The 144,179-nt window shown below is 35.8% G+C and overlaps 2 long non-coding RNA genes across 2 annotated transcripts; both read right to left on the reverse strand.

The window, feature by feature from the left end:
- Window positions 1–34,422: 34,422 nt before the first annotated feature.
- On the reverse strand, window positions 34,423–57,171 carry LOC131383408 (uncharacterized). Its single transcript, XR_009213408.1, has 3 exons — window positions 57,057–57,171; window positions 35,019–35,083; window positions 34,423–34,528 (listed from the first exon to the last, which is right to left on the reverse strand). It is a non-coding gene; the product is annotated as an uncharacterized LOC131383408 (long non-coding RNA).
- An 11,799-nt stretch (window positions 57,172–68,970) lies between these two features.
- On the reverse strand, window positions 68,971–84,876 carry LOC131383407 (uncharacterized). The gene is made up of 4 exons (XR_009213407.1): window positions 84,784–84,876; window positions 84,256–84,324; window positions 70,204–70,371; window positions 68,971–68,989 (listed from the first exon to the last, which is right to left on the reverse strand). It is a non-coding gene; the product is annotated as an uncharacterized LOC131383407 (long non-coding RNA).
- Between the last annotated feature and the right edge of the window lie 59,303 nt (window positions 84,877–144,179).

Raw genomic sequence — 144,179 nt, forward strand, 5'->3', positions numbered from 1 at the left:
GCATTGCAAGATATACAAACAAGTATGAGATGTAGTCCTTATCTTCACAGAAATTACATTCATGCTAGGAAGCCCAGTCAAAGAAACATGGAAAGCTCAAGAGCAATATAGAAAACTTTACAACTAGTCCCTGACTAGTTGTCAAGTTAGCTTTTCACACATTAGGTGACCAGTAAATGTTTGCTGGGGAGAAGGCAGAGGACAGTTCGTGAAAGAAGGGTGGAGAAGGATGGTGAAGAAGGTGAGTGATGGGATTATAGTGCAGCCTCCCATTCTATAAGAGAGTCACGCAAGGCTCCATGGAGCAGGTGTGGCTTTAGCATAAACTTAACGGCTGGGTAGCGTTATATTAAATTGTATTGAATGATGGGCAGGTTTTATCATTGCCACCAAATTATGAAGGGCCCTGTGATGGTTAATTTTATGTGTCAACTCGGTTGGGCCATGAAATGCCCAGATTATATGTGACTGTGGGGGTGTATCTGTGAGGGTGCTTCTGAGATTAACATTTGAATAAGTGGCCTCGGTAGGTTGCCACCCCCAATGTGGGTGGGAATCATCAACCCCTTAAGAGCCCGCATATAAGAAAAGGTGGAGAAAGGAAGAATTCATCCCTTTTGTTCTGCCTCACTACTTGAGTAGGACATCCCATCTCCTCTTCTACCCTTGAACTGGTATTTACACCATTCATTCTCAGGTCTTCAGACTAAAACTGAATTACACCATTGGCTTTCCTGGGTCTCCAGCTTGCAGAATGCAGATTGTGGCACTTCTTGGCTTCCATATCACATAAGCCAATGCCTCATAATAAATCTCCTCTTTATATACAGATAGATAGATGATAGATAGATAGACGATAGATAAATATAGGGACATAAATATACACATAGATATAGGTATATATCTCTGATTTGTTTGGTTTCTCTGGAGAATCCTGACTAATGTAGTTCCTATTAAAGAATTCGTATTTATCTTACAGGCAGAAAGACATCCTTAATGTTTGTAGAATATTGCACTGTCAGTAAAATATCTTAGGTAGTACATAAAGGAGGTATAGGCAGAGACCAGCAAGAGAGATCACTAATATACACACAGGTATCCATACTTACATTATGTTATCTATAACCATGTCTCTTTATGATGTCTACAGATATGATTTTTCAAATTTTGTCTGAATCAACTATTCACCTGTACAAAAAATAACATCTGTTAACAGTTTATTTTATTCTAGTCAGTTAATTTCCATATTAAGCAAATGAAGTACCGTAGATGAAGTATATTGAACATTATTTTTATTGGAGGAATACATACTTATGGGTTTGTCTTAGTCTATTCAGGCTGCTTTAACAGAATACTATAAATTGGGTGGCTTATAAACAACAGGAATTTATTTTTCACAGTTGTGAAGGCTGGCAGTCCAAGATCAAGCCACCACCAAATTCATTGTCTCATGATTTTGAGGAGGTCCCATTCCTCATAGATGGTGCCTTCTTGCTGTGTCCTCATTTGGCAGAAGAGAAAAATGGCCCCCTTGAAGCAGCATTGTTGTCTGGGGTTAATACTCGGGATTCGTCATCTCACACCAAGAAGATTTAGGACAGGGACACACATGAAGAGTGGGTTTAGGAGCGGAGGTGTAATAGGCAAAAGAAAGAGAAAGGAGAGTAGCTCTCTCATGAGAAAAAATGGGGGGAAGGGGAGAGAGAGAGAGAGAGAGGGAGATCCAAAAGGGAAAAACTGGCATGCAGCAGACTGCGCCACATTATTATTATTATTATTATTATTATTATTATTATTATTATTAGTTTCATTCTTGTTGCCCAGGTTCGAGTGCAGTGGTGCGATATCGGCTCACCACAACCTCTACCTCAAGCGATTCTCCTGCCTCAGCCTCCCAAGTAGCTGGGATTACAGGCGCACGCCACCATGCCCAGCTAATTTTTTTGTATTTTTAGTAGAGACGGGGTTTCACCATATTGACCAGGCTGGTCTTGAACTCCTAGCCTCAAGTAATCTGCCTGCCTCGGCCTCCCAAAGTGCTGGGATTACAGGCGTGAGTCACCGCACTGGCCTGCTTCAGATTTTATAGGCAGGCTTGAGGAGGTGGTGTCTGATATATGTGGGATGCACAGATTGGTTCTATCACGTGTGACATTTACCTGGTGCAGCAGGAAACGCTGTATGGCCCCACCCTAATCTTATGCAAATAAGCTTTCTACTTGGCCAGTGCCATCTTGTCTGCTCCTTACTGTACATGTGGTTGGCAAAGTGAAGAGAAGATGGAGTCGCCATTTTGAACATGCCTATTCCCAGGTAGCCTTTTCCTACTGGCGCAACTGCCGACATTCGCCTGTGCAAGCTTCCAGCTTGCTTGTCTATGTCTGCGGCTCAATTTTACAGGCTACTCTGCGTTAGAAAAGCAAATTATTTGGGGGCTGCTTTTCATTAAAAGGAAAACCTTACCAAAGACTTCTTTACCCTATCTGCCTAAATAATTTATTTTTAACTCCTATATCACCCTCAAACTCCTTTATAAGTGCAGTAATCCCATTCATGAGGGTGGAGCCCTCATGACCTAACCAACTCCTAAGGGTTTCACCTCTTAATAACATCACTATGGGGGTTAGGTTTCCACATAGGAGTTTTGGCAAGATGCAAACTCTCTGACCTTACTGAGGTTATATCAAACACAGCAAAAGAACATCTAATGGCCACCTCTGGTTCTACTCCTCAAAGGTAAGCTCCTTTAACTGTCTCTTTTAGTTTGGGGTGATAATTACCTTCACAACTCTGAATGATATGCTTGTACCTCTATTTCTTGACTAAAAAAAATAGTAAAATACATCTTGTCCTCATAATTCTGTACATGAGGATTTATCTCATACTATTCTACCTTCCCTCAATTAGGTATTTTAATATCATTACTTTAAAGGTTTTAAAACTACTTTTTAAACTATCAATAGTATTCTTCTTAACCTCCTCTCGTTTTTTTTCCATCAACTTCTGCCAATACTTCTTGACTCTCTCTTTGTGAAATGAAGAAATGAGTGCTTCTACCCTTTCCTCCATAGGTTCTCTTCCCCCTGAAAGTCCAACGTGTTCACTTTGATCTTGTGAAGATTACTAACATTTACCTCTCCAGCAACCCCAATCAAGTCTTCATGTTTTGACAATAGATTGATAGATTGATGATAAAATTTGAAAATCAGTAACTAATATTTATACTGGTCTGATCATATTCTTATTATTCAATGCTGAGCCAAGTCATTCGTTCAAATTAGTTTTCTTTCCATAGGCCCATTGCCTTCACTTCTTGGTCACCCTAAAAAATATTTTTAAAGTCAATTTGATTCTCCTTTTAAATACAGCATCAATGATTAAGTTCATGTTATATTTAATTTGCTTTTTATCTAGATAATGAATTTCATGACCAGGGCTATTTGTTTATTTTCTTTGAAATTTTAAATTGTCTTTCTTTCTAACTTATATTGGTCATATTTATTACATCCTGTTTTTTCCCTTGTTCTTATCTTGTGTGCCTAATATGTCCTGGATTGCTCTAAAAATTTTGCCATCCTACTGAATATATTTTGTCTAGGGTCTATGTTTCTTCTGGTTGTTATTTTCTTTCCTGCTGCTGGTTTTTCTCATTTGCCTGGTGATTCTTGGTTATCTATTCAGGGATCTCATGGAAGAAAAGGGTACCTGGTGTGAATTTCCCCTGCTATTGGATTTTCAACGGAAGTTTTACCTTTCCTGGGAATTACACTTGGCTCAGTTGGCTTTTCTGTGTGTGGTCAAGTCAGGCCAAGTGGGTGGCTGTAATTCCTGCTCAACTCTGCAAATCAATAGAGCTCCATCTTTTAGGGCTGTAGGTGGAGGTGATAGTGGCCACAATTTCTTCACTCCCCCTACTTACCTGAACAAGCCTACTTTGATAGCCCTAGGGCTAAGAAGTTGCAATTTAGGGGAAGTGGATACAGAATTGGTTGTCTATGTCTCCAGCCCTCCAAATTCCAGCATGAGGAGGGCATTTAGTGGTTGAGGAAGCAACAAGAAACTGTGCCTGGAGGGAATGCCAACTTTATGGCCTCTGTGTAGCTAAACTAGTGGGATGGGCACATAGACTGTGTAATGGCCCATCAAAGATCTTTTATTGATTCCTCTGTTTCAACTTCACTTCTCTTTCCTACGATTGGCCATCTGCTAATTCTGAACCCAGAATTTCTTCAGGGTTCTACAAGACAGATATTCCTCACTTCCTGGTAGAATATTCCAGGCTGACTTTATTCATTGTTTCATTTAAATATTTACTTCTATCCGATCTGGCTCTGATATATTTTTTGGAATATTTGTACATTGATAACTTTTCTCAGCCATTATATTGTTCCTTCAGACATTTGGAGTATATTCTTTTTGTACCTGATACCTACTTCATCTCACGCCTGTTCCCATTAGTGATTCAAAAAAGATGAGAGGCAAACATGGATGTTACTCATATTTTCTCTTTCTCGGAGGCATCACATAGTTCAGAAGCCCTAATGGAAGAATCTCTATGTTCCAAGAGGAATATCAATATGAAGGATAAGAAATAGCGGCTGTTACTTGAGGAGTCAAGTGGTACAAAGGAAATGAACACATAGTGGCAATGGACTACTGATTATATTTCTCAACCTCATGAAAAAAAAAGTGGGCTAAACTGATTTTTGATCAGGAAATTGTATTAGTCCATTCTCACACTGCTACAAAGAAATACCTGAGACCGGGTAATTTATAAAGAAAAGAGGCTTAATTTGCTTCTGGTTCTGCAGGCTGTATAGAAAGCATAGTGGCTTCTGCTTGGCTTCTGAGGAGGCCTCAGGAAACTTACAGTTATGGCAGAAGGAGGAGAAGCAGGAACATCTTACATGGCCAGAGCAGGAGCAAGAGAGAGAGGTGGGGGAGGTGCTACTCACTTTTAAAACAACCAGTTCTTGTGATAACTCACTCACTCTACAGTACCAACAGATCCAATGCCACCCATGATCCAAACACCTCCCACCAGGCCCCTCCTCCAACATTGGGGATTATAATTCAATGTGAGATTTGGGCAGGGACACAGATCCAAACCATATCAGAAATATACTCATATTTTTAGAATTCATTATTCCCCTCTTTTCAACTCCATCTGTTTCAGCATTTGCTCTGTTTCAAGCTTGCTTCTGCACATTAGATTTCTGGACTTGGTGTCTTAAAGAATAATGTTTTCTTTTGTATGTCTCTATGTGATGCCTCCACAAAAAAATTAACCAGAATTTTTGTTTTGTCACCATCATCATCATTGCTATTATTACTTAAAGGATTAGATTTCACTGTTTCCTATTTCTAACCTCTTAAAATCCCTTTGCATTTTTAATCTGCAATTCCCAGTGTTTGCCAGTTTAGTGCCATCTGCAAATTAGTTAATGTGCAGTTTAGCCTTTCTTTGAAATCAGTAATTAAGATGTAAAGTAAGACTGAGCCCAAGACTAATTCCCTGGGCTTCCCGCTGGGACCTCTCCGGAGCTCCCCAACTCTTTTATGACCACCTCTGGTTTATCATCTTCCAGCCAAATCTCAAGCTATTTTACTAAGTATATAATTAAGTTGATTTATGACAGTCACTAGGTTAATTTTATTTTATAAAATGTTGTCTGATACATATATTTATTTTACTTAGCTTCATATTTGCATATGTTGAAACATTATTGTCAAAGAGGAAAAATATTTTTAGTCAGGATAACCCTGACATTTTCTATTAAATGATCAGTTGGTCTGGAGACATACAGAGATAGTCTCTTAATATTAGTTCTATCATTTGACTGCAGCCAAAGTTCATCATCTGTAATATAATTACAATCCAATGATCCTTTTTCTTCTTTCTTATTAATAGGTTTTAAATAATTTTTCAGTCTTCTAGTATCTTTCCACTTCTTTAGGGTAAAAACAAAAAAATTATCTCCATTTTAGTAAATCTATTCACTTATTCCCTGATCAGCCATAGAAGAATCTTTTGTTTTCAGGTCTTAGGCATTTTCTATTAGCTGCCAATTATCTATGTCTCAGACTGACATTCAAATAATTAACTATTCAGGTGCACTGATCTCACCACCAAGGGTTTTATGAGCATTTGAGAAATTTGTTTAAGTTTAATTGGGAAATTAAACCATGGGGCAATGTTATTGCAAAGCTATACTGCTGTGTTCTGAGTAACTAGACTAATCTAGGTCAGAAAAGCACAATAGGACATACAAACACCCCAAGAACGCAAAATTGTGCTTTTAATGACTGCCAAATTCTAAGATACTTTAATCTTACCATTCTGAGACTCTTTCTTTTTTTGTTGTGCAGATCGGGCTCCAGTTTATAACCGAAATCTTCTTAATGATTTTTAGCCCCTGCCTCTTCCCTCCAGCTCTCCTTTCTCCTTTCAGAACTTACTCAAGTATTTTATTACTTGTGTGTTTGCAAAACATATTGCTCTTTTCTCTGTAGTATCGGATAACATTCCTAGCACTCTGAGTTAGACACTGGTTTCTCCTTTTCTGGGAAATGCATCCAGACAGGCAGTAAACATTTTTATTTCACTATAAATACGTGAGAGTTTATGATGTATAACGGGACTGTAGAGTGACTGAGTATTTCTTCCCAGCTGATACTTAGCTGTCAGAGAAGACTGAATGAATGGGATTTTCTTATTTTATATTTTCCTTAAGAACTTTTAAAATTTTTCTTTAATATAACTGAAAATTATCAAAAGGAAAAGGCAAAATAGGAGAAAGGAAGGGAGGGAAGAAGAGAGAAAAAGCATGAGAGCATGTGAACTTGTTCCTAATCTGGAACTCCAACTTTCCCAGCATTTTTCTATTATATTCACAGTAACTAGACTTTAAAAAAAAAACCCAAAAAACAAGAACAAAAATAAAACCTGTATTCTCCCTGTGTGAAAATTTTTGAAGCTCTACAGTCACTTTTCTCCTTTTTTGTCTTCTTAATAAGTAAAGGTATTAACTGAAGACATGTAAGTTGCCTTAAGAAATAATTTTACGTGTTTGAGACTACTGACCCTTATAAGATGAATACAAAAATATTAGGTTCATTTCTTAAATAGAAGTCTTTTAATTAGGAGCTTGAATAAAATTAGAGAATGTTGTCAATGTGGTTCCAAGTTTGGCTATTTGTTGTACTTTGGGTGGTTTCGTGTGTCTCAGATTTAACGAGCTTCTGTGATCCTGATTTTGGCTTGTTATTATTGTATTCTTGTGTTTATTCTGACTTGTCTTGACAGTATATTCTTCTTTCTGCTATTTTATATTTGTGGTGACTTACGGTAAAGTGCTACTAGACCAGAAATGTAATATGTAAGCATAATTAGGATGTCTTTTTGTTTCTTCGCACATATATTAACATAGCATACCGCTATCTATGTGAAATACGGAGCCTTAAATATTATTTGAATCTTATGAAGTCATATTTATTCTGTGTTTATTTTCTTACTTCTTGGTTAAAAAAGATTTTATAATTGCTTACGTTCTCAGATAATATGATAGACTACTTTAACAACAAAGGATAATAGTGTTCTTAATAGCTAGGTATAATACTTACTTACGAGGACTAAAATAGCAAACTAGAGTAGACCTCTACTGTAGTGAATGTGTGTTTGCAAAACATATTGTTTTTCTCTGTAGTATCTGACAACCTTCCTTTTCTCTGTAGTATCAGATAACCTTGCCATCGGCAATGACAAAAAACCGTAATTACTTGTGCACCAACCTAATATAATTTATTTTTTAAAATAAATTGTCACTATTTTCCACCTCTAGCTGTATCAATGGTGAAAAACAGAGCTATGACTGTAAAAACTTTGTGCCCATAATATGGAAATAAACTATAATACTACATGCGTCTTAATTGGAGACGTCATTCAAATAACATACTTTGGAAACTATATAGAAACTTGGAAATCAGCTACTATATTCTCTCAATCAAGAATAAGAAAACTGAAGTTCAGAGAAGTAAATATCTCAGCCAAGGCAGTACAGTGTGCTTGTAGCAGCTCCAGGGCTAATGCTGAGCAGTTCCCTTTTCCCTCCATAAGATTATGGCTTCATACAATATAGCAAAACTGAAAAACACACAGATTTGTTCTTTAAGAGGCAACACCTGTGGGTCAAGGCCAGCCCCTATGTAAACCTCAGGAAATATGCACAATAAAAAAATACATTTGTATGCTACTTGTGAATTGTAAAATTAATGGTTAGATTGACAATTATTGAAAGTCTTTGTCTTTAACTGAGGGAGAAATTATCAGAATATAAACCATGAAACTAAATGGTCTGAGTTAACTGGATTGACATTAAAATCAGCTATAAAAGAATCCACTATTTAAATATGCCAACAACTTAAAACACTGTTTCCAAATGTGTTCATTCTGTGCATTATATATATATACAGATTTTTCTAAAACTTGTTAAAATCTAAGGATTATGTCTTCATTAATATCTTGTTCTTCCATTACATAGGTTATTTAATTAAGTATGGAGGGGTCAAGCATCATGGACACCATTAGATGGCAGCATTACACAAAACTATTGTTTACATTTTGTACAAAATCATGTTTTAAGTTGCCAAAAAAGTTAGTTTACAATCTAATGTACATACTCTACAGATTTCTTTAATAGTAGGTTTTTAAATTTAAAAAAAGGCAAGTTGGAGATTCTGGTACAAGAGAATGAGACAAAACTTAGAGAGAAGGAAAATAGAAAAGATGGGAAAGAGACATAAGAACATGTAAACCAATGACAGGTAAAAGATTATCTCAGGAAGACAAATAGGACTTCTGTCTATCATGCTGACTCCATTACTATCTGATGGCATACAGGATATTGCAAAATTCTGTAACTGTTTTGATCAAAATTATTTTGTTAAAGAAGTACTAAAAGTCAAGTCTTCACTCTGTGATGTTCTCTCTTAATGTCAGAATAAAAAGTAACCACAGGACAGGTGCAGAGGCCATGCCTGTAATCCCAGAACTTTGGGAGGCTGAGGCAGGTGGATTATCTGAGGTCAGGAGTTCGAGACCAGCCTGACCAACATGGTGAAACCCCGTCTCTACTAAAAATACAAAATTAGCCAGGCATGGTGGCACATGCCTGTAATCCCAGCTACTCGGGAGGCTGAGGCAAGAGAATCACTTGAAGCCTGGAGGCCGAAGTTGCAGTGAGCCAAGATCACACCGGCCGGGCGCGGTGGCTCACGCCTGTAATCCCAGCACTTTAGGAGGCCGAGGCGGGTGGATCACAAGGTCAGGAGATCGAGACCATCCTGGCTAACACAGTGAAACCCCGTCTCTACTAAAAATACAAAAAAAGTTAGCCGGGCGTGGTGGCGGGTGCCTGTAGTCCCAGCTACTCAGGAGGCTGAGGCAGGAGAATGGTGTGAACCCGGGAGGCGGAGCTTGCAGTGAGCAGAGCCTGGGCACAAGCTCTGTCTAAAAAAAAAAAAAAAAAAAAAAAAAAAAAATCACACCTTGATCCAGCCTGGGCAACAACAAAATCCCTACATTCTATCAATCAATAAATGAGTAGAGATCGACAATTTTGAGTTCCTGGAGTTGGGTATTTACTTAAGTATAATTTTATATGATAATGATTTAGAATGAAAAAAATACTTTTTTGAAGAAAAGACTTAAGTTTAATAAATCTCTTTTAGTAATAATCCAATTCCTTTTTGGAGACAGGTGTTATCTTACACATTTGAATATAGTATATGGAATGTAATTTGCTCTAAAGATTTGACTTGCCTAGTAGACATCTATGTGATAGATGTTAACAGGAAGAAAGACACGAGAGTAACTCCAAACATTTTACATCCAAAAATTATGCATAAGGAACAATAAAGTATAATAGACCCATGCCTAGGTAGTATTCTTTGCTGATGTAGAAATACTATATTTCTAGGTAGGAATGTAGAAAGTAGCAAGACTGAAAGGCTCTGCTCCTTTTATCTTTTCATTGGTCAATCGTGGATTTAAGTTTGGAAGGGCAAAACGTGATTACTCCATTTTAACAATTTTCACTCCTCCACTCCTTCCTTTGTATGACCAGCCTCTGACATAATGAGAGAAAAAAAGCTTATTGGGACCAGCTTAATTCTATGACGTATTTTAACTAGGGGAGATCCTCATTAATGCCAGGGACTTTTCGGAGTCCCAGTCATATCCCCTTATGAACATAGTTTATCCATAGTGTGTAGATCTGCAATAGTATAGGATTTACTGCCAAGTTCTTTCTCCAATTCGTTCCCTACAGTAGAGGTCTACTCTAATTGGTTGAGTAGTTTAGTCCCTATCCATATAGTTTGTTATATTAGGAGTATTTGCTATTGTCTGCGTATTGGAGATTTTTGAAGCTAAAATTGTTCCCCACCCTTCCAGAAGAAGCACAGTGAAGAGCTGCCCCTGTATTCAGGGTGCCTGATTCTTTCATGCTCCGGGGCATATTGTTATCACCAGCTGCAGTCAGGGCAAAGAAAAAAAATCTCCATCCCTGTTATGTAATACAGTACAATTAGGCACACAATGTAGATTTTATGCTTTTCTCTGAAACATCTGGCATGTACTGCTTACCAAAACCAAAGCTTGGAGAGCCAGACCTCCTGTAGCATTTTAATATCAATGTACCTTTTGACATAGTAGCTATCTAATGTTTGTGCCAGTTTTTGAAAACATCACATCTTAAATATCACCTCTTGAATGAGTGTAAATTCAAAATGCCTGCCAAGGGGTTATGTGTTTGTGGGAGGAACTAATATCTACCCTAATCTAAATACCAAATGAATTTTAGATTGTCATTCTAACCCAACATTAGCATTGGCCCTTGGGAAAATCATTGTTTATGTATTCTTTTCAGATACTCAGAATTAAGAGTCAATCTATTTAAACCTTGTTGCTAATATTACATCTGTATATCTGACATTTGTCTACAGACAAAAAGTTACCAATAAAAAGTTTTAACAAATTATCTTCAAATTCTCTAGAAAAAAAGATCAAGTCACTTGGGGGGAAAGATAAAATATCCTGAGATCCTTGTGAACAAAAACCTCTCTCACTGAGATCCATGATCTTCTTGTGGCAGGGCAGTAGGGGTTAAAGTACCATTTGTAGCAAAACGTACTGCTCTAGCTTGTCAAGCCACCTTCAAAAGATTCTGTGTTCCCATAAAATCCACATTGGAATAAACAAAAGGTAAAAAAGAAATACAAGTGACATAAAAGTAAAACAAAGAATAAAATGAGGAAGAAAAAATTTATGTGATTCATAAATTCAGAGATTTTAGCAACATAATAAAATGTTGATAAAACATTTACACCTGTAGCTGCAAAATGGTTTGTATTAGTTTACGAAGGCTCTTATTTGGCATTAGGATTCCATTAATTATGTTGAAATTTTAAAAGTAAATTATGGAACTGTTAGAACTACCGACAATGTAAGTGGACTCTAACATATTACAAAATTAAAATGAAAAGTGTTATAAGTTACATAGACAATTTTTTTTTATTTTTTTATTTTTTAGAGACAGGTTCTGTTCTGTCACCCAGGCTGGAGTGCAGTGGCACAATCATGGCTCACTGTGGCCTTGAACACCTGGACTCAAGGGATCCTCCCACCTAGCCTCAGGAGTAGCTAGGACTACAGGTGCACACCACCATGCCCAGCTAAAATTTTTATTTTTATTTTTTGTAGAGACAAGGTCTCGCCATGTTGCCCAGGCTGGACTTGAACTTCTGGGCTCAAGTCATCCTCCTACCTCGACCTCCCAAAGTGCTGGGAGTATAGGCATGCATCACCCTGCCCAGCTAATAACTGTTCATTCCAGATAGTCACCTTAAACTTTATTAATACGTTTAATAAGGAGATTATCTGGATACTTATTTTACTTTGGAGTGTTGAGTTGATTCTGAACAGCACGCAGTGCCTTGGTGCCATTTTGGTAGAGGTTTTGCAGAGACCTTAGGACGTTGTTCTTGAAGTCTTAGGGCCTAGTTTTCTCAATTATAAGAGTTGGTTACTGCAAATGGTTTCTAAGGTAGTTTTCAGATCTAAAATATTGAGTTCATGGATTTTAATATAATACTCTACAGCTCTCTACAACTGCATAGTGAGTGCCTTCTTGTAAGAATGTTAAGTGAGTTATTTCTACATTTTGGTATTTTTATACTATAATGATTCTTAATAAATATAAATTATCAGTGGCCACAACACTTGCTATAAAACATGTTCAAAACAGATGGTAGTGCTGGATGTCTCTAAGTAAAAGAACAGATGGAGCAGGAGTTTAACCCTGGAAGCTTTGAAGGGATTGAATGACAGAACTTATTTTTTACTCTAATTTAGGGAGAATTTTGGTGTGAGGATGTGGTGTACTATTTCAACTATATGAAACAGTATACATAGACGGAAAATACTTGAGTTCCAGCAATATGGCAGACTGACCCAGTGTGAGCCACTTTCCACTAAAACTTGTGAAATACTATATAAAATATAACAATATTGCTTTAGTAAAAATCTAAAGATGAGTTAGAAGGAAAATGTCTAGTTGCAGAGTCAAGGAGGTTAACTAACCATAGGCAGAGTGTAAGCGTATGAATTAGGGCTCTGGTTCTTGGGATATTGATAATCAAATATATGTCCAACAGGGAAACCATGCCATGAGGCCTGAGACATAAAGTTAGGCCTGAAAGGGTTGCCCCTTTTCTTTTCTTTTCTTTTCTTTTCTTTTCTTTTCTTTTCTTTTTTCTTTTCTTTTCTTTCTTTCTTTCTTTCTTTCTTTCTTCTTTCTTTCTTTCTTCGTTCTCTCTCTCTCTTTTTTTTCTTTCTTTTCTTTTCTTATCTTTTCTTTTTTTGTTTTTTTTTGAGATGGAGTTTTGCTCTTTGTTGCCCAGGCTGGAGTGCAATGGCACGATCTTGGCTCACTGCAATCTCCGCCTCCCGGGGTTGCCCCTTTCTTAAAGAACAGCTCTGGGAAAAGTTAAGAAAGCTTTTCTATAGGCAAATAAATAAACCTCTCAGGAGAAATCAAAACCTCTATTCTGAAGTCCAAATTTTTACATCCATGTTGTATATGATTCCTGAGCAGAGAAACTAATGGAATATCTGAAACCAGCAAAGTCTCTGGGGCATTCTGCGAAAGCAAATATAGAGACTCTTCCATAGGAAGAGGGTACACAACACCCCCTCAGGGGAGACAATCATATAAAACAACAACAATAATAAAATACCAACTTAAGATGAGCTCACGATAAGAATTATAAACTACATAAGGAAATGATAACATAAGGGAAAGTCAGCAGAAACAAAAATAAGAACTACCTTGTACTAAGGCAATCAAATGGTTAGTATAAAATATGTATGTGTCAACAATATTTAAGTCAAGGGAGCAAAAATGATATTGATTCTTTATTATCATTTTTTAATTTATACTTTTCTCTAGTCTCTTGAATGTTTCACCAATAACTGGCATTTATTTTATAACAAGAAAAATGTTGCAAAGTTTCTGTTTTGCAGCATTCAACATACTGATTCTTGGGGAAAGTTTCAGGTTGCCCTCAGGTCAGTGGTAACACAAATATATAAAGTTCCTATTGAATTCCAGGTTTGTTTGAAATGCTGTGAGAAATCCTAATATACTGGTTCATAACAAAATTTTATTTTTATCTTCAAATAAACGTTTCACTGCTTTTTTTAAAAAAAAAATCAGTGTTCTGGAAAAGCATCAGCAATCATGGAAATAAATACTTCCTCACTCAATACTGCATCCCAAAGACTTCTACACTTACTCTCTGATGGCAATATGAAACATGCGGCAGTCTCAATTATCAGATGGTATCTTTATTAGATGGTATCTTTATTTATCTTAATTTGATGATTAAGATATATGGTAATCCATTAATGTCAGAGTTTGCAGACATAAGGTAAGTAAATTGCATTCAAAAGCGAAAGGTTTTGAGCTATAAGTAATCGCATCTCTCCCCTATATGTCTGCAGGAGTACAAATAACCTTTCTTTTTCTTCAAAAAAAAAAAAAAACAAACCCACCAGCTTGGGGCCCAGAGTAGGGGCACACACAGCTCTCAGAGAAAGGAGGGGGCAGGGCTAACAAGAGGCTGCCTTCAAAGGTGGTTGAGACCCAGGGGGATTTTCATCACAGGTTTTTGGCATTGGAAGGTCTTTGAAGATTTTTGGATTTTCACTTAACATGTGGTCTCTGAGCCTGCTGTTCTCTCTGCTGATCTGAAGCCACATAGCCCAGCACGACTCCTATATGCTTGGTTTTCTGGAGGTAAGGCCCCAAGAACCTCTCCTGTTTTTCATCCAATGATTACTTTTCTTATGGGAGGGTTACAATTTCCCTCCCCCTCTTCCCCACCCACTACGCACTGGCATCCCAGGCTTTGAGCATCCTTATCTGTCCCTTGATTGTATCAGACAGGGAAAGCCGGAAAGGAAAAGTAGTAGGATGGAAAGTAGCCACTAGATGGCAGAATTGATTAAGCAGAATAGTATGTTAAGGCTGTGCATTCCAGCTACAAACAGAATGGGAAGAGACAGCTCTAAGAGCTGGTGCCTCCACATTTACCCCCAGTACTGTTCCTCACCCACCCACAGGTCTGACTGATCCTGGCACACTGTCTGTACATTCCACAAGGAAGTGGTGCTTTAGGGAGTGACTTCATAGAGTCTGCCAATTAGCATGTAAAACTCTTGTGATGCTGCCCCTGGAGGTTAGAGATGCCTCTGAAGGCTCTCTAGTTCAGGAAGTGGTGACCTCCCAAGCAGCATATGTCCACCCACCCAGAAAGCCAAATACCTACTGTTTAATGTCCCAAGCAGAATACTGGCATCATCTCTTTATCTTAAAATTCTAAATTCTGTATATATTATCTACAAATTCTATATTCTATTTTGGCACATCAGCCCAACCCAAGCAACAGAAAGTGGACAGATTATCCATTCAGTTTGCAGCTCGAGTTTACACTGGCAAATTATTCATTGCATTATCAGCAACCATTAGCTTTACAGAGTACCACAAGATTGAGACAAATATGAAAAAATATGAAGAACTCAGCATTCAAATATACCTTAAGTTTTGTTCAGCTGTAATTTGAACTCATCTAACATCTGCCCACTGTATTGGCTTGCTTCATGCAGCAATCGTATTTATCAGCAGTTTTGTGCTAGTTAGAAGGAACACAGAGTATAGTTCAGGGCCTGAAGTTTAGACCAACGTCCATCTGTGTACTGTCTACTTTTAAAAGAATACTCTGAGACATTGTATTCCATCAGGCTAGAGTACAATGGCATGATCACAACTCACTGCAGCCTCGACCTCACAGGCTCAAGCTATCCTCCCAGCTCAGCCTCTGGAGTAACTGGGACTACAGATACGTATCACCATGACCAGGCAAATTTTTCTATTTTTTTTTTTTTTTTTTTTTTTTTTAGAGATGGGGGTCTCACTTTGTTTCCCAGGCACATCTGGAACTCCTCGTGTCCAGCAATCCTCCTGCCTTGACCTCTGAATGTGTTGAGATCACAGGTGTGAGCCACCGCACCTGGCCAAGTACTGTCTGCTTTTACAGGCAGCCTTTGTCTGAACAGCCCTGGGATTCCAACTGATGTTGAAACCGTAATAAAAAGTGACAGAATGCTTACTTTGTCAAGAATGTGCCTACATTATCTCACTTTTTTTTTTGTCAAACTTTGGACCCAGATCCTATTAGCAGCTTCATTTTTTTCGGTAAGGAAATGGAAGCATAGGGCAGTTAAGAAGTCTGCAAAAATCCCCCAGTTAGCAGTGATAAAGCAGATCTGGATGACAGAATAATTCAGGACAATTTCAATCTTTCTCTGGAAGTTGTTCTTTTTTTGTTGAATTTGAATATTCTAAACATTACGTCTCTACTTGATGGTTGCATATAGGGACAATTTTATATTTTCCCTAATTTGTAAATAGTCACAGAACCTATCATGTTCTGAATAATGGCTCATATAAAATATGGACTCTTCATTAATTTAATTAATTGTGACCTAGAGCATAGAGCTTATCTTTTCCAGACAAAATGATGGGGTTAGAGTGTTATAGGAATATGAAACTCTGTTGTGAGTGGTTATGTGAATCAGCCTAATGATAGCCAATTGTCTTTTACTTTTTCAGTTATGTAAATTATTGGTATTATAATTTCTATATGTGCTGATGGGATATGTTACTGAGTGATAACTGCATCATAGCTCTTACCTGTCTCCTATAACCACAACCCAAAAGCTGAAGAGGAATCAAGAACCACTGTTCTTGCTCTCTTTTGTTACCATTTTAATTTGGAATAATTTTAGATTAAGAGAAAAGTTGCAAAGATAGTATGAGAGTTCTCGTTAACACTCCATTCAGCTTCTTCTCATGTCAACATGGTACATTTGTCAAAACTAAGAAATTAACTTTGGTAAAATACTATTAACTAAATTGCAGCATTTATTCAGATTTCACTAGTGTTCTCTCTCTGTTCCAGGACACAATGGTGCATGCCCTGCCCTTCCCTTTTTTATCTAATTAGCGCTGAAATGTGAGAGTGTGTCAGCCCCTCGATCTTTTGCTGCCTGTGTGCTTTAAAGCCCAGAGATCTAATGCAAATCTCATGAGTGCTGGGCCTCGTGGGAACCCTGCTTGTGCTGCTAGGCCAGGGACCTTTGGACGAGTGTTAGTGCCTTAGGCTCATTTCCAACTTTTCTGAGGTACCTCACTGAGCTACTACAAAAAGATACCTTTTTATCCCTTCTGTTAAAAAATAAAACAAAACAAAAATACTCCAAGCAGTACTTTGCCATTGAGGACAAGATACAAATGGATTTTAAAGGCATCTTTTATGACACTATTCCTTTTCATTATTTCTTGGTTTATCCACTAAGCGAGTCACTGCTTCTTTGGGAAGACTCATACCATCAAGTGTTTTTGATACATAAAATCCAGATTGCCTGCTTTGGACATCTTATTTTGTTTCCTCACCAGTTTTTCAGCATCATAAGTCATTCAGTATCAACACAACAAAAACTGTTGCAATTCTCTATTGGTCATACAAAATAATTGTTAGCACTTCTGGAAAAATAATTTTAATATAAATGTATAAAAGGGATCTTAACACAAAATCACTTTTAATTTCATACGTAACAAGAGAGATCTTTACAGGCTGACAATGACTTATAAACAACACACTCAAGGCAGTCACTTGGGTGATATGAAGAAGTTACATTTATTATTATTATAATTTTGGTCTAAATAATGAGGCTTCCTATACGTGATTGAAAAATAACTTTCTGGTTTCTCAGCTGCTAGCTCTGTGCTCAGGTTATGCCCGTGACAGTCACACAGATAGGAAGCTTATATTAAAACCAGAATCAAAGGCAGCAGGAGTGGGAATCAGCCTACATTAATGAACCATTGAAGCCTCTGTCTGGCATGCATGAACACTAAATCACTGGTTAGATCTCTGGTGATTTCTCACTTGAGAGATGTGAAGGAAATGGCACATTCAGGGTAACAGCAAAGCCGTAGCAACTTGTCAAAATAGTATCTAACATACAGGCTTAAAATTATTCTTAAAATGATCTTGATAGAGCTACTGGAAATCTTCCCACCAGGTATTTGATTCAGCACTGACCCTTGAAGAAGCAAGTCAGTGAATGTGGAAGCATCAGGATTCATCTGATAGGCCTTGTCTGGGATCATCAACCACTTTGGTCATAGTTAACAAGGGTTCTTTTATGGCTCAAGATAGAGATGAGAACTAAGTGACATAAAATTATGAGTCTTTTCTTAAATTGACTAGGTAATTACATTGACTATTCTCTCTTTTACTTTTGAATAGCTGCACTGCAGTCAAACCATCTATGACATTATTATTAAATAAATTAGTACTGAGTGTTAGGCTAATTTCTGGCACAAATCAAAAGACTGGTAACAGATCCTGATGCTGATTATTCCCTCTTATAATTAGAGTTTACATGATAGAAATAAAAATTTGATTTTTTGTCCTTTGTAAGGGAGTTATACCTTCTTTTATTTTATTTTAGAGACAGGGTCTCACTCTGTCACCCAGGCTGGAGTGCGGTGGTAGGATCTCAGCTCACTGTAGCCTTGACTTCCTAGGTTCAAGAGATGCTCCCACCTCAGCCATCCAAGTAGCTGAAACTACAGGCATGCACCACCACACCTGGCTACTTTTTGTATTTTTTTTTGGTGGAGACAAGGTTTCACTATGTTGCCAAGGTTAATCGCAAACTCCTGGGCTCAAGTGATTCACCTGCCTCGGCCTCCCAAAGTGTTGAGATTACAAGCATGAGCCACTGTACCCAGCCTATACCTTAATTGAGAGTACCTTACTTTCAGTTAAGGTATAGGCTGGGTACAGTGGCTTACGCTTATAATCTTCTTTCATTTTGAAAATGCATAAATTGAGCATCTCTTCTCTATTTGTTTAGCTAGATGCATTGTTGTTTGCAATTTAATTTGCATGTTTTCATGGGGACATTCTATGTGTTAGGTAGTATGGGAGTTTGAGATTAATGAAACTCACAGTGCTTAGAGGTTTTTTTTTTTTTTTTTTTTTGAGACTGAATCTTGCTTTGTTGCCCCAGCTGGAGTGCAGCGGCACAATCTCCGCTCACTGCAACCTCCACCTCTCAGGTTCAAGCAATTCTCCTGCCTCTCCTCCTCCCAAGTAGCCAAGTAGCTAGGATTATAGGTGTGTACCACCACACCCAGGTAATTTTTGTATTTTTAGTAGAGACAGGGTTTCACCATGTTGGCCAGGCTGGTCTCGAACTCCTGACCTCATGATCCACCTGCCTCGGCCTCCCAAAGTGCTGGGATTACAGGTGTGAGAGTTGAGGGAAGAAGGAAGCAGATAAGTGGGAGGAAAACTAAAGAAAACAGGGCAGAATAAAAATATATGTATATCTATATATATATAATGTCAGTTTTTATTCTGCTAAAATATAATCTAAATTATGTGGTTTGTGTTTCCATATTCAACAGCAGTGTTTCTGAATCATAGAAGTATCATGTTTAGAAGAGTAAAACACTTTATTAAGATTTGGATTAGATGATAACTAACTTTGCTACCAGCTGTGTGATTCCAATGTCAGGTCTTAACAAAGGTAGAGAGCTTTTCTTACTTTTCATCTGATAATTATAAAATTAAAATAAATAACAAAATGTTTCCAGATATGTCAGAAAGCTGAAGGGTTTCATGAGCCTAGATGGTTTCTGTTATCCACAAAAATAGATTTTTAATTAATCCATGGCCCAAGATGTTAGTTTAGTTGTGTTCTCCTTCATTTTAGTTCAGAATCTGGAGAGGATGCAAAATTCAATAGATTTTTCTTCCCCCCACCCCCAGCATAGGACCTACAGAGTAAGGATAGCTCTGCAGGTATATGTAAAAGCTGATTCTATGAGGAGCCAAAGACAGGGTTTCAGAAAGTCCAGTTTAAGACACGAGAGAGAGATGAACGATGTGCCTCCAGAAGTATGCATAGTCCACAGAACAAATTATGTAGATCAGTTGAACTGGTGAGGAGATAAACACTTTTGGCTAGTTAAGACTTCATGGAAGATGTGGAATCTCCATAAGACTTGGAAGAACAAGTTGATTTTAGAAAGTGTGGGAGAAGGTCCAGGTGCTGTGGCTCATGCCTATAATCCTAGCACTTTGGGAGGCCGAGGCAGGAGGATCACTTGAAGTCAGGAGTTCGAGATCAGCCTGGCCAACATGGTGAAACCCCATCTCTACTAAAAATACAAAAATTAGCCGGGCCTGGTGGTGCGCGCCTGTAGCCCCAGCTACTTGAGAGGTGGAGGCTGCAGTGAGCTGAGATCGCACCACTGCACTCCAGCCTGGGTAACAGAGCAAGACCCTCTTTCAAAAAAAAAAAAAAGTGAAAAAGTGTGACAGAAGAACCAAAATACCTATAAAAGGAAATATGATGAGAATAAAATTCCAGAGTTACACAACGGCAAGATGTTTCTGGGAAATAACAGTAGACCTATTTGATATGGACACACAGGGAGATAAAATTACAAAAATGAGGACAGATCTTTGATGCTGTGCTAAAGAATTTACACTTGGTCTTGAAAGCAACAGGAAGATACCCTCAGGACCTGAGCATAGGGATGACATGATTGAAGTACTATTTTAGAAGGTTTACCTAGGAATAAACATGAAGAGGTCGATATAGGGAGTTATTGGAGGCAGAATGACAAATTGAAAAGTTTTTTACAGCAGTCCAGCTGTGTAACTAAAGGGCCTAAAATAGAGTAGGGAAAGTGGAAATATAAGGAAAGAATAAAATGTGAAAGACAACTCAAAGCTGAAATTGGCAGGACAGGACTTCATGCCTAATTGGATTCAGATAACCAGGTAGGGAAGAGGTGAAAATGCATGAATGTTCTGAGTCTCTAAGACTGTAATAATAATGATAAAATTAGTCCAAACTGAGAGCAGGGATTGAGTCTCTAAGACTATGATAATAGTGATAAAATTAGTCCAAATTGAGAGAAGGGATACCTGTATTCCTGGGCTGTTGTGAGAATTAAATAAAAAGACATAAAAGCTGTTTTAAAATTTCTGAACTATATGAAGATATGGCCTGATTAGAGAATAGAAAGTCTAAACAACAACCAATAGGGTAAGAATGAGATAAATTTTGTATGAGGAATTTCTTGGGTTTATGGTTATCCAAGTAGAGATGGTCAAAGTGCCATTCTCAATGATCACCATTATCATAAACAGAGGAATCTATTAGGATAAAAAGAGACCAGCATAGAGTCAGTTGTAGGTGTTACCAGAAACATGACCCACATGGCCACCTCCATTTGATAGTGTTTAAGTAAATAAAGGAGGTAGCAAGGCATCACACCAGGAGAAATAAAGGATATTTTTTGAGTGTGTACGCAATGTGCCAAGTGCTTTTACTCACACATTTTATTTAACACGCTAATTATGTTGGGTGGTAGAAGCCTCACTTTAGAGATGAGAAACATGGCAATCAGATTTTAACTAAATTATATCTTAATTAATAAACAGTGAAGCTGTTTTTCTGATTTCAAGGCAAGTGTCTTTTAACTAGACCACCTATACTTTAGTCTTGGCATGGACACATACCAGGATGACTCAACTTGGGTGATGTAACCCCTGTGAACCTTGGTTCCTACTGTAAGATGGGAAGGATCATATTTAACTTATGTAGTTGCTGTAAGGGTAAAATAATGTGGAAGAGTTGTGAAAATTGATATGTATGGCACTATATAACATTAATTATTATTAGTGTGTAGTGATCAGTTTAATTTAAACACATGATTGTACAACTGTACTTGGAAGAAGTTACTGTGAAATGACTAAAGTATGGCTGACATTCTCCAACCATCTGACTGAAAATTTCCAAAATTAATTTTCCCTGGGCAATGCCTCTGAAATATATCTTTCACTTGTTTTATTTATATAAAACAACAGAATTATCTGTTTTAGTTAGATGAAAAGTTCTAAGAATCATTTAAAATTTACTCTGAAATTCCTTACTCTCTAATCTTAAAACTCCTTGAATATATTAGTTGAAAGTAGCTCTTTCGTTAGTACACCACTTCCATACTGAATTGATAACAATGGTTATTTTAAAGCTTTTGTAATGCTTAATAACATGCCTAGATCTTCAAAATTATGGTTACCATTTTGTTCTGTAATATTGTGTTTGTCTTCTGTGAAAACCTGCCACATTCAATAGCCATATGTATGTTAATGAAAGAATAATAATGACAACTAATAGAACACAAGATGTGTCAGTGTACGACTATCAGAGCAAAATCAAAACAAAACTGCATAAAGACATTATGAATCTGGATCTGAAGCTTCTTGGTTCTTAACTAGTTTTATGTTAATGAAACAATTATTAGAACACACAAAACTCTTCCTTTTTAATTTGATAAATTGAGTGGTGATGTGAGTTAATTGAACCATTGGTGTGATAATAAGATGCAATTGGTATGATTTATCAGAGGATGACATGGTTACAGGCATTGCTTCCACAGAAAATAATGGCTGTTATTACCACTTCCTGAGGTGAGCAGGCAAGCCATAAACCTAGCTTATTGCTACACAGGTCAGAGGATGAGGGGTCCATTTCGCCTTTTGTCTTAGTGGATCCTTTAAGGCTGTCACTTAATAATTTGGAAAATATTTTTCCATATTCCACAAACAGTATCAATACTGACTTTGTTTAGGCTATTCTATAATCTTAACATATTTAGCTAAGTATTAAAGTGAAAAACCCCTAGATCTCCAAGAGCTTTGAGTTCTAATGTTAGTAATTAAGGGATCACCTTGGGTCTTCTTTTTCAAGTTGCATTATCTTGTAGAGATATTTTCGCAAGTGGTTATTCTAGTGGAATAATCCTCTAGGGCTCTGCCACTTGAGAAGTAAGGCCTGTGCTTTTTCATATATGATTCAGAGAGAATATTACATGCTACTCATCTTCTGGTGGAAGAGAAAGAAATAAGTGATCACAAAGCCCTTTGGTTTGCAAAGAAAACATTTGAATTTACAATGTTATATTTCTTTGTATCCCAATGACTTCAAAGTAAATAAAAAGTAAATCAATGTCACTGGATCCATGAAATATATGTATTTGGACATGGGATCTATTTCTGCCACATAGTGATATTAGGAAAAACACTTGCCATATGTTCATACTATGAAAAAGTAATCCAAGATCTTGGAAAGAGCTTGTGCCTATGCTGAAAAGGTTATATCTTAAAATACTAATAAAATCTTCATTCTTCATTAATCTTTTATTCATTTATTGGATTTCTCATTTTTAACCTCCATTTATACATTTCTCAAGTTTTTTTTATACACACAGCCACATACATTCATTTAATTCTTAAAACCATTCTGAAGTTGACATGTCATCATATAATTTATTATAGAAAATGAGGAGCTCTTGAAAGGAAAAGAGGAAGGTCTTGTTAATTAATCCAAGACAACAAGTATAAGCCAGGACTTCTCTGAGATCAGAAAATACAGTCACTCTAGGTAAGAAATTCATCAAAATTTTAAAAATTTACCAAAGAAATAAAGTGGGAAAGTGGCAGAGCCAGAATTTGGTTCCATGCTTTTAGGACCTAACCTTTTCGAACAGTCCCTCCCAACAGATTTTGGGACTTCCTAATTTACTAATTTGAAATGATTAGAGGGAGAGAAGTCAGGGATCCCTGCCTGCAAAAATATTAATGCAAAGTAGATGCTATGTCTTATATATCTTCAGGTATTTAACTCGAAACCCACCCGGTCTTCAATGAACATTTGTGCATCTCAACCAAATCATACCACTTGACACTTCACCATTTTGGATATATTCCTTTAAATGGTAAAGAGTTTTCTGTTTTCAAAAGTCGATTAGAAAAACAATATACCCCCCCCACACACGTATTTTATATATCTATATATCTATACTCATACACTCAGATCAGCCCTTCCTTCATTGTCTGTTAATCTTAGTTTGCAAAAATCTGTATATAAATTTTACAAAAAAATGATGACTGTCAGATATTTTCTAGGCTCAGAAGAGAACAGAATCACACTGTTTTGGGAGATAGCAAAAGGGCAACAGCTTTGGTTTATTTAACCATTCTTCAAATAGCTATTATGCCAGTTTTAACCTTGTCCATTTTCACACCTTTACTGGCTGCACAGACAATGCTAATTGGAAACATTTTGTTTGTAGGAACTTCTGGTCTAGGTGGAAATTTTAATTTGTAGCTGCTAAGAGGAATGGCCTAATGAGAGGATATAGACAATATTAAGGAAAAGAAATCAGACATTGTAATCATGATACGCTGAATAGAACCCTAGATCTACCACTAAATACCTATGTGACCTTAGTCAAGTAACTTCATTCTCTGGGCCTCAGATTCCCTGTCTGTAAAGTAGGCTAATTAGGTTAGCTGTTACAGCATTTAAAACATAGTTTTACTACGCTATTGTTTTGTACACCAGAAAACTTGGTGATGCAATATAATTTCCAATGATAAGACATAAGGAAATTTCCACAGCTTCCATTTTTTCATCCTTTTATCTTTAGCACAAGTCACCTGAACACTGAATGCTTTTCCTTTTCTAAAAGAAAGAAAAAAGAAGAAAGTCTCAAACATTAATTTTCCATATTGCTACCATATTAATGAGAGCTATAAATAAAGATTAAATTTAAGAAGAATTACAGCATGGAAAAATCTCCACTTCCCTACATATTTAAATATTAGGAAGTATTTCTGGAGATTTTGCTACATCATTGGGTTATCAAGATGACACATTTCCATTTAATATTTAATTATATTATCTCTTGATTGTTCACTCACTCCCTTTCCTGTTCCCTAATGATTTGCTTTTAAATCCAACTTGCCACACTTCCCAGCTGTGGTACACTGGATGCGTTTCTTATCTTTTCTGAGCTTGTTTATGCATCTGCAAAATGGGAATGATGACATCTCCACTTTGTCTTAGAAGGAAGTGATATAATTCCATTTTAATGCTGGATGTAAATAAAGACTTTTGACCATCTTTTAAAAAATTAGATAGCCACAACTCAGTAGCCCATTGTTTATGAGTCAGATCTTAGCTACGTATTTCCATGTTACCTCCTCCTGGAGTGCTCCGAAGAATGTTGCTCTTGGATATTTCCAGGAACAATAGCCATCATAAAGGACTTGAGAAGTGCGGTCCTGAAATGTTGAAAGATTTTCTACCCATGTTTTACAGAAGGCATGCTTTACAGATTACAACAATTATCTCTTATTACCCATGTTATTTTTTTTTTTCACAACAGGACTGCAGAAACACAACAGGGGCTGCAGAAACACAGATTAAGACTCCAATTTCCTTATATCATATTTAGCTTGAGCCATATTTGTTGTCCTAAAAAATGTGGTTTATTTATAAATAGCTTCTTACATTTTAGTTAAATAAATACATGTAAGAGTAATTTTTGAGAAGCAATTTAGCTTTGTTTCTGGCACAATTAGTAGTCAACACTTAAGTACATCTTTTTGGATTGTGACAATAGAGTTTCCCATGTTGTGGTAGAGTTGTACTCTTATTACACAGCATAAAGAGTAAGGAGCAAGAAATTGTAAAATTCTAAAGGGGAAAAGAGATTATCCTCTATTCATTTTCTGTCTCCCACAAATACATGAGTCAGTATCTTCAGTGCTTAGAGACTTACAGATTTTTGGTATTTCAAATAAGAAAGCTCAGAGGACATAAAACCAACTTTTTGTTTGGTGGCAAATTTTAATACTGTGACATTAGTATTTACACTTAACATAGATAAACCTTTCCAATTCTTAAAATCTTTGAAATCGGATAACACTTAAGACACCCAATTGTTTAGACTGAAGATGATTTGATTACCTCTTAAGACAGAAAACTGGAAGGCAATATGCTTAACACAAAGTTGATAATCTGTATTTCTTACCAGCAAGTCAAAGAAGTTTAAGGAAAGATGAAGAAATATAGACATTCATAATTTAGTTTCAATACAGTGCAGAACCATTTTGTCAGTATTCAATCAATATTCATGAAAAAAGTGGGCATGGCACATGACAGGAGATACAAAAATGGTTGCTACAATTATTATCTGGCATCCTCTAAAGGCCTGTTTTAAGAATGCAACCATGATTGTCATTAATAGAACAAATAGTGAAAAATCATACTCCTACCTGTTGGAGCAGCTATACTTCTCCACTGTCTGCAAATGCTATCAGCAAGTTATTTGTATCAAATAATTTCTATTGAAATCAGGCTAACAATGTGATGCTAAGTACCAGTGTGGTAAGACTGATGTGATTTGAGCACTATGTCAGTCAAATGAACGGTGCCAGGAACAACCTCTAAGCAAATACATTAAATCATGAAATGGACGAAAGCATCCTTCTGTCTTCATGAGCCCACATTCAGGCAGTTGATATTCTGGCTTCCACCTAGAAATTTATATTCATCAATCAATCTGGGCTTACTGGGAATGTGAGAGGTACAGCTAGTTGTGTTATGTTGTATTGATAATATTTTGTGTGAGTTGTTCCATATCTCCAGTGGTCTGGGGGGAGATTATGTTTCCAGCCTTTTAGTACACATAAGAGGACATGAAATAAACTGTTGACTCTATTGCACTGTCAGCAAGGGCTACAGACCAGCAATCTGACTTCTAAAGGTTGAGGTTATGCACCAGTCTGCTCTAGAGAAACCCTATACCTGCTTACAGATCCCTAAAGCTGATATAGGGTTCAAAGCTCCAGAAGAATGTTTCTATATTGCAATGTGATCTATAATAATATATACGCCAGACTATAAACTCGAAAATACGATTTAGGCAGTAGTGTAAACTAGAAAGTGCTGGAAACAGCAACAAAAATTGTCAAACTTGTTAATTTGAAATGCAAGTCATATTCTCCACATTATTTAACATTTCTTCTTTTAATTAAGAGAAATATGAGACTAAAATTCAATTAGAATGCATAGTAGACAAACAGACCAGTGAAAAATCACAAGAGAAGTTAAATATATAGACCCAAATACACAGGGGAATTTAGGTTATAATAAAGGTGGCAATTCCAATCAATAAAGTAAAGATGGGCCATTCTATATAATTAATGCCATTAGAACAAATGGTAACCATTCAGAAAAAAAGACAAAATTGGATCCTTAACTAAACAAGATGCTGTACATCCAGAGAAATAAATAATTTAAATGTGAAAGGTGAAACCATAAAAGTACTAGAAGACTTTTTAATAATAGCCATTCTGATTGGTATTAGTTGGTATCTCATTGCGGTTTTGATTTGCATTTCTCTAATGATCAGTGATGTTGACTTTTTTCATATGATTGTTGTCCACATGTATGTTTTCTCTTGAAAAGTGATCTGTTCATGTCCTTTGCCCACATTTTCATGGGGACACAAGTTTACTTATGTAGCAAACATGCACCTGTACCCCTTGTGATGGTTAATACTGAATGTCAAATTGATTGGATTGAAGGATACAAAGTATTGATCCTGGGTGTGTCTGTGAGGGTGTTGCCAAAAGAGATTAACATTTGAGTCAGTGGGCACAATCTAATCAGCTGCCAGCGAACATAAAGCAGGCAGAAAAATGTGAAAAAAGAGAGGCTGGCCTAGCCTCCTGGCCTACATCTTTCTCCCATGCTGGATACTTCCTGCCCTCGAACAGCTGACTCCAAGTTCTTCAATTTTGGGACATATATATATATATCCTATTAGTTCTGTCCCTCTTGAGAACCCTGACTAATACATCCATGAACTTAAAATAAAAGTGGAAAAAAAAAGAAGAGCTAGAAGAAAATATGGGTTTATTCTTTCATAATTTTGGACTGGAAAAAACAAGCTTTCTAACTATGACCCCAAATCTAGAAGCATAAAAGAAAGAATTGGCAACTTCTGGCATGTAAAACTAAAACATATATCCCCAAGACAAAAACAAGACGAAACTAAAAATTATCCATATGGAAAGTTAAAAGACAAATGTCAAATTAGTGAAACATCTGCAACTTATAATAGATAAAAAGGCCAATCTTTATTATATGTAAAGAGCTACAGTAAATTGATATAAAATAGACTAATAATCCAATTGAATTGTTCAATGCTCATTTTTTATGAGCTAGATAGTTCATAGAAAAAGGAATGCAAATGGCATTAAAATATGAAAAGAACCATTAGTCATAATAAAAGATATGCAAAATGAAACTAGGTATCTTTCCTAGGGATTACAATTTGACATTAGATTTGGGCAGGGACAAATATCCAAACTATGTCACTATAAATTTTCAGTTTAAATATTTTTTTCCAGATTATCTTATTTTTAACAGGTACTACACCCCATGCTCTTACCTGTTTTGTTTCTAGTCTTCCTCACCTCCCTAGGAAATGTTTGTTAAAGGAGGTTTAACAAACCTCAGTGTACAAACTTATGTACTATGGAGAAAGTATGATAATGATAAATGACATGACATAGTCCCTTTTGTCAGTGCAATGTAATCAAGACAGAGAAACAGAATTGAACAATTAATAAGGCAATATGACATGAGAAACAGTGTTACAGAGTACCAAGGAAACAATCAGGAAGAAGCAATTATGCCATACAGAGAATCAAAAAGACTTCACAGAGAATTTGGCAAATGAGCTTGTCCATGAGAAATAATTGGCATCCCAGAGGATAAAAAACTGGAAAAGGATCTTCTAGGTTGAAGAAGAAAATGTGTCAATGAAGAAAATGTTGCATGTTTGAGGCCTAGGAATAACCTAGAATGGCAGAAATGTGGGATATGAGAAAGAATAAGAAATTAGTATGGACATAAGTTGCAACCAGATCATGGACAGCCATACCTACATGGGGTTTGGAAACAATTTCAGGACCGGAATTCAACTTTATTGTTGAACTTCACTGAGGAGGAGCATAATTAGCTTTAGCTCTCTGGAACTAGTGTGAAGGTGAAATGGTTGGGGTAGCATGGTGGCCAGGCCAGGAGGCCATTAAAGACCCAAATTTTAAATTAAAACAGTGGATATGTGGCTGAGCGTTGTGGCTCATGCCTGTAATCCTAGCACTTTGGGAGGCTGAGTATCACTTGAGAGGATCCCTTGAGGTCAGGAGTTCAAAACCAGACAGGCCAACATGAGGAAACCCTGTTTCTACTAAATATACAAAATTGGCTGGGCGTGGTGGCACATGCCTGTGATCCCAGTTACTCTGGAGACTGAGGTGGGAGAATCCCTTGAGCCTGGGAGGTGGAGGTTGCAGTGAGCAAAGATCGTGCTGCTGAATTCCAGGCTGGACAACAAAGCGAGACTCCATCTCAAAAAAAATAAAAAATAAAAATAAATAAATAAATAAAATAATAAACAGTGGATATGGAAAGGATAAATTAAATATTCAACAAAATAATAACTCTTCCTTCAAATTTAATCTCAATATACAGCTTTCAGTTTTTAAGAAAAATTTCCAATTTTATGAATTAAATTGTAACTTCCATGATGGCAAAAATGGTTATTTCATATTTATATGCTTGGCATATGGTAGATGCTTAATGGATATCATAAAGCTTGATTGGCTTTATTAATCTTGACATTTCCTTTATTTAAATTTATTTAAATAATGGGTACCTTTGAGAAAATACCAAATTTTGTGGGAAGATTGAGGATTTCAATAAGTATAGTGTTTCAGCCCTAGACCAGATGTCCGCAATCTTCTTCTGAAAAGGGCCAGATGATAAATATCTGAGGTTTTGTTGGCCGTATGGTCTCTGTCACAAATACTCATCTCTGTCATTACAGTGTAAAAGCAGCTTTAAATTATTTGGCTGTATTCCAATAAAACTTTATTTACAAAAATATATAGTGAGCCAGATTTGGCTCACGGGCCACAGTTTATCAATCCTTGCCCTAGACCAAACAGAGGATAGCCATCTCATCTACAAGTAAAGGGTTGAAATTTTAATATATTTAGTTTTTGAAATAACACAATTCTTCATGTTATTATGTTATTCTATGTTGCTGCAACTCACATTTATTAAAGTATAATTTAATAAAATGTATCTTTTTAGTTTAAATTCAGTTAAGTTTTGACAAATAAACATAGTTGTGTAAACACTACCACAGTTAGAATATAGAACAATTCCAAATTTCCCAGATTTCTCGCATGCTCCTTAGTAGTTAGCCCTTTCTCCCAGCTCTCAGTTCCTGCCAACCATTGCTCTGTTTTTTGTACCTTTGTTTTGCCTTTCCAAGAATGCCATATAAATGAAGTAATAAATTATGTAGCCTTTTGAGCCTGGCTTCTTTCATTTAGCATAATGTATTTGAGATTTATCCAAGATATTTTCTGTATCAGTAGCTTCTACCTCTTTATTGCATGGAATTTTTTTCAAATTTGTTTATTCATTCATCAGTTAAAGCCAATTTGGATTATTACCATTGTTTGGGGCAATTATCAATAAAGCCATTATAAACACTATGTAAGGCTCTTATTTAAGTATAAGTTTGCATTTCTCTTGGGTAAATAAGAGCGGGATTTCTGGGTTGAATGGTAAGTGTGTGTTTAACTTTATTTTTTTTATTTTTTATTTTTATACTATAAGTTTTAGGGTACATGTGCACAACGTGCAGGTTTGTTACATAGGTATACATGTGCCACGTTGGTGTACTGCACCCATTAACTCTTCATTTAACATTAGGTATATCTCCTAATGCTATCCCTCCCCTCTCCCCCCACCCCACAACAGGCCCCAGTATGTGATGTTCCCCTTCCTGTGTCCATGTGTTCTCATTGTTCAATTCCCACCTATGAGTGAGAACACGCAGTGTTTGATTTTTTTGTCCTTGCGATAGTTTGCTGAGAATGATGGTTTCCAGCTTCATCCATGTCCCTACAAAGGACATGAACTCATCCTTTTTTATGGCTGCATAGTATCCCATGGTGTATATGTGCCACATTTGCTTAATCCAGTCTATCATTGTTGGACATTAGGGTTGGTTCCAAGTCTTTGCTATTGTGAATAGTGCCACAATAAACATACGTGTGCATGTGTCTTTATAGCAGCATGTTTTATAATCCTTTGGGTGTATACCCAGCAATGAGATGGCTGGGTCAAATGGTATTTCTAGTTCTAGATCCCTGAGGAATCGCCACACTGACTTCCACAATGGTTGAACTAGTTTACAGCCCCACCAACAGTGTAAAAGTGTTCCTATTTCTCCATATCCTCTCCAGCACCAGTTGTTTCCTGTCTTTTTAATGATCGCTATTCTAACTGATGTGAGATGGTATCTCATTGTGGTTTTGATTTGCATTTCTCTGATGGCCAGTGATGATGAGCATTTTTTCATGTGTCTTTTGGCTGCATAAATGTCTTCTTTTGAGAAGTGTCTGTTCATATCCTTTGCCTACTTTTTGTTGGGGTTGTTTTTTTCTTGTAAATTTGTTTGAGTTCATTGTAGATTCTGGATATTAGCCCTTTGTCAGATGAGTAGATTGCAAAAATTTTCTCCCATTCTCTAGGTTGCCTGTTCACTCTGATGGTAGTTTCTTTTGCTGTTCAGAAGCCGTTTAGTTTAATTATATCCCATTTGTCAATTTTGGCTTTTGTTGCCATTGCTTTTGGTGTTTTAGACATGAAGTCCTTGCCCATGCCTATGTCCTGAATGGTATTGCCTAGGTTTTCTTCTAGGGTTTTTATGGTTTTAGGTCTAATATTTAAGTCTTTAATCCATCTTGAATTAATTTTTGTATAAGGTGTAAGGAAGGGATCCAGTTTCAGCTTTCTATATATGTGTGTGTTTAACTTTATAAGCAACAGTACAATTGAAATTTTACCAGTAGAGTAATGAGAGTTTCAGTTGCTTCACATCCTCCCAGCATTTGCTGTTGTCAGTTTCTTTTAGCTTTACCCTTTTCAGTAGCAGGATAATAGTATCTCATTGGGGTTTTAATTTGAATTTCTCTAATGCCTAATGATGTTGAATGTATTTTCATATCCTTATTTGCTGTTCATATATCTTTTCTGGTGAAGTATTTAGATCTTCTGCCTCTTTATAAAGTGCTTTTTTAAATTGTTGACTTTTCAGAGTTGTTTGTATATTTTAGATACAAGGCCGTTATCGGTTATGTGTTATGCAATTATTTCCTCTAAGTCTGTGGCTTGTCTTTTCATTTTCTTAACAATATTTCAAACTATTATATTTTTGAATGTTAACAGCACTAGTATTACAATTAGTTTTTTATGTTCTATATTTTTAAAAGAAGAATCAACTAATGAGAATAATAAAACCTTTTCTTTGATGGACAATTTTAAAATGATACTCATGAATATTATAATATGAAATAGGATTTTTTTTATCATGTCACAGTTTTATCTTCAATCTGAACCTTAGTCATGACAATAAATGCTAGACTCACAGATATTCTCTATCATATATTTAATTTTGAAGAGCTTTAGATCTTGGAGAAGTGACAAAGGAAACCGACACACCTATGAAATAGGACATCAATCTGCCTGCCTGGGCTTTCTAAGCACAGTAAAAGGGAACATTTTCAAATAGTAAGCTGTCTCTTTTATTTATTGATTTTCAGCTAGAAATAAAGCTATAGTAAAATGCTCTCTCCATATCTTTCTCACTGTATGAAAACAGGGTTACAGATCAATTGATTTACCATCACAATTGATTAGGTACCTTCCCTACTATCTCTATTGTGACACAAGACATGCAGTCATATAGATCTTTCATTAGGAAAGTCATTGAAAAGCTAAGGTTCATTGCATGCTTAAATGGTTTGTAGCCCACTCATTAAGCCATTAACTAACCATTCATATTGCTTAACCTCAAACATTAAAGATAAAATAAGTTACTGCCATTTTATCTTCCAAGTGCACCTTTGCGAAGTGAACAAGTACATGATTTTGTTAGAATTGGACTTAGATATTCAGACTTGCCAAGGAATTCCAGTACTGAAGCAATTAACACTAATAAAATTTATATGTGTATTCCGTTAGTTGCATACCCCAAAGCATAAAAAGTGGAAACATAACACAGATATATTGCTTAAAATTACTTTTTCTGCCACTCAACCTATTTTTAATATTTTTCTGCATTATTATCAATAACATTTATTTCAATAAGAAATTTTCTTCATGATATGGTTAATCAATAGCGGTAAAAACAAAGAAATAAAAGCTCCTCAAAAAGAAACTAACCAAGGCCGGGCGCGGTGGCTCACGCTTGTAATCCCAGCACTTTGGGAGGCCGAGGCGGGTGGATCATGAGGTCAGGAGATCGAGACCACGGTGAAACCCCGTCTCTACTAAAAATACAAAAAAATTAGCCGGGCGTGGTGGCGGGCGCCTGTAGTCCCAGCTACTCGGAGAGGCTGAGGCAGGAGAATGGCGTGAACCCAGGAGACAGAGCTTGCAGTGAGCCGAGATTGCGCCACTGCACTCCAGACTGGGCGACAGAGCGAGACTCCGTCTCAAAAAAAAAAAAAAAGAAACTAACCATTTTGAGATAATTTGATATCTTTGTAGTCAAGATTTAAGTTCAAGTGGACAAATCATCATCCCTAATATCTAACAATTCTGTTTCTTTCGAAATAAAACCAGAAAAATTAGATAAATTAGAATGGTCTTTGTTACCCTCGATAATATAGATAATCTTTTGTATACTTTATATAGAGTATAACATAAGTAGAGATAGCCACCCAAATCATTTGACTGCTACATTGTTAATATCCTATCAAGTCAACTATAAGGAATATACAGGTTTTTGCATATAACTTTTTATAATATACTTTTTCAGGCAGATTTATTCACAGAAAATCCAACCATAATGCAAACTCAACCATTTTTTTATGTCTAGAAGAAAAAAGAGCACTTGAGCAAGAACTCTGTAAATTTAATAGCAGATGTGCAGAAAAGAATGTGAACACAGTAGAATCTGCAATTAGAGAAAGCTATAAATAGAACTTACAGTTTATATAAAAGAATACCACAAAACCACAGGGGACATTGCATAGTAGGTGAGTAAATGTGAATGACCTTTACCAATGCATCTAGGAAGGGGAAGAAATTGATACACATTTAGCAACCGTACTGAAAGATTGCCGCCCAATGTCAGTCTGGTCAAAGCAGGGCTGGATTTCATTTTATTTTTCAGTTTTTCACTATCTAAACCTTAAGCATTTCTTGAGCCATAAAAATTAAGTACTGGGTCATGTGACATCTCTCACTGATGAATGAAGATTGTGTACATATAATATCATTACTTCTAGAAAATTTATGTATGTAGTTTACAAAATAACATATAAATGGATAATCAACCTAAAGGGCCAACCCCATAAAACCTAAAACATTTGATTATAGTTTGCATTTATTAAAATCATTTATTACAGCCCAGTCTTTCTCCATGGCCAGTCAGAGGAGCCTGCCCTGCTCTCTGGTAGGCAGGTGAATGTGATAAGCAGGGAGTTAGTGCCTTGGGCCATACCTTTCTGAGGCATTTTAATTCTTTTCAATATGCAGTAAGGACACTGACACATGTTCAGAGAGTCATGCAAATATCACTTTGCTGAGAATAGGTCCAACACCCTGAGGCATAGGAGAGGGTGAAAATGAAATTTGGAAGAGTTAGGAGTTCATGCACCATAGCATGAAAGGAAAAGGATACAGGGACCCAAGGCTTTTTAAGTGTAACTAGTCCGCCTGCTCCTTCTCCATATACTTACTGAAATCTCCTGCTTTTTATCCAGAAGTGTGTATGACTGAGATTCTGGTTTTGGAACAAGATGAGGACAGGCCAGATGGTGGTGTTATTTACTTATTCAATAGAGCTGACATACAGGACTTGATCACCTGGAAAGCAAAAAGATGCATCTGAAGGCAGGTCAGCTTTTTCTTTGTCTTTTCTCAAGATTAATCTAAAACAATTATGATCCACAACAGATACAGAGAGTTCTTCTCTAAGGCCAGTGGTAGAGAAAGCCACTTATTCGAGGGGCTTTGGTCATAGTGTTGGCTCCTGAATCCCTTCAGGGCATTTACATTGCTCGGAAAATGTCACGAGCTATGAAATTCAGCTCCAACATTCTCCCAAGGCATCCTAGCCTAGAAGCAGAAATTTCATGGTATTTTCCTGAGGTGATGCTAGAGATTCACAGCAATCTGGGAGAGCAGAAAGGACAGGAATGTGGTGAGTATGCTCTGGAGGAAATCCCAGAGCCTGGTATCACTCTTCACAGAACTTTTTCCTAGAAGAGGAGACATGGGGTCCAAGTGTGACTCAAAGGCAGTGATCCACATAGGGGCCACAGGCAGTGAAATGCCCGCGGTTTTAGAGGCTAACCTTATGGCAGTTCTAGGGTGTGTCCAGTTAAGAAGTGTCCTTAGAAGACCGATTTGACCTTGCACCTAAGAGACATGAATATATATTTTCAAGATTAGTCCGATGTGGCTGTGCAGGGGATCCTTGATCAAAGCAACTTTATAGCTCCCCCAATGCCATCTCTGGATGTTAATGGGGTATTGACACAGTGTTAACCGGGCCTCTTTTGTTGCTCTCCCTTAGAATTATGCTTTTACCATCTTGAAGCCCAGTGCACCTGTGTGTAGGTCTGGCATTTAGGGGTAAGCAATTGACACATAGACTTTATTATGGAGATTTCTATAACCAAATAAGTCCTTTAGCCCACTAGATTCCTTCACAAACTATCAATCCCCTATAATCAAAAATCAGAAAAGGATCTATCTATCTATTTATCTATCTATCTATCTATCTATCTATCTATCTATCTATCTATCTATCCCTCTATCCATCTATCTACCATTTATCTATTGACCCTCTCTTACATCTCTCTGTCCCTTCCTCCCATATAACATAATGTCCTTTTAGGGACATCTGAAGCTAGCAATGTAATTTAAGTAGTTCTATAAACGCAAATATCCCAGAAAATAATAGCAGAACTCCCTCCCTGTTTTTGTTTATATAAGTAAAAAAGAGTTTTAAACTGAATTCTCAAATATTTGTAATTTTAGATATCTAAGAGTAAGGGAAATTAAAAAAATTTTCTATTTTGGAAAATTATTGTCACCCAGTTTATAATTTCATTTAGTATAATATTTTCTAAACAGTGTCTACAATTAGGAAGACTGCATAATTTACTATGCCCTAAAATAGTTTTAGTTTTCTGAGATTATTTTCATGAGAATGCAGTTATAAAATCATGCGATATAAAACAGAATCTCTTCATGCTAAAATTGTATTAATAATTAATTGGAGAAAAAGTATTTCACTGTGATGAATGAGAGATTGTATGGCAGGAGTGATGCCATTTCATGGCAGAAATAATATAGTAACATGTCATTAAATACAAGACATCATATTAAATTTTATAGTTAATGTGCAAGGATATCAAAATATATTAAAATTCAAATTGATTATGTTTGCTAAAATTCTAGTACTGGAGATAATAATTAGAGTTTTTCCATTGTAATTATTAAAATGAGAAGAAACAAGGAAAATGTTTAGTGGGAACATAAAAACAATTTTCTAGAGAAAGATCTGGTTACCAGTAAAGTAAAGCAATGTGAAATAAGAGAGAAATAAGGCACATGCTTTTGACTCACTGTGATGAGGATATGATCTTAATCAAAGTCAGGTCCACAGTCAACGAAGACACAGGTCTAATAGCAAAAAACTTCAGATGCTAACTTGTGTATGAGTAATTGCATTAAATTAAAACATGATGACTAAATTAACAGTAGTTATTAGCCTTCAGAACAGAGATGCCTGTGAGAGTATACAATACTCACTGAAGAGTTAGAAAGGACCCAATACCACGCATTTGCAAATGTACGTTATAGGATGATTTAATAAAGGTAGTTTTTAAGAACTATAACTTTTTAGTTAAACATGCTTTTATAAATGAAATATTGAGTAGTTGCAAAACAACACTTACAAAATGCAATGTAAAATATAAAGATTAAAGAATAATGGTGTACTATGCACCCATATACCCAGCATCCTGTTTAAGGCAAATAACACCACTGTTACCTATTTGTGGAAGATGCTTTGTTTTTTTCCTTATCCCATCCCTTTCCTTCCTTCCTCAGAATTAATCACTGTTCTGAACCTGTTTATCTTTATGTTTTTTCCATATATATTTGTATTCCTGAATGAAATTTTATTTTTAATATTGATCACTTTATAAAATGGATGTTATCTGTCAATTTGGAAAGATAAATACAAAATAATTGTATTAGTTCATTCTCACACTGCTATAAAGAACTACGTGAGACTGGGTAGTTTATAAAGAGAAGAGATTTAATTGACTCACAATTCCACGTGGTGTACAGGAGGCATGGCTGAGGAGGCCTCAGGAAACTTACATTCATGGCAGAAAGACCAAGGGGAAACAAAGCACAGTCTTCACATGGCAGCGGGGGAGAGAGACAGAGAGAGAGAGAGAGAAATGGGAAGTGCTAGACACTTGTAAACCATCAGATCTTGTGAGAACTCACTCACTATCATAAGAACAGCAAGGGGAAAATCCACCTCCATGATCCAATCACCTCCCACCAGGTGTCTGCCTTAACACTAGGAATTACAATTCAACATGAGATTTGGGTGGGGACACAGAGCCAAGCCATATCAATAATAAAATTTACTTTATCCACTTTAAAATAATAAAAATACATTTACAAAACTAAATTATGGTTTTGATAGGTTTCATATGTATTTATATCTTCTGAGATTTATTCACACTGTTGAAAATAGCTGGGATTTATTAATTTTCAGTGCAGTATAATGTTCAATTTGGAGGCCGAGGCGGGCGGATCACGAGGTCAGGAGATCGAGACCACGGTGAAACCCCGTCCCTACTAAAGATACAAAAAAAAATTAGCCGGGCGTGGTGGCGGGCGCCTGTAGTCCCAGCTACACGGAGAGGCTGAGGCAGGAGAATGGCGTGAACCCGGGAGGCGGAGCTTGCAGTGAGCTGAGATTGCGCCACTGCACTCCAGCCTGGGCGACAGAGCAAGACTCTGTCTCAAAAAAAAAAAAAAAAAAAAAAAAAAAAAAAACTTGATGGATATGTAGGTTACTTTCTATCACAGAATATATATAACATAATTTTATAATGTTACATTACTTTTTTGTTCACATCTGCTGGTACATGTATCTGTAACAGGAAGTGATATGTTGTATACATTTCCAACATTACTAGTTTATGCCAAATTTTTTGTGAAAGTATTTCTAAAAATTTACACAATGTGATGGAGATCAGCTCTTTGTTTCCTCTTCTTCCTGTGCACACAGGTAAACTGCGTTTAGCAGCCTCCCTTTTGGTTAGAGGAGGCTGCATAGTTAGATGTTTTGCAGTGGTATTTCAGCAGTGGAGATTGCGCCTCAGTCTGGCCTGTAAAATCCTTCCACGTGCAGTTCACTTAAACTCTTTCCCTCTTTTTGCTGGCTGACAGGAGACCACCTCAGGATGGTCTTAGAAGCCACATACTTATTTTATTTATTTATTTATTATTTGAGACAGAGTCTTTCTCTGTCATTCAAGCTGGAGTGTAGTGATACAATCATAGCTCACTGTAACCACAAATGCCTGAGCTCAAGCCATCCTCCCACCTCAGCCTCCTGAGTAGCTGGAATTGCAGGCACACCTAGATTATTATTATTATTATTATTATTATTTATGGAAATCAGGTATCACTGTGTTGCCCAGTGTGGCCTGGAACACCTGGCCTCAAAGCTGTCGTCTGGCTTCAGCATCCCGCAGTGTGGAGATTATAGGTGTGAGCCACCCCACTGGGCAGAAGCCACATATTGGAGGTAACAGAGGTACATGATGAAAGGATATTGGGTCCCTGCTACTTGACAACTGGGATATCTTTTTTGGTTTACATAAAAAAACAAAATAAACATTTCTATATTAAATTATTTTTGAATTTGTTTGTTATGCAGTTAGCCTACTCTAATAGATATGTACCTCCTGGCAGGGGATAGTTTCTGTAACCCTTGAAACTGTCCAACTTCATAACTTACGAATGTGTTGAGTATGAAATGTCATAATCCTATGGCTAGAGTTTACATTTTTTTTTTATCCCTAGTGATGGCATCTTTTTATGTGCTAACAGGCCATTTGGATTTTTCTTTCTGAGAAGTGTTTAAGACTTTTGCCCACTTTTATATTGAGCAATTTGCCATTTTCTTATTGATTTGTGGACACTACGTATTCTAACAGAATACATTATCACTTTCGTGCTGTAAATATCTTCTCCCAGTCTGCAGCTTGTCTTTTTTCTCCCTTTATGGTGACTTTGATTTTTTTTTGAATCTCACTTTTAATGTAATGGTATTTATTCATTTTTTCCTTTATTGTTTGTACTTTTTGCCCTATTTAAGAATTAGTTTCCTACTTAGAAGTCATAAAGGTACTAACCTGTATTATGTCTTACAGTTTTATAATTTTGATAAGACAATTTAAGTCATTAGCCCAACTGGAACCATTGTTTACTTTTTAAATTTCCATATGGATACCCACCACATTCAGCTAATTTATTTTAATTTTTAGAGATGGAGGTGTCCCTATGTTGCTTAGGCTGGCTTTGAACTCCTGTTCTCAAGTATTCCTCCTATAACTGCTTCTCAAGAAGCTGAGATTATAGGCAAGAGCCACTGCACCCAGCTTGGTATTTTATAATATCTTTCAAAAAGCTTTTCTATTTACTCAATCAAGATCTTACAAATATTTTGATAGGTTTCTTATGATACACTTTACAATTATTTTCCCCAATTTATTAAGATATATTTGACAAATAAAACTTATATGTATTAATGGTGTACAATGTGATGTTGTGATATATGTATACACCGTAAAATGATTAAATTAAGCTAATCAACATATCCATCACTTCACATGCTTAACTTTTGTGGGATGGAGAACATTTAAAATCTTCTTCCTTAGCAGTTTTCAGGTATACAATGCATTATTATTAACTGTAGTCACCTTGCTGTACAACAGACCTCCAGAACTTATTGATCCTAACTGAAACTTTGCATCTTTTGACCAACATCTCCTCATTATAGCTTTTAATACTATTGTAAATTATAGCCATTATGAAACTACATTTCTAACTATTTATTACTGCTATATGGGAATGTGACTGGTTTTGCATATGTTTATAAGGAAAAAAACCCCTTAAGCCATCATCTTCCTAAGTAAATAATTTAGTTATAAAATTTTTGTGTGTTTTTGATGTTTATGGTCATATCATTTTCAAATAAGAACAACTATGTTTTCATCCTTTCCAAATGTTATAAATTTCAGCTTTCTTGCTTTGCTATTCTGGCTAGGACATCTAGCATAATGTGGAATGGAAATAATGAAGCTAGGCACATTGATTTTTCTCTGAAAATGTTTTCAATGTTATACAATTAAACAGGTTTACTGTAAAGCTTTTTTGCTTTGTAGATATCAATTGTTAAGCTATGCTTGGTTTGCTAAAACTGAATGTTGAATTTTCACGTATTCCTTTTTGTATCTGTCAAAAATCATCATTTGATTAGTCTCTTTTAATCTGTTAATGTAGTGAATTACATTAATTATTTTGTAACCATGCATTCCTGAAAGCTATCTAATTTTGTCGTGGTATTCTATCTTATTTATGCATCACAAAATTTAATTTATTAACATAGAGTTTGGAATATTACATCGTTGTTAATTGAGGAGTTGTGTGGAAATTCCTTTTTTTCTGTATGCAGGAATAGTTTGTGTAAGACTGGAATTATTTGCTGTTTGAATATTTACTAGAATTCACTAGTATAACCAACTGGGCCTGGTGTGTTCTTTTCTGAAAGGAATTACCTAATAATTTATTTAATCATTAAATAATTGCTCAGGCTTTTTGTTGTTTCTTCAATCAATTTTGGAAAATTGTATAAATGTCCATTTCTTTTCTAATTTAATTTCACTGTTTCTATAATATTGCTGTTTTTTGCAACATGTGTGCTTAAACCACTTTTTTGTTGCTGACAGTATTTACTGTGCCTCCTTCATTTTCTCTAGTTCAGCCTTGCACTAGTTTGTGAATTTTATTATTCCATTTAAATAACTAACATTTGGCTTTATTGAGCCTTCTTTTTCTTATATGTTTATCTCATTAACTTCTGTTTTCTTCTTATTACTTATTTCCTCATCTTGCTTTGGGTTTAATCTAAATCTACTCTGTATTTTCCCCTTCTCTTGAATAACATGAGAATCTGAACACATCAACTCAATCACCTCCAGCTGGCTGTGTGATAGTTTTGTTCTGTATATTAGCTCTGTTTTGCACCCCTCACCCCAAGACATTATTAAGTTTTTAAATACGTATTTGCTTCTACATCTGTTGGCTACCCAGACCCTCCATCTCTGATCACTTTCTTTTGGCCAAAGTGTATCTTCAGAATGTCTTTTAGTGAAGCTCTGTTGGTCAAACACTTGTTTCATTTATTTTCTTTTGTATAAAAATGTTATGGGATCTTTGGGGGTGTTGTGTTTCTGGCCAGAAACCTCGGTGGCTGGTGGCACCTTTGCCTGAGTTTTGCCTGGGCCCACTGGGCTCATTAGGCCCACTTGGCCTAGCAGGCTGTGCTCAGCTCATGCCACCAGCCTGGATATCATGCCTCCAAGGGCAAGTCAGGTGTGGAGCGGCAAGGGGTGTGTGAGCAAGCATGTGTTCCAGCCACTGCTGAGACAAGCCGGCTGCTGCCACAGGGTGGGCAGCACTAGGTGCCAGCATGGGTGCTGGCTCTCCCCAATGCTGTGGCTGAACCAGGCACACCACAAGCACCTTCCCTAGCTGGCACTGAGGAATACAGTGGCACCCAGAAGCTTTGAGACTTCCCAAACCACAGGGCCCCGAAGAGGGAGTCACAGTCCTGGCCTGGGGAGCTCCCAGGTCTGGGGTCTCCGAAGGGCTATAGCTCTTCTCTCCTTTTCTTCACCCAAGATGTGGCCAGCAAGGAGCATGATTCAGCCCTGTTTGTGTTACAGCTCTTTTAGCCTCGCCATTTAGCAGGTGCTGAGCTCTTGTCTTACATCCAGGAAGAATGAGGTATGCATACAAGCAGAGGGTGGGCAAAATGAAGAGGAGCTTTAGTGAGTGATAGGACAACTCATGCGAGACCCACAGTGGGCCCCTCCTTTCCACACCCAAGGTGTCCTGACAAGTGTTCAGCTCCTAGCAGAAAGGAGACCCTGGAGTGGGAAGCTTCTCTACAGGCAGGTCATCCCACTGAGCATTCAGCTTTCAGCAGAGAAGAGGCCCTAGAATGGGTAGCTCCTCTCTGCAGGCAGATCATCCAGTCATCTCTGCAGCTCTTGGCAGAGAGGAGGCCCTGGAGTGGGTGACTCCTCTTTGCTGGCAGGTCTTCTGGTTGTCTCCCTGTTGTCTTTTGTCCTCTCTTCAAGTCTAGCTGAGTCTGGGGTTTTTATGGGCCTCAGAGGGGAGGAAGTACGTGCTGATTGCCCATGGGTGGCCATGGGTAGGCCCAGGGAAAAGCACCACAAGTTCTTCCTCCAGATGGTGGGACTAGAGGCCCAGCCCCCAGGTTTCAGACCCTTTCCATCTTGAAGGTGGGTCTTCACTGGGGACCGATTCCATTCTGTCCAGGAGCATGTCTGCCTACTGCTGCTGCTCATGGTGCCCAGGCTGTTCATGCCAAAGGCCACCTGCAGACCAGTGCTGGGCTGTCCTCAGCACCCACTTGGCCTAAGTCTGGAGGGGCCAAGGCAGCAGGGGACTGGCATGTTGGCACTGCCCCAAGCATGTGCACACCTGGCCTGACTGTGACAGCACCTGGGCTCAGCCCTGACTTTGTTCTGAGATTGGAGCCTTCAGTGGGAGCAGGCAGTTCTGAGCCTGCAGGGGTAGGAAGGGGACTTCCAAGGCCCCCAAAAGCACAGAGATGCCTGGGGCTGGAACTGTAGCAGGATGGCTCCAGCCACACTCTTAGAGCTCCTGCCCTGCCATCTCAGAAGGGGTGGGGCTCCTGCTTGTCCTCACAGAGCATGCAGTCCTGGCGGCACATCCTTGAAATAATAGTCCAGAACAAAAAGTGAAATAGTCTTTGAAGATATAGTGTCTCTTTCTAGAGCAAAAGGAAACATTCTTACTGCCAATTATGAAATAAAAGATTCAGGTTTTCTAAACTCAGTGTTCTTCTCCTATAAAGCAAACCACTGTGCATGCAGGTGCTCTCTAATCCACTGTATATTGTCTTGTGGGAACTGGTGCACAGAGAACCAGTGCAAAAATGATGAACTCTAGTTACTCTTATTTCTATGAATTATAAACTATTTTCCAACTTTGACTCAGGATATTGTACCAATATCCAAGAAATTGCTAGTTGGCAAGCAGGGTAAAATTTCATGTATTTCACAGTTCTTAGTACATAAGTCCTGAGTAAATGGACCAAATATATAAACCAACCATTTATATTCCCTATTCATAAGTTATGAGAGTACACTAAATTATAAAATAATTAACATGATATAAGTAAAAAACAAAGCAAATGCCCAGATGAAATCATAACTATTGAGTAGTTTATTGTGAGGGAGGTGTTAAATAATTTTTATGTATTTTTAAATGCAAGGCAGTAATGTATATATTTATTTTATATTTTATTTTTAACATATATTTCTTAAGAGCAAGGTGCATCTTATGGATTATCTTACAACCCAGACCTCAAATATGATTCTTGTGATTTACAAAAGCAGGTCCAGGAAGCCTGCATCCCACTTCTACTCTTCAGTGCCACACCTGAGGTCTCACTCCTGCCCCAAGGTTTCTCAGGTGCCATTGCCTGGATTGTCTGAAAGAACCCAGTGCACAGATATCTCAGAAGTGGAAAGAAGATAACCTCCTTTGGGCCAAGCTAAACACTGTGGGCATTGGAAATCATTGTCTAAAACCTTCTCCCTTTCATTCCTTAGGTGTCTGTTTATTATATAACAAAACTGTTGCCTGCAGAAGAGGCCTATTTAATAATCCTCCTTGTAATATATATTAACTTTTCCAAATTACCTTTAATATATATTAACTTTTTACTCTTCTGTTATTCAGCTCTGTTTTCCAGAAACATGTTATCAAATAAGGTATCTTCTTATAAACTCTTCTGACAGGTTCTGCTCTAGTGGGTGTTAGACACACAGGGAAAGATCAGTACATTCACATGCACATATTCTTCAGATGCCTATGTTACAATATCCATTATGAGTAACACATAAATGAATGGCAAGTTTTTTTTTTTTTTTTTTTTTTTTGAGACGGAGTCTCGCTCTGTCACCCAGGCTGGAGTGCAGTGGTGCGATCTCGGCTCACTGCAAGCTCCGCCTCCCGGGTTCACGAATGAATGGCAAGTTTTAATGCAAAGGCGTAAATGTGCAACATAGGTATCTGTAAGACCTAATATAATGATATTCAGCAGTTGAATATTATGACAGAAAAAACAATTTTGTAGAGAGAAAGTAATGCTCTATCTCAAGGAATTTTAACTTCCTAGAATTTCAGAATAAAGGTGGGGTGAAGATAAAAGAAGAAATGGGAATGATGTTATTGTGAGTGGAAACTACACATTTCCATTTCTTTTTAAAGAAAACAGTTTTGTTCCTAATTTTTGGTGCCCATGAAGTTTACAAATACACTTTTACTCTGATAATACAGCTTTTCAACTAGCAAAGCAGTGATCTAACACCCATAAATACAAGTGGGGAGACAATTAACATCCACTAATGTTTCTCTACATAAACCATTCTTTTAATGTCTTTCTTAAAAAAAAAAAAAACAGTTGCAAAGAGACTACATAATATATGTGGGCAAAAAGGCAATTAAATGAATCTGTTGAAACACTAAATGTATAATAAGTAGGATTTTATAAACATTCACATGATTCACATCAAAATGATGATATCCTAAAATGTATTCCTTTTAAAGGATAGATTAGTTAATAAATCTAATACTCTGGTACAATACTTTATATTAATTGTAGGTCTAGTCATCGGCTTAATAAGGGACCCTTTCCTATAATCTTTTGTTAATAAAAGAATTACAGTTAGGTCATAAGTAAACAGGCAAATTCTTTTTTTTTTTTTTGAGACGGAGTCTTGCTCTGTCGCCCAGGCTGGAGTGCAGTGGCGCAATCTCGGCTCACTGCAAGTTCCGCCTCCCGGGTTCACGCCATTCTCCTGCCTCAGCCTCTCCGAGTAGCTGGGACTACAGGCGCCCGCCACCACGCCCGGCTAATTTTTTGTATTGTTTAGTAGAGACAGGGTTTCACCATGGTCTCGATCTCCTGACCTCGTGATCCGCCCACCTCGGCCTCACAAAGTGCTAGGATTACAAGCATGAGCCACTGCACCAGGCCGCAAATTCTTAATTACATGATTTGAGGTTTAGGATCAAAACTTGTCAAAATTAGTTTGATATACATCAAAGTTATACAACACAGTAAAACCAACTTTAATATTTTTGCCTTGTGTGAGCTGCCCATATGTGAAAAAGGAACACACTTTTCAGTGATGAAAGATACAATAAACTATATTTTGGAACTTACTTTTCAAGAGGAAGAAGGAAAAAAGATTTCAACAAAATTAAGGGCTAATACAGACCCTAACAAAGGCATCCTGAAATCAGGAAGGCCATGTGCTTGCTATATGTAAAATTGATTCCCCCAACAACATACAGAAGACAAAAACTGCACTGGGTTTGTAGTTGTATCTGCAGTTTAGGTTTCCATTATGGATACCTATCTACAACAAAATACTTTACAATTGCACATCTTCCTACATTCCCCTAAACTAAAAATTAGATGTTATTAGTTCTTAAAATCTCCAGTAAAATAACCCCTAAAAAGTAATCCTGACCAATTTCTTGGCTGTTTTCTCAGAGCAACTGGGTTTTATAAAGAATGCACAGACCCCAAGAAAGTCCTACCCCACATTTCCATTTTAATTGAAGAAATGTGTAATGCAGTCTACTAAATCATCAGTATATTGAACTTTATGAAAAAATGTGTAAGTTCTTGTTAAAGTTTAATGTAGAAAAAGACAGTAGCATTCTACGTGGGCCAAGCATAAGAGTAACAGTAATAGAAATGTGAGTTATCCAGACATCAAGTCAAAGTTTCATTAACTTAAAGCAGAGAATAACATAAATTAATTTTACCTTCTTTGATGATAATTTACAAAAAGTAGTGGGATTAAGTAGAAGAACTTTCATTTGCAATAGATTTTGCCAGATAAGGAAATATGTAAAGTTAGAAATTTGACAGTAAAATGCAAAAGTATCATCTTAAGTTTATTGATACCTGAGTAAAAAAAAAAAAATGAAGAATCAGTATATTCTTGGTTGTTTTGAAGCAATTTAGAGAAAACATAAATATAATTTTATGGTCTATTTTTTTTTTTGAGATCGAGTTTTGCTCTTGTTGCCCAGGCTAGAGGGCAATGGTACGATCTCAGCTCACTGCAACCTCTGCCTCCCGGGTTCAAGCGATTCTCCTGCCTCAGCCTCCCAAGTAGCTGGGATTACAGGCATGTGCCACCATGCCTGGCTAATTTTTTTGTATTTAATAGAGATGTGGTTTCACCATGTTGGTCAGGCTGGTCTTGAACTCCTGACCTCAGATGATCCACCTGCCTTGGCCCCCAAAATGCTGGGATCACAGGCATGAGCCACCATACCTGGCCTATGGTCTAAAATTCTTAATGGGAAGATCTTTAAGAGAGAGATGTGGCTCTCCAAAACAAAACTCAATCAACAAACTTGAGTCTTATCTATTAAAGAATGTGCAAAATATGAAAAAATGGACTTTTCATCAAGGATGTTTACAAAAGTGTTTTCCAAAATCATGTGAGTAAGAATGTCTCTTACTGGCTGGGGCTTTCTTTCTTTTAAAATGATCCAAAAGAGCTCATTTTAATTTTTTATTTATTTATTTTTTATTTTTTTATTTTTTTATTTTTATTTTTATTTTTTTTTGCAAAAGCAATTAGATTTTATTTTGATGCAAAGAACCAAGATAAACATATGAGATAATCAAATTGAACACACTTTACATGGTTCCTTCAAAAGTACATATACGTGTGTGTACTTTTATATATGTACATGTATGTGTATATGTGAATTTAATGTGAAAAGAATAATTAAGCTTACTTGGTAAATTTTTAAAGGAGCAGATTTGGGGAAAATGCTACATTTTGATAATTCATCATGTAAGCGAGAATGTTAAGAAAGGTATAGATCCTTTTTTCTTAGATACTAACATAACAGACCTACTTAATTCATATTTTGTTGGCATATTTTATCTAAGAAAATTATCTTTGCCTTGAAAAGGTAAAAACAAAAGTACCCATAAGGTCATAAAAACTCAAGATAGGTTTTCACAAGTGTTTGTTGTTCAAAATACCACATTGAGAGTGAAAGAGGATGAAACAAAGTTTAAACCGAGCAGAATCTTGGCCTATTGGCATAAATTGGGACCACCTCAGGAAGACCAGGGTGTATGTTTCCTCTGCAAAAGGCATTTAGTGCTCTAAATGAGTCTCCTAAAAATCAAACCCTGACCACACCAAGTAAGGCTTAACCAAGTAAGGCTTTAACCAAGTAAGGCTTGTAACATGACATTCAAAAAGAAAGATAAATTAAGGCAATAACAAACAAACAAAAAACTTACTCATCTTATTATTTAAAAGAAATGAGGCAGAGCTCAGTGACTCATGCCTGTACTCCCAGCACTTTGGGAGGCCGAGGCGGGTTGATCACCTGACGTCAGGAGTCGTTTCTACTAAAAATACAAAGTATTAGCCAGGCGTGGCAGTAGGCACCTGTAATCCCAGCTACTTGGGAGGCTGAGGTAGGAGAATCGCTTGAATCCAGGAGGTGGAGGTTGCAGTGAGCCGAGATAGTGCCATTGCACTCCATTCTGGGCAACAAGAGCAAAACTCCATCTCAAATAAACAAATAAATAAATAAGAAATGAAATTGGTTGCAGCAATTCCCATCAAGAAGTAGAGTTCATTTCCCCACTTCCTGAATCTGAGCTGTTCTTGTGACTTGCTTTGACCAATAGAACGCAGCATAAATGACACTGCAATTTCTGAGCCTACGCCTCAAGAGACCTTGCAACTTCCACTCTTGCCTGCTTGGAACCTAGCCACCATGCAAAGGGCCAAGCCAGCCTGCAGGAGAGGGCATTGAAACCTAGCTGTAGCTCCAGCCCAATGCTAGACATGTGAGTGAGGCTATTCATGTCCAACCACTGCTAGCTGACCTGCCAACTTAGCACAAACATATGAGTGAGCCTAGCCAATGCCACGTGGAATAGAGGCATATTGTGCCAGATGAGCCCTGCCCAAATACCTAATCCAGTTAAATTATAAGCAAATAGTTTTAAACCACAAAAATAGATAGATAGATAATCAATAGATAGTAGATGGATGGATGGATGGATAGATAGATAGATAGATAGATAGATAGATAGATAGATAGATAGATAGATAGGTAGGTAGATAGAGTCATCTGGCCTGTTGCAACATATTTTCAGTGTTCTAAAGCAACATGGGGAACAGGAGATAAGTCAGAAACCTGGCTGTTGACAATTTCCAAATTATTAATACAAAAGAAAAAAATATGGATCTTATTCATCAGTAGACACAGAATGGCAGTATTTCAGAATGAGAGTTATTAAAAGAAGTATCTTCGTCACTTAGACATCATCACTAGAAGGTCACATGTTTTCACTAATAACAAGTGAATTCATATTTATATTCACGACTATATGAGCTATTTTCCACAGTCTCTTCCTATGTTCATGTGACAAGAGGCAACAATTTAGTGTAACAGATTTCCAATGAATTAATGAAGATAGTGATAGCATTAGTTCTTTCAACAAATATTTACTGGGGATATACTCAGTGTCATTCTGATAAATGCCAATGTCAACATGGAAAAGAATTCCCTAGGGATATAAATCATAGTACATAACATTCTATTTTACTCCTGTTCTTTTAACAGTTTTACTTCTTCATTTGTCCAAATAATAATGGGCCCAAAACAACTGAAATAATCCTTTACTACAGACCAGGGGTAGAGAGACTAATGTTTATGTTCATTATTATCAAACCTTTATAGATAGAACTCTCTACAATTAGAATAGTCTAAAGACACACCTGTCTCATTAGATAGTGACTTACCCAATGCTGGAAGTAGTGAACCATGGGTTAAACAATTATGTTATAGGGATTTATGGGCAGACTATATAGAACTAGTTGAATTTTGAATTCAATGACTGTATCCTTTTCAGCAGCAGAACTACTTGTTTAAAGGATAATTTTGTGCCCTAGCACCTTAATAAATAGACACAGAAAAGAGAATGGGCTGGGAATGATGGAGCTCACCCATCCTCACCCTTCATTGACTACTCCATCTGAAGGTCTCTAGAGTAAGTGTCTTCTACAGTCCTTTCAGATTTTTCTATTCTTAACTATGTGCATCTGTTACAAAAGGATAATTTCAATGACTGAGCTAAAACAAAGTGCAAGGAAAGTCATATGAAGTTAGAATTAACCAAAAAAACCTTGAAATGAGTTAATTCAAAGTGTTTAAAATAGCCTATGGTGGATATTGATGTTATACAGTGCAAATAAGCAATAATTAAAAACATTTGCGATTCTTTTTAAAAAATTAAGAACAGATATTTATATCACAGTTCCAGAGACTGTGAAGTGCAAGAACAAGGTGCCAGTGAGGACTGCACTTGGCTTCCAAGACGGTGCCTTGAATACTACATCCTCCAAAGGAGATGAACGCTGTGTCCTCACGTGGCAGAAGGTGGAAGGGCAGGAAAAAAATGAACTCCTTTTGTTAAGCCTTTTTAGGGCACCGAATCCCATTCATGAGGGGAGGAATCCTCACGACCTAATTACCTCTTAAAAGTCTCATCTCTTAATACCATCACATTGGCAACATCTGAATTTCGGAGGAGCAAATTCAAATAATAGCAGCTGAACTCAGATTGTCTGTACAAGAGCAGTGATGTTTTACTCTTTCCAGTCCTCCAATACAGCACATTTCACCACTGTGTAACTAATATACTTTTTAATTAATGAACCCTCTAGTGAAGATTTAGATAACAATATTTAAAGTATTTGCAATGGTCACTTCTGGAGGGTGAGTTTATGATTGGGTGCTTTAAATGTTATGTAGCTGCCCCTAGAGTATAGATTTAATTTGTTGTAATTTAATTTATTTTTTTACCTTTAAGTTCAGGGGTATATGTGCAGGTTTGTTAAATATGTAAACTTGTGTCATGGGTGTTTACTGTACAGATTATTTCATCACCCAAGTATTAAGCTTAGTACCCATTAGTTATTTTTTCTGATCCTCTCCTTCGTCCACCCTCTGATAGGCCCCAGTATCTGTTGTTCTGCTGTATGTGTCTATCTGTTTTCATTTAGCCCCCACTAATAAGTAAGAAGATATAATATTTGGTTTTCTGTTCCTTTGTTAGTTTGCTAAGGATAATGGCCTTGAGCTGTCTCCATGTCCCTGCAAAGGACATGAGCTCGTTATTTTTTATGGCTGCATAGTATTCCATGGTGTATATGTACCACATTTTCTTTATCTAGTCTTTGATGGGCATTGAGGTTGATTTCATGTCTTTGCTATTGTGAATAGTGCTGCAATGAACATATGCATGCTTCTGTCTTTATTATAGAACAATTTATATTCCTTCGGATATATACCCAGTAATGTCATTGCTGGGTCGAATGGTAGCTCTGTTTTTGGGTCTTTAAGGAATCAGCTCACTCTTTTCTACAGTGGTTGAACTAATTTACACTCCTAACAACAGTGTATAGGCATTCCTTTTTCTCTGCAACTTCACCAGCACCTGTTATTTTTTGACTTTTTGATAATAGCCATTCTGACCAGTGTGAGATGGTATCTCATTGTGGTTTTGATTTGCATTTCTCTAATGGTCAGTGATGTTGAACTTTTTCTCATATGCTTCTTCGCTGCATGTAAAACATTGCAGTTCTATTTTTGTGTCTTGGCTGATGAGAACCTCAAGGCTAATGTTTTAAAAATCAAAGTTTACTTTTTTGAAACGAGAAAAACAGAATATGTCTACCATAAGAAAATACAAAATGCTAAAAGTTATACAAATTAGACGATTACCCATTATTCCACCAAGAGATTACAATTTCCCTTCCTGAAAAAAACTTGTCCTTCAGTTGTGAGGAGTTCAGTTGACTCACAGCCTCCAGCTGCGGCACTGTAATGATCTGTGACAATGTTTGAGCAAAAGTCCTCTTTTTCCTGGACTATTCCAAAGCCATGAAATGAGCATGACAGGACATCTAGGTCCTGGCTATTTTGGCCATCAGAGGACTCCTCCAATGAGCAATATTTGGGTTGTCAGGGACTGGTCAGATCTACACAGTAGTTTGAGACTTTCTTTGCCAAATTCTTCCTTCTCCTCCCCTTATTTTCACAGGTATCAGATATCGGATCTGCACTATGAGCTAAGCCTTTCTCTGCTCAAACTTGCTACCTCTTATTTAATTTCCATAGGTGTTACACCCACAACCTTTCTCCATCAACCTTACATAAACCTCTTGCACACCAACTCTCTCTTAGCATCAGCTTTCTAGAAGACTTTAGCTGGTGCACAATTATTACATTTTTATGCTATATTCTTTTATTATTTTACATGCATATTTTATACACTTGAAATTATATACATGTAAGTTTGTATCCTGTCTTTCAACGTCTAGGTTATTGCCAAAACTTGGTAGTTTTTTTAAATTTTATTTTACTTTAGATTCAGGGCGTACATGTACAGATTTTTTACATGGATATATTGTATAATGGTGGGGTCTGGGCTTCCAGTGACCATTATCCAAACAGTGACCATTGTAACCAATAGGTAATTTTTCAACCCTCACTTTGCTTCCAACCTCCCCACTTTGGGAGTCCCCAGTGTTTATTGTTTTCATTTTGATGTCCATGTGTACTCACTGTTTAGCTTCCATTTATAAGTGAGAACATGTAGTATTTGATTTCTGTTTCTGAGTTATTTCACTTATGATAATAGCCTCTAGCTGTAATCAAGTTGCTGCAAAAGACATGATTTTGTTCTTTTTCTATAGCTGTGTAGTATTCTGTGATGTATATATACCACATTTTTTAATCCAACCAACCACTGATGAACACTTAGGTTGATTCTATGACTTTGCTATTGAATAGTGCTGCAATAAACATACAAGTGCAGTATCTTTTTGATAAAATAAGTTATTTTCCCTTGGATTGATACCCAGTAGTGGGATCGTTGTGTCACATGGTAGTTATACTATTAGATCTTTGGGAAATCTCCATACATTTTTCCATGGAGGTTGTACTAATGTACATTCTCACCAACAGCGTTATAAGCACACCCTTTTCTCCACATTCATGCCAACCTCTGTTGCTTTTGACTTTTTAATAATAGCCATTCTGACTGGTGAAAGATGATATCTTATTGTGGTTTAATTTGTATTTATCTGATGTTTAAAGAAAGGTTGAGCATTTTCTCATATGTTGGCCACTTGCATGTCTTCTTTTGAGAAGTGTCTATTCCTGACTTTGCCCACTTTTTAATGGGTTTTCATTTCTTCTTGTGGAGTTGTTTGAGTTCTTTTTATTAGATTGGCAGAAATGTGATTGTAGTTTTTGCCACTACTTTTGCACCAACCTAATAGAACCTTGATATTAATTCTCTGGCAGAAGCATAATTTGCAAATGTTTTCTCCCCTTCTGTAGGTTGTCTGTTTACTCTGCTGATTATTTCTTTAGCTGTGAATAAGCTTTCTAGTTTAATTAAGTTACATTTGTCTATTTTTGTTTTTGTTGCATTTGCTTTTGGGGTCTTAGTCATAAATTCTTTGCCTAGGCCAAGGTCCAGAAGAGTTTACCTAGGTTTTCTTCTTGGACTTACATCTTTTCAGGTTTTATATTTAAGTATTTAATTTACCTTAAGTTGATTTTTGTTTACGGTGAGAGAGAGATGTCCAGTTTCATTCTTCTGCATAGGGCTATAGGGCTACCGTGTTTTTCCAGCACCATTTATTGAATAGGAAGTCCTTTTCCTTTTTTAAATTTTTTTATTTTTATTTATTTATTTATTTTTTGGTCAACTTTGTTGAAGTTCAGTTGGTTGTAAGTACGTGGCTTTATTTATGGGTTCCCTGTTCTGTTTCATTCATCTAGGTGTCTATTTTAAACAACAGTGCCAGGTTGTTTTAGTTACTATAGCTTTATAGTATAATTTAAAGTCAGGTAATGTGATGCCTCCAGCTTTGTTCTTTTCACTTACGATTGCTTTAGCTATTCAGGTTCTTTTTTAGTTACATATACATTTTAGGATAATTTTTTCTAATTCTGGGAAGAATGATATTGGTAGTTTGATGAGAATTGAATTGAATCTGTAGATTGCCTTGGGAGGGATAGTCATTTTAACTACACTGATCCTTTCACCCCATAGGCATGGGATGTTTTTCCACTGGTTTGTGTCATCTGTAAGTTCTTTCATTAGTGTTTTGTAGTTCTTCTTGTAGAGATATTTCACCTCCTTAGTTAAATATGTTCCTGGGTATTTGTGTGTGTGTGGCTATTGTAAATGAGATTAAGTTATTGATTTTGTTCTCAGCTTAAAATATTGGTATATAGAAATCCTACTCATTTTTATACACTAATTTTGTATTCTGAAACTATACTGAAGTTGTTTATCAAGTCTAGGAGTATTTTGGTGGAGTCTTTCAGGTTTTCTATGTGTAAGATCATGTCATCAGTGAATAGAGATAATTTGACTTCAATGTTTCCAATTTGGATGACTTTTCTTTCTTTCTCTTGCCTGATTGCTCTTGCCAGGGCTTCTAGCACTATGTTTAATAGGAGTGGTGAGAGTGGACATTCTTGTTTTGTTCCAGTTCTCAGGAGGAATGCTCCCAGCTTTTGCCAGTTCAGTATGATGTTGGCTGTGGGTTTATCATAGATGGCTCTTATCATTTTGAGGTATGTTCCTTCAATACTTAGTTTATTGAGGGTTTGTATTATGAAGGGATGTTAAAACATCCTAAAACTAGTATTTCTTTAGTGCACTCTAATTTAAAACATTAGAAACAATAAGATGACAATATTTTAGTTCTTTGTAAAAATTTATCAAGTATAGTTTGAATAGTGCTTGCCTTCTCCTCATACAAATAATGATGTGAAGCAAATATCTTATTAATGTCTTGGTGAATTGTCATGCTCCTTTCTAAATCTGGACCAGCTTCCAACACTTTATCCCTTGCACTTTAAATGTTGTGAAATACCTCTGAGAGTTCTTTAATTTTGCTGGGACATTGCTTATTCTTTTCAACACAACCACTTTCCTTATTTACATTAATAAATTCATCCTAGGTAAATTCTTCTGGCAGCATATCTAGAGTTTCTCCAGTTGCAGCAGTATCACCATTCTGATAGTCATCTATTTTTTTTCTAAAATTCCATTAGTGTACAATCCAAATTTCACTTCTAACATTATCACTTTTTGCTTCTTTGCTGCACTTTCATTTTTCTTGGCCAATTTCCTCTTTCCATTTTCCATTTTTGTAAAATATAATGTGGATTAATTATAGGGAGACAACAAGGCAACACAACCAAATGCTTTCTTATCTAAGTAAATTAAATAACAGATGCATAGTGACCAAACACTGACAGATTTTGAAAGAAGTTCTGTTATTGGTAACTGACCATGATGCATATTTGCTATTTATGAAATGATTTGTAGGCTAAAGAGATAGTGGAAAAGTTTATAACTTACGCAGTTACTCACAGGTAATATACCCTGCCAACTTAATGTGAACTCTGTTATTGGGAGATTTGTGTTATTTAACTAAATCAGGATAATTAAACTCTGTGCATATTGGAACCATGCAAAGTGAGGACTGTTTGTATATAATTAAAACAAAGTATGATAACCACATGCTATGAAGAATTGTACACTATTTAGTCATAAGAGAAAATATGCAATGTGAATCAGTTCTAGAGATCTGCTGTACAACATAATGCCTATGTTTAAAATTCAGTATTGTACACTTAAAAATTTGTTAAGAGGGAAGATCTCATATTATTTTGACCCCCAACACACACACACACACACACACACACACACACACACACACACACACGAACACAAAAAATCTTTTGGAGGGATGGATATGTTTATAATCTTAATTGTGGGGATGATATCATAGATAGGTATATGCATGTGCTGAAACACATCAGATTGTGTACCTTAAACGTGCAGTTTTTTGTTATAGCAATTATCCCTCAATAAAATTGAGAGAGGAAGAGAGAGAGAATACCAATCTTAAATTTATAAAGGGCTTTAAAAATGGCCTCCCACAATAATTAATATTAACATTGGGATTCATAAGTAACCAAATGAAGAAATAATGTTCCTAACTGAAGAATATTCTTATTGCAGATCACACAATTGAGAAGGAGCATAGCATATATAAGGATTTAAATTTGATGTGCCTGGAATGCAAAGTGGAGAAGGTCAGAAGTCATGAAGGAGATGTATGATGTGTTTTGGATTTTGGATTTTATCCTTCTTGTGAAGTCACTGGAGAATTGTAATGGAAACATAATTAACATGACCCAATATGCATTTTAGGGGTATCAATGTGAAGAATAGATTAGAATTGGCAAGACCAGGATGTTAGGGAGAAAACTTAGGAAGTGATTACTGTAATTTAACAGAGAAGAGTCCTGGCCTGAGTGTGTATGCTAATATTAGAAAATGAAAGTGAAAAAATTAATGGTTTCTTTAGAAGATAGAACTGTTAGACTGGGCAATGATTAGATATGTGTTAGGGTAGGGAGGCAAGTATAAAGATGGAGAAGCTGTCTAGAACGATATCAAGAGTAAGTTAGTGTCTGTTGGTGTGGGTCATTGAAATGCCATTGAAGGATCCCAATTTTTAATCGTTGGTAGGAAAGTTGGGGGTGAAGGATGATGAAATTAACTTTGAAACAATTGAGTTTGAGTCACTTGTGGCCAATGAAATGGAGACATCCTGAATGGATGTTGCTATTCAGGCTTAAAACTCAGAATCAAGAGCTGTAGGGTTTGAAAGTCATTGCACGTAGATGATAATTAAAAGCATATAAGTGGATTCAATCTCCCTAGGAGTGTGAGAAGAATAATTGTAGTATAGGATTAAGACAGAATGGAACTTAGTGACACCATAATCTAAGTTGTTGGGGCAATTAGAAGAAGAATCTCTCTGAAGAATGTATTATGTCTTTCCAAATTATAATGGCTAAATGCTAATTTTTCTTAACAAATAATAATGTCAACAGTTATACCTTAGGAATGATATTTTCATTTATATTGTCCCCAATTTTTTAAGTGGATAACTTCAAATTTCAAATTTTTAATTTTTACTTCAATGCTTCCATCACTTTAAATTCCTCATCATGAAGATGATGTGCTAGAAATAGGAAGAATGTATCTATTTTGCTGTTACACTTATGGCTTTGCTTTATTAATAAAGCATATGGAAGCTGATTTTAGTTATTAGTAAAATATATGATAAATAAATTGCATGTTTTTCAAGGAACAACACTGTTAGGACCTTGAAAACATGTAATTTTCAAGAAAATCTTATAAAATGAGAACATTCTGAGTCACTAACTCGGATTGTTACAATCTGAGTTAGTGACTCAGAATGTTCTCATTTTTTAATATTTTCTGCTCTATAAATTTTTAACCATCTTTTATGTTGGGGGGACAGAAAATGATTATAGTTCAGATGTCAAGAGGTTTAAAAAGGAAATTACTCATTTCAATGACTAAAATCAGCTTTTGGCCCTTTGTCTAAAATATTACTTTTCAGAAAATTTGCTTTTGGCAATCATTCATCAGTTTTAAAAAATATGTTCAAATGACTGTATTAAAATATCACCATTTACATATATTTGTCTATAATAATGAATTAGGATGAATTCTCAAATTTAATTTTAAAGTGGACTTAATGAAGTTTCTTTTTTTAGAGAGTGATTATAATAGCAGGTTTACGTGTTTATTAAATTTTCTGTGATGTAGATGACAAGCAATATATTAAATACAATTTAATCATATACATCATATAGTATAAATACAAATATGTCATATAGTAGAAGGAGGAGCAATCATCCATTATAAGGAAAATAAGTTAATAGCAGGTGGCAAGGTAAACATGTATTTTAAAGTTTGGGATTATATTACAGTATCTAACTTTATAGTCAATGAGGTGATATCTACCATTAGAGTCTGGTTTTCCTGGGAAATCTGCTCTTGGCTTTTGCTGTTTACAGACAGAATTCACTGGGTAAATCTTGGTTATGCACGTTGAATGCATAACAGGGTATAGAGTGAAGTGCCTGAAGATACCTGTTTGAAAAAGGAAAATATGGCATTTGTTAAAGTTAATTCAAAGACATATGTGAACTCTCTTGTCATGCTTTTATAACTGTGGTATTTTTAGAGAAAAAAGAATTTCAGGAAGCTCTCAACACTTCAAGTAAAAACAAACTAATATCTTATTCAGAATTCAGGGCTGTAGCTAACTGCCTGACTTCAAGCTAAATCTTAAAACATGATATGCCAAATTATAGTACATACTGTACTGGAGGTTTGCCATAAACACGAGGACTCAACAGCAGCCACAGTTGCTTAATGTCAGTCTGAGCAATCAGATCATATTCAGTGCTTTTCTTCTCCACTGTACTATTTTGAAATGTCATATTATGCTGCATCACTTTGATAGCAGCCTCGTCTGCTTCCTTTATCTTTATTAGCTGCCTTTTGTCCTTTCTTTGCAATTCCTACACATTGTTTTTATAACCTAATTCCATACCTTATTTGTTACTGTAAATAGCATCCAATTCTTCTTGAGCTGCCACCATGAAATCTTCCATTTCCTTACTTTTCAGCCACCTTAGCAGGTATCTAAATTCCCTTTATAGAATTTTTTATTGAATGAATTAATTTTTGTAGCCTCCTTTACCATACCACCATCTATGACTTAGACTTATAGTTTAACAAAACAAAACACAAGACAATCCTAAATCCTCAAAATATACTTTGGTAGAGAACAAAAGGGATCAGCCAATTCTAGTTATACCTCCTCTGAGCATCTGGGAAGTTCTCTTTCACAGCCCCTCAGTCAGGTACAAATTAAATAGTCCTACTCAATACGTTGTGACCAAACAGGTCAAAGAATTTAATTACCAATGAGAAAATGTCCAAAACCCTTATCCCCTGCCAAAAGAAGACAGTCTCTTCTTGGCACCTTCCCATGAAGTGGTTGGGTGTTCCATGACATGAAGAGGCTGTGTGTTCAATGAAGATGGTGGATCTTGCAAAAACCGAGTTCCTGAGTGACTGCTTTAAGCAGACCCTTGATTAACATGCAATAGGATTAAGAAATAAACTTTACGTTTAATGAGCTATTGAGATTGCTGGGTTATTTTGTTACTGCAGCATTACCTTGTTTATTCTGACTAATAAACAAAACCAAATTTAAAAATAAGCACATGTCATTTTATGGATACAACATGTCTATAATGCTGGCACAGGTAGAGACAATGCTCACAAGACTATTATCTAAGGTACTCTAAAGTTAGGAGGCTTTAACCACGCCATACACTCTTGGAGCACAATTTTTAATGTTACCTATTCATATACTTGAGAAAGCTATAACAAGGACAATGTGATATCCCATGTATTTTTGAACAAGAGAACATGAGTAACCCACAAAGATTATATGCAAAAGTTCAGACTTTTCTAAATGTAGCCTATAGTTATTTATTTCTATTTAATTCTTTTGTTAGTAAAATAGACTCTAAAACAGACAGAATGGGAACTTGCATTTGATTCTTTATGAGTCAACTGAATTCTATTTAGTTGAATTCAATTCAATCCAGACACTTTCAATAAAGTATAACACTTGAAATTTCAAACACCAGTGTATAAACCCAAACCTTTTCCTCCATGCCTTCTAATAATAGATATAATCAGTCTTTTTAAATTTCTATAAGCATGAAGGTATAAACTCATTTCTTATTTTCTTGTTTTTATTCCATGACCAGAAAAAGTCCCTTGGAGTCAATTAGCATGACCCTAACTTATGTTTAATGACTCTATAATCATTCTTGCAATATGAGCCATAAATTTTCATATAATTCCCCTATTGATGGACATTCACTTTATTTCCAGTTAGTTTTATTATGAATACTAATAATATAATCTGTGATCTGAATTGCAAGTATTTCATTCATAATTTTAAAAATAGTGCTTTTATTCACCTGGAATTTAGTTTTGAACAGAGCATAGGATAATGGAACAGTTTTATGTTATTTTAGCATACAATTATATATTCTTTTTAAACCAGTAGCCAGTTGCGTCATCAAAATATTATCAGCAAACTAAACTTCTACCTTTGGCAGATATTAAAATGTCCTATGAATGTAGGTTTATTTTTAAAATTGCTAGGCTCTTCTACAAACATTTGTCTATTTTTTGCCAATATCATAATTATTTAAAGTGAATTTATAATCAATTTTGATATGGTGGCTTGCAATAAAATTCCTCTGTAGTATGATGGTGTCATTTCACTGTTTTCTACTCTCAGGTGTTGCTGATGAAACCCAATGTCTGTCAGTTTCTTTTTCATTGTAACTTGTTTCACTTGAAAGTTTTAAGATTATCCCTTTCTCCTTAGAGTTCAGAAATATTTTCTAAAATTTTTTTTTGCTACATGCATATCTTTTCTTCTCAATCTACCAAGAGACTACAGGAATTTGTTATGTAATGTATAGGACATTTTCTCTATCATGTCTTTAATCATTCCTCTTTTGTCCCAGTTCTTACATTGCCTTGTAGAAATTCTCTTACTTGCATGTTTGGTCTCTTAGACTTCTGAAAGTATTATCTTTCCCCTCATTCTCATTTCTTCATGTTCTTGCCCTGTACGTTAGGACGTAGTTGATTCCCTTGATCTTCTAGGTCACTTCTACATATCTCCTTTGATTCATGTATTAAATTACTTATTTCCACAGTCTCTGAAGTGCTGTACTTGAATTTCCTGAAGGGTTCTTATTAGTTCCTTACTCAAGTTGTCAAGTCTTTACTCTAACTGCTCTGTTGGCCCGGCATGAGTTCTGTTGTTCTGATGGATTTTTCTTGCATGGATTGTTAGTTTTCTTTCTTTGCTTACTGGAACTTGGGTCTTTGTGTTAGAGTTTCCAAGAGAGGACAATCACTAAGGCAGGAAGTCATCACAGACCCACAGTGCCTCCCCTTTCCCCAGACTGGGAGTGTAGAAATAGGCCAACTGTCTCCTGCCTTCTCTCAAAGCACCCCAAGGAAGTGTCTGTGTTCCCTCTGGTTCTTGATCTTCTAGACATAGATAGAGGACAAATAGGCAGCTCCTCTGGGCCTCCCAAGGGCAGGAACAATAAACCCATCCATATGACCATCTGATGGTCCTCATTGCTGCTGTTTATGCTCACAGCTGTCCTTGATAACCTCTGGTTATCCACAGAGGTTGTACTATTATATGGTACGAAGCCAGAAAAGTTGATGAGGTGTGATACTTTGATGAGATCAAAACTAGCACTCCTGACTGCATTCTGGACTCTCCTCTGCTGCCCATTCTTTAAACTTCCCTGTCTATTGATTGTGTAAATCTTAGTGCAATCTGTGGATTCTGTATGTGTTTCAATGCTTCTGTGTTAATGGAGACTTATTAGAAAGAAAGGTCTTTAAAGGCAAGAGTTATATGTTCTATTTGATTGAACTTGAAGAACATATGCAGTGCTCTGTACTAGTCGATATTGAATCAATGCTGTTGGCTGACTGAAATAGCTTCAATATGGCTAGATTAGTGGGAAAGAGGAGTGGTTCTTTCATTTTCTTTTACTGCACTACAATTTTTGTTTTAGCTTATGAACATATCTTCAATGATTTAGGTTTTCTCAATAATATTTGAGTATCTACATTTTAAAAAAATGTAACTAGTGTCAATATAAGAAGGTTGTATTAGATATTTTCTCTCTGATTTATATTTAATAAAAGGGGCTTTATATTGTGCTAATGACTTAGCAGATATTGCATTTTTTTCTTGAAGAGGTGAGATTATAATGAAACACAAATAGTTTGAAGTTCCAGAGGTCAATTAGTCTTTGTAAGCTTTTCTTTTATAAAATGAATTCCATTTGCACCAAAATGAATGGTAAAAGCTTTATTTTTATGTATTTTTTGTTTTATTTTGTTTTTCATTATACTCCTCTCAGCTCACACCTAGTAAGAGGCCTTTAAACTACTAAGCTAGTATATGTGTGCTTTTTTACTTATCTACCAATTCCTGCATGACAATCAAAATATTCCCATGGATAATGAACATCTCTCATCAGATGAAGTAAAATATTTTTTACTTCAATATTTTTTACAAAATAATGACACACTGAAAAATTGGTTTATTATCCACACAGCAGTGTTCTAGAACCCTCTTGGATTATTTTAGGTTCATTAAAATAGTACTATTATTGTAACAAGAAACCCATATGTACAAAAACATTGAAAGGATACTTCCTATTTGTGAATATCAAGTCACTTTTCTTTTCCAGCATTATTACCCTCCACTTGGAGAGCATAAAGGGAAATGCCATGAGGTTAAGAGACTTCCTTATGGTAAACAGTTAATCTGTTGCAGGGGTCAAAAGAGAACTTCCCCTGCAATAGTCTGGCCTTGCTAATATGTAGACATGATTCCTTCATGTAGGGCAGCTTGGACTGAAAACACTACGGGGGGAAATAAATAAATAAAACGTGAGCTCTATGTGGCCAAGTTGCTTCTTTGTTTGCTGAAAGACAACGCAAGACAAAGGAGGCTCTATGTTCCACAGGAAGTAAGGAGGCAAATTTGCTCGTTTGTCTTCAGAACACACATGCGTATTGCTACCTGCATTCAGTTGACATATACGCCATCCAAATGTACTTCATGCTCAGACTACAATCACGTACCATTGTCCAACTGTATGAACTGTTCAATTTTAGATATGTGAACCTCCAGAACTGTGAAGTAACCAACGTCATTCAACATCAAGCAGAATTCAAAGAAGTCTAAAGTCTTAATAATTGTCTGTTCAGTCTGGGAGGAAAGGACTAAAATGGCATGAATCCAGGTGGGTGGAGATTTCCCCCTCCTGCTTGCTACATAGGATAGCACATGAGAATCCATAGTTAGGACTTTAAACAAACAAAGTTAGCAGTGAGAAAGGGGGAAGATGTTTTCTGAAGGAGAAAAAAGTGTAGAAGTTTTAGCTCAACTGCTAAATTTGAAATGTTGGCTTACTCATAAGACACAAATGGAAGAGGCTATTTCTTTAAAATCACAGCTGGAAAGATCTTTTTTTATGCTAGAAAAAATTGACCAAATTTATGAAAAACAAAACTAAATAGGAATTAGAAACAACTTCAACATACCCAGAAGTCTTTTACTGAGTTAGAAAAGAGCAGGATAGAGAACAAATGTTATGAGAGAAAAAGACCATTAACAATGTTACTAAATGGGCCCACTTTTCCTCAAAATCTGGCAGTTCTCTGCAGTAGAATACTCACATACTTACCCAGTATTCGTATTCATTGTTATGGATCCTACTTGCTACAGACAGGGTCTTTATCTTCATTCATAATGTTTCTGTCTTGCTGTACTTTAGGGTGCAAGGGTCATGAGGGAGCCTCTCCTGCTCGTGCACACTGGACAGCCTTGTTCCTAGTCTCCCACAGTGCCCTGGCATACCTCTCTCGTAGCTCTCCAACCATGATCAGTGGGACTGGGCAATGCCTCAGATTAGACTAGAAGCTCCCTGATAGCAAAGAGCCTATGTGATTCTTCTCTGTACTCTAAGTTCCTTGCATAGCACATAGCAAAGATAAAGCACTCAAACATATTTGAACTAAAGGGAGAATCAGTTTATTCTACCCTAAGTGAAAGTGAAGTTTACTGTAAATGTGATGACTCTTGAACCAAATCTAAATAGCCTGAGCTGTAATTAACAGCCTTCATTTGGTTTGTAAAATGTTATCTTGATTTCTTTATTGCATAACATTCTCCAAGTTTTCAAAGTTTGGATCAGAAATCTGCACTTGCAGGATTTCTCCTTTCTTCATCCAAAAGTAGAGCACATATCTTACCCCTCTCAAGTGAGTTCTTTTTCTTCTTGTCCAAATTGTGTGTGGGGTGGGGTGGGGGCACAGCCCAGGTTTTCCTTATTTCAGTCAACAGTCTAAATTCAAGGGTCCAAACACTTAACAAATAGCTTCAAAATATCCTTCACATTTTTTCTTAGGTGATCCACTCCACCTCATATTGTCTCCTAATGGCTGTCCAGTTTATCCTAGAGCCCTCTTATGACACATGCCTATCGGAGCATAGGAGGTAAGTATCATGAAGATTCAGGGTCCTGCTCCACTGGTGATGTTTTTATTGTATCAGTGGCATAGGGTGTGTCAGACAATCTCCTATAAGACAAATGACAGATCATTATATCTCACACCTCTTACCCTGAGAAAGAAATGCAGAAGACAATGACCTCTGAGTTGGTTACTACATGATAATTAAAGGGGAATGAAAGATGGCATTCTTGACCAAATAAAGAGCATAAGTCAAGGTCTAAAGGTATGAAACAGCCTGATTTCTATAGGGAAGCAAAAGCAATTTGATATCATTAGAGTATAAACTGCAAGGCAAGAAGTGTTGAGCGAAGTGATTAGAAAGATAGAGCTGAAACAACAGGCTTAACGAGACCCTTTCTTGGTCTTTCCAGAAAGCAGAAACTGAGGCAATGTTTGTGGGCCACAAATTTACTGAAAATGTTATCACAGAAAATTAGGTGTGAGGGGAAAAAGGAAGCAACACAGGGCAGAAGGAAGACTGAAGTGAGGATGCTACTGAGCCATCCAGTACAACTGGTTACTTCATCTCACAAGATTGTCTTCTGAGAAATAACAAGAAAAATTGAATCTAAAGATAGCCTGTTTAGAAGAGAAGGGAATAGGAATTTTATCTGCCACTTTTCAATTTCCATTTGTCAGGACTTCACCTCGTTGCATATCAGGGCTTTATATTTCCTTGGTCTGTCAGGATCAAGTACTCAATAGTGTACCAGGAGCTGTTTCTCAAACAGTGAGAATTTCTGTGACTCAGAAGGTATAGTCTTGCTCCAGAAACTGAGGTACTTGCATGTTACCCTCCTATTGAGGGTTATCAGATACTCCACACAGCATTTTTACCTATCAGAAGCATCTCTACTGCCATCAAAACTTCAGGGTCATAGAGTATGTTTGTGTGGAACCTTAGGTCTTAGTCTGACTTACTGCAGAAACCTCTCTTGCTGGCTGTCTTCTGAATAAATCAATTGGATTCGCATTAACAAAGGTATTCTTTGCTACCTACAAACTCCAAAGAATTCAACAAACATTCTACTTTTCCTTATCAGAAGGAGATGTATATTAGAGACTATTAGGGATAGGAAGAAAAGTGTTTCTCCGACTCTCACAAACCACTCAACACCACACTTCTGACGCCAGATGTGTGAGGATTATTTCCCCACACACCAAGTACTTCTTCAGCAGACACCAGCTGGGTGTGCTGTAATTCAATTCTGACACTATTTTCTTGTACATAGAGTTAGATCTCACAGATTGAGGATTTGGTTCCACAAGACTCACACCTCCCCACATCAGATACCAATTGCAAGTCCCATGTTGTGACCTGTACTTCTGACAGACCAGCTACAAAATGCAGGCTCTTATGACTCCCTCCTCAGGTTTGAATAATTTGCTATAGCAGCTCATAGAACTCAGGGAAACACTTTACTTACACTTACACTTACACCCACTTATTATAAAGTACATTACAAAGGATTCAGATGAGTATCCAGCCAGTTGTAAGAGAAGCATAATGCATGGCATATGAGAAGGGGTATGGAGCTTCCATGCCCCCTCCACTGCACCACCCTGCAAGACCCTCCACGTGTTTAGCTATCTGGAAATTCTCCTGAACTCTGCCCTTTTCACTTTTTATGAAAGCCTCATTACATAGGCATGACTGACTACATCGTTGTCTATTGGTGATCTCTCAGCCTTCAGCACCTTTCTCCCTTCCAGAGATTGGCAGGTGGGGCTAAAAGCCTTGGGTTTTCTGGTGGCCATCCCCTACTATGATGTTTTCTAGGAGCCCTCAGCTACCAGCCACCTCATTAGCATAAAAAGACACTCATCACTGGAGGTTCTAAGGGTTTTAGGAACTGTGTGCCAGGAAATGGGGATGAAGACCAAATACATATTTCACAATATTAACAGAGATAATGTCCTTACATATCTAAGACCACTGAACCACCAAAACTTCAACTTGTGTGACAGAACCCTGAATCTTTGTCAAGTTTATCTTCAACTTCTGCTAAGCATGTGTCATACTAGGACCTTAAGATACTTACCACTTTCTACTCACCATGTTCAAATAGCATTCTGCCACTAGTATAGTGGATCTATATGATGTTCTGAGGAATTCAAGGTATCTAATGTTCCTGAAAACTATATTTTGACAGAAAGCTGAACAGTAGGTCTGGATCAAGAGAGTAAATGTGTACTATCGTCTTTTCCATGTAAAAGTGAACTTCTTTGTCTCCCTATGGATGGGGCTCAAAAAAAATGCATTTGCCAGATTAACATCTGCAAACCAAGTGTCATTGGCTGTGTTGATCTAGTACCACAGCTGCTTTACTTTTAAATTTATGATAGTCCATTTTCATCCATCACAATACATCTGTTTTGTGTGGTGGCTAGATGAATTGAATGACAATATCATAAAGGACCACTACTCAAATCTTTTAAGCCTATTAAGGAAATGCTTGTCTGTATTTCCTCGCAGGATTCAGCTTTTCTTCTGATTATCTATTTTGACTAGGAGCAGAAACTTTCACGTCTATCACTTGCCTTTTTTTAAAAAAAATCACAGGGCCCTTATTCCCCCGGTCAGGGCAATTCTTTCCACTTTTTAAGTCTATGTATCAAAATTGTATACTTAGGAATTCAGGAATTAACCAAAGGGTGAGTTTCAGGACTCATTGTGCCCATTGTTAGCTTAAGTCAAAAATTTACAATTTGTCCTCTATAAGCCCCTATTCTGACCGGAAGATCACAGTGGCATTCCAGGTCCCTTGGTATCACCTCAGACCCTATAACTGTTGATTAAAAATGTAGATATTGTTCTTTCTTAGTATATAGTTATTATGATACATGATGTTAGGCCAGAAATTTGAGGAAGAAGCAGAATATTCAATGTATATACCTACAATGGTGTTGCAAGGTGCTTATACAAGGGAATCATGTTTTCCCTTCAGTCAATGAGCACTGGATCTGGAAACTTGCTTAAATTTGGAAAATTAACAAAAGACCATGGTTTTCCACACTAGTGGCTGATACCAGAATTCTGTCAGCTAGTTCTCATTTTTTAAAATTATATAGTTTGATAAAACCTATAAAATCATATAGTTTGACTCCAGATTCTGCATAATCCCTTAGCTATGCCACAGATTCCTGTGAGTGAAAGCACCCTTAAGGTCATTCTGGCTTGCATGCTCAGTATAGTAATATATATACCTTTCCTCTGACTTTTAAGTGCTACTACATTGTTTCTGCAATTCCAGAATCCCACGATCTCTATTCATATTACGCTTCATCTTCCACAGTCAACCTGACTTACAGGGGTTAACAATCATGATGTTGTTCAAAGAAGTTAATATCTACCTACTTTCTCCTGTACATTTTTTATGGTCTTAATGGAGGAAGTATCCTTAGTGCTCAGTAAACTTATCAGGCTGTAGATTTTTCAGTTCTTATATAGTCTATTTACATTAACATTTCTACCTTATTGAGCCTTCTACCCTTTGAGCTTTCTATACCTTAGTCTATGCCTTTTATCTTCACTTCATTTACAATAAACCATAATAATGTCCAAGCTTCACAGAGCCATTCTAATAAATTACCAGATAGGTTACGAGTGTTCTTTTCAGAACATTGAACTCTGAGTCACAGGTCAATATTTGTGTGAAGATGTTCTCTTCTATCCATCCTTATAGATCTCTATTCTAATCTAGAATTCTCCAGATTACTCCTAAATGTGTTTCTTGGTCCCTGCTATGACATATTAACCAGGCAAATGCAGCAATTGCCCAGCTTACTACCAAAGACAGTTTCTAGACTGTCGTAAATAGCTCTGTAGTCTTATTTAGATAGAGAGATAGGTGGGCTTTTGAGGAGGTCAATGCATCTAGAATTTGCAGAGCAGAATAACCACAAGAGAGGAAGGAAGAAAAAGAGAGAGAAATCTTCAGAAGAGTCTCCCTTCCTCTGTCTGAGTTTAATAGAAACTATAAAGTCAGAGTTCCAAGAAGCTCCACAAACCCCAAGCAGAAGAAACACAGAAAAACACACAAAGGCATATTATGGTCAAATTGCTGAAAACTACTGATAAAGACAAAACATTAAAAGCAGAAAGGAAGAAAAAGACATGTTACATACATACATATTGTACATTAGCTAAGCAGGATATTCCTACACTCCTGTGCCACTATTTCATCCTCTGCCATTTAAATGATGTTGATCAGATTTTCTGCTTGGATCCTCTACACATCACTACACAAAATAACCCAGACTTGTGTGAAATGATTCATCTGTTCTCAGCAATTAGTGAAGCAAAAATATATCCTGTGGTTAAGAAAATGTGTTTGAGCATAGATCAGCCTTTCTTTATGAATGCCTAGGTAGACAACCCAGTTAGCCAGATCATAAGTTGATCATCAGTGTAATTTTCACCCCATGGCATCTATGTCACAGGCTATTAAAAGATCAATGCCAGAATTAACAGTCATCCAAATGCTGGCCCTAGCACAAGAAGGCAGTAGAATGAAACAGTTTAAAAGTTAGAACTCTGGAATTGGACTTCCTGGGTTAAAATCACGACTATTGTGTATTAATTTTGAGACCGTGGACAAGTTACAAAGCTCCATTTCCCTATATGTAGATAATGTATAATAAAAGAAAATAATCTTATAAGATTTTTAAGAGGATTCATTGAAGAGACATGCTATTTTGCTTAGCCCTGTGTCTGCATATACTAAACCCTCACTAAAATTTAGGTATACAGCTAGGCCTGGTGGCTCATGCCTGTAATCCCAGCACTTTGGGAGGCCAAGATGAGAGGATCGCTTGAACCAGGAGTTCAAGACCAGCCTAGGCAACATGGTGAAACCCATTTCTACAAAAAATACAAAAAATTAGCCAGTCATGGTGGCGCATACCTGCTATTGGTGAGGCTGAGGTGAGAGGATCACCTGAGCCCTGCAGGTCAAGGCTTCAGTGAGCTGTAATGGCTCCACTGGACTCCAGCCTGAGCAACAGAGTGAGACCTAGTCTCAAAAAAAAAAGTTAGATAAATGGAGAGAAATGACTATTTTAACCATCCATTGTTTAACAAAACTTTGTCTCATGATAATCACAACTTTCACAATATGTTTGTGTTTTTTTAATCTAGAAACCAGTGTACTTCCTCTACAGCAGCATTTTAGTAGACAAATGAATAGGTAGCATTTTGCCAGACAAATGAATCTAGGCAAGTTCCCATTGCCGGCCAGAGTTGGGTGAGGTAGCCACCTCAGGGAGAATGTTGGTCTGTAATTAGGAGCTAAGAATACACATGTGGGGCTTACCCTACCAGTTAATCTTTAGAATGAAATTATTCTTGTCTTTCACCAACTCAGCCCCCTGCCGGGGCATCCTTTGTGTTAAATTAAACAAGTTTTCCTGGTCTAATCGTATTTCTGTAACGTGGGTAATAGAAAGTAGTTAATAAGAGAAGCATGCCTAATTAAAATCAGGTTTTGGGGTCTTTTTGCAATGGTGATACAGGGTGGATACAGTTTAAATATGTTTAAACCCATATATGTTTAAATATGTTTAAACCCATATATGTAAACATATTTACAATTAGGAAAAAGAGAGAAAAATAAGGAGAGAAATGCATTGCTTTTTGAGTACAGTGCTACTGCTTTTAGTTAATGCAACATACTGAATGTCAAACTCTTGGCAAACTCACCAGACAGGAATGTCGCTCCTCCTTAGTTCTCCTCCTGTGGGTGAGTAAGGGGTAAAGAGGAAGGTGAGTGTTCACTTATACAGAGTTGTTGGGGGAAGACTCTCATCTATGGGAAAACTGTGGGGCAGTAAGCAGGGTTGCTCCCCAGCCTCCCACCTGCAGTGATCTTGATAATATTGTTAAATGAAGTAAAGCAGCATATGTATAAAGAATAAACAGTTATAATTTCAATTTTCCATGTAAAAGTATATCATTTTTGTATAGTGGAGTAATCTTTAATTTCCTATTTTTCAAGTTTCCTATACTGAACATGTAATACTTCACTAATTAGAAAATAAACATTTTTATACTGTTGAAAACAAATTTCCATGATCTTGCTATATTCTGTATCACATGAACGGAAGGTTTTGAACTTTTAAATATATGGATATGAGGTTAATGGAATATATTTAATATCCAACAGTAAGTAATCATATTGTTGAGAAAAAAGAGAGTCTTTCAAGCTCTTGAATAAATTTTATACTAAATCAATTAAAACTTAGAAATTTAAAAGTATATGAGGTATAGTTAATATAACCTCTAAAGTATATTTTTGAAGTGTATGGGAAAATTGCATAATACTCAGAAAAATTAATGTATAAGTTCCTCCTTTAAGTTCCATAGAGTTTGACATTTTACTACTAAATATCAGCTTTTTGAAATACTCAATATTGTAGTTATTAGCTACCTTTCTCCAATAGCTAAGTTGCAGTCCTAACAAACAGTGGAATAAATTAAATAGATAATGTTTTAGTATTTTTTTCACCATATTGTGTTCATTTTTCAGTGGCTTTTTTTTTTTAATAGTGTTCTCTGGAGGGAACATTTTTCTGTGAGGTAATTCTACAAACAAATGTGAGAAAACTACAAGCAGAGTCAGAAGTTGATGAAAGTTGATAGGTTAAAAAAATAAGCTCCATTGCTACTCTTTGTTTTTTGGTACTACCACTACCATTTAATGAATATCTCCACATCTAAGCCTTGTGCAGTTTGCCTTAATGCATTATTTTATTTAATCCTCACACAACCCTATGTAGGTATAAATTAGTATTTCCATTTTAAAGGTGAATAATCCGAGTCTGGAAGAGTTTAAGTAATGTAAGAATGACTCTGAGTTATAAAGAGAATAACTTTCTGAATTCTTCTTTGTTTGTTTTGTCTTATTCACATTGTGTTATTGTTAGATGAGTGATTGTGAATAACTGGTACCTTTAAGAGCAACACTCTCCACTGGAAGACAGATGTCACATGTTCCAAAGACCCATTAAAGATGCTCAAGGGACCAAGAAGAGGGTTCGACTTAGTAAAGCCACTCCAGTACTTCACTCTTGCTTGTATCTCCAAATGTGGCTGCCTCTTCTGGCTCATGTGTATAGACTTAGATAAATAATTAGAAAAGTAACCATTATTTTTAGAGGAATTACCACAACCAGGGTCTGTACTAAGCACCTAAAATTAGATGTTTTTATTTAATTTTCACAACTTAAAGACAGGTACAATGATCACATTTTGCAGATGAATACATTGAATCTCAGAGTGACTAAATGTTTTCATCAAAGTCACAAAGGTGGTTAATGACACAGCCAGAATTTGAACCTAGGCTGGCAAGTTGAAACCTTAGGCTCTTGCTAACAGACCATGTAACATTTTCCCCCTAGTTTCTACTTTCACATGTGACATTTCTTGGTGCCTACTTGTGCAACTGTATCCCTGACTTCTCCCCTACATTTAGTGTGGCCTTATGTCTGCTTCCCAAAAATGTCTTTGTTTACATCAGTTTTTCTGGTCTTCTGTGTGTTTAGACCCACATTCTTTCTCAAAAGGGACTAAGTGTAGAGAACGAATTATATGGTCACCTTACCAAAAGCCAATGAAGATATCTGCTGGAATTTACCTGATACCTCATTGTGAGCTAGCCCCACATCTGAGATCCGTCTCTGCTCAGGGCCTTTGCAGTTTCTCTGACACGTAGGAAAACAAGTAATTCTGGTCATACAGAGACTATAGGACTAAGAAATTCAGCATCTGCGAACTAGAGTTTTAATAACAATGAAGGTGAGAATATTATTCATATTACCAACCTCCTCCAGAAAATACCTCGGAAGTGTGCTCAAGGTTGCCTTGGCAACCAGGTCTTTATTAAAAGTTAGTTTAAAGATTATTAACTGAAAGAATTATATGTTAAAATCGTTTAAAGTTGAAATACATGCGTCAGAGATTTTTTTAAGAGCATCTCTGAAACTGTGCCTTGAAGAGCAGTATAAACAGCTAAGTTGAGTTATAACAACTGACAAACAGAAAATATTCTGGTGTCTTGATTACATTCTTCTATTAGTGCACTATAACAGTTTCTCTAGAAATACACTGTTTTCAGTTCTTTCAAAATATTTTCTTTCTTCGAGAGCCCTTTATTCATAGTTTTGAATCTTGATGATCTGTTAAGACTGTTATTTATCAGTGGCCTATAGTCATATCCATGATGTCCAAGGAGGAGACAGGAGCTGTTTGGTCCACCCTGAAATTACAGCTGATACTGGAAATAATGTAAGCCAAGTAAATTCTTATTTTATGTAAGATTACAGATGCTTAGATTCATTGCAAATTTTACTGAGTAGCTAAAACATATAATAATATTCAAGAAAATATAAGTACTGTATTTAGAGTTGATACAAGTTGCAAAGAGGCTTTTAAGAACATCTGATTTCCTAAGTAATCTTTTCATTTAACAAATTTCATGGTATATAGATTTGAGAAAACCAGATGCTCAGAAATATGCTGAAATTGAATATTACAACTTTGACTAAGAGCCATAAAATGGAGTCAAACTCCCAAACCCTTCTCTCTGCTGCTCTGCCGCGTGGTTTCCTGCGTATACCAGTAAAAGGTCCTGATATTTTCTTTTTAATTGCTATACTTCCGCAGTCCTAGGAATTTGGGGATCAGTTTGGGACGAAGAATCATGCCAGGAAGATAAATTACATTCATATGTCAGATATTGCCTCACAATGCTATCTAGCTCAGCAGGCTATAATGAGCCCCCACTCACCAGGCCAGGCTCCAGCCAAAAAAATAAATAAATATATAAATAAAAGAACACCTACTGTTTCTCCATCAAGGGCAACTCTCTCAGAGGGCAAACAAAAGCAACAGAGGGAGGCCAACCATATCCATGCAGTACTACGGGTTGCTATGCAACCCTCCGTGCAAGTTGGGCAGCAACAGATGGACACTTTGAATAGAATTAATGCCCCTCTGACCCATGTTTTAAATAGTACCCAAACCCAATGCCTGATGAATTCTATTAACTATAGGCATACTTACACATATAAAATATGGCATCATAACTGACATTGTTATTACCCTCTTTACTAAAATAAAGTCATAAATCTATTGCAAAATTTGAGACTGATAATATTCAATGAGCTATTTCTATTTTTTTTCCTTTTTTCATGATAAATGAATCACTGATGTCTCATAACCTTGGGCTACATATTTCCTTATAGTGTTGTTCTGATTTTATATGCAAACCTGCAATGCCTGCTCTGAGTTTCAGCTTCACTTTTACACTGAGCCCAGCTTCTTCCTCAACCATTGTCACGTGTGGGCTCTGGGCATTGTGTAAGAGACCTCTTTTTATTGTAACTTTCAGAAAGAACATAACATAGAATAAATATTTTATAGATCTTTGTGGGGACAATGTTGTATCTATATTCCTGATTGAACAGTCAATCTAAAGGCTATACCCAAAGCCCCAAAAGTTCTTTGTCCATCTGCCTTCTGCCTCAGCCAAGTTTAAGCCACTTTTCATCCCTTGTAGTGAGTAGATATCAAAAGAAATCGGTATGCCCTCAAGATTGTTAGGATAAGATCCACTCTCTGGTCTCTTAAATTTTATAGACTAAGTAACTTAGATTGTTAGGACCTAAAAGAGAGGGATGTCAATTCTAAAAAAAATCTAGGAGTACACAATCTCATATTGGTGGCAACAGGCAGTTTTTAATTTTAATGAAGCATATGTATGATAAGATATCTTAATAAAGTGGTACAGATCACAGGGCATTGACTTAGAGAAAAGAAACTGGAGAAAGGGCTCTGGAAAGTTTATTTTCTTGATATCAGTGCCCTTACCTGTAAAGTAAAGTAAAGTGAAGAGGTTTTGGCTAGATAATTCCTTTAGTCAAAAGTTAAAGTTTCCAACTTTTCCATTCTCTGAAAAATCAAAGACGTCATTAAAATAAAATGAGTGGGAATTTCATTTCTATCAGAGGATAAAGATGGGGATAATATTCCAAGCTCAATATCCACATCTAATTACAAAATTCTTCTGTTCTGATGATGGAAAATAGAGAAGAAACAGGAAGCCCTTGGACTCTAGGACCTAGAATATTCAGGAGGGCTCCTGTCTCCAGTCTGTGCTTCCATTCCCTGGAGGTGCTCATACCCAGGGGAAGAGAGGTGCTTGCCCATTGATTATGTGACTTTTGCAAAATTTTCTATCCCACCCCATATTCTCTTGCTAGAACTGTCCTTCTGTGGAGGAGGCAACAGCACGTGTGCCTCCAGTTTTGAAAGTGGTGCTGCTTCTCTGTCACGCCTCCTGCTGCTGCTCAGTATGTCTTCGTTTTGAAAATATGAGCTTGGTTTTCCACGACTGGGCACACAGGCTTGCAGTCTTCTTGCTAGGAGTCATTACTTATATATGCCTGCATGTACAGACATGCTTACATATGGACTCACAGCGAAATATTTGCTTGTTTTTGTTTGTTTGTCCTCCCACCTCCCTTGAAGGCCCTGGAGGTGGGAAGTGTGGCATCTTAAATTATTTTGTCATCTCTGGCAAGATTTAGTGTTAATGACTTTATGATGTCTTACCACTTCACTACCACCTGAAATAATCACGTAGAAGCAATTCAGTTCAGTAGCTACTTCCTGTCTTTGTAGTCTCATGTACTTTCTGATGAGACGAGATTTGATTTAGTCCTACATTTATTCTGGTAATTATCATACTGTGTCCCATTGAAGTCTCAAGTTATATATCTTTTAAGAACTGTAACTCCCTATTATTTCACCATATAATGTTTTTAATTCTGTTATATTCCACTTAATACATGTATTTCAAAAATAATCTTATTTTATTTTAGAGACTGTGACATGTTCAATAGGTTATAAATAATAAAAAAAAGTGACTATTAGAAATAAATGAGAATCCATAGATGAAATGTGTTTGGATGCTGTAACCCTGTATGTGTTTTGCTTAAATCCACAGTGATTGATTCTGTTTCTGAGACCATAGGTTCCAAATTTTGAAATGACCTACCCTAACTGAGGTAGAATTATCTGATATTTATTTTGATGAAAAAATTACTACCATAATTACTACTGTAATTTTTTTGAATAATTACTACTGTATAACTTCTTAGCGACATATGGGCCCTTAGGATTCTTCTAGGCCAATTACTTCTTTTTACAAGTGACAAAATGGAATCCACAGTAGGTAGATTTAGGTATTTTAGCCCAGTTTCTTTTTATTTTTAATATTGTCATAGGGTTTTCCAAAAGTACCTAATTCCCTTTTCACCCCCACTGTTCTGGGTAAGTATCATTAGCAACTACACATAAAAATGTAACTTTGCTCTAAAATAACTAATCATTAGGTCTAAATTTCTATGTTAAATTTCTACTAATTTCTCTTAGCTATTGTTTCAAAATGTACAGAGTCGTAGATAAAATTCCACTGCAGGGAAAAGTATTCACAAGTAAACATCATCAGTAAAGAATTAAATTTCTTGTGTTAGCTTTTATCAACCGTATTGAATCTTTAATGTTTAAAAACTCGTTTGAAATGTTCATCAAATCCACTGAACTGCTGAATTTTCACATTTTTTATAATTTGCATATTCCTTTGATTTATGGATGGCTCTACTTGCTAGAGCCTCTGGGTAAACACAACGAATTTTAAGGATGCTTCTAATATTTAGAGATTCACCATCAGAACATCATGTAAGGTATGAACCCACATATATAAACCTTCATGGCTTGTAATGAAACCTTGTCCCATGACTTGTCTGAGAGAACAGTTATTTCACTTTTGATGGGAAGAAAAAGTTGCAAGTTCAAATGCTTCTGGGGTTTTCTGAACGCCCTCTGGTACTTTCTGTGCTCTCTAGGGCTCTAGGCTCTCTCAGCCACATCTTAAATACTCAGATTTCCCCAGAGCAAGATTCACAAGACTATTTTTTTTTTTTTTGGTCAACTTAATTGTTATGTGATGTGATTTAGTTTCTCTGTCCAGAGACTTCGAATTCCTTAGGAAGTTTTTTACCTTACACTTTACCCAAGAGAAGTCTTTCAATATGTATATTGATTGAAAGAGAGGAAAATTCTATATGTGGCTCATTATTGTTCTTTAAACCAATATAAGAGAAGGGAACATAGCTTAAACATCTTATTAACATCTAAGGTACAAAAATGTCTATTGAAAATACTATTAAACAAATTTAAAGATCAGGGCCTTCAGAATGTTTTAATTTGAAACAATTCTTTTTCTTAAAGACTTTTATAATCAGGCATCTATTTTAGTTGTTTTGTCTGCAGCCTGGCCCAGAGAGGTAAACTGGATTTAATGGAAATTTTAGTTTTTTTTTTTCTTTCTACAACCTGTTGGTTTCATCTGCACTAAACTTAGCTCCTACTTATTGTTGAGGGGAATTGAGCTATTGAAGAGTGGCAGCACTTGCTCCTACATGGGTCAGTGCTGTGCTTCCAGTGTTTCTGGATTATGAGTGTCACTAATAACCAAGCTCTTGATTCAATTCAAAGGCTTCCTGTCGTTTGTCCAGTAGAGAAGTACAACTAAAGCTGGAAATGATTGGAAATTGTCTAGTTTTTCTCATTTAAAAGAAGAAAGGAATTATAATAAAATAGTAAAGTATCCAGCTTCATATTTAAAAATTTGTATATGCCAATGCCTGTATTTTATGAAATTCAATTTCTTTAGCTTTATATATATGCATATATAAGTAATGATCTAACTTAGCATGTGTCTTTTAACACATTGTTTAGCTACAGTTTTTGACAGTATCAGTTTCCACCTTCTGTTTCAGAAGCTCTTTCCTTACTGATTCCTAAGAAACATTTGCCTTTCTTAAAATCTGTGTGTTTCAGAGTATTTTCTATACAATCCATAGAACACTAGTTCTAAGACATGCTTTGCAATAAAAGAGTGGGTTTCCAAAGTCAGACAAGTTTGGGAAACATTTCATACTACATTCCACCTCTAAAAGATTTGCATATTAGTATACTAAAAGCTTGCAGGGGTCCTTCAGTGACATTGTCTATTTATGTTATTATTTAATCCAGTATCCTGGATAATGTTCCTCTTTTTTTATGTGGTAAGACCTGTTGCGTATTATTGCATGGAGCACCAGGAATCACATTTTGAGAAGACAGCATAGTGTTGTATCGTAACTTTAATATAATTCAGTGGTTCTCAAAATGTGGAGTCTGGGCCATCAATATCTGAGAACTTATTAGAAATGTAAATTCTCAGCCCTCCTCCCCTGACCACAGACCTTGAATCAGAAACTCATTAGGTAGGTAGGGTTCTGGCAATCTGTGTTTATAATCAAACTCCAGATGTTTCTGACATGTGCTAATTTCACTGGTCTAATTCCACTAGATTCACTTTATTCATCTAATGTTTTGATTGAGTGGAATAAGTGGGTGACAGAAAAGCAAACTTTAAAACTGTGTAGTTGTACTACTTAGGATATAAGACTGCCTTGATTGTCAAGTGTTGCTGCTATGACTAAAATTAAATTAGGCAAAATATGGAATATATTGGCTCTTATAATGAAACTGCCAGAACAGTCATGAAACAGCAACCCAGGCATCAGAGACTTGAATGTTATCAATCCCTTCTCTACTTCTCATTTTTCCTTTACCCCTGTGTAACGGCTTCGTCTCAGCAGGAAGGATGTTCTATGACTGGTCCATCTTGGTCAGGTGCTCACCCTAAACCAATCTCTGTGCTAGGGCTGTGTGATTAAAATCCAGAAATGAAGAGGAATGTTGTGGAATAGGAGAGAGAGAAACACAGATGTGACCACTGAGGAAACAACAGTTTGCATTTTCTAAAATTATTTTTTGCTTTAGGAGATCATCCCTTCTAGGCTGTTAGAAAAATGAACCACTCATATTTGGACAAAAATTTCGTTTTATGAATTTTCCTTCAACTGAAGAAAAAAAGTAATGTCAAAGGAGCAAGGAATAGGGTAGGCTTAATACCACCAGTTCCCTTTTTGGAGTCAATTACCTCTAGGGTTTCTATAGTTTAAGAGAGCTACAGTTAAATGCCTACATTTGCTAGCAGAACTTTTTTTTTTTTAATTTTAACTTTTTTGTAATGCCATGTTGTTTATTAGGCTGGAAACATTTTTCACCATTTATGATTACTTATAATGAATGAGACAGACACTATATATGCAAAGTTGCATACATGCAACTCCAATAGCTAACTTGGTTAAAAATAAAAAGTGAAAAATGAATTTTTGTTAACGTATCTCATTTTGACAACTTACATTATACAGTACTCTTTTGCATGAATTAGCACTTTAAAGCAGATATCTTGTAGACAATCTCAGAAAAATATTTTGGATAGATTGGCAGGAAACACTTAAATATTTAGCATTTCTAAATCTCAGAATCTTTGGAAAATTTCCAATTGTAATATAAAATTAGGATAGACTACATTATGGTGTGGAAACATTTCAGAAATTTCAGTAGTTTAAAACAGCAAAGATGTAGTTCCTGTACATTCTGTGTCCACAAAAGCTGTGCGGAAAACCTGCTCATTGTGTCTCTGAGAGACATAGTGCCAGCACAAATTTAAAAGGAATTGTAGTACTTGGTAAAAAGCTACAAGAAGAGTTTTATTGCTTTTTTTTAAATTAATGAAGCATTTATTAATCCAAGCATTGGGGTTAGAAATACACAATCTTTCTCACAACAAATCCTCATTTTAACATGGGAAATAGGTATATAAACAAGTTATTTTAAGGCAAACACATTGAGAAGATTGCAAAATGCCCTCAAGAAACCACTAATTTTGCTTTAGGTGAAATCCTATTATCTATAGGCTTTTCTCTTCCTGATGGTTGTGGGATTTGGGGAGAACTATATAGATATTAAGCAGGTACTAAACATTTCATGCACGTATGTCCTCTTGGTGATGCACATTTACCCCTCCTCTCCCATTTCAAATAGGAAAATAAAAGGCAATATGTTTTTAAATCATTATCGAATATTGACAGCCATAATAACAATTTTCAACGGAATTTTTTTTTTTTTTTTTTTGAGACAGTCTCGCTCTGTCACCCAGGCTGGAGTGCAATGGCGCGATCTCGGGGCTCACTGCACCCTCCGCCTCCCGGCTTCAAGCGATTCTCTTGCCTCAGCCTCCAGAATAGCTGGGACTACAGGCACTCACCACCATGCCCAGCTAGTTTTTGTATTTTTAGTAAAGATGGGATTTCACCATTTTGGCAGGATGGTCTTGATCTCTTGACCTCGTGATCCACCCACCTTGGCCTCCCAAAGTGCTGGGATTACAGGCGTTCCAACAGAATTTTTTTGTGGCCCTGTAGAAAAGGAATGTGTTGAAAAGTTTTCTTCAACAGAATTTTTAAAAAAACTTCTCAACATATTCCTTTTCTACAGGGCCACACTTAATTGAGCACGTGTTTCAGATAAGTTACAGGCATTATTGCCAATTTTCACAAAAAGTATTATATAATACCTCCTATCTTCAATACAGGAAACTGAAGCTCTGAAAGGTCTAAAATATATGTAGTAGGCTATAAACTCCATGTAGACTAATGTTTATTATGTGTGTAGTAGATGTACATAATAAACAATAGGCAATTTCTGTATATAGTAGTCTGTAAATTTCATGAGGGCAGGAACTGTGATTGTCATTCATTGAGTCCTCAGCACCTAACAAGGTGCCTGGCACTCAATAGGTTATCAAAAATATAGGTTGAATGAATGGATTAAACAATGAATGGATAGATGTGAGGGAGCTGGAATTAGATCAAACTCTGCATGACTCTAAAACCTGAACTTAATGCAACTTTGTGCTACCTTCAACGGCTTCCTGTCATCTGTTAAAGAATGTCTGAAAAATGTGTCAGTGAAAGCCTTCCACCACCTTGTACCAGTCTTTCCAATTTTGTCTTCTACATCTTGTGATACACTCTTTTTTTTCTTTTGTTGAGACAGACTCTCACTGTGTTCTCCAGGCTGGTCTCAAACACCTGGGCTCAAGGTATCTTCCTGCCTCACCCTTCCCAGTAGCTGGAATTACAGGTGTGCACCACTGTGCCCAGCTATGATGTACACTTTGACCAAGGCCAGGATATTCGAGTCTGCTAAACTTTGCCATGCAAATTTCTTTCTCTTAACTTAAAATTCATTCATATCTAATATGTGCTCTCTTGTTCTCATCTACTACTTGTATTTCTCAATTGGGCCTAATACTGCCACCTAGGAAGTTATTTGGAAATATTTAGGGCAATTTTGAATCTTAAGTGAATAAGATTCATATAACAAGGAGTCCAGGGATTCTAAATATCTTTCAATGTATGGATGGGGCCGTCATGCATAATAAAGAATTATGTGAAGAATTATGTTCTTTTTCTTTGTTTGTTTTTCGAGACGGGGTCTTGCTCTGTCACCCAGGCTGGAGTGCAGTGGTGCGATCTCGGCTCAGTGCAACCTCCATCTTCCAGGTTCAAGCAAAGGAATTATGTTCTTATACCAAAAAGCCAATAACCTAAATGCCTTTGATAAACAGTATGTGTCTAACTCAGTCCAGAGTCAGCACGATGCAGTCATGATTAGCACTAGAGCCAGCCAATTTTTAATCCCAGTTATGTCACTTACTAGTTATATTATTTTGAGTCATTTAGATGCATATAACTTCAGTTTTTTCATCTGTAAGATGTGTTTAATAATGCATTTCAGCAATGAGGTGGGGAGTAGAGATGAGAAATAAAAAACTCTAGCACATGGTTGGTTTTTTAAATAAGAGCTATTCATAACACACCCTTGAAACCGACATTAAGCCGCACCCTCCTTGAAGCCCTGCTATTCCAGCTGAGAATATCCTTTCCTTCTTCTCAACCACTGTGTTTTAGTCAGGGGTCTTTTAGTTGCAAGAAAAAGGAACTAGTTCAAGTTGTCTCGGGGAGAAAAAAGGAAGTTTATTGGCAAGGTACTGTATCAGTTAGGATTCTTTGTGTTATAAGTGACAAAGTGAAACTGACTTAATAGAGAGATGTATTACTTCACATAATTTTTAGAATACTATAAAATCCACAGTGACAATTCATGTATATAGTAGATACAAGCTCTGTGAGTGCAGGGGTTCTGTTTGTCTTATTTATAGTTGGTTTTATTCTCACATTCCATATGGTGGACTCCTGGCAAATCCAGACTTTCCTCTCACAGTATTAACAAAGCCTGCTACAGTACCAGATCACTTACCTATACACCAACTATTCCTGGGGAAGAGAATGAGCTCTCTCTCAGAGACTTTTATCTCATGGGCTTTAGGAAAAATTACAGATCCATTTCTAAACCAACCACAGGGGCTGGGATAGGAGGTGAAATTATTTGAAAAAGCAAACAAACAAAAATTTGCTTAAGCTCATTAGAACCCAGCCATTAATTTGAGAGGTAAATCGACCCTCTCTGTCCTCCAAATAACTGACAATGGAAGAGGAGTGGCTTCTCAAAAGATAGGAGAATTGTTAGCAAACATGGGAAAGAGGTGGAATCATGTGGTACAAAACATGACCGCTATAGTGGTAATAGAGATCATGGCTTAGTTTTTTCCTAAGAAAATAAAATAAGTCTAGAGAATAAGTAGGCAGGCAAGTGCAAAAAATTAATTGGGTAATGCCCTAACATGTACCAAGCCCTACTTTCAGCTCTGAGGCTTCAACTATGAATAAAATGACTATCTTCCCCACCATATGGGAGCTAGTCTTCTGGTAGAGAAGATAGTCAAACCTAAAGGTAATTCAGAATTCAAAGCTTCCTTCCTATGAACAGTTTACTTGTTTGCAGGTCAGTTTACTTAGAATTTCAAAAAGAATACAACCAACCACATGCAATCATGTGTAAATGGTGGGCAAACCTGCTATACTTTAGTTTTTACCATGTAACTTTTTTTTTTTTGCAATTATGATATAGGTAGTGGCTTTTTTTTAATTTTGTCTTTTTTTTTGTTTTGCAAATGAAAATTTTCAAATGGGTGGGAAAGGAGAGCCTTAGCAGTACTGAAAAATAGTGTCAGTAGAGAGTTGGATGGATACCTAATTGATGTCTTGATCAAAGCTTCAGGAAGCTTGGGAAATTAGCAGCCTCCATTTAATAGAAGGGCAGATGAGTGATGATCTTAGACATAAGCAACTCTGTGAAAGCAGGGAGGGTGAAGATACTGAGAGGTTTGCTTGCCATATTTGAAGTCTTATATTAGTCATTATTTTCAACAACTCTTTTACCACGTAGCCAAACAAGGGAGTTCATATTAAATATTTTGGATGTTTATGTTTTATTTCTTCAAGTAGGTTGTATTATTCTTGCATTTTTTCACCTTATCTTGTGCACTTAGTTAGCACACTGTTGATACCTAGTGAACTCAGTAGTCACTAGTCATTAGGTTAATTAACTGAAATAAAAGGGTAGGGGTAAATTCTTGAAACAGATATAATAATTATCATTAACTCCCAAACTCTTATTTTGCCCCTCTGGAGCCCTGGAAAAGAAGTTAAATCATAAGATTGCGCAGATTCTAACCCTACTGGGGGCGCTTAGAAGGAAATAATTTATCAAGTGATAAGGAGCAGTAACGAAAATTCATTCTCAAATAAATTATTCTGATAAACAGTGAGGTTTTTTTTGTTATTAAAGAACTTGTTCGCAGGAAGCTGAAAATTCACACTGTGATCAGGGTCGTGACTAGCTCTTCATTATGACACAAATGATCTCATGAAGAAACCTATTGGTGATAAAACACAATGTGGATAGCACTTGCCTTAGAAGCAAAGGTGAGTGGCTTCTCAAAATATAGGTAGGAAAATTCCCACTGAAGAAGCTATTGGCTGGGCACGGTGGCTCACGCCTGTAATCCTAGCACTTTGGGAGGCCGAGGCGGGCACATCATGAGGTCAGGAGATTGAGATCATCCTGGCTAACATGGTGAAACCCCGTCTCTACTAAAAAATACCAAAAAAATTAGCCAGGCATGGTGGCGGGCGCCTGTAGTCCCAGCTACTCAGGAGGCTGAGACAGGAGAATGGCGTGAACCCGGGAGGCAGAGTTTGCAGTGAGCCAAGATCGCGCCACTGCACTCCAGCCTGGGCGACAGAGCGAGACTCAAAAAAAAAAAAAAAAAAAAAAAAGCAAGCTATTGGCAGAGCTTCTTAAACAAGAACCCATAGATGTCTTTATAAATTCTGTGAAATGCCTCCATCCACACCCCCAGCAACGGAATGCAAGTTTCTGTATGTGTGACAAATCTTATCTTTCTGGGGAAAGAATTCACAACTTTTCCCCAATTTTAAAGGTAGCTGAACCTAGATAAAAGATGTAGACCCATGATTCTATAGTTATTGTAGGGAAAATATGTGAGCAATAAAAACAAAGCCTTTGGCATGCCATGGTAAGATTGGCCCCATAGTACTTTGCTGTTACCCATTAGACACTGTGTGCCTAGTTGAGTTTTGGTGACAGATGTCTTGCAATGCAAATCTGAAGTATTATGTTTCTGAATTTAGCCAATGGGAACTCTGTTTTTGTAGTCAATCAAGTGTGACTATACTTGTGTCACACTGGAATTCATTCCTGTTTGTATCTCATATCGAATCAGAGAATTCTGTTGCATTTAATTTCATGATATACCCACAATTCAACCACTGCTCTTCCTTTGCAAGGCTATCTCTATTGTCCAAGCCACTGTCATATCTTGCCGGGATTATTGCAATAGTCTTTTAATTGGTCTCCCTGCTTCTGCCTCTGCACATTTCCATCTACTTCCAACACAGCTGTTGCAGAGCTCCTGTCAAACTAAAGTCAAATTATATACTTCCTGTGTTCAATACTTTCTAATGCCTTCCAGTTTTATTCAGAATAAAAGCCCAGGTATGTTCTCGACTTATAAGGCCCTACATGATGTGGCTACCTGTCATCCATCTGAACTCATCTTCTGCTATTCTCTCACTTAACTTGTTTCCAGCCTCATTTGTTTCCCTATTGTCCCATAAATGTATCAAGCTGGCTCCTGTTTCAGAGAGCTTGCTTTGGTCTTCCCTCTTCCTGGAATGCGTTTCAACCAGCTCTCCTCACAATTTGCTCTCTCACTTTAGGTTTTTATTTAAAAGTGCCCTTTACTGGCCTGGCTACCCTAGTGAAAATCTCAGTCTCACCTGCCTTAGTGACTTCACTTTTCTCATCTGAAGTATAACACATATATTTACTTTATTTATTGTCTTCCCCACTAGAATTTAAGTTACACGAAGGCCAGGATTTTTGTTGGTTGTATGCACTGCTATATCCCCCATGCGTCAGACAGCACCTGATACAGTGTAGGCAAGAAACACTTGCAGAACATGTGGGAACTGCATAGCTGGGTACCCTATATGTCACCCAGCTCTCAAATGCTGTGCCTCAAAAGAATGAGGGGCATCCCATCCTCATTAGTTCTAGATTTTTTTTTTTTTGAGATGGAGTCTCGCTCTGTCCCTCAGGCTGGAGTGCAGTGGCGCCATCTCGGCTCACTGCAAGCTCCACCTCCCAGGTTCACGCCATTCTCCTGCCTCAGCCTCCCAAGTAGCTGGGATTACAGGGGCCCGCCACCATGCCAGGCTAACTTTTTGTATTTTTTTTTTTTTTTTTTTTTAGTAGAGATGGGGTTTCACCATGTTAGCCAGGATGGTCTCCATCTCCTGACATTGTGTTGCACCCACCTCAGCCTCCCAAAGTGCTAGGATTACAGGCCTGAGCCACCGCCCCTGGCCTAGTTCTAGATCTTGATCTCAAAATGTTTATGCTCCAGTTGATATAAAATATTTGCATTTTAATTGAGAGACAGCAGTAAGTAATTAAATATATATATATAGTTTTGGCATCAGATGGATCTACACTCAACCCCTGGCTTGGCTACTTATACATTTGTAAAATATTGATGATAATACATACCTTGCATGATTCTTGTGAGGATGCAAACACTTGGCATATATCAAGTTTAATAAATGGTGTGACTTCTCACTGCAGTGATAAAAGATAAGATGTAAGGAGAAGATTGACAGTTGGGACACCACCATTTTCTTATGACTAGCTAAAAGGGTCTACATCATAAAGTCAACCATAAGGTAATACTTCATTTTTTTTTGCCCCAGGTAGTAACACTCTGCTATTGTTTAGTGATTTTAGTGATTTTATACTAATTTAGATGCTTTTTGTCTTGTCACACATTCATTTTTCAAAGTGATTTAGAGCTGATTTCTATAGCAGGCTTTAATTGTCATTTTATAATTCAGGAAGCATGACCTTTGACTCTGGCAATTTTGTTTATGATGTCAAATAATGAACTACAGTAATAAAATTCTATTGTGGTCAAATTATTCCATTCTCATTAATTATATAAATATATATTTTCTGAAGAGCTATAATCAGGTGTACTATTCTTACTTGCATTGATTTGATCAGCATATTGACATCTTTTACCTGAAAAGTCTCCTTTGGGAATATTTGATGAGTATTTATTGGAATTTTCTTCAATAGATGGTGAAAGTACAAGATTCAGCAAATTTCATTCCCCTATTTTAGGTTAACAAAGACAAAGGACATGTCATTATTTGGGGCTTTAATTTCTTTAATTAAAATATGATTGTTGTTTGTATTGTTTAAGTAACTTTGTTAGGTAAGTAAATTAATAATAGTCATCAAGCATATATTAATCTTATTTGAATTTGCAACAAACCTTTAATGGCCCAGGGCAGGATATTCCAACTCTGGGAAAACTATGAACTAGATGGAGAGTGCTTTGTGCTCCTAATGATGAGATTATCCTTTTCTACTATTACCTAGGGACAAACATCTGGAAATTAGGTAAGCTACTCCTCGCAAACCCTCATCCCCTCTATTAAATTTATTTTTTCTCTTGTTAGTGTAGGTTTTTCTCCTTGTGTCCCAAGTCCCAAAGCCTCCTTGCTGGAGAATATGGTTCTAATGAAAGAAAGGAGGCACCCAATATTGGAAAGACTGAAAATTTGGTGTGTCACTTCTTGTCAGGGTATTTTTATTTAAAAGTAGGTCTCAGAACAGATTGATGGTCAAATAAGGTAATAAATCAGGAACAGTGTAAATTTAGCAGGTACCAGGCCAGGTTTGTATCTCAACTCACCCAAGGATTTCAAGCACCTATCCAAAAAACTAGTTACACATATTTTCTCATCCTCTTCACTTTGTAGAACATCTGGTGGCTTAATTAGGCATGTCTGTTTAGTATAGTCTCAAGCATGTTTTTGTTATTTATTGATCTCTTTATTATACATAAATTCCTCGTATCTATGTACCTTCCCAAAGGATCAGCCATAGAATTTTGTAGAGAGCGAACACATGCTCAATACCTGCTCAATAAATGTTTGGAGAATTAAATTGAATAGGCATTGATTGCCCTCAACTGCCCTTACTCCCTAGGCTGCAGATTCAGACCAATTAGCTACAGTTCTTCAATGCAATTTTGTAATGAATATAACTAATATTGGAAGTACTCAGTTGATCACACAATTATTTACTCATTTACACATCCATTCATTTAACTAAATATTTGTTACATTCCTACCACATGTAACTAAGGTGACGGAAATATATAGACACATTAGATTGATTATCTGGTCACAAGGCACATATGGTAGTAATGACTCCACATAAAGTAGTGACTGATAAGTTTGGCCAAATATTAACTTTCAAGTCATTAGAAAATAGTCTATTGTCTAAATATGTGGAAACTTAGTATGTTATATCATTTGTCCTAAGGAAATAATGTCATTATTAGTGTGCAATGGGAACTATAAAATTCCCCATAAAACAACTTCCTTTCCTTAAATTCATCTATGTTAAAGTACTTGATTTTGTTTGTTCATTCATTCAGCAGGAAAGCAATTATCAAGCAACTTACTATATTCTGGGTATTATTTTAAGTATTGAGTGTACAAAGATAGAAAAGAAAAAAGAAAAAAGGGAAAAAAGATATTTAAAATGATTAAGTGGGAAGTACAGCATACTCACATGCATGCAAATAACTATAAAATCCATAAAAATGAGAGTACTTTGCCTTCTTTTGATAGATATTTTGCTTTATTTCTCTTTCTTTAAGATAAATAGAAAAATAAAATATTAGCTAGGATTAAACTTTAGAGGTTTTCCTTCCTCCTATACATATGAAGGAGATCGTATGCTATTTATGAACAAATTGCGGGATAATGATTTGAGAGTACATCTATGATAGCATCAAGGGTAGAAGATAATTTTTATTCAACTTCCATTGTCTGTGTCCATTCAAACAGGAATCTTAACTATTTTGACTGAATAGGAAAAAAATTCAGTGAATTGAATATAATTATCACATAAATAGTTTGGCTGGACTTAGTTCATTTGAATGGTCAATGCAGCGTAAATATTTCCACTATATATATTTACAGGTTTGGAAACTGCTCACGTTCCTATGTTTCATTTGTTGACAGAAGTGTATTAAACATGTCATTAGGTTAAAGGGGTATAACATGCAAAGTAATATTTCTTTAGACCTTATTTTTATTTTTCATGTTTTTTTTCCATGCAAAAAGACAGAAATTGTCATTTCACGATATTTAACTTTTGACTTTTTGGAGTCCTAATGACTTCAGCTCTGTTAAACCAACATATTATTTATATCACAATTTCTTTTTCATGGCATTTACCAAATAAAGGAAATTACTCCTCTTATTAGTATATCTAATCATTTGTTTGCAATGACCTGATTTTTATCTCATCTATGTTGTTGCAACATAGCATATAATAACCACCAAGACTGAATTTTTTTCACTGTAGGGTTGAACCCTCCTAATTTGTCAAATCTGTTATTTGAACCAGTTGAATTGCTAGCTTTTATCTCAATTTTTTGACTGCTGCTTAAGAGGATTAGAGGCCTTGGTCAGCTACACCAGGGTGGCTCACAGTAACAGGCGCCATTGCAGCTCAGATCCAAAAATCAATGAAGTGCGGCTCATTGAATCTGATTGACTAAGCCTCAATTGCCCTGTGGAAAAAACCTAGCGTCGGTCTTCTCTAGTTATGCAAACCAAGTCAGACAGAAACCAGCAGCTCTGTTCTTCCTTTTAAATCCAAATATTAGGAAGGTAATAGAAAGGGTGAAAGGTAGCAACAACAACAAAACTATGAAGAAAAGACAATGTGAAGAACTGGCCTTTGTGCCCAAAAACATACTGTGATTTATCACTTTATTAAGTCTCCAAGTTCTCTGATGAAATAGTTTTTTACTTTTAAAAATCATCCAAAATTGCTAATTATCATCATCTCATTTTTTCTTCTAGATTTAGTAAGTAAATTTACAATGCAAATTATCAAATGTAAGTTTTCTGTTTGAAATGTATACATATTTTTCTTTCCAGTGAAGTCATAAAAGAAGAATAAGTATATGACTTCTCTCATTTTTCATTCTATAGAAAATCCTATGAAATAGATGCATTTATTCTGATAGGACATGTTTTTCCCTCTGCTTTATGTGACAACATGTTCTTCCCTTAGCTTTATACAACAACATATTAACAAGGTCTTTCCTCTGCTTACATTGTAACTGAGTGAAACAATCAAGGATCCTCACTCTCATATATTTTAAAGGGGGAAATAATTATCTTGTTCCAACTGGAAGGTGTTAATACAAGGAAAAAGTCGCCAATTCCATTTAAAAGTGAAGGCTTTCCCCCCACCGTGAAAGCTTATTATTTAAAAAAAAAAAAAAAAAATGGGTCTCAGTAACTGGATCTCGTATTTAAATAGTTCTATCAGAACTTTTGCAACCCTGGGTTACCATAATCACTCAACAAGCTGATGAGCCCTTTACCAAAAGTTGATTCCTTTAATTGTGAACAATTAGACAACATTTTCTGGGAATAAAAGAGTCTCCGGAGAGCAACAGAATTTTATATCATAGAATCACAGTGTTCTAGAGCTTTTCAAACTATATTTTGCAATTGTCTAATTACAAAGATCAGAACACAAAAACCCCAAAAGTTAAGGGATTTGACTCAGGTCATAAACAATTGAAATCTTTAAAATAAAGGATGAGAGACTTGATATGAAGGATTTAAACAGGCTTTAAAGGGGTAGGAAATTTAAATCACAACCCATTTTCATGTGATTTGAAAGTTTATTAGGATCATCTTGTCAACAATTCTAATTTAGAGGCTGTAATTCATTTTAAACAACTTAAAATTCAATTTAAAACAATTCTATTTAAAATCCAAGCATATTTTTGGGGAGGAATGAAACACCCCAGATAAGGTTGAAAGCAAATGGCAACCAAGGCGGAAAAATGGATTTAATAAATAGTACATTATTTCTAGCGATGGTAGTTTGTTTTATCTATCTGTCTAGAACCTACCATTTAATGTATGGGACCTCGTCATGTGGTGTGTAAATAGAAACCCTCAACATGTTCTATTACCAAAAAAGCAAGGCTAAAACTGAAGCTGTTTTGAAAGAGATGGTCATTGTGTTAAAACAGGAGAAAACATTATCCTGAATAAGTTTTTATAGTAATGAAATTTTCTGAAACTTCAATTATTTGCTTTTGTCACTATGAAATTATTTTGCAGTATAATAACTTAGTAATGAGTGAAATTTGGAATAAGTCAACATTCTCATTAAAACAAAGTCATCTGATATTACTGAGAACCATAAAACAGCTATTGAAACCTGAAGCTTCAGAAAAGGAAATCTTTATTGCAATAAAGAAATCAGCAACATTGTTTATAAGCATCATTTCCATGGCAAAAGATTAGTTCATTCAATAAGAATCTTGTAACATGGTGCCAGCACGGGTGCAATAAACTTTATGGAATGGCTCATAAAATTAGACTAATTAAAGATAATCTAATTTGGACAATTTTATCTTCTGGAAAAGAAATGTGATGTCATCCTCCGGGAAGAAACAATGTTTAGTCTCTGGGGATGTGAAAAAAAAAAAAAAAAAAAAAAAAGCCCTCATAAGATATTTGCAATAATAAGAATTAGGGTTGATCCAAAGACAGTCTTAGATCTACCCATTGCCTCTCAAAAGATCCACCACATAGACTGTTAAGCCCCATAATTATCTCCCCTATTTGTGACAAGCGTGAGCTAATCAGTCTCTGAGGGAGTTTTCCAGCAGATACTGAGGAGAGTGTGTGAGCTTCACAGTGCTCATCAAGCTATTTTGTACTCAGAATCGCAAAGAGCTGACCAAAGTTCATTATCCTCATCTAAACCAGAATTAATTCAAATTAAGAAAAATAGACTTTTTAAAATGCCAAGTGCTTATGATTTAGAACAAAGAGTTTTCACTATTTTTATAACAGCAACACAGGTTCTAGCTGCCTATAATCCCATATTAAAAGATTAGAAAAAACATCTGAAGAAATCAGAGAGTGTCTAATTGAGGTTCTTGCCTTTAATCCTGCGAGCAGACTCCCTCTTGGATATCAAGATCTGTCAGGGCCGAGTCAGGGGAATTCTGTAAGGAAAAAGCAACCACGAGGAATATAACATATTCTTTCCTACTTAAGAAATAAAAAGAGAAAAACACAGTTGGTGATATCAAAACATAAGCCAACACAAAATTAGGGGAAACCCCAAAATGGATTTGTAAATATAAGCTAGCAAAAGTGGAGAAATAAGCCAAACCTTGCTTGTTTATAATGTTTAAACCATTGTGCAATACAGGGTACACAAATAAACAAAAAAAAAAAATGAAAGAGTAAGTAATAGTGAGTAACAATAAAGATAGAATCCAGACTAGCAAGGAATTAGTAAACTATTTAATAAATGTATTTTACCTGTGTATTGATTCCTAAAATATTAATTATGTGATTGTCTTTTTAATTCCATACACTCATCTTGCCAGAGAATTATATGTTAGTGAGTACTTTCGTATCAATCATGGAACATACTGTGAAACAAAGTTTTCCGGAATTGCTATTTTATAATTGTGAATAATACAGTTTAGAAGCTTCACTGGTTGGAAATTAGTATTTCATGCTTATTTATAAAGAACTGAAATATTAGGCTATAGTTCATAAACAGTGAGTTAAATTAGTGTGATAAAGAATGAAAGAGTTTAAGAAACACAAAATCTTTTATACCATAATTAAAAAAAAAGTAATCAAGAAAAAAAGAGGAAAAAGTGGCACACTAAAATCAAGATATACTTTACAATATCATGTTTTAATCACAAAGCAGGATATTTGCTGCCCTAATTGCTTAGAAATTGATACAAAATGTAAATTATGCAGATATCTAATAAAAATTATAGAGACTCATATGTGCATAGTAAACATATTTTTCTTCAGCTTATTATGCATTAATACTTTAAAAGGGTTAATTTGGTGCATAATAGGAAAGTTTTCTTATATTTTCATCATAAACTCACATATAGAATAATTATTCAAAATATTTTAATAGGAAATTTAATATTTTATTAGCAATCTTTTAGTAAAAGATGCCTCTTTTGCAGTAAACTGGATTTTGAGGGACTGCTAAAGTCATCAAGAATCATTCCATAATACAGAAACACTTGGAACTGAGCATAGATATGGAAAAAAATAAATCAACCTAACAAATTTTTCTTTTTAATTGCAAATGAAAATTTATGGAACAATATCTTTTGATCTGTACATGCTATCTCACAAAAGATTCCACACCTCTTCAGAAAACACCACACCATGATGTACATGCATTTAAGCAGTATTTGCTCAGATTTGTGTGACTGTTCAAATAATAAACTTCAAAACATAAAATTTTTGGAAAAAAAGTAGTTTTGATAAGTATTTTAATGAACCAATTAACTAATTAAATGAACCACTCTTATAAAGAGTTATAAAAGAGTTATAAAATAACTATCGATTATTTAAATCTCAATTTTGTTCTAATTTTTTAAAATGTGATCATTGTATTAAGTACTGAAGATTATAAAATTAGTACTAATGACAGTATATGTACTATATGACTAATATATAGTCATGTGAATGGAGGAATTAAGAAACTCACAGATAGTGACAAAATTCCATATGAGCAGTTTATATTAAAAAGGGCAGAGAGCAAAATAAGTGGATGTTATAGAGCCCAAACCAAAATTCCCTAGTTTCCCCATGAAATCCTAAGTTGTCATCCTATGACTTTATGGAACTGGTCATGAGTGAGCCAGTATATCTGAACCTTTTAATAACCAAATAGCAGATGAGAGGTGAAACTCACCCGTTATTTGATTTATAGTTAAAATAACATGTTCTTTCAGGAATGTAATTTTAGCCCGACTTCTTAGATTTGATCTAACAAAGGAAAATTTATGAGTCATTTACGTTTTTACAAGATACCAAATTATTTCCTATGCTATTGCATTGAAAGATGGGAGCTTAATATTTAACTTTAGTATTGTAATTTAATCATTAAACCATTATGATGATTACTATAAGTTAAGTTCTGTACTGTGAATCATGAAGAAAAATATGGACAATCAGAAATTACTTAAAATTCGTAAGCAATGTTAAATAAAAGAGGCATATATTATCTTAGGACAACCTAGGCATTGCTCTGGTGATGACAGCATAGGAAATATCTGAGACTTGCTTGAGGTCTGTCTCATTTGGAGTGGAATTGCCATAGTGTGTTCTAGAAGTCCAAACCTCCACCTGACTAGCATAGAGGAAGGAAGGTCTACTCATGCATACCTCACCTTGTCTGCAAAATACAGTTACACAAGAAAGTTTTAAAAATCCTGATGCCTAAGCAGAACCCCAAACGATAAATAAATAAATAAATAATAAATTAATTAATTTTTTAAAAATCCAGGCATTAATGATCATTTTAAAGTTCTCCAGGTGATTCCAATGTGCACCCAAGTTTGCAAGCTATTGATCTGTACCAATCCGCCCCTCTTCCTGGCTACCTAGAAAAGTCCTAAGAGGTTTCTTGGAATTGAGCTTTCTAATGAACTAGAAGCAGTTAGGGTAATTCAGTGGTTCTCAAATTTTTTGCTTTCCGATGCTTTTTCATGCTTAAAGATTATCGAGGACCTCAAAGAACTTTTGTTATTGTGGGTTATTTCTACTGACATTTACTCTAGTAGAAATTAAAACTGAGAAATTTAAAAATATTAACTAATTATTTGACAATAAAACAATGAAACCACTACATATTAATGATTTTATAAAAATAACTATTTTATAAAACAAAAGTATCAGCGAGAGAAGTGGTAAGGTTTTAAAGTTTTACAAATCTCCTTAATGTCTGGTTCAGTAGAAGGCAGCTTGGTTTTCATATCCACTTTGCACTCAATCCATTGCAATAACACATGTCTGGAAAGTTCACTATGCACTTACAAGAGAAAGAAAATGAAAATAACAACTTAGTATTATTATGCAAGTAGTTTTGACTTCGCACACCCCTCTCGATGAGCTTGAGATCTTGAGAACTGCTGGTATGATCACAATAACCTTCACAGTGCAGACAAATTCACATGTAACAAATCTGTTGTCCCCAAAAGGAACCACTTAGGATATATAAAAGAGACACTGTTGTTACCATTTACTTGACAACGCATCAGGTTATGGCTGTACAGATGCTATTTCAAATACTGAGTTAATTTAGACAGAGAATTCCACGTTTCAAACTTTGTTAAACCAATAAGCACTTGAAAAATATGATTCCTATATTGAATGATTTCTGCCTGGCTAAAAGATCCAATCTTTGCATCCCCAAATTATCCAATCTAGTTGATGAAACAAGGCATACATAAATAAAAATTTACAAAGGAACATTTTATAAGGTTAAAATTGACATACAAATATCCGAGTAAGTTTTAAAAAACAACGAAAATCATAGATTATTCAAATATGTTTAAATGTTCTTGTTTTACTCTTTTTCATTTAAGTTGTTATCATCATAGGTAGATAATTTTCCTTTATAAAATGATAGGACAGAAGGAAATGACACCTTTGTGCTAGGTAGCTATTTTGACTTGCCACTATGGCTACAGACAAATTCTTCTATAAATAGTTCATATTTGTTCCTGAGTACTTTCTATTGTTGTCTTCGCTATGGTTTGACTGTGTTTCCCCAAAGTTCATGTGTTGGAAACTTGATCCCTGATGCAGTGGTGTTGGAAGTTGGAGCCTGATGGAAGGTGTTTGGATCGTGGGGCACTGTCCTCATTAATGCATTAATGCTGTTATTGCTGGAGTGAGTTTCTTATGAAAACGATGAGTTCAGACCCTTCTTACTCCCTCTCACCCCCTCTGCCCTTCTGCCATATTAGGGCATAGCAAGAAGGCCCTTGCCAGGTGGTATCCCCTCAATCTTGTACTTCCCAGCCTCCAGAACTGTGAGCCAATAAATTTCTATTCATTATAAATTATCCAGTCTGTAGCATTTTGTTATTGCAATATAAAACAGAATAAGATATTGTTATTGCTGCTGTTGTAGTTGTTATTTTTCTCACCTTTGGTTAAGGGCAGATGACCTTCAACATAAAATAATATTCATTTGGATTTATTTCCTCTGATCTTAAAAAAGGGTGTTTTCTTGTTAGCTTATACTTTCTTTGTCCTTTGTTAGCTCATCTGTACATTGCATATGCTATATTATGTATGCAACAGGGATGCATATACATTCAATGTTATTCTTTCCATTTTGGACCACCATTGACACTTATTATGGTCACTTTTAATTCTAATTCTATTCTCCAAGATATCAGCTATTTCTTCCACTTGATGTCATCAGCAGACTTAATAAGCATACTTGATATTCTATCATCCTGGTCATTGGAAAAATGTTAAATAGCACTGAACTGGGAACTGACCCCTGCAGAACACTTCTTGTTACATTTTCCCTTTAATTCATTCCCAAATTGATACTTATTATCTGCATCTTTAGATGTGTACCAGGTAAGATTGGCCAGTATTCCTTTGGTACATAACATATTTCTAATAATTAAGAAATACTCTAATTGGAAATCTATATACAACTCTTACAGAACTGAGTGTTACTCATAAAGAAAAGAGTTATGTATATGCATAAATAGGCTAAAATTGGCCCTTAATAAGTGTAATATGAAGTCATGAAGCAAAGAAAAAGCCATACTGTATTGAAATGTCCATTACTTGCTTCAACCTTGACTAAAATACCCATATGACCCATGGGAAATTAGAAAGAAAAATAGCATTTTATAAATCATTAAACTAAAGTTTTCGCTGTAAGTATCCTATTGGTAAATTATGTCTAAATAACTATCTTTACTTCTCTTTCTAATTGGAACATCCTATCTAGTGAAGCCTGGCGTCTTTCTCTCCCTCCAACATACCTCTAACATTACCTCATCCAAATGGACATGGTAAACACACACAGACATACACACACACCCCCACACACCCACACACACGCACACAATCTTTTTATTAGAAAGTAATAATGGAGTATTGCTGATTGTGTTAATGTTTGTGCTTATATTCCCTAATATATATATATATATGTATACATATATATTTAAATTATTTCCTTGATTAATCAAACATTACTAGGATTCCATAATATGAACATATTAATCCTACTTCACAGATAGAACAAGGTAAGAGGATAATAAAGCAAAACAGAAGTTTTTCAAAACTTCACAGATTTAAGATAATTTGATAGTGTTACTGAATAAGACAAGCACCTAATAAAGATGCATTAAATGTCCAATATGTACTTAATAAAAAACTACATGATTCTAAATATTATAAAATAACTAACTTCAAATAACTCTTCAAGAGCTAATAGCTTATTTGTTAATATTAAAATGGATAATACTGGCTGGGCACAGTGGCTCAAGCCTGTAATCCCAACACTTTGGGAGGCTGAGGCAGGCAGATCACAAGGTCAGGAGATCGAGGCCATCCTGGCTATCACAGTGAAACCCCATCTCTACTAAAAATACAAAAACATAGACAGGTGTAGTGGCAGGCACCTGTAGTCCCAGCTACTTGGGAGGCTGAGGGAGGAGAATGGCTTGAACCCGGGAGGAGGAGCTTGCAGTGAGCTGAGATCGCGCCACTGCACTCCAGCCTGGGTGACAGAGTGAGACTCAGTCTCAAAAAAAAAAAAAAGGATAATACTGACAAAACAACACAAGGCCACAAGGCATTGTTACTGCTGAAACGTACCGTGCGGAATAGATCTCATAGGATTTTAGAGATGATTAGGTGATATTAGCTTGATGGTAAAAAGTCCTTGTGAAAGAAACAGCTTCTGAATGAGAACAGTCTAGGTGGTGGAAAAGAATGTCTAAAAGCAAGGAGACAGTAATGTGAGTGACATACACATATATAAACCATGAATACATAACATATCCTAACACATATGCTACAGGTACATGCCTTTTACAAATATTGGTGAACCTGTGTTATATTCCAGAATTCTGAAAGTGGTAGCTTTTAGAGATGAGTTCTGGGAACATAAACCAGAACTAAGAAAGTATATCAATTTTTATTCTAGGTAACTACTCCCCAAATTTAGCAGATTAAAATGACAGTTATTATCTCAAAGTTTTAGCGTTATCCAAAGAGGCTTAGCTGTGTGATTTTGACTCTAGGTTCTCAGAAGGCTGCAGTCCAGTTATTGGCTGGGACTGTAGTCGTTCATGACTCAACTGAACCAGGATCTGCTCTTGGCAGGCCTTAAAAGATTCTCTTTCAAGTTCATTCAAATGGGTCTTTACACAAGACTGCTTAGGGGAAAGCAGCTGGATTCTAGAGCAAGCGAATCAAGACAGAGTGAGGGCAATCAAGACAGTGAGAGCACTCAAGACAGAGCCAGGTCTTTTTACAACTTGATCTAAGAAGTAACATCACATAGCTTCTTCCACATCTGATCTTGGAACTGAGTCATTAAGTCCATACCACACCCAAGGAAAAGGGATTATACAAAATGCAGAAGGTAGGGACCAGTGAAGGCCATCTCAGAGGCTGCCCAACTCAGAAGACAAGACGGATATTGGGTGGAGGAAAGAAAAATAAATCTCTCTCTCTGGGCCTCATGCCATTGGGGCTAAAAGTCAGATCATCTCGAGGTCATTGAGAATTCTTCCTTATGTTCATATATGAACTACAGAGCAGTCAGGAAGTTGGGAATTAGAAAAGAATAAAATTTAGGATATGATGGCTTCCAAAATGTAATTTATCTCTCTTTCTTCATGCTATTTTATTTCTTCTTCTGTTATTGTTTAGTCCAAAGATATAAAATAGTTGCTGCTTCCTTCATCATTTTCTAATGAGACAATGGAAGATACTGCTTATCAATCATGGTACTCTTGCATGGAGCCCACATGTGACCTCAAAATCTTCTCTAATATAGTGTCCCAGATGTTTAGAACAGACTGACCAAGGATGAGAGGTAACTTTCCCTCCCAGTTACAGTCTTTAGAAGAAAACTGCTTCAGCTTTCATATGTACGAAAAGTGTCCTCTGTAGAGAGTGGAGAAAAGGTGGCCTTTTTAATAAATGATGTTGGGTCAACTGGATATTTATATAGAAGAAAATACAACTGGGCTTCTATCTCACACCATATATAAAAGTGAATTCTAGGCAAATAAAAGATCTAGATATAAAAGGGATACCTATAAAGGAAAATATTTATAAATTTTTACTTACTATGAAAAGTCAAGCTACATGGGTAAATTTATAAATTTAAATTTAAAAATTATTAAATTTATAAACTTTCACTTATCATGAAAAGGCAAGCTGCATGGGTAAAAATATATGCAACACATATAACTGATGAAAAGTTTATATCCGCAATATATAAAAGACACCTACAAATCAATAAGAAAAAGAGAGACCCCACCGCCCAGTGAAAATAAAGGCAAGAAGTCTGAACAGGAACCTCACAAAAGAAGATATCTCCGTGGACAGTAAACCTACTAAAAATGTTTCTATAGCTATACATCCACTGGACTAGCTAAGATGACTGACAATTTCTACTGTTAGTAAAGATGTGGATAATGTCAATTTTCCATATAATATGAATGTTGGTACAACCATTTTAGAAAAATTATATATATATATATAAAATTAAGTAGCCACATATCCTCTTACCCAGGAATTTCATTCCAAAACATGTAACTATAGATGAGATGAATAATGTATTTATAAAATACTATTCAACAATAAAAGTAGAAGGGAAAAATCTGAGGGTACATGCAATAATTTGGCTTAATTTCACAATCATAAAGCTAAGGCAAAGAAGCCAAATACAAATGAATGTACTATTATATCTATCTATCTATCTATCTATCTATCTATCTATCTATCTACCTACCTACCTACCTACCTACCTACCTACCTACCTACCTACCTGCTGCATGATTCTATTTATATAAAGCAACATATGCAAAAGTAATCTATGGTGTTAGAGGTCAGTATTATAATTAATTTTGAAGAAGGACAAAATAGATGTTGTTACAAGGAGTGTGAGCCCCCCACAAATTTTAGCGTGCTGGTAATCTGTTAGCGACCTGGATGGTAGTCACCTTGATGTTTTCATTTTGTGATAATTTATTGGCTGATTTGTAGCTTTCTTTGTTTATAAGTTACACTCCACTAAAATGGGTTTTTAAAGACTCAGCTTTATTTTAGTTGAATCAGAGCATAATAAGGAAATGATTCTCTAGTTTTTTCTACAAAAAAGACATATGCACAGTTAGTTTGGAAACTAACTCTACACTTCATCAATCATGAAGTCAGTGTAACCATGGGGTGCAGAGTTATAAGGAAGCTAAGAGAGTAAAGTGTAGAGGTTTACTGAATACAAATTCCTTGAAACAAATACATAGGATGTGTTCAGAGGCACAGCTATCTTCTGGCAGCTTATTTGATTCAGGGGAGGAATATTCTTGTAACGTTTCCTGATTGGAATTTTGACAAAACTTTCAAGTTGGTTAGATTCAAGTCGTATTTTACATACATTAAACTTTGTTCTGCCCGATGTCTTGATGGGCAAGTTCAGCCACCTTACAAAGTTTGAGAACAGATAAGAATAACAATTTAGATGGTGTTAAGGTAATATTTCTTATTATTTATTATCAAATCAGCAGCAAGCAGTGCCAAAGGCATATTTGTGATCAAGAATCCATGTCGGCATGAGAGGGCTCAGCTATTCAGGGTCTCCTTTGTTCCTTGTGGATATGGTTGGAAGTTAGTGATCACAGCAACCACACAGCAGAAATCACCAGGTCAGAGAAGCCCAGGATTAGGTATGGGTTCACTGTGTTTCTATATCATCTTAATCTGGGAAGGGAAAGGAGAAGGAAATGTCAGCACTCAGGGGTCTACTCCGTTGCCATAAACAAAATATCTTGCTACAACAATGGTTATAAAATGTAGTTCCCTGGGGATTTATGCCTTACTATGCCATTAAGCCTGCTCAAAATTCAGTGCAGTAGCCCTGGATGTCACCTACCAAAATGGTTTGATTTCATTTCTTCATTCACTTGTTCCTTTATTCTTGAAATATATTTGTAAATCCCAGGTATATATCAAGTACTACAATAACCCCAGCAATTCAAAGTTGAGTAATTCTTAATCCCTACTCTCCAAAAATTCTTAAAACATATGGTGGTATTTCAAAATATTTACCAAAAGAATCCTGAACTTAGAGTGAGTATTCATTTTTAGCTAATTTCACATTGTAAAGTTACAAGCAAAGTAACTTGAAAAATGTAGATCTTATAAACATTTTAAACTGCTCTCAGCAAAGATCTGAGGAATTTTTGGAAATGATGTCATTTCCATTAAATAAGTAATGTTCTAACTTCCTCCTTTGATTCAAAGACCAATGCCCCAGTAACTTTAACAGCATCTGAATTTGAGATAGTTACCCTTTTAATCCCTGAAGGACCTAACACATGAAAAATCTCTTAGAGTTACGCTTTCCGTCTCAATTAATTTGAAGTCTAGTAAGTGAGCTTAATTATATGCATGAAGAAAGCAGCACTTAAACCCTAAGATTATGAAGCTGAAAACAGAAAGGGTACTAAGAGATAATCCTTCCTTATGACCTTAGAGACATTTGACCCCAAATGAACAGCTGGGCTCAAACAACGAAGTCGCACAGCCTTGACATTTATATCCATGCTAAAACAGCACACATCTCTATAAAATCAACTTTAAATTTCAGTTTTCATTGTAATTATCAAGTTTTTCCCCCAATGACTTTAATGATTTTTTTCATAGACAAATGTACATTTTCAAATCTCTTGAAACAAGGCCCCCAGGTGTCAGTTGCAGTCACAACTAATAATGGTATGGGCATCTTCTTTGTTGCTTCATTTGAACAATGAGTTGGACTTTTTTGTGAGAATTAGGCTTTTGGATCCTGAGATCTATATATAGAAATAGGTATTTTCTGATCCATTTTGGCTTCTGGCTAGTTCCAAATTTTAGTTAACCAACATTTGTTGAATGCTTACTGTGAGCCAGGCTGTGCTAGATATTGGTAATTTAAAAGAGAATAAGTTTCTAACTTCCTAGAGAAGCCAGTCAGAAAATTAATGTTTGAGTGAGAAATGAAGGAACCAGAGCTGAGGCTGTTAATACAAAGAGACAATTTTGAGAGGTAATGAGGGAGAGGAGTTTCAAGAGCTATATTTGAAGGTAAAGTGACAGAATTTTGGAAACTTATCTATTCAAAAAACTGTAAACATGATAAATGTATACAATTTTATTTGTCAATTAAAATAAGTACACTAAAATATGGGAAAAATAAGAGAATAGGATTAAAACTGATATCTTGGGAAAATTCTGAAAGCCATGTTCCTTTAATATAGAGATTTCTGTAGTTCTCCCAAATTAACCTTAAGAGCACACATATTTTTGACTTAAAAAATATTTTTGTAGTGAGAAAGGAAATAGTACTTTTTTATTATTTAGGGAGTAGTAGTGATAAAAGTCTTTTAAAGGAAGAGAGAGTTCATGTGATGATAAAAAGGTAGATAAAACTGTATCTGGACATTATAAGCTGGTGGGCTGTGGGCTATGTTTCAGTGTATTGAGTCGAAGTATGCATTCCTCTCAGTGGCCACCATATCCTTATGTCCTTCTCATTCAGCTTACTCACATACTTACCTGCCTGGCCACTGAGTCATTTAAATTTCACTTCCCTCCACATGGTTCCAAATTCTACCATTAACTCCCTACATGTCCTCAGGCAAGCAAAAAGTTATTGCCTTTCAATTTCTTCATATGAAACTGGAGGGATGAGTGACCCTTCTAGTGCCCTCCATTTCTAGCACAGGGGTTGATGGACTGTGCATGGTAGCAGTTTTTAACTTCAACACTTCATGAAAATCAGATTTCAAAATCTGCTTAAGGACATAGGTGTAATTTTATTATTGAAGTCACAATGTCTTTGAACTTGAAATCTAAAGACCAGGTTTATTTTCTCTTCATTGATTGTTTAACTTTGTTATAGTTTGCCATTTAACCATGCCATAACACAGTGTCTTAATTTACAAAACAGAAAAAACGTTCCGTGTCTATTGAAATTTTGAGAGAAATAAGAGAATCTTAAAAAATTATCTCCACCACACAGACCTGATTATGTGTTGATTATTCGAGAGAAGATAACTAAATGAGATAAAAAGAAAAAACAATTGTTCTAACCAGCACATTTAGTTTTGTGTTCTCCTCAATGCCCATCAAGACCACTGGAATTCTTTTTGCCTTGCTCTTGCTCTACATCTCGTGCCAGCTATGACAACTGAGCCAGTGTGATAAAAATGTTTGCCATCTGTCTTGCCACTTTGAGAAAGTTACCAATTTGTACTACAAATCAGAACAGCATTTAACAGGTAGGCTCTGCTGTGTATAGGACAAATTTAATAGGCGAATATATTCTTTGGCTGATTTGAAATATGATAATCTTCTAATATCTCCTGTACCAATGAAGAATATGATTTATCCAGGTGGAAGCTAACATCATTTTACAAAATGGCAGGGATGAGTCATTTGCTATGTTACTATGAAATACCTTAGCAATGTTAGTGTGAATTACTGCTCAGTTAACATTGTTTACCACCTAATTATTAAGAAGTACCTCGATCCATCACTGACAACTCAGTAAATGACTCAAGACACTATGATATTTGCGAATAGGACAACAAGGTCATCGCAAGTTTAATTAGACACTATGCATTACGAAACAGCAAATGGCCTATGATGAGAAGTAAAATTTCAATTTCTGAATATGCCTCATAAAATGATGGAAAATTGCTCACACATCAGTAATTATGATAACAGATATATGTAATATTATTTAAGAAACTTTTAAAAATTATAATCTGTGATGAGGGATGAGAGGAATTAATTACTCATGATTACTGAAGGAACTAATTGCTCACAGATTACACATAAGTCAATGTAAGTTGGTTCTGGATTTTGAAATGAATAGTCATCTTCTAGCATTTGGTATAGAGATATCTTCAATATATGACATGTAGAAATGAGTTTGAAATTCTTTTTGGAATTTGTATGTGGGCAGATAAAGCAAACCATGGGATCATTCTTTGTTATGTTTGGTTTGACCTGTATTTGCAAATACTCTGGAGATTATCCAATGTTTAGACAAAAGTACAATTTCGCAAGTCTAGGAATTGTTCCACTGTGGATAGTCTATTCCTATATATTTTATGGAAAGGATGTTAATGTCATTTGCATCCCACCTGATATATTGGGGTGGTAGTCTCTGAAAATAGAGGCAATAGTGGTTTGCATGAAAGATGAGGTGTAAGAACTCTGCCAAGGTCAAGACCCTGTGATTAGCTTGCATCAATCAAAATCATCATTTTCAGAGGCCATATGCTTAGGACCTTATATAATAGCTTTCCAAATGGATGAGTTATTTCTCACTATTTTCCTTTTCCATTCTTGGAAATGTCAATGATTTTCTTCTAATTCTGTGAATCTTGGCAAATGGGAAGAGTATTGTTTTATATAAAGCATATTCATATTTAATATTTTGTTTTATTTCAAATGTTATTTAAAATACTTTATTACTTGATTATTTTTATCTTATAAACATGACCTAGGTAATCAGTTATAAAATCTTAAAATTCTAAACAATGAACATTAAAATTACTATCTAAAAATGTGTCACGTATACTTCTCAAAGAAGACATACAAGTAGCCAATAAACATATAAAAAAAACATCACTAGTCAGCAGAGAAATGCAAATCAAAACCACAATGAGATACCATTACACATGAGTCAGAATGACTATTATTAAAAGAACAAAAAATAACAAATGCTGTCAAGGCTGCCAAGAAAGGGGAATGTTTTTACATCGTTGGTGGGAATGTAAATTAGTTCAGCCACTGTGGCAAGCTGTTCGGAGATTTCTCAAAGAACTAAAAACAGCATTACTATTTGATCCAGCAATCCCATTACTGGGAATATACTCATAGGAAACTTAATCATTCTACAAAAAAGACACATGCACTTGTATGTTCATTACCACACTATTTACAATAGAAAAGACATGGAATCAACCTAGGTACCCACCAATAATGAATTGAATCAAGAAAATATTGTACATGTACACCATAGAATACTATGCAGCCATAAAAAGAATGAAATCATGTCCTTTGCAGCAACATGTACAGAGCTGGAGGGCATTATCCTAAGTAAATTAATGCAGGATCGGAAAACCAAATACCGCATGTTCTTACACATAATTGGGAGCTAAACATTGGGTATATATGGACATAAATAATGGAACAATAGACACTGTGGACTACTAGAGGGGTTGGAAAGGGAGAAGAGAAGGGCTGAAATACTACCTGTTGGGTAAAATCCAGGTGACAGGATCATTCATATCCCAAACCTCAGCATCACACAATATACCTATGTAACAGACCTGCACACGTACTTCCTGAATTTAAAATAAAAGCTGACATTGTAAAACAAAAAGATAAATATATGACTTGAAATCTAAAAATATAAAATAAAAATAAAAACATATCACTTGAGACATAAAGCATAACAATAATAAAATTCCTGATCAGCTCAGAAATATAGTTGAGAAATAGAGTTGTACAGTAAAATACATATTTCAAATAAATTACAGAAAACATATTATTGGTTTCTTCACTAAGTCATTACCAGTACAGGAGAACATATTGAAAAAAATCAGATGTAGCTTTTGTCTTATCCTTGAGACTGGGACAAAAGTAGGGTCACTATAACATAGGTTTAAGAAGAAAGCAGTTGTTCACTGTCATAACACACATTTATCAAATGTTATTAAACTACAGTTTTTTCTTTTCTTATATAGAAGCACTTAGCCATTTCCACTAAGCTATCTCTTTTAACACTAAACAGGGCAAAGCGGTGTTTGTATAAATGATTCTGATAATGGTAACTTTCATGGTTCTGCTCTTGTGGGGGCCTCTGAGAGTCTGAGTTGGTCTTCTATCATATTCCTCACTGTTCTCCCAGAGTACTTCTAAATGTAGTAATTTATCTGTATTTTCTATGTGCCAAAGATAAATGAAAAATTATTGGTGAATATTATTTACTTAAAAACGTTATATTTCATATGTTTAAACATTTCACATTTTTGTACTGACATAATATTTGTATTTATTTATTTATTTAATTATTTATTTATTTGAGACAGAATCTTGCTCTGTTGCCAGGCTGGAGTGCAGTGGCGCGATCTCAGCTCACTGTAACCTTTGCCTCCCATATTCAAGCGATTCTCCTGCCTCAGCCTCCCAAGTAGCTAGGACTACAGGCACCCGCCACCACGCCTGGCTAAGTTTTGTATTTTTAGTAGAGACAGAGTTTCACCATGTTGGCCAAAATGGTCTTCATCTCTTGACTTTGTTATCTGCCCCCCTCGGCCTCCTAAAGTGTTGGCATTATAGACATTAACCACCATGCCCAGCCAATAATCATTTTCAATATCAGTCATTTTCTACTTACAGCATAAAAATAAACATTGAATAATTAATATACACCAGGCTAAATATTTTCGCAACTTTTACAAGTGGTACCTGAAGTGAAAATAGAGGAGCAGGCATATGATAGGAGGTAAACTCAGTTTATTTCATGTCTGGGCACAGAGAATTTTCTACTTCACTGATTTTCAAACTTCGCCTTGCATTAGAATCACTTTGGGCACATGTAAAATGCAAATATCTGTTCCTTTTCCCTAAGTGTCCAATTTCCTACATCTGGAGTAGGGTCCAGAAACAGGATCTATAAAGTACTTTAGACCAAAATTACAGAATCTTGTATATAGGTAAATCAAAGTAAAACTGTCTACAGATACCAATGTACAAAGTTGAATTTTTATTACAGTCTGCTTAGAAGAGTAAAGCATCACAATTACATCATAATTTTCAAGATGAATTATGAGTTATCATAATGCTGTTTATCCTGTCTATTTCCCTAATCAAGTTGTGTTATGAAAGTTAGAGTTTTCTGATCTCAACATGTGTTAGAAGATCACCACTATTAAAAATTTTAAAACCTTGCAAAATATGTAAGACTAGATGGAATCCAGGAGATTTTTAATAAACTTATAATTTGAGTATAGATATTTGTATGCAATGTGTTTTCTTCCATAATATAGCTTTGGTTCTAATAAAAAGCCTTGTACATCAATGTAACACTCCTTTGTGACACCAGAGTACTTTACAGGTTCTCATTTCTTGCTGTATTTCAGACTATAAATATATGCTCTTAAATTTTCCTGGGGCGAGAGAACTGATGTCACATAGTCATGCAAATACAGACTTTGCTCTTTCTTTTCAGTTCACGTCAAGAAGAGAAATGAAGCAGTATTTTAAAAGAGAAAAATATTATTTTGCTTCATGCTTCTTTCCCACCAATTAAAACATTATTCTCTTACAGGTGCACCACTGTAAACTCCTGTCACAAGAAAAGTGGTTGTCACAATGTCTCTACTAAAAGTCATTATACCTAATTGTCTTTAGATTAGGTATATCTCTAATTTGTCCTCCCCCCCCCACCCCACAACAGTCCGGTGTGATTTCCCTTCCTGTAACCATGAACCTATGAGTGAGAACATGTGGTGTTTGGTTTTTTGTCCTTGCGATAGTTTACTGAGAATGATGTTTTCCAGTTTCATCCATGTGCCTACAAAGGACACGAACTCATCATTTTTTATGGCTGCATAGTATTCCATGGTGTATATGTGCCACATTTTCTTAATCCAGTCTATCATTGTTGGACATTTGGGTTGGTTCCAAGTCTCTGCTATTGTGAATAGTGCCGCAATAAACATACGTGTGCATGTGTCTTTATAGCAGCATGATTTATAGTCCTTTGGGTATATACCCAGTAATGAGATGGCTGGGTCAAATGGTATTTCTAGTTCTAGATCCCTGAGGAATCGCCACACTGACTTCCACAATGGTTGAACTAGTTTACAGTCCCACCAACAGTGTAAAAGTGTTCCTATTTCTCCACATCCTCTCCAGCACCTGTTGTTTCCTGATTTTTTAATGATGGCCATTCTAACTGGTGTGAGATGGTATCTCACTGTGGTTTTGATTTGCATTTCTCTGATGGCCAGTGATGATGAGCATTTCTTCATGTGTTTTTTGGCTGCATAAATGTCTTCTTTTGAGAAGTGTCTGTTCATGTCCTCTGCCCACTTTTTGATGGGGTTGTTTGTTTTTTTCTTGTAAATTTGTTTGAGTTCATTGTAGATTCTGGATATTAGCCCTTTGTCAGATGAGTAGGTTGCAAAAATTTTCTCCCATTCTGTAGGTTGCCTGTTCACTCTGATGATAGTTTCTTTTGCTGTGCAGAAGCTCTTTAGTTTAATGAGATCCCATTTGTCGATTTTGGCTTTTGTTGCCATTGCTTTTGGTGTTTTAGACATGAAGTCCTTGCCCACGCCTATGTCCTGAATGGTATTGCCTAGGTTTTCTTGTAGGATTTTAATGGTTTTAGGTCTAACATATAAGTCTTTAATCCATCTTGAATTAATTTTTGTATAAGGTGTAAGGAAGGGATCCAGTTGCAGCTTTCTACATATGGCTAGCCAGTTTTCCCAGCACCATTTATTAAATAGGGAATCCTTTCCCCATTTCTTGTTTTTGTCAGGTTTGTCAAAGATCAGATAGTTGTAGCTATGCGGCATCATTTCTGAGGGCTCTGTTCTGTTCCATTGATCTATGTCTCTGTTGTGGTACCAGTACCATGCTGTTTTGGTTACTGTAGCCTTGTAGTATAGTTTGAAGTCAGGTAGCGTGATGCCTCCAGCTTTGTTCTTTTGGCTTAGGATTGACTTGGCGATGCGGGCTCTTTTTTGGTTCCATATGAACTTTAAAGTAGTTTTTTCCAATTCTGTGAAGAAAGTCATTGGTAGCTTGATGGGGATGGCATTGAATCTATAAATTACCTTGGGCAGTATGGCCATTTTCACGATATTGATTCTTCCAACCCATGAGCATGGAATGTTCTTCCATTTGTTTGTATCCTCTTTTATTTCATTGAGCAGTGGTTTGTAGTTCTCCTTGAAGAGGTCCTTCACATCCCTTGTAAGTTGGATTCCTAGGTATTTTATTCTCTCTGAAGCAATTGTGAATGGGAGTTCACTCATGATTTGGCTCTCTGTTTGTCTGTGATTGGTGTACAGGAATGCTTGTGATTTTCGTACATTGATTTTGTATCCTGAGACTTTGCCGAAGTTGCTAATCAGCTTAAGGAGATTTTGGGCTGAGACAGTGGGGTTTTCTAGATATACAATCATGTCATCTGCAAACAGGGACAGTTTGACTTCCTCTTTTCCTAGTTGGATACCCTTTATTTCCTTCTCCTGCCTGATTGCTCTGGCCAGAACTTCCAGCACTATGTCGAATAGGAGTGGTGAGAGAGGGCATCCCTGTCTTGTGCCAGTTTTCAGAGGGAATGCTTCCAGTTTTTGCCCATTCAGTATGATATTGGCTGTGGGTTTGTCATAGATAGCTCTTATTATTTTGAGTTATATCCCATCAATACCTAATTTATTGAGAGTTTTTAGCATGAAGCGTTGTTGAATTTTGTCAAAGGCCTTTTCTGCATCTATTGAGATAATCATGTGGTTTTTGTCTTTGGTTCTGTTTATATGCTGGATTACATTTATTGATTTGCGTATGTTGAACCAGTATTGCATCCCAGGGATGAAGCCCACTTGATTATGGTGGATAAGCTTTTTGATGTGCTGCTGGATTCGGTTTGCCAGTATTTTATTGAGGATTTTTGCATCAGTGTTCATCAAGGATATTGGTCTGAAATTCTCTTTTTTGGTTGTGTCTCTGCCAGGCTTTGGTATCAGGACGATGCTGGCCTCATAAAATGTGTCTGAACTCTGCCTGTCCTTTAAATCAAATGAGCATGCCTACCATTGTCTCTGTCCATCCCCACTTGAAATGATATCTCCATCCTCTGCACTGCGAGTACACAATTTTCTGTAATGTTAGATGACAAATATTATCTGGGGTCAGTTATTCTGTTATAGTCTTGAACTCTTCTTTAAAGGTCTATTTTTGGGGTACAGCATTTACTGCTCAGGTACTGGGTGCACCAAAATCCCAGAAATCACCACTAAAGGACTAATTCATGTAACCAAACACCACCTGTTCCCCAAAAACCTATGGAAATAAAAATTCAAAGTCTGTTTTTTTCATTTTGTATTTTGCATTTCTCTTTGTTATATCTTGTCTATCCAACTAGTTTATAAATCCGTTTAAGGTAGGATCTGCATCTAATTTTTTCTATCCCCATATCCATCTAGAACAGCATCTGGCTCACAGCAGTTGCTCAATTCATGATTTTTAATGCAGTAAAATAATGAAATTTTGAGATAGAACCCAAATATATATTAATTTCTAAGTTATGCACATGTACTTCTATCAATACATGAAATATGAGTGAAGGTCAACTTCTTTTTAATTGTTTTATTTTTAGAGATTCAGGGGTTACATACGCAGGTTTGTTACATGGGTACGTTGCATAGTGGTAGGGTTTGGGCTTCCAGTGAACGCTGTACCCAATAGGTAATTTTTCAACCCTCATCTCCTTCCACCTTTCTTCCTTTTTTAGTCCCCAGTGTCTATTATTTCCTTCTGTTATGTCCATGTGTACACAGTATTTAGCTCTTATTTATAAGTGAGAAGATGTGATATTTGTCTATTTCTTAGTTATTTTACTTAGGATAGTGGCCTCCAGGTCTATCCATGTTGCTGTAAAAGACATGATTTCATTCTTTTTTATGGCTGTATAGCATTCCATGGTGTATCTATACAACATTTTCTTTAATTATCCATTGAAAGTTTCTGAGGTTGATTCCATGACTTTGCTACTGTGATTAGTGCTGCGATAAACATATGAGTGCAGGTGTCTTTTTGATATAATGCTTTCTTTTCATTTGGGTAGATATTCAGTAGTGAGGTTGCTGGATCAACTGGTCATTCTCTTTTTAGTTCTTTGATAAATCTTCATGCTGTTTCCCATAAAGGTTGTGTTAATTTACATTCCTACCATCAGCATCCCATAATTATTCCCTTTTCTTCACATTCTTGCCAACATCTGTTGTTTTTGATGTTTTAATAATAGCCATTCTGACTAATGTAAGATGGTATCTCATTGTGGTTTGAATTTACACTTCCTGATAATTAGTGATACTGAGAATCTCTTTTTTGTATATTTGTTGGTCACTTGTATATCTTCTTTTGAGAAGTATCTGTTCATGTCCTCTGACCACATTTTAGTAGGGTTCCATTTCTTAATTGCTTTTAGATATATAAATAAAAAGCAGTGATTTTGTTTTCTTCTTATGCCCCAATAAACTATGTGGACTCTCTCACAGCCTGTCAGCCTGTCTTCTATCTTTCTTTGTGTTCCTTAGCTGCCTCCTTTTTGGTATGTACACTTTGTTTCTGTTCCTTAAATATTAGTCTTCCAGGGGTTCGATTCTTGGCCACTACTTTTTTCACTCTACCCTTCTCCTTCACACATTCTAGGAAATTTTCCATCATCTGTATGGCTCCTAGATGTGTAGCTCTAGTTCTTCTCGCATGAGCTCTGGATTAGTTAGATAGCAAATATTTGGAATGTATGTTTGCCGACCTTAAGTGCATATTTTTTCTGAGCTTATGACCTCTTTCCCACAACCTGCTTCTCCTTCAGTATTCTGTTTCTTACCTAGTAATACCATTGCTCATCTACTCAGAAAAACAGAAACTTAGGAATCATCCTATTCTCTCTCCTCCCCAAGACTTCTCCACATGCAATCATAAATTACTGATAATTTTACTTACAAATATTTTTGAAATAAGTTCCATTTTATATTTCTTTTTCCACTGTCTTATTTGAGGTTTTCATCATTATCTAGACTATTTCAGTCACTTTCTGCTTTTTCCCCCCCTTTATTTTTCCTGGAAGATTTCACCCTCTGTTTTCCCTTGTGGAAAATGCAGGTTGGACCATGTTTACTCCCTTGTTAAAGCCTTTCAATTTATCCCCATAAACTACCACATACATTCTATGTTTTTTAGAAAAATATAGAGGATTCTCCATGATCTATCCTTATCTCTCTTTCCATTCTTATTTCTAACCTCTTCCCATCTCAATCAGGATACTTTAATAGTGATGATGATGATAATATTGTTATTATAATATGAAGAAGAATGTGGGGAAAGATGAGAAAGAGAAGGAAAAAGATTTTTAAAAACCATGATGATAGCAAGTGCTGGATGCTTATCACTGTGCCAAGTACTTAACATGTATCATTTCATTCAAGCCTCACAATCAATGAAGTAGGTACTATTTTTTTTGTTTGTTTTATTGATGCAGAGATTATGTCTGCTTGGAAGGCAGAACTGTTTCACTGATGTTCACATAGACAGTAAGTGAGTAAGCTTATGCGATTACATAAAATCACAGTACTATCCCTGGCCTTGTTGGTTGTTTGTTTATGTTGTTGGTACTATCTTGAGTACATTTTCTTCTCATCTAGCTTTAACCATCTTTTCAAGGATCAGCTCAGATTTGGTTAAAGGTCCTTCTTCAAAGCATTCAGTTTATAATAAAAACTATGATTTTAGAATTTATATTGTTTTAAAATAACTCATTTATTTCAATGTCTCCACCTAGATTGCACTTTCTTTGAGTGCTGGAGCCATGTCTTAGTTAGCTGTTTCCACTACTTCCCGAGTTATTGAAAGTAAGCATGGATGCCACACATTTGTAAAACAAATTTTATGAAAACTGGGAAAACATAAGTATACTGGTGGAGTAATTATTGTAAGAAATATGTAATGGAGAGTGAACATGTAAGTTTTCTGGGAAAATGAGACTACCACTTTCCTTTTAAAATTAGAATCCAAAACTTGCAAGGTTCAGCACAGGGAGTAAATGCTACCTTCAGATGGGCCAAGGTGGCTGACCTACGGTCTGCCCTCTCACTGAGGTTCATCTTCTCCTTGGTGTCTTCTTACTCCCTTGGCTGCTGCCTTACATTTATTCCCTAAGGGTCATCACGTGATCATTTCTGTCCGTCACACTTGGGAGCAAGATCTGGGAAGTGAGGAAACTAGGCTATCCTGAGAACATAAACTCTATGAAATCAGAAATTTTTAAAAAAATCACTAGTCTATTCCCCTGCCTTTAACAGTGCTGACACTTTATAAGTTCTTCAGAAATATTTGTGGAATGAATGTTAAATTAAGCCCTCTTTTTCTTGTTTTCTTTTCCCACAGACATGTTGAGATGGCACTTCCAGAATATTTCATTAATTCTTAAAGAACGAAATAAGAAAAAAAGAGATAAAGCAGCAGGTTTATGAAATATATATTACTACTTTAATCCCCTTTAACTTATTTCTCCACTCATAGCTAGCTTTGACCCAAAACCCTTTCCATCAGCTTTCTTATAATAGGCAACAAGTTGGTCTAAATTTGGAAAATATGCCTGGCTCCATGTCTGATTTTACACATACGGCACTATCTTTCACACAATCACCTTGCAACTTCTTCCTAGACTTCTTGTCATCTCTGTCAGCAATTTCCAAAGCCGCATATTCGCACAGTGCAACTTGAATCACCACTTCACCTCTCAGTTCAGATTCTAGATAAGAAAATCCAATTTCTTATGACTGACATCAGGAACATCCTCACATTTGAAATCATGCTAGAGAATTCTAGTTTTAGGTAAGATGGAGTGAACACACTCCATCCTGTAACTTCCACTGAATACATGCTTAAAAAAAACTTAGAGTGCACGAAGCTTCTGTTTGAGGATTCTGAAATGAAACAGCAGAAAGTGGCTGGGAGAAGAATAACAGAATTACAGTGTCACTGAACTAGCATGAATTTACTATTTTTTATTCTTCTAGAATAAATTCTACCTTTTTTTTTTTTTAATTTCTCAGCCAGTGAGAAAGTGGGCACTGGAGTGCAGATAGAATGAGCGCCAAAAGAAGCCCTCAGTTCTGGCTCAAAGAGCAAGAAAGGACACTCATAACACAGAGAGAATGCGGGAATCTTCCATTTATTTTTCGCTTTCTTTACTCCATTCTTCTATATCCCAGGCCCCAGGGAATCCTGTGGTGAAAGTGGCAGAGACTAGTAACAGGCACCTACAGGAGGCAAAACTCTGAGGAGAGGAGACTTTCTCTACATTCAGTGGTCCTATGGTGCAAGAGGGATGAACCAATTCCTTTTTTTTTCTTTGACTTCCCGTCACTTGGCACCAGTTGCAAACACAGCTGCAGAAGTGCACAGCAGAGCAAAGCCTCACCTTTCTAAATAGAAGACCAAAATGATGAGTCCCAGGAACTGAGGAGTATTGAGGAAATCATGGAGAGAGAAAAATTTGGGAAAGTGATTCCAAAAAGTTGTTAATGAGTGACTCTGAGATCATGTATGTGAAACCAATTCCATTGATCATATTGAAAATTTTGAGATCTAAACAAACACATAAACCAACCCCATATTTCAGGCATATATGCAGGCCAGATCCAAAAATCACCATGAAAGACCTAAAAAGCGAACTGGCAGCCCATAGAAGGTGGGGTGGAACTTACAGTCTGAATCTAACTGTATCTGTCTACTCTTTTGCATACCATTTGCATTTTTTGTCACCATACCTGTCTGCTAAAAAGAAACTACGAATACTGTCTGTAATATTAAGTAGAACCTCATAACATAATATGTGTAATATACAATAGGAATCTCATAAAATAATACTCAAAACATCCAGAGTATAATTCAAAAATATGCAGCACATACACAACCAGAAAAATCTCAAATCACAAGAAAGGAAAATCAACATACAGCAATGCTGAAATGACACACACAGATGTTAAAATTATCTAACAAGGACTTTAGAGCAGCTATTATAAAGATGTTGCTGCAAGCAATCATGACCACTCTTGAAACCAAAAGAAAGCTTTAGCAAATGAGTAGAAGATACAAAGAACCAAATGGGAATTTTAGCACCAAAAAATACAATAATCAAAATTAACTGACTCTATACCCAATATACAGAGATGTGAATTCATCCTTATAGGCCCGCTTTTATAACCATATGTTAAGATAGTGCCATAAGCATTATACACACGCAAACACACACACACACACATACATATCCCCCCACACGAAATACATAGATACAGAAAGAGAAATGAGAACATTTTAAGTATTTTAAGTGAAAGTAATTATGAATAAATAAAATCTACATGTTGAAGTTGTTCCCGTGATTCATATCTAGCTATCTATGGTGCATTTTGCATTGTTTTAAAAATAGTAGAATTAAGCCTGAGTATTTTATAATTTGTGAAGATTGATTACTCTGCACTTAAAAAGTAGAAGCCCATTGTTAAAAAGTACTCTCTGTACATAAGCAGCAATTCTATTTACAAAGAATTGCCCTAATGTGTCTATTTGCATATCATTTGCATATTTGTCACCATACCTGTCAATCAGCTCCAGCAATGAGCAAATCAGGTAGCCCACAGGGGAACCTGGGACCAAAGAAAAAAAAAGTGCAAGGTGATCTAAGGTGGATGAAACACTCATGCATTTATTTTTAAGGCAATATTCTTGAAAAAAACATGGTATAAAAACAGGCAATTTGGATGTCTTAACTAATATAGCTTTTCATCTTTGAATGATTTTATTTTTCATACACTTGAGGAATATTGTTTAATTTTAGTCCTTTTTGTATTTTCTTCAAATCATCAGGCTAGGCTAAAGTACTTCCAACTACTAAATAATAGTGGCAAATTTACTCTAAATTTACTTTTTAATTTTTAATTTGCTTAGCATGTATTATTTCTGGGAATATTCTTACATGTGTGAAAGCAGTAAAAATTTTGTTTAGAAAAATTTTAAAATTCAAGATTGCTAAAAGATACTTAGAAATAGCAAAGTTATAGTTATGAATTTCAACATTAGATTCATGGATTTGGTCATAAGCAAAAAGCAAACTGATATTTCAAGAACAAAACCTCCAGGATGTTGAGTGACACTCTCCCTTTCAGATAGAATTTCTGTGGTTTTCTCCTGGTGCTTATATTTCAGCTTGCAAGATAAACCCTCTGTGAATGATGACACAAGGAAAATCCTGCTTGCTTAATAATGAAGCTTCCAGAACTGATGTTTCTTTGGGGGGTAATATCCAGTTATTGTGTCTGCAGAATCCTGGGACGGGGAAGATGCTTAGTAATCGTTATCATGATGATCGCTCTGTATGGTTGCTGAAAGAGAGGGGCCTACATTAGACCTCCTACGCAGCACAACAGTACTGGCTGGCAAAAAGTATTTTCCAATGGGTAAAATATTTGATTTAGTTTTTGCATGGCATTATGAAGCTAACTTTTGCACATGGTACGCAATGCAATTAATATTTTGACCCTAATCATGAAAAAATGGGAAGTTGGCACCAAATTCACTTTCTAAGTTAATTGTAAAGTTGGGGCCTTGGGATCTTTCTTGGAAAGTGTGGTCCCTGCCAGGCGCTTTCCTTTGCATTAAATCTGTGACTGCACTAACATTCATTAAAAGGGGGGAAATAACCCAATCAACAAGTTTGCTTAAGCGGACGACCTTTCTTTGTTAAAACTTGTACACAAAAGAGATGTTGTATAGAAGTAAGGACTAAGCAAAAAAACATTGTAGCAATTTGCTGAACATGGAGACTTATTGAGGATGCAGTCCTGAATAATACACACTAGCTTTGCTCTTCCTCTTTAGTCTGTGTAGAGAAGCTATGAATCATTCATGGTCTCCCAGCTGAGAAGGGCTTCAAAGGGGATGGTTCTGATTGGATGTCCTGTGTGAATTGCCATGCTGCAGAATCCGCTACACCCCTAGCACTGGAGGGTGGAGGAAGCACTTTCATCTGGGCCTCCAAAGTGTTTAGGGTCACAGTTCACCAGGAGATAACGATGTAGATGTACATTCAGAATTAGCTGCAGAGATACCTGTGTAGTGCGGTGTGGAAAAGTGAGCCAGTTAGATCCCCAGTGGATGCTGTGAATCAATTACTGTATTCTGAATACAAGGTTGGCTGCAGGGGATAAACAGATGTCAGAGAAATTTTCCCTAATAAGACCCTGGTAATAGAAAAGCACTGTCAGCTTCATTTTGCATTAAAAATCTCATTTCCTCTTTATATGACCAATTTTATTAGGTCCCTAAACAAAGATATTTTGTGTAACTGTTAGCAGCATAATGTGAACGGTGTCACTAAATTTCATATTTTCAGGTTTTGTCACAAAAATCAAGAGGCAAAATATGAGTCCATCTAAAGTCGCAACTTGAGGAGGTCTAATCGAAAGGGCTCTATGTGAATCTCTTCACATGCTGATTGGTAATGCTTGATTTTCATTTTAAATAAGAAATATCAAAATTCTTAAAGAATATAATCCTCAGAGTGTAAATTAAAGCTAAATTTTAAATTTCTCTGCACTTTTTTATTTTCTGTCATGGGTGACACTTATATAAAATTGCCCCAACTAAAGCTCAAACATCATTTATCTTTTCTGGGTAATTTCTTTTTTGAAGCCTTATACTGGGAGATACCTCTGACATGCTAAATTTTCTAACCCAAACATCAATCTTTCAAAAAAGGAAATTGACACTCGGATCCTTCCCTCTGTACCCTTTGGAGGCCCAAATTGAAGTAGAAACATCATTTTGAGCTATCTGCTAATATCCAATTAACCTCGCCCTTCATCTGCAACTCTCCTAAAAGAGAGAGAATCTCCTTCAGGCTGTCAAGTAGTATATTTTCTGCATACAGCTCCAAGTGGAGAAGGCAGAAACAGAGAAGGTGATGTGAGTTCACTTTACAGTGTCTCCTATTGATTTGCTGAGAAAATATAATTTTAAGATTCACTAGACTCCAATCCTCCAAATGTAAAAACCTTTGTTTCAAACATCTAAAAGTGAAGACAGGTCAAGGAAGAGCTATTTCTTTATGATCAGAAGAAGACAAAAATAACGAAACTTACATGGTGAAATTATTCAAATGACATAGAGAAATAAATTCATATAAGTTGGAAATTTATGATGAGAAAGTTAGAGCTCCAGGGATGAAAAGACGTTAAAATTCCCAAACATGCACGCGCACACATACGCACGCACGCACGCACACACACATACGCACACATACACAAACACATTAATGTATACGTATATGTGTTTATAAATTAAATTGTAAAGCTTAAATATGTTGACTGATCTGATGTTATTAATTTTGTTATTGTCTATGTGTGACTATTATGCATTCTTTGGAGCTATATTAATTGTGTTGGCAGAACTCTACAGATCACGGGGCTAAAGTCGAAAGGAAAGGTACTTTTACAATACACAGTTGGTCAGCTCATTCCCCAAAAGAAATTTTAGTATAGAACAGACTTTGACAAAGCTGCAGCAGGTGGCGCTCTTCCCCTGGCATGGGTGCTGGCTGGAGCAATTCCCTCTGGGTGGGTTCCCCTGTTGGATGTACTAAATTAGGGTGATACGTTAGGGCAAAAAATAAACAAACAAAAACCTTTAGATTGTAATTGTTCAAGAATGGTGTCCTGTCAGTATCACAATCTGTATAATCAAATTCCTCTTTCCAGTATTCTTGTTTCAATTTCATTTTAATTTGGCATTTCTCATTTATTAGACTAAATTTTGGGTAACAAGTTGCTGGTACACTTGAATACCTCCTATGTTTCTATCCAGAAGTGGACACATTTCTGTCATTACTTCAATCACTTTTGCACAGATGCCGTTCCAGAGGGTTTCTTTCAAACAAAATGAATGGCATTATTTATTGACCATAGGCGCGTACCAATTAATAATAGATAGATTAAGCAAGGTGAAAAGTAAATCTTCAAGACTATTGACAGATTGAGTATTAAGTAAAGCATTCCTGGAAGATGAGAATTTAAGTGGCATTAGTCCATAGGTAATAATATTTCTGTAGAGGTTTAAGTTAATTATTCATATTTATCACAATTTTAAAAAGCTGCTTTAAAAAGTGAACCCAAATCAAAAGTATGTCCCCTTACTACAAACCCCATTATTCTGTTACTACAACACTCTGTTTATTGTTAAGAGATGAATATATGTACTTATCATGTTGAGGCATGAGGTTTTTATGGATAATTTATATCATAGCTATTAAAAGAACTGATGATAAAAAATTTAATAATAAATTAGCTAGCTACTTTGATTTTTATTTGGGGCCTCCTCATCTATTTTTTTATCTAAAGCACAAGTTCCCTTGCCATCTTGAAGAAAACCCCAAAGAAATATGGAAAACAAATTTTCTTATTCAGTTTCCAAAGTAGAAAATAGGAAAACTAGTCACTGAGATAGAATGAACTTCGATACAAATATTAAAGTAGGAGTTCACAAGGGCAAAGTAGCAATTTTTCAGTTTGGAGACTGAAGGTCTATGAGTGTGCCTACAAACAAGGGTTCTGATTTGACCTTATTTGCTTTCTCAATGTCTGGGAAATAACTCTAATATAAATGGAATTTCTTGATTGTCCACGAATAGCATTAACAAAGTTAATGTTTGATTTACTACTATTTATGGGTCACTAAACCTCAACTGCACATTAGATGAGGAAAGTTCAGATTTTATTTATTTTTCCTAGATAAGGGCCTACTAATTTTCCTCATTATTTCTTCCCACAAAACACACATTTCCTATGGTAACATTTTTTGACTAGAAAATTTGAATGTATTTTCATCAATAGTTAAATTCAAGGTGTTGAAAGTGTGGTGGGTTCTCTTAAGTGGTTTGAAAATAAAAGATGACATAGATGAACATACATGATACTGAAATATACAGCCTAACCAAAGTTTTAAAAAATCTTTCAATCACTTATCTTGATGTGTTCATCAGGCAGAGAGATCATAATCTGCATAGTACCTATTAAATAGAAAGGACCACGAAGTTTAAGTGTCCCAGAGCAGAGAGATCATGCCTCATTAATTCAGTGTAGCAACTTCCTTAGCACACAGTTCGTGCTTAATAAACGAATAAAGAATTGAGTCAAAACCACTTACATGAAGGATAGAGTTGATTTCTTAATGGTATTGATACATAACAGTTGTACACTTAAGAGGGATACAGGTGATATTTTGATATGTGAAGACAATATGTATTGATGAAATCAGAAAAATAAAGATATCTATCAACTCAAAAATGTATCTTTTCTCTGTGTTGAGAACATTACAATTCTTCTAGCCATTTTGAAATAAGATTCTTTAATTCTAATTAGATAGCAGCGTGTGGTGAGCATTTAACAGTTTTGGGGGGAATGTTGTAAAAAGTCAAAGTTTTAATATTTTAATCTAAAATAGGAAGAAAGATAATTAAACAAGTGAATGTTTTAATGATTTAAAGTTTGAAGAAAGATAATTAAATAAGTAAATGTGGTATGATGGTTAAGTGCCACCTAATCTGGTTATTGGTGTCAAGTATGGCCTCTCTAGGGTGATGGCGTCTAATCTGAGCCTAGATCTGAGGATCTTGTAGAAGTCAATGGATAAGATGAGGGTTCATGGTGCAAGACAGTGATGGATGATCAGGCAGAAGGAAGAATATGTATCAGGAAGCACATAATTCAATGACTTGTCATTTAGTAAGGCCACTGGACAAAATTAAAAATGTCAGCTGATATTTTTCATAAATCTGAAGGTAATAACGAAGCCACAGATGGGGAGAGAAAGAGCTTCTGAATTAAAACTATGATTAGATAACTAGAAATGATACAGAAGTGGTCCATAATTTTACGGGAAGTTTGTTTTATATGTACTTTGAGTTATTCAGACGTGATAATAGCCAGAAAACAAAAACAATTTGCCAGAATCAAATTATGGTATTTAAAAGGACACAACAAATGATAGTTTTATAGCATTAAATATCAATAAATAATAAACAATCTTCTCTAAAATGTGGAAGATAAAAAGTGCTACCGCAAAAACATGAAAATCATTGAAGATCAAATTATAGGTTTATAATGTTATGGTGGTATCCGATTTTCTTTATGGTCTTAACTTGTTCATGAATACCCAAGGAAATGTAAGGCATCTATTACGAATCGGAAGAAAAGCATTCTCTTGCTCTTCTGTTTTTCTCGTGTTCAAAGAGACAGCTAAGATGTCAAATTCATATAATTTGCATAATTCTTCTTTTATCATTATTGTAAATTTGGTAATAGAAAATAAACACAGAGATAATCCATACATTTTAAGGTTATTTGGCTGACAGTGAGGTCTCATACAATCTCTAGCAGGGGAATGGTACAGTCACACATCTGTCATCTCAACATTGGCCCTCAGTTGCCCTACTAACATGGATTTAGCTGTTCCTCAGTAGAGTTTTGTCATAGGAAAGCTACAATCAACACTACTTAAATAAGAGGCCTACTGAAAGAATCTGGTGAGATTGTTAAAAGAGTAATATGACACAATTTTATATTGTTTGATTCTGTTCTATTTGTGGTTTTAAGGAAATGGATGTCAATTTACTGTTCATTGGCAGGACCAGCTACATAATTTTGGGAGCCCAGGGCAAAATGTAAATCAAAGGTTGTTTATTTAAACATTCCTAAGACTCAAGACTGTAACAGCAGGGCAATAAGCCAAGAGTGGGGTTCTATACGGCTGCATAGGCTTGTATGTGCAGGAAGCCTACCCTGATTCCTGGTATGGTACATCGGTACAAACCATACTTGGTTAATGATAATGAGATGTCGGCATAAATATTCACTCTGAGAAGGAAGGCCCTGAGAATTCTACCCTTGAAAGAGCAGCATGCCACTGTTGGGACTTCCCCATTAGACTAAGAGATCATCCATCAGTTTCTCTGTGCTACAAGGAAGAAGACAGAGGCAAAAGTGAGTAGAGAGCACAAGATTAGGCAGCAGGTTTCAAAGTAGGGTTTGTTTCTTTACATTAAAAGATAACTAGTAAACTGAATGAATATCAAGCAAAGAAAAATTCTACCTTCAATATAATACACTGATTTTTATAGAAAGTATACGTAACTTTTGATTTTCCAAACATCCCTCTGCACACAACTCCATGTGTTAGAAGAGAGAATTATCAGCCATGAGCATAAAGTATATAATAAGAACAATTCCCAGTTGTCTGATTGCAAGCAAAAGATTTATTTGAAAAGAAGAATTATCACTTCAACTTCATAAGCAATTTGGTTTCTCTATGTGCTTATTGATGGGTGCTATTTTCACAATTCAGCCCTAATTATTAACTTGTATTTTCAGGAGGTTATGCATATAATTTTCACTATTCCCAAGGGATATTTGTAAATAACACTTTAGAGCAGAGGCTGAAAATGTGTTTAGCTCTCACTTCTAGTTGCATATTACCTCCCATTATAATCCTGTTGAGAAGTCATAAGTGTTAGCTGGTATTATACCTCCAAACTCAAGGTACCTATATTTCAGAAAGAATAGAGGAGTTTTCTGTTAGAGGAGCATAGAATGAGAAGTTGGTCCCTGGATACTGTTTCATTTTAGTGGCATGCCATTAGCATCTTGAATATTTCAGTGTATGCACAAGAAAGTTCATAAGGGGATAAAATAACAATAATAATGTCAGATTTACATAGAGTCTTATACTAAAAACTCTTAAACTGCTTCCAAAGCAGGATCAGACCAGATACTTATCTGAGCTCCTTTTCATTTTCTTTTTTTATTTTTGAAAAAATAGAAATATAAAATACTGGTAATTTACAGTTATATTGCTTTTTTTTGCACCTGAAGAATTCATTTTATTACTTAAGTGTAATTTTTCTAAAAGAGATGAAAACGTGCTTTTTTTTTCTATTTGATCATCAGTAACTAGAACATTGTTTATTTGGGGTTTTTCTGTGCGTATAATTTAAGTTAATGCTATAATTTTAAAATGCTGAATGTAGAATTTTTAATGTTCATAACACAATATTTTGAAACCAATAAAATTAATCTTTGCTATTGAATTAAATTCAGTAAACAATTATTGGAACTCATTATGACTAAAGTATATACCAGGAGTCTAAGGAATGCTAAAGTGAGCAAGGGGTGGTGACTGGCCTTCAAGACATTCATGATCCACCAGTATCATGGCGGTCATCCACAAGCCAGCTGTGGTAATCGCTCCTGGAGAAGTATAAGCACGATGTGATGAGAGAACAAACCAGGAAATTATGTCTTGGAAAAGGTAACATATAAGCCTTAAAGAATGAGTAAGAATTAAAATGTTGTGCATGACAGATAAAGAGATGAGCCTAAGAAAGTATGAAGGAAAGAGAATACCAATGAATTGGGGAAATAATGGTCAAGTTTATTGGCTCAAGGGTCTGTTAAGAGGGTAGAAGGACAAATATGTCTAGCTCCATAATAAGCTTCTGTAATTCATTCTTTATATAATGTGGAATTTTATGAAATGGGGAGCGGCATTATGTCAGACTTGTGCAAGATGGACCAGAAGAGATAAACCACATTCAGATTGTGAAAGAATCTTTCCTAGTTTTATTACTGTCTACACTTAAATATCCTGAAATCTTTTATCCTTTAGAGAAAGCAGGTAATGGTGGTGGTGATGGTGGTAGTAGTGAGAAACTTATAACTAAAACCATATTCAGGAAGTTATAAGCAGGTTTTGTCAAACAGACATGCTTCTGTGAAAAGATAAGAATGATGTAGTTCAGTTGTTTGCTAATAGCAATTTTAAAATGAGTTAAAAAACCTACCTTCTTCAGAAAAATAACAATTTCTTTGTTTGCATTACTACTTTTAGATAGAGGAACATTTCAGTATAAACATTGCAATATAAAAAGATTAATTTTAAATAAGTGAATTATAAATTAATAGTTTAAAAAAATTTGCAGACTATTTTGATATATTTGTGAGTGACTGAGGGACATCAACGAATGCTCTCTTGACCTGCAGTGATAGTATTATTCCAGAAATGAAATAAAAACTTTTCTCAAGTATGAGAACAAAGGACATCATTCATAACTCACAGATTAGTTTATCTATAAAAATATTCTATCTACATCATTGAAGCAAGTAATTGTTAAAGAAATCCTTTTCCATGAATTATGAAATCTTTCAATAAAGCTAAATTGTGCAAGCTCCATGATTATTAATTTCAAGATTGAATTTCTGCTTCTGACCTGTTTTTTTATTTTGTTCTTCAAATCTTATTCCTTGAGGCTTGCCCCACCCTCTGTGGTTTTATATCTTTTCTCCTGAGTATATACATAACCTATTTGTTTGGTTACTCAGACTGAAGCTTCAGACCAAGGAATTGGAAGTTGCTGCCTCTTGACAGCTTGCGCTTTATTCTTCTATCATAAAAAGGATCCTAAGTAAAGAACACCAGCAGTGACTTGTGTAGCTTCTGGGCATTTTTTTGTTCTTGTGATCTAAAGTCCACTTATTGTGTTTTCTGTTATTTGGAGGTCATCAAACTTTGATCACTAGAGGGGAGTGTGGGGTTTTGCCTTGATCTTGGAGATCACACTACAGGCTGATTTTTAAAAACACATATGAAGGGTTTATTGTAGAATAAAGCCATGATTCATTTGTGTCAATGTAAATGTTTAAGAATTGTGTAATTCAAAACAGCACTAATTAGAACTAATTTATAAATGGAGATGGCAACATGGCCAGTGATACCCAAAATCCTCACATTCATTTGGATATGCCGTAAAATCTGACGTTGCTCTCCTTTTCTACATCCATGTGGCCAGATGTGTACACACCTACTGTTGGTTTATCACATATTAATATGGAATGGAGGTGGTCAGAAGGGTCTCCATGCCATGTTCCTATTTTATCTACTGGTTACTGCATGCTATAATCATATGGAAAAGATTAAATTTCCTTATCTTTTAATGATAGTACAATTACTTTTGAAAATGTAAATGAGTGTACCCCCCAATAAATGGAGGCAACAAATCCTTTTATTTATTAAGTCATTTATCACCAGAAAAATTTACAGATCATGAAGGAACCTGGGCCTTAATGAACTTCATGCTTGCCCAAGGTCACTAAGCTAGATAAAAGACATGTTTCTCTAACATTCACCTCCTGAGACCAGTTCAGTTCTTCCTTCTATGCCAATATGTATTATGATACATTTTTTACAAATGCACAAACCAAATAATATTTTAGCAGAGGTGGATTTTTTGTTGTCTAAATTATTAATTTTAATTATATGGATAGAATTAACAAATGGTTCCCAAATTTATATTGATTCCATTGTATTAATAGATTTTCTACTTTGAGGGAGCATTTCATGACAGTAAAGAAGAATTAAGATCATTTGAAACCCAGTGAGAATTAGAGGATATATGATAGTATAGATTTTTTTCTTGTCTTTTGAAATGAGTAGTTTTAGGCTTACCTCTTCCCAAGTATCTCCAAAATGTTCCTTTTATTATTATTCTGTTTTCTATACTCAAATAGAAAACAATCTAAACAAAGTACTGAAGAAAAATCAGACACCTTCTAAGTAGAAAACAAACCTAAGTAATTCAAATTAAGAAATATGTTTAAGTGTCTCAGATTTGCCTGTCATCTCCAGAGAACAGGTTTCCTTCCTCCTAGCTGCGAGGACTACCCATGATATGAATTCTCTCAAATATTTATTTAATCACTCATAAACAAATTAAATGGTGGCTATATATATAGAAAGTGTTGCATCAAATTCAGGTAGAGAGCAAAGGCAGAATATAAAACATATAATCCCTGGCCTGAAAGAATTACCTGTGTTATTAGGAAAATATACCACAACTTAAGAAATAATTTTTAAAAATATGATTAAAATTAAACATGTCATAAATATCATATTTGCTAGAAGAAGTCAGAAAGTGGATGGATATTGAAAGATGGTTAGAATTTTGTAAGTGGAGAAATGAAAAGAAGGCTTTTAAGCTAAGTATAGATACAAAGACTTGGCGCCAGCAATATGTGACCCAGGTTTGGGGAATAATGAGTTGGTCAATTTGGTTCCAATGGAGAGTGTGTAAGGAAGTAGCTGAAGTTAATTTTGAAGCAACACTAAAAGACCTTGAATGCCACAAGGAACTATGCATTTGATTCCTACAGACAAGCATCTTTCAAACGGTTCCTTTGTATGACAATCCTTGTTAGGAATAAAGATCTGTGGTTGAATAATTGGAAAAATCCTGTCAACCCTAACCCTTCTCCTGGAGATTTCCATGAACATCTGAACATGTTAAAGGTTCTGAGATCTATTCTTAAAAATGCCACCTGATCATGTTTAACTTACCATTTTCTCATTACTTTTAATTTCAAAACCTCTTGCTTTGCCTTTCATTTGTGGCATCATATGTTCTAATGTGGAATATTTCTCAGAATAAAATTTGGATATTTCTGCAGAAGATAGCAATAAAATCTTTAAATTGGAAAATAGTACAATGGAATTTCTCTTTTAGAGAGGTACATGTGAAAGTCGTATAAATTCAAATAACTTCTGTCCAATTAAGCAGGAACTGGGATATACAGTCTGTCCAATTTTGTGCTTAATGGGCTGCTCACCGTGGTGTTCACCATTTCAACAATTGGATTACTAGATTTTATTGTTTTCAGGCACTATCAAATATAATAAATCATTGTAATGTTCAACAAGTTTGACAAGATTCTCCCACTAGAATTTGTAAAGTGATGAGTCGCTTCAAATATTAACATGCATAATAAATATTGAATGACCTCCTATAGCAAAAACAAAACTTATTTACAAAGCAAAGGAAAATGAGCCAATACACAAATGTGCTAATCATAGCTTCTAATTGATGAAGGTGAAATGGAGCAAATAGGAGTCTTTAGGCTCTACGCAATTATAATTAAAGTCAGTTAAGCCTTTTTGTGGTATGTTTATTATTGTCATTGTTTTGAATGAGATGTTTACTCATATTTGGTAATTATACCTAAGTTGGGTTTTAAGAGAGAATCTTTGCATTCTAATGCAATGCTGTAGAAGAATAAGAACATTTTTCTAGGAAAGGTATTTTCTTTTTCTTTTTTTTTTTTCTAAGCCGGGCTCACCTTGATATTTTGCTCTGCTTGGGATTTTAGCTTTTTGAATCTGCATTAGATTGAAAGGCATTAAGATTTCCTCTCCTGAAAGTTTCTAAACCCACAAACATCACTTAGTCATTTGGCAATGTCAATGTAATGCTAGAGTAATAACCCTGCCATAAAAAGCAGTGTTTCTGAAATCTATCACAGAAATAACAAGCGTGAGTAGACATTAAAAATAAAAGCTTCTTCATAGCAACAACTCAAGGGGTGGTAGGAATTAAGAGAATAACAAAACAGGAGCTTATTTCTAAGCTGCTATATCTTCTGAAAATACTTAGATTTATTCATTCTTCAGTAAAAGTTCATTTATGTATTTCTTTAAAGTGAAAAATAAAAATTGTACATATTTATGGTGTACAACATTATTTTGTGACATATGTATACATTGTCTAATGGCTAAACCAAGCTAAAGTTTTGCAGATAGGAACTATCAAAGCTATCATAACTATCTTGCATTCAACAAGGAAGAGGAAAAGAAATGTGTATTTATACATACGTGGAGACACACACAGACCAGCAAAGGGTTTTTGAAAAAGGCTTCTAAGTGTTCTGTTAACCACAAGATCAATTCCTCCATAGGAGGAAGAGAGGAGAGGTAAAGGCAAGGCTTTCATCTGAGAGTGAGGAAGACCCTGAGAAATTAGTGCATTAATATCAAAGTGAATGAAATTCTGACATAACAAAATATTTCCAAATCAGTAGACAATTCATCTAGATCCATAAGGGTTCCAGAGAAACAGAACCAATTGCATATATAAGTAAAGAGATTCATTGCAAGGAATTGGTTCACACACTTGTGGGGCTGGCTGGGCAAGCCTGAAATCTGTCAGGCAGGCCATTTGGACAGGCAGACTGGAAACTTTCAGGCAGGAGCTGAAACCTCAGTCCTCTTCCTAAGTCTTTTTAGCTAATTGAATCAGATTCACCCAAATTTTTCAGAATAATCCCTTTTAGAGAAAGTCAACTTTAATTTTAGATGCTAATCACACCTGCAAAATACCTTCAGAGCAACACCTAGATTAGGGTTTGATTGAATAACTGGCTACCACAGCTTCGCCAAATTGACAAATCATATTGACCATTACAGCACTCTTCTCTCAAGTACTGAAGGTTAAATTAATTAGGCTGTTGTCCATTTTGCTTGGTCTATGTATGTATTTGGCTGTAGATTTCTAGAAGTCAGTGATATATGTGTAGTAATATATGTTAAGGATGTAAGAACTCCCATTCGATCTGTTAAAATCATTTTGTTAAATCTCTTAAAATTATTACTAAATATTGTTACAAGCACTTTAGTACATACTGGAGTCTTTCTAGTGAGCAAAGCAGACATGATCACCGGAATGATAGTGGAACATAGAGACAGTTTATGTCAATGTCTTCAATTAGTGTTTTCCCAGTTACTAATTATAAATCATCAAGGGAAAAAAAGTATTCGGCTTTGTACAAGCAAGCTAGATTGAGTATTAAGCATTCATTCATTCAAAGAACCCATATTAAGTCTTTATTTTTTTCAAAAATCAGGTTTTAAAAAAATAAATTTTATTGCATATATTTAAGGTGTATAACATGATGTTATGCAATATGTATAGATATTTAAGAGGTTGCTATCGTAAAGTAAATTAACACACCCATTTTCTCACATACTCATTTTTTGTTTTTGTGGCAAGAGTAGCTAAAATCTACTAATTTAGGAGGAATCCCGAATACAGTACAATTTTGTTATCTACAGCCTTCGTGTTGTGTATTGGATTTCTAGACGTGTTCATCCTGTATATCTGGTACTTTGCATCCTCTCACCTACATCTCCCAATTTGCTTCCCACTCCCCACCTTGCTCTTGATAGCCGCTGATTTATTGTATGCCAATGTATGTATACATATTTTGTTTGTACAGTAGTTTTTCCTTCTTCCCAGTTTTGTTTCTAATATTTTAATTACCTATTATCAATTATAATATAATAAAACATTTCAAGAGAGAGACCACACTCATATAACTTTTATTACAACATATTGTTATAATTGTTTGATTTCATTAGTAGTTACTGTTGTTAATCTCTTACTGTATCTAATTTACAAATTCAACTTTATCACAGGTATATATGCATAGAAACATAGTATGTGTAAGGTTCTGAACTATCTGTGGCTTCAGGCATCCACTGGGGGTCTTCAAATGCATCCCCCAAGGTAAAGAAAGATGGTGACTAGTATATATTTGAATTGTTTTTGAGATTACTACTTGATACTGAGCCTTTACAGGTTTGAGGGTATCAAAATGAATGATAAGGTACTCATGGGGGCTAGAAGTTTGGAAGGGTCTGCCAGAGATGGGCTCAGAACAGCTCACTCTATTGGGGAGGCCTAGGAAGAATTGACCCAGAAAGTGAGGTCTGAGCTATGTTTTTAGAGGGACCTTTGCCAAATGGAGAATAGTGATCCAGGCTTAAATGGGAGGATCCTATACCTTACACCAATGAACCCTGGGAAACGTACGTCCTGAAAAAGAGACCAGTAAATTTGTTGTTATCTGGCCTTCATTTCTTGTTGTATCTCCTCTATCAAAGAGAATAATAAGTGGATGGAAAAATACTGATATAAGAGGAATAAAACCTACAATCATTGGAGAGATTGCACTTGATTCTTAGTCTCTTAGACCTGCAAGATAATAAGAGAGCATGGTCTTCCATTATTGAGATCTCCTACTGGATCCTTCTGCAGGCAAATCTGCATGTCTGGAGAGATGAGGTTAATCAGAAAGGGAAATAGAAAAAAGGAGAAAACATGGAGGAAAGGATATCTTCTGACTAGGCTCAGGAGAACATGAGCTCCAATGGAGTGCTCTGTTTTGGGGGATAGTGTTGTCAGCATGCTCCAGCTATTTCATTTCTATTATGTTGTGTGAAACTCACATATTACTGATAAAAAGACTGAGACTCAGTGAGTTTGAGTGATTTGCCCAAGGTCACATGTCAGAGAGCTTGTGATTGTAGGTAAGTTGGTTCACAGCTGGAGCTTCAGTCTTGTTTTCCTTATGCCTTTAAGTCAATTATCAGTACAAGGTGTGAAATGAAGTTTTATGTTAGCAGTTCTTCTGGCAATAGATAATAGCTGTTTCTCATCATCAAAGCCAATAAATGTCCTGCACTAAAAGACTGAGTTAGACTTAATAATTGCTTGAAAAGAGATGTGTTCTCTGTTAAATATTTTGCTGAAGAATAAAACTCTTCTCAGCTTTCCATTTTAATGAGATTTCTAGATTTTTTAAATAGAAAATTTATTGATCATTCCCTCATTTTACAAAATGTGATATAAATTCATTACTAAATGTACCTTACATTTTATTTAAAATAAACTTTTTTTTCTACTTTATGGACTCTTTGATTTTATAATTGTATTTATAGCCAAATTAATAATTCCTCATGTCTATAATTCAGCTAATTTGTGTACCTTTCTGTGATTCATCATTATTTAGTTGACATGCATTAGTAATATGAATATGATATTTTTATTGATGTAGACATCATTTTACATCAATGGATTTATAATAAATATATGTATTCAATTCTTTCTGTGTAGCTGTTCTCTCATACCCATTTCTCAGTTACTATTGGTGGTGAAAAATAAGTATTAGTTTTCTTTTTTTTTCTGAATTAAAAAGATGTCAATATTAAAAGGAAACTATGGCAATTGTGGGAAAGAGCGACCAGTTCTTCATGTTTTTTGTGTTGCTCTCATGGAGTTTTACATCCTCTTCACTCATCCCTTTGTCTTTTGTTAAGAGTAATGTATTCTGTGTCAGTTGCATTTTCAGCCTTCTCCAATGCAGACTGCCAAAATTACAAGATTATGTACAATAGGTTTATGTTGTGGACGTCTGTCCACCAGGGACTTAACAAGCTGAAATTGTCAACTTGGACTTCAACCAATGGCCTAGAGCTAAAAGGTGAGTGAAATTTCAGCTGTGCTGCAGAACACTTGCAAGTGTGTCTTCATTAAATCAATGATGTTCTCCAAAACAGAATTACTTCCAGTAAAAAATACAATTTTGCTCTATTATCACATGGTATAAAAAAATTCAATAAATAGAGTTTCAGCCAGATGCTAAAAGGCAGATTGTACCTTGGCACACCTTTCACTTAGAGATGATCTTCATAAGAAGTGGCACGTCACGTGACGTCATGTCAGCATCGTCTCTGAGGGACTATAATCCCTAAATGATAATTAGTTGGATGGAAGCTTCAAAAGTACAACATCTGGTGGGTTACCATCATCCCTTTTATTCTTGGGAACTCTTTTGATCTGTTTGGATCTAGAAAGAAAAAATAATTCTTTCTTGACTGTACTTGGTGCTTAAAATGCTACGAAGACAGTGTTGAGAGCTTTATTCATTTATTCATTATGATTTTGATACGGCTTCTTGATATGATATTGTGCTTAAAAACTATATCTATTAACTTTCAAAGAAGTAGAAAATACATTGCATATTCTAGCCTGTTAGGTGAACAACTACTTTTCATAGTCATTCTATAATTTACTGTTTGAACGCAGAGGCACAAACTAAGTGAATTCTGGGGGCAATTTCAAAGAAAATTGTCTCCTTTCAGACCAAAATACTCCTAAGGAAGCTTACGAAGACTTCTCAAGTGTATTCACTTTATCAAAATGGATTTCTGAACAATATGAAATGCAAGAATGTTGGTTGGGAATATTTGGGGTCATTTAAAAATTAAGGTACACACATCTAGACATGAATGAAACTCTGAAATCTGGAAATGAAATATAAGTCAGTTCAGTTGACCCAACATGCTGGAGATATACTCTAAGGCTACAATTTTCAGTTTAAGCATACAGCTACTGAATAAAAAGCAATTTCTTAATTTCCTTTTTTTTTTTTTTTTTTTTTGCTGGAGTGCAGTGGCGTGATCTTGGCTCACTGCAACCTCTTCCTTCCAGTTTCAAGTGGTTCTCCTGCCTCAGCCTCCCGAGTAGCTGGAATTACAGGTGCCTGCCACCACTCCTGGCTAATTTTTTACATATATATATGTAACTATATATATATAGTTATATATAGTTTTATATATATAGTTATATATAGTTTTATATATATATAATATCTACTGCCATGTCTAATATTTTTATATACTCATTAGTATTTATTGACCCTGTCCTGCCTATTATTATCAAACCCACCTCTCCTTTTGTCTTTTCCTACCTAGATATACTCAGTTTTGTCAGATATACATGTACTTTATATTTTTAAGATGAATCATATTTAAATTCCGTCTTGTAATCATAATTCTGTGCCTGGTCTATAGCTCATCCTAAAAGTTGAAAGTCAATTAAAGGCATTTACATTATCAGGATTATATTAAATTGCATTCATTTCAAAGCCAAGTGGTGATAGAGGATTTCTCTACAAATTCACCATCAGACTCCCTGGCCCTCTCTAAGGTGAAGAATACTATCAACAAGGTTAAATGGATTTCCTTACACACCATAAATTGCTCAATATTGTGTCACATTTTGGGTTATTTCTGATATCTCTATGACATTTCCTAGGAGTTTTCTCTACTTGTAGTTTCTAGACGCCTCTCAGTTTTCTTTTTAAGAAAAAATAATAATTTCTCATCCTATCACTAAAATCTTTCAGTTGTTATTTATTTTATTTTGTAAGAAATACATTCAATTTGTTTTAACATTTTCTGGGAAATCACTGTCAATGTATCCATGTGGACTGCTGATGGCTTTCCAAGCTTGATGCATAGCTATCATCCTGGAATTTCATCTTTATATTTGCTGAGTTAATTCTACTATTGACCAAATCTTATTTGTGTGTCTTATATCTTTATCCTGGAGTACCCATCAAGTGAATATTTCAGAAAGGATAATTGGAAGGTATATATCTTGAGTCTGTATATATCTAAAAATACTTTGCTTGTCTTTCACACACTAACATTCTAAATATAAAATTGGTATTGATTTGTGATCATGACAAATTATCAAACATAGTGGCCTAAAGCAACTCAAATTTATTATCTTACAGTTCTGTAGATAGGAAGTACGAAACAAGTTTTAGGCTAAAATCAAGGTATCGGCAGGTGTCAGAAGCTCTATGGATAATCATAGAAGCTCAGTAGGACTATGTCCTTTTCTGGTTTCTCTAGGGAAGAATCTTTACTGTTATTCAGACTGTTGGCAGTTTGTTCCTTGAGTTTGTAGGATGAAGGTCCCTATTTTATTGCTGGTTGTAACTGAAGGCTGTTCTCAGTTTCCAGAGGCCACTGCATTCTTTGGCTCATGGTCCCTCCTTCCATCTTCAAAGTCAGCAATGACAGGCCTAATGCTCACCACACACCTCTCTGACTCTCCTAATTGTCACATCTCATTCTGACCCAGCCAGGAAAGGCTCTCCAAAAAAAGCGGTGCCCACATGGATATAATCTCCACATCTCAAGGTCTGTAACCTTAATCACATCTGCAAAGTCCCTTTTGCTATGTAAGACAACATATTTACAGGTTTGGATATTAGGTCATAAGCATCTTTAGTAGCCATTAATCAACTCATATTCAAAAACATTTTTCCTGAGAAATTTAAAGGCATTATTTTTTTCTCACACTTGAGAATTCTTGATAAAGTATTTTATGTCAATTATATTTTCATTTCTCCGTTGGTAATTTCTTATCCCTCTGAAAGATTTAGGAGGCTATCTTCATCCTTGAAACTCTAAGATTTGATGCATCTGGTTGTGGTCTTTCTTCAACTCCTCCTGTTTTGCAGTCAGAAGGCCCTAGCCGTATGACTTCTCAGATCTTTCTTCAGTTTAAGAAAAATTTCTTCTAGTAATTTTTTTGAATGAATGATCCTCATTCTACTTTTATTCTCTACGATTAGGTCCATGCTTAAGGCATTTAGTACATGTTTGTGTGAGTGAGAGTTGATAAGACTGGGCATATAGATTTGGCTGTCAAGAGCATAAGGAAATTGACAATGTGTATACATTAAGAAGATGCCAGAGAGGAAACCAAAAAGAATAATGTAAGGGTGAAGAGAGAAAAAGGAAGGGCCAGGTGTCTGTGACATGGCAACCTGAAGGCGGAAAGTACTTCTAGTGAAATTCTATCCCCTAAACTTCCTCAATCTCCTCCCAAATTATAAAGATCTGTTTAATTTTTGAGAATTATAGAAGTTTTCCTGGTCTGCTAAAAAGTGGTTTATTAATGTTGCATAATTTGAAACTGCACTGTAAACTAACAACTGCTGTTAATATGATTGCTATGATCTCAGAATGCTTTCATCCTTTCAGTAAGTACTTACTAACATTTCTTATGAGATTGAAATCAAGCCTCAATGATTCCAGGTCTTTTTTTCACCCTCATTACTCTTGCCTTATTATTTCTGTTATATTATATCTGAAATATTTACAGTGCACTGTACCAGTACAATTTTTACTGTAGTCCCAGGAAAGGGGATATTTGACATGAAGATTCCAGCTCCAAAAACAGAGAAAAATATCTGAGATAGTGGCTTGCCTGTTAAAAAACACTGAAGGAAAAGAAGATTGTAATTAAAAATATCCTTCTTTTAGATGTCATCTGAGCATGGATAATCGTAGAAGCTCTATGTGGTTGAGCTATAATGAGCTTTTCAGTACTTTCCCCAAAGAACAATGCTAGGCAGTTCCTACCATCTCAACATATGAATATTTTTGCAACACTGGCCCCAAATAAATACTTTTATCTAGAGTCACTCTTCTTGTCCTGCTGATTACAATAGCAAGGTAGAGAAAAATAAATAGGGCCTGCTGTACAAACTAACATTGTAATGAAGATCTAAATTTGCTCGTTATCCCTTGAAACAGCAGTTAGGAGGTACAGAGGGGACGGGATATTGCTGTTCTTTTGCGTACTCTGCAAGGAGAAGGAAGCAATTTGAATAAAATATCTGACAAATAAACTGTTGGGAATTTGTCAGAAGTGTATTCCTGGTCTCTGCAGGAAGTCTGTGAAGAGAGTTGAAGGCCCATAATGATGAGGAAGTCTTTGCCGCTGTCTTGGATTTGTTGAGCTGATAGGGGCTCTCTTCTGCAACTGTTTTTCTGTGTCTGTGCCTGCCCCATGCGGGACAGCCCTGCCCTCCATGGCTTAGGCAGCTGGTTCGAATCCAAAAGATTTCTTTGGTGGGGTTATTTAACAGGTGATGAATTTTTCTATCTGATTCACATTTGCTTTGCACTCAGATTTGGTGACCTTTGTAATTTATGCCTAAACCAATGATTTATTTTTAAGTATACTGATGGCCTGTACTCACCAAAAACAACTGAAATATATAAGCCATCTTTTTGAAAGCTACCTTTAAAGAGAGCCACAAAAATGGCTTATTATTTTCAAAGCCACATTTTAAAAAAGAAAATATCCACTTCGCAAATGAGTCACTCTATAATTTAAAATCTAGTGAAACATATATATAATATATAATATATAATATATATTTTAAAATGCAAATATTTGATTAAAAATAACTATTTGAAGAATCATTTAAATGAATTTAAAATTACATTATGGTCTTAACGTCATAAGCTTAAACGTCTACACAGTTAAACAGTCCATAAGAAACTGAATCTGATGAAACTGGGGGGTTGAGGGTTTATAAAATACCATACAATAAAATAAATGTGCTTCTATCAATCTGAAAAACAAAACGAATTATGAGGTTGGTAATATCTTCAGAAAGAATAGTCAAGTTGTTTCTTTGAGACTTAAAACTAAAGATTTCTTGCCAAAGCACATTTATAGTTTCTTAATATAACAAACCATGTCATAGATTGATTTCCATATTCATAAAGATAGTGGAGATTTCCTTGGCAATAGAAGAATATATAAGGGAGGTTATCCAGTAATAGACTCCCTATCTTTTGTGATTTTTAAAGTATGTGTTTGTTTGCTTGTTTGTTTTTTGCTATCCAGCTAGAAATCCTCTCTGGTTGCAGACCCATCACCTGGGAGAGCTCAAAGCTTCTGTTTTCACTTCTGTCCTGAAAGAGTCTAATCTGAAGATTTTTAGGAATGTCAATCTTAGGGGCATGGTGTTCTTTCATATTCTCTGAGATTCTATTGCTCTCCCTTGAGAGAAAGGACCATATTTCTAGTGAACAATTCTTGAAGTCAAATGTATAGCCTTACATTTTCTACTATCCCAGACTTAGACTTCTCTCTAGATCTCTCCAACTCCAATAGAATGGCTGACTATATTGTGTGAGTCTGTGTTGTATTTTTCTGAGCTTGGACACTCAGGAACCTCTTGGAAATATATGACCTATTCTACATTGTCTTCTCCCAGTCTTAGTCTTTCCAGATCTTTTGAATTTTCCAGGGCTTAAGAACATTTTCTGTTACAATAGCATAAGAAGTTATTTTACCTCATCCTCTGTTTTCCTGCAACAATAGAACTGAAATATATGTTATCCTGTAATGTCTTCTTATTCCTTTTGAGTAGGCCCAGTTTAGTTTATAAAACTTAAGCCTGCATTAGATTGTCCCACACTTCTACCTCCTCCAGGGTTGTTTGCTGGATCAAGTCCCTAACTTTTTTTTCTTTTTTCCATTATTCCAATTTTTATTACAAGATGAAAACATGCTTATTAAAGCTAATAACTCTTTGTTCTAAAGATTATCCTATGGTTTCTTTTCAAATTCTAAAAAAGTATACTGTTGACTGTGTATCTTCACTAACTCTGGTGAAAGCAGTCGAAATTCATATGTAAAATATAAAGCTACATCCTCTGCAATAAGTTGAGAAATTGGCATATTAAACCCAATAACAAGCAGAAGTAAAAAAAAATAAAGACAACAGCAGAAATCAGTGAAATAGAAAACAAAAATAACAAGTTTAACCACTAGAGAGGCTGACCAAGAGAAAGAGAGAGGAGAGAGAATTTACAAATACCAGGAATGAAAAGAATGGACATCATAACACCCTATAGATATTAAAGGTTAATTAGAAAATGTTACAAACAATGCCCATAAATATGACAACTTATATACCATGGATTAGTTTCTCAAAACATATAAATTACCAAAGATCACTAAAGAATAAATAATCTGAATAGTCATATAATTATGGAAGAAATTATATTGATAGTTTTAAACCTTCCAACAAATAAAACTCCAAGCCCAAACAAATAAACTCACTGATGAATTTTACTCAACATTTAAAGTGAAAAATATCAGTTCCTCACAATCTCATCTCGATAATAGAAAAAGATGGGACAGTTCTTACACATTTTCTAAGTACAATATTACTTTGTATGAAAATGAGATAAAAACATTACAAGAAAACTATAAATTAATGTACCTCAGAAACTTAGACATTAAAATATTCTCAACAAAATATTAGCAAATCAAACTCAGCAATAAATAAAAAAGAAAAATATATCAAGACCAAGTGGGTTTCATCCTAGGGATGCGAGGCGGGTCTAACATGTAAAAATTAGTAAATGCCATTATTATATCAAGAGCCTATAGAAGAAAAACTATGTAGTCATCTGAATAGACACAGAAAATCATTTGACATAAGTAAACATTAAAATCTCTCAGCAAGAAGTTATTGAAGGGAATTTCCTTAACTTGATAAGGAGCATCTACAAAACCTATTGGTAACACCATGCTTCAGGTTGGATGACTAAATACATTCCTCCTAAAATTAGGAGCAAACCAAAAATATCTGCTCTCACCATTTCAATTCATCATCATACTGGAAGTCCCAGCCAGTGCAATAAGACAAGATAAAATAATGAAAATATGACATATCAAAACTGTGAATGCAGCAAAAATGGTTTTTGAGTATGAATATTTATGTTTCATCAAAATTCATAGTTTGAAATCCTCACCACAAAGGTAATTGTGCTAGTAGGTAGGACTTTGGGGAGATGATTAGATTACGGGAGTGGCCCACTATAAGTGACCCTTATAAAAGAGGCTTAAGAGAGATCCCTTGTCCCTTCTACCATGTGAGGTTAAAATGAAAAGATCACTGTCTATGAGGAAGAAGGCCCTCACGAGACAACAAATTTTCTGGCACCTTAATCTTGGACTTTCCAGCATCAAGACCTGTAAGAAATAAATTTCTGTTGTTTATAAGCCATCCAGTCTATGGTATTTTGTCATAGCAGCCAAAATGGGCTAAGACATATCTATAGTCTTAAATGTTTACATTAGAAAATAAAGGAATAGAAATTAATGAGCTAAGCTTCCAATTTCAAAAGCTAGGAAAAAAACTATAAAATACACTAAATACAAAATAAAAAATAAAGATAGTAAAAGCAAAATTATTAAAATGTAAAGTAGATATAAAGAGAAGATAAGAAGGACAAATATGGTTTACAAATGTAATTAATAATATTGACAAACCATTGACAAGTCTGAAAAGAAAAAAGAGAAAAGGCACAAATGAACAACAGAGGAAATTAAGTGGGTTACCACAGATGCTACAGAAATTTTAACAAATTAAGGATAGACAAAAAAATTTTCCTAACATATTTTAAAACTTGGAAGAGATGGGCACATTTCTAGAAAAATTTTACTTACTAAAGCTCCCTTGAGAAGCAACATTATATTTAAATAATTTTATACCAATTGAAGTCATAAATTTATAGCTAACAGTTTTCCACATTAACAAAATAAAAAAATAAATATCAGACTTTCAGGAAACAATGTCAGTTTCATAGGGACTATTCTAAATAATAGAAAAAAGAGAGAATATTCCATAACTTACATAAAAGGCTAGCCACATCTTCATGCTAAAACCTGAGAAGAACAGTATGAAGGGAAAAAATCATATTTAATAATCACAGTAATTATATATTTAATGTATTTAATAATATCACTGTAAAAACCCTAAACAAAATATAAGCAACTTGAATCTAGGAATATATAAAAAGTCTGATAAATCATGAACAAGTTGTGTAAAGTTGATAAAAGTGAACTTTTCCAAGACTGATCTCCACAGGCAGTTCCCCCTAAGGGGAAGAAACTGCCTCTAGTAAAACTGACCTTCTGAGTGGTTCCATGGAGACCTGTGTGGGCCTGGTGCTCAGACAGAACAGGCAAGCCTCAAGACCTGCACCCCAGCCACTCCATCCCCATCATGCCAGGGATAAGTTCCTTCTCTAACCACGAAAACTGATGTGGTGACTTCTGCCTTTGGCTTTGCATGTGATAAAGCTACTATGCAAAGCTTAGACCAATTCTCAGACCACAAAAGGAGAAGACTTGGCATCCCCTTCAGCAAGCCATAAATGAATGCTTATTTCAACTGATGGAGTAGGGCTGGGGCAAAGCCTCTGCCACAGCATATTACAGTTGTATACCGAGCCATAGTGACTCCAGAGAGAGGCTATAGTCATGCAGCAGAGAAGCTCACAGACCAATGCTTAAGGTCTCTTGTCTGATCCTGTCTGATTGTTGTTCATGGATATGCAGTGTGACAGGTATCACCTGCCTCAGTTCCTGTCTTTTGGAGGCCAGCATCAAGGATGATGGTCTAGTGAATGTCCTTAGATTTGATCCATTCTCAGGTAACATAATAATGAATGTTATGGAATGAATGTTTGTATCTCCCCGAAATGTGTATGCTGGAGCCCTAACCCCCAGTGTGATGATATTTAAACATGAAGCCTTTGGGATGTAATTGGGTTTACGTGAAGTCATGAGGGTGTGTCGCCCGTGATGGGCTCAGTGTCTTTCCAAGAGAAGGAAGAAACTGAAGGTTTCTTTCTCTTTGCGGTGTTGGAATTTAGCTCAAAGGTGACCATCTGAAAACCAGGAAGAGGGCCCTCACCAGAACCCAACCATGCTAGCACCCTGTTTTCCAATTTCTAGCCTCCCAAACTGTGATAAAATAAATTTTCGCTGTTGAAGTTACCCAGTCTATGTTATTTTGTATGGCAGCCCAAGCTGGCTAAGATAGTGAAGGAATACAAAGAAGGGAGTGTTTGACTCACTCTCTAGTGATTGGAATGTGCTCCTTACCATTCTATTGAGCTCTCTTTCAGTGCAGTTAAACAGAGTAGATCCAGCAACAAATGATGACTGAACCCCTGATTGAACATCTGCTGAATTCTCCCTGATCCAGATTTGATGACATGCACTGCCATTGGAAGTAGGCATTTCACTAAAGGTACTAATTCATCGTAGAATGAAATCAAGAGGAATAGAGGATACTCCTATGTGCTTTTACTCCATTGAACATTTTAACAGCATTGGGTTGGGGGTGGGCATCTTTGACAGCTTGCTTCCAATTCAAAAGAACCTGAGTGCATTTTCCTACATTTTCAGAGCATTTTTCTCTTTTCTGAAGAGCTTTTCATTCATTGCTGTGATAGTCTTGTCACTCAGCGTTCAGAGGGTTAGAGTTAGAGCTTCTTCAGTTTATATCTTTAAATTATATCAGCAGGTGATTGGTGAGGCTCTTTGTTTTCACAGCAGACTTGGGTTATCATTTTAATCCTAGACACTCTAAGATTGAAAAACTTAGGGAGATACCACATGGTGAAAGCTATCTAAGTTCAGCAGCAAATCACATAAAAGACATGTTTTTTATCCCTCTTATATATCAATAATATCCAGTCATGCATGGCATAACAATGGTTTTGTTAATAACAGACTAGTGGTCCCGTAAGATTATAACATATTTTTGTTGTACCTTTCCTATGTTTAGATACAATACTTACTGTTGCATTACAATTTCCTACAGTGGTCAGTTCAGTAACATGTTGAACAGATAGCCTAGGAATGATAGGCCATATAGCCTAGGTGTGTAGTACATTATACCATCTACGTTTGTGTAAGTACACTGTGTGATGTTAGCACAATGAGAAAAATCACCAAAGGATATATTTCTCAGAACATATCCTCATTGTTAAGTGATGTATGACTGAAAATAATTTTCTAGCACAAATACCATGTCTAAACAACACCAAATATAGCAACACAAAAGGTGCATAGCTTTTGAATTTGATGCACCATCTCCTTTGGATAGACCTAGCTCTCTAGTCTGCCTTTATTTAAGAATCAAGTCTTTAAGTATTGTGGTCCTGTAAGTGCACAATATATTTAATCCACTTCCTATACTCGTCACGTGGTCTTAAATGGAAATATAGTCCACAAGCAACTCAAGAAGTTGGCATCCAGGCTATTTACATCATCTAAGCAATTAATCATTGTATGGTAAGACCTAAAACAAAACTATTCAGCCCAAATTAACAGCTATTCAGCTTCCTGCAGAAGTGTGCAAAACCTGCACAGTAAAACATGTTTTATTTTACTGGCATGGTAAAGGCATCTTGTGGGTGCTGTGCTGAAGAAAAAATATCACAGTAAGTCATCACTGAATGCAAATGATATGTTCTTGGAAACAATAACTTTAAGCGAAATGACATATAATGAAACCATTTTTTTCTCATCAATGTTATAAGGAAACAACATTGATTGAAATGATGTTTTATTCGAGGACCTGCTGAACATCACTTCATCACACCATACATAGACTGGCATAAAATAACATAAATAATTTAGTCTTTTCTTCTTGCTGCTTGAATTAAGAAAGGATGTAGCATTAAAATTAATATTTTAAATTTTTAATTAAAACATATCTAGGGTCCTGGCCCACGAGTCCACCTTTGCTGCATCACAGGCACTGACCATTGCTCTGGGCAAGCATTTTCGGAGCATCACAAAGCAAATCCCTTCCTCTTCTTTCATGGCAGGGGCTCATGACACCACTGTGTCACGTATGTTTCCAATTAATCTCCTGCTAGGCTATCTGATTGAATTACACAATCACTGGAATGTTTTAAAGGCTTAACTAATTTGAAGCATAGCCATAGGTTAAACACTGTTGAACCATCACGCTCGAAATATATGTTTAACATAAACAAATCATTTCACAGATACAAGCATGGCTAATGGGGTACCATAATAAGGGGAGGCAAATGCCTTTGTCTTATTTTGTCCTTTTACCCAAAACATTATAGTGCCTATTTTTAACACTAAAAATAAGGTACAAGGAGAATTTTCCATTTATTACAGTATAGACAAACAATCTGAATAATTCAAGCTGTGTTTACAGAGCACAAAGTGAGGTTCAGGTTTCATAAATATTCATGATTAGTGTGGGTAAGCAGTCCAGATAATTCAGAAACTACCCTATCCCCGCACAGTTCAATTTGCTGGTCTGGAAAGAACCAATTTACCAATAATTATGATATCTCTACTTCACCACTTAGTATAGAACCATGGAGGAGAAAATACTTCCTTAATTTTAAGCTTAATTTAGACTGTTGTTTTAATTTGATTATATGGGGTTATGTGGATTCAGTCATAGAAGAAGACTGTACAGTCTCCCCAGATTCTCAGCCTATATTTTAGATATGGTGCTTCTCTTTCCTTCCATTCTCTTATTCTCGTTTTCTGCCCTTGGCATGAACAGTGTGCATGAAAGATGGCACTTAGGTCTTAGCTCCCTGTGATTTCATCCAATTAGGTGACTCTAGCACCTTGTAAAACTGTTTCTCAGAAGGTAGTGGCCCTCTGTACTTTGGGAAATGAATGGTGTCCTTTACAAGGACATTCCAGAAAAATAGGTCAACTTACAATGTGAAGCCTGGCTGAGAAGGAAATAATCAAATGACATCTAAGACTTAGGCAAAAAGTTAAAATACCTGTCCTTCTAATGATCTCTACTACTTCTTTTAGTAAGTGTCTTTAGTAGCTAGAGAACAGTTACACAACAGAAAGGACCAACCAGAAATCATTGGTGAGAAATAATCAAGGAAAAGGAATTTTATAAAATGGTAATTAAAAATAAGAGCTATGAATGTAGTTCTCAAATTCAAACCTTGTATTATACTTCAGGCATATCAATGAACAGTGATCTCAGATAAAAATATTGATTTTCTAGAAGGCTTCAATCTTACAGTGCTTTTTTCCCAAAGCCTTGCAAGTTTCACAAGTATCCTTTGTGTTTTATTCAGTATCTACTGAGAGGCTGCTGCCACATAGCACAGAGCTGGATGGTCTGATACTTTGGGGTGGGTCAGAGCTTTCAAAGAACTTCCCATCTAAGGAGGCAGCAAAGCTGACAGAAATGCAGGGAACACATCAGGCCTTCACCCGTCTGTTTCCACAACGGAGTGACAGAAATCTGCTATTTTCTCCCAGGAGCAAGTCTGGCTGAGCCTTTAATACCCATTTCCTTACCACAAGAAATTGTGTCTGGGCTTCATGTCTTAAGCAATGACTACAACAGAGCTCCTTAGCAGATCTGTGAGAAGGATATCAGTTTTATTTTTACAAAATCCACAATTTTTGTTGGAAGTTAGCAATGATAGAGGAGTGACTGTGGAACAGGGTGGGTGGCAAAAGGAAATGCAGGAAGGAAAAAGGTGAAGACCACTGGGAAAGTAAACTAGAGTGGTGCATCCTAGCCTTTGAATTACTTTGGCAACTATTTATTTATATGTCTGTTTCTATGAATGGAAAGTTCCTTGAGGACAGGGACTCTGTCTTATTTGTAATTGCAATCACTGCATCTAGTATAGGGATGTGGAATACTCCCACTCTTCTGCTTACCTTTCCTCTCATTGTTCTCTCTCTCCTCCCCAAGGGCAGAGAAGTTGCTCATGTATTTAGTCTGAGTTTACAGTATTGACTAGACCATATCGATCAGCAGGTAAGGTCACTGATCATACTCATCTATGCTATAGGAAGCTAAATGAACCAAGAACAGTCAGATCTAATAGGCTAGGAGTGACTAGGAGTTAATGGCCTGGAGCCTGGTAGATAAATATTTTAAACAAGGCATCACGATTATGTTTGCTGGATATGGACCTCCGGTCAGGTACAGAGAACCACTGACTAAATTATATTCTGACTGTATAGATTCTCTGTTAGCATATGGAAGAATCAACTATGAAAATACATTTTTCTAATTCTTGGATTTTTTGCTAGTATACATAAAGATTTCGAAAAAAGTGGTTTGCTAAGGTTTTAATTCATTAATTAATATGTTTATGAAGAGTCTATTCCATTCATTAATTTACTCTTTTATCTGTGCTAAGCAGAATTGAATGATCTACATACTCTGCAATGCTCTGCCAACACCTCAAGCTAGAATCTATTACTAATTGTCAGAACTGGCTTCATGGGTGTGCAATCTGTGCAGGCACACAATGCCCCACACTCAAAAAAATCTACACTTGATACAGTGCTCTGCTGTCAATAACTTCTTATAATTTTTTCACAAGGGAACTTGTATTTGTATTTTCCTCTGGATCCCACAAATTATGTGACTGGTCCCACTCTCAGTGTCAGGATACAAAGATATCAGGTAAGATTGTTGGAATCCCAGTGGACTGCAGTCCAAACATTCTTTAAAAAGTCAGTGGGTAGGCTGGGCTCGGTAGCTTAATTCTGTAATCCCAGCACTTTGGGAGGCCAAGGTGGGCAGATCACGAGGTCAGCAGTTTGAGATCAGCCTGACCAACATGATGAAATGCCCCCTCTACTAAAAATACAAAATTTAGCCGGGCGTGGTGGTGTACACCTGTAATCCCAGCTACTAGGAAGGCTGAGGCAGGAGAATTGCTTGAACCTGGGAGGCGGAGGTTGCAGTGAGCCAAGATCGCACCATTGCACTCCACCCTGGGCAACAGAGCAAATCTCCGTATGAAAAAAAAAAAAAAAAAAAAAAGACAATGGGTAGTAAGGATCTAGACAAGTAGCCCATGGGCATGGGCCTGTCTCAGATCCCAGAAGTCAGAAGCGAAGATACAGACACAAGAAAAATCTAAATCCTGAATTTATAATATTGGAGTCTTTAAAAATTTAGGTAGTTAATTTGTTAATTAGCTAGATTTAATCATTCCACAGTGTATACATACTTGAAGACATCATGTTGTACATGATAAATACATACATTTTATCTGTTGACTTAAATAATAAAACAAAAAATAACTTTCATCCCTGAAACAATAAAAATCCAAAAGGAATGTGGATCCATGTTAAGAAGGCATGGTCTCCGAAACAGTTCCCTGCCTTCACTTTTATTTATTTTTAAATTTTATTATGCAAAATTTTAGATATTATAAATGTGTATAAATAATAATATAATTAACCTCCCTATACTTATCATACAGCTCCAACAGTTGTCAATATTTTGTTAATCATGTTTCATTCATTTCTCTATTTTTGCTGAAGTGTTTTAATTAAAACCCCTATATTTCACCCATAAATACTTCAGTGTGCAAGTCCAAAAGGTATTCTTTTTTTAAATACAGCCTCAATATTATTGTCATACCTAACAAAAGTTTAAAAAAATTAATGTTCAGTTTATGTTCAAATTTCTCAAAGATGCCTTTTTATAGTTACTTTGTTAAATTTGAATCCTAACAAGGTTTGCATTTGTTTGGTATTGTCACTTAACTTTCTTTTAAACTATTATATTTCCCCTCATCTCCATTTTTTTCATGCTATAAATTTGTAGAAATAGCTGGGTTATTTGCCTTGTGTAATTACCCACATTCAGAATTTGGCTAATTGCATCATCACAAGGTTGCTGCTCTAGCCCCAGAATTTGTGTGATAATTGGTTTTAGATTTAGGGGATGGATTATATTTGGTTTAATTTGGGGGCAAGAAAACTGCATAAATGGTGCTGCATATTTTCCTTTATTTCTCCAGCTTTATTTAGGTATAATTGAAATATAAAAACTGTATACATATAAGGTATACCTGTTCATTGTAGAGATTTACTGCTGTGTTTTCTTCTAGTGGTTTTACAGTTTCAGGTCTAATATTTAAGAGCTTAATCCATTTTGAGTTGATTTTTGCATATGTTGTGAGATAAAGATATATTATCATTCTTCTGCACATGGATATCCAATTTTACCAACATTATTTATTTAAGAGATTGTCCTTTTTCTCATTTTGTGCTCTTGGTATCTTTGTCAAAAACCAAATGACTATAAAAGGGTGGGTTTATTTCTGGAATTTCTGTCTTGTTCCATTGGTCAATGTACCTGTTTTTATGCCAGCATCATGCTGTTTTAATAACTATATCTTTGTAATATATTTTGAAGTCAGGTAGTGTGATGCCTCTGGCTCTCTTCTTTTTTTCAAGATTATTTGTCTATTCAGGTT

Source organism: Hylobates moloch, unplaced genomic scaffold (assembly GCF_009828535.3).
Source record: "Hylobates moloch isolate HMO894 unplaced genomic scaffold, HMol_V3 SCAFFOLD_4, whole genome shotgun sequence".
Taxonomy (NCBI): Eukaryota; Metazoa; Chordata; class Mammalia; order Primates; family Hylobatidae; genus Hylobates; species Hylobates moloch.